General features: G+C 39.4%; 2 protein-coding genes and 1 pseudogene across 7 annotated transcripts; 1 reads left to right on the plus strand and 2 right to left on the minus strand.

The window, feature by feature from the left end:
• The first annotated feature begins 27,155 nt into the window (after positions 1-27,155).
• Positions 27,156-57,334, plus strand: LOC137274068 (kinesin-like protein KIF3A). Of its 4 annotated transcripts, XM_067807050.1 has the most exons (19): positions 27,192-27,334; positions 27,700-27,737; positions 30,122-30,229; positions 30,872-31,040; positions 31,558-31,702; positions 32,393-32,477; positions 32,703-32,808; positions 33,677-33,816; positions 34,296-34,493; positions 34,632-34,806; positions 35,487-35,582; positions 36,442-36,453; positions 38,491-38,647; positions 39,259-39,439; positions 39,972-40,082; positions 40,430-40,555; positions 41,113-41,235; positions 47,721-47,854; positions 54,472-57,334. In XM_067807050.1, exons 3-19 carry the CDS (start codon positions 30,140-30,142, stop codon positions 54,509-54,511), a joined length of 2,088 nt encoding a protein of 695 aa, XP_067663151.1. In that variant the 5' UTR covers positions 27,192-27,334; positions 27,700-27,737; positions 30,122-30,139; the 3' UTR covers positions 54,512-57,334. The 4 variants fall into 4 exon arrangements, with proteins under 4 accessions (XP_067663148.1, XP_067663152.1, XP_067663150.1 ...); XM_067807047.1 differs by lacking the exon at positions 27,700-27,737 and having other exon boundaries at positions 27,156-27,334; XM_067807051.1 differs by lacking the exon at positions 36,442-36,453 and having other exon boundaries at positions 27,165-27,334.
• Positions 57,335-57,612: 278 nt separating this feature from the next.
• LOC137274069 (thyrotroph embryonic factor-like) lies at positions 57,613-71,950 on the minus strand. 3 transcript variants are annotated; one of them, XM_067807052.1, is made up of 5 exons: positions 71,774-71,950; positions 66,129-66,515; positions 65,128-65,247; positions 64,101-64,183; positions 57,613-62,698 (listed from the first exon to the last, which is right to left on the minus strand). In XM_067807052.1, the coding sequence occupies exons 1-5, from the start codon at positions 71,859-71,861 to the stop codon at positions 62,465-62,467; spliced, it is 912 nt and encodes a 303-aa protein (XP_067663153.1). In that variant the 5' UTR covers positions 71,862-71,950; the 3' UTR covers positions 57,613-62,464. The 3 variants fall into 3 exon arrangements, with proteins under 3 accessions (XP_067663153.1, XP_067663155.1, XP_067663154.1); XM_067807054.1 differs by lacking the exon at positions 65,128-65,247 and adding an exon at positions 64,982-65,086 and having other exon boundaries at positions 71,774-71,941; XM_067807053.1 differs by having other exon boundaries at positions 59,512-62,698; positions 66,129-66,512; positions 71,774-71,928.
• A 61,378-nt stretch (positions 71,951-133,328) lies between these two features.
• LOC137271932 (uncharacterized) lies at positions 133,329-137,876 on the minus strand (annotated as a pseudogene).
• Positions 137,877-144,179: the final 6,303 nt, after the last annotated feature.

Consider the following 144,179-nt stretch of genomic DNA (forward strand, 5'->3'; position numbering starts at 1 on the left):
TAGATGAAGTCTCGCCGACTGATGTTTATATCACAAACATACCCTAGGGGAATTGACAGTCTCCCCGCTGTATTTAGCATTTAGTTAGCCAGAATGGGAACTCAAGCGATTTCTTTTATCAGAAGTGAAATCATTGTAAATAAATAAACTTTCTGTCGGGGTCCACGTACACAATGTACTCAGGAAATCTGTTTGAATTGAGTGCAGCATGCTATTGAATGGAATAAGTATGAGATGTGAATGAATATCAAATGCCAGATCATATATCTACTAACATTCCCCTCACATTAACTGGAGGTGGATTCCGGAAACAAACCTGTTCAACAAAGAACATGCAGTCGATAGGACTAGAATATTTGGGGGCACGTCAAGAATGTAACCCATCACAATGATGATTAATGAAACATTGATGACATATTTTTCTCCTCACTCTTAATCACTTTAATCAACCTCTGGATGGAGCATGTAATGGTTGTCAACTACTCTGGATTGCAGAGGACATAGTAATTATGTTATTGTAAACGATACCTACGCATGCGCACCAATACAACGGTTCGTAGTCCCGTTACTTTCCATCCAAAATATTATCTCTTACATATTATCAGTAAAACCCCCAAACATCAAAGGAATTAGGATATTCTATTGTCGATTACGAATGAGTTTTAAGTACGATGAAGTCAAAACCCTGAGAGATACCTCGAAAGTCCTGAGAGCTACTAACAATATTTGCTGTGGCGAAAGACATGGCGTCCCTGATCACGTTCAGAAAACCTGGAGGCCATGGGGAACAGTCAGCAATTATGCCATAATCAAAAGGTCGCACTGCCTTAATTGACACTTCGTTTAGATTTATCCAAAGTGTTTCACAACCAGTACAACATGAAAATTTTGAGTAGGAGACACGAAATACTTCCGATCTGAACTTCACATCACAGAACTTACCTATATAACGGTGTGTTGTGTGGCAGTCCATACACTTTGTAATTTTAATACCAGCACACTTCACCTACAACAATAAAGAAAGAAATTAGTTATTAATTCGATGTGCGGTGATGCGTTGCAAATATCTATGTGTTCAAATCACTCGCTTTGTACCGTAAAACCTGAACAAATCATGGCGTTCTGAAGCATCTTTTGCAAACAGACTGCCCAATGTACACATACCTGCAGTAAAATGACATCCCCATACATTCTGAGTTGACAATCATTGGAAAGGCGGTCGAGCTTTGTAATCATATTGACCTCCAGAACAATGTCAGAGCGCTTCTTTACACCTTCATTGTGTCTCAATGGCTTTACAAGTTCAAGTTATTTCAGTTTCATTACAACCCTTATTGAATAGGGATTTAAATATATCAACCTGGGCTTTGTGGGATACTCTTTTAACAATTGTTCTAGTTGTCTGTCTTGCAATATTGAAAAGTAACTGAAGAAGGAAACACAGGGTTTCGGAAAATTACTGCATTTGTAAAGAAGGGAAGAAGCTGAATTTTAGTTTCACTATTGAAAGTTTCTTGGGCTTCGGCCCCTCTTAACATGGGAAACAGGTTGAAAGTAGTAATAGCAGTAGTAGTAGTAGTAGTAGTAGTAGTAGTAGTAGTAGTAGTAGTAGTAGTAGTAGTAGTAGTAGTAGTCAAAATGATTTGACGTATTACATATTCGCAACCATGACCATAAGATTTTTTTATGAAGGAATTATGCACCGTCTTGACAACGACTACAGCAGAAATGGACGAGCAATCCTTATACAAAGAGTAACTGATTTTCAAAATAAGATTCCGGTCACATACCAGTCTCGTATGCGGTGGTAGCTGATAGCCAAAGAGAGTTAGACGAAGTCTCGCCGTCCAATGTTTACACCACAAATATACCAGTGGGATTGACTTAGTTGACTTCTTATATTTAGTTAGCCCGACTGTGTACTGATTTCTAATACCAGGAGTCAAATTAGTATAAGTAAAAGGTATTCTGTCAGGATCTACGTACACATGTTACTCTGGTAATCTGATTCGATGGTGTAAGATTTATATTGGAGATATATGAGATATAATTAAATGCCAGGCATATGTCTTTTCTCATTCCAGTCACATTCACTTGAAGCGGATCTCGGAACTCTTCATGATCCCTGTATGGAAGGAGTGAACGCAACGATTCTGCTAAGCAAAAATATACACAAATTATACATATAATATCGACAGGAAGGGAATTTTGATGCCTTCTAAGATTATTACCCATCAGAATGATGAGATTCATGAAACGTTGATGACATATTTTGCTCATGACTCTTAATCAATATGATGAGCATGACCTCGTCACTAGCCTCTGGAATTGAACATGTAATGCTTTTCAGTCAAACGTTACACCGTCTTGTTGACACTTTGTTTAAGGTTTAAAGTGTAGTACAAGCAGTTCAACGTAAATATTCATAATCTGAGCAGGTGTTATGAAAAGTTTCCAATCTGAGTTGAACTGAACAGCACATGGCTTACCATGACGTGTATATTCATTTTATTGGGTGACGAATAATACACTGTGGAATTTAAAAACTAGAACACTTTACCTACAAAATAAATGGATGGAATGATTCATGACTGATTCAGTGTCGGGTATTGAGTTTCAAACATGTCTTTGTATTATAGATAACCCAGTCAATACCGTAATTGAACAAAGTAATCAAGTAGCTGTTGCAGGTGGGCTGGTCAGTACAGTCTTCACAAACCTGAAGTAACAACATGTTCCCGTGCTTGTCCCATTGACATTCTTCTGGAGAAGAGTTGGAGCTTTTTGAGTGAGTGAGTGAGCTTAGTTTTACGCCGCTTTTAGCAATATTCCAGCGATATCAGGGCGGGGGACACCAGAAAAATGGGCTTTGGAACTTTGTAATCATAAGGAGCTTGACAAAATGCCAGAGCGTTTCTTCACAGTTTCATTGCATCTGAGTGGTTTTACATTTTGTAGTTATTTCAGGTTCATTGCAAACCTTATTGAATGGGGATTTTGATATACCTGTATCGCGGTGATCAACCTCAGACGTAACTTTAAGATGAGATCGATCAGACAGCTTGCCCTGCCGAATAATGAATCCAATTACCCAGTTGTCTAATAAACATGGTGACAGCTGATAACAACAATCCTCCTTTCTCTCCGAGACCAAGCTTTCTTCATAATACATACCACTTTAATCAAGGCTTTTCAACTTTGCCAGTTACCGTGCTTACCAGAATTCAAATAGACATTTCGCCTGGTGGTATGTCAGTATTTTACGGACTAGAACCACATTGTATTTGTCTGTCGCAAATGGCAATGTCCTGAAAACATGACTGTGGACTGCAGACAGACAAAGGTCGATGACCAGTTTCTTTCAGCCAGCCATCACCCTATAAAACAAATTTAAGTTTTCATCAAAGAATCGCTTTTTTGTTTTCATCAAGACACTTGTGTCATTATTCTTCCATTGATGTCTCTGAAACTTCGTCATTAGAATCACGTTTAACGTTTGTTGCAAGAAGTGAAATAAGGTCACCATAATTGCGGAAAGTCAACAGGGATTTACGGTCCCCAAATAGTGAACCAAACGAACTTCAGTCGAATGTATTAAACAGTCCCTTCAGAGTTGTTTCCTAGCTCACAGGGATAGGCGTCACGATAGAGATGCGCTATTCTTATAATTAGAACTAAATCTTACAAGATACATTTCACTGCTCTGAGGACACTCGGTTCAAACTGATTTAGGTCTCTACCGAAATGCTAACTGAACGAGATCAAACTCTCCAGCGATCTTTCAGGGTTTCCACATATAGAAGTCACTATCTCGGCACACCCGTCTGTTTATTGAAACGGTCTTGCGAAAAAAAAACATTATAAAGCGTGACATAAATTTAATCAAGGTCTGACAATGATCAGATGGACTGAACATGCGAGGAATCTAACTGTCTAGCCTCGTCTACCGACGCAGTCTAAATGTCAAATCGAACAATGCTGTTGTTATGTCATCTCGTTGGATTGCCAAAATCTGGAAAATGTAAGATAATGCTTACAGCGTAGTGATTCCATATAAATCAGAATGTATTTCTGTTTAATTCATAAGACACTAGCACGATATGTAATTAGATAGTGCACATGTCTTGAGATCATGCACATTCTGTTGGAGAAGTTGTCGAGCTTTTAAAATACTGAATATCTAATAGCCACAAGGGCTTTAAGAAGAAAAGAGAGGTTTACTGACAGCTTCATTATTTCCGGGTGGAGTTACCTGTCGTAGTTATTTCAGTTTTCTGTTATTGAAGAGATACTTTTATTTGAAATCTGAATCACGGTAAACTACTCGAAACTTTAACCAAGAGGCTATCGACAGGGTGACCGTGCATAATATAATGAATCAGACGTCATCAAGGGCTTTGTTTTCCGTCAAGACAAATTTAGTCATTATATCTCTGAAACAACTTCATCAGAATGACATTTATAGTCTTATGTTGTACAGGAAAAGGTTTCATTTGATCAACAGAAATATGGAAAATCAGCAGTAATTTAGACCAAAACGAATATTTGTGGGAAACGTGGTATATACCGAACCACAAAAGAAACGTCGTTTTTCAAAACCGAATGCAAGGTTTTATTTTTAAAAGATGGTGTTTCTGTTAATATTGCATCGTTTTGTTAACATGCTTTCCAATCCAGACTGATAATCATTACAAACATCAGTGTTTTTTCTAATGAAAAAGCATATCGACCAAAGTCACTTGAAAACACAGACGTGGTAAAAGGATACTCATGACATTCATGAAAAAGAAAATGCACGTGCATATTGTGACAACCCTACCAATACCCAACAGCCTTTTTTGCACAACTGCCATGGCGCGAAGTACGAGAGATCAGAGGAACCAGGTCTTGGGACGATACCAAGTTGGTCAGATGTCTAATCATTTTAAAGTTCATGTTAAGGCAATCTGCCGACAACATCCAAGACTGTCCACGCAGTGGGTGACTTTCAGTAACACCACAACGTCAAGACACAGACTGAACGATACCATGTGCTGCGTCGCTTCCCGAGAGCGACGGAAAGAGCACGCTAGACCACTGGGACTCACTACAAACCCTTCAGTACTGATGCTGTACGTCGACGAAACCTCCGTTGTCAAAGATCATGTCGTAGTCTTGTCCTCACCGCTCATCACCACCCAAACCACAATGCAATGGGCATCAAAATTGGCGTTATCGACAACAGAGAACTGTGCTTATGTCTCATAAAAGCCAATATTGTGTTTCTACAGTCGATGGCAGAGTGAGTGTATACTGAAGGAGTGAAGAGAGACAATGCAACGCTTTTATCCATTCCCATAGTGGACACAAACAATACTTTGGGGTATCTTAATGGTACGACTTTTGGTGATTGTAGTTGTATGAACTCTAAATGTGATCCTCGGAAAAGTGTGAACCATAATTGTCAAGTTCGAACTCAGAAAAATGTTAATTAGTTGCTTAGGGTGAAATACAGTGTGCTCTTTAAAATCACTGTGGGTGCGATATTACGTTTGTGGTTCGTTACATCGTTTGAGTCACACTGAACGGTTTTACATCAGGGCAATAAGCTTTACAAGATTTGCTTCGTTCCCTGAGAATATTCGTTTCCAGTTGACGCCTACAAAAATAACAACGGAATGTTTGTCTTCGAGATCCTTGAGTGCTTCCACTTAATGTTTATTTGCCAAGCAGATGTGGTTACGCACCTTCATTATCTGTGATTATCTAAATCATGTTGATGGAGATATAATGTCTCCCTACATACAGACTAATGACTGGACTCGACCCATGCTGCTTCACCTAGACCAGTCCAGGATGTGTAATATTTTACAGGAAGTTAAACATTATCAAACTTGGTAATAAACTGTACAAACGAGATGTCCAGATATTGGCTTCATTCTCAGAAACTGCAGGAATGAAGACTCATTGTTTATTTGTGTTCGCTGTATTGTTTGAAAGTCTGCACTGCAGTTGCTGACCGAGATTAGTGGTAGGCATTTAGGTCTTTGTATTGCCTGCATGCAACTAAAGTACGTGGAATCAAATAAGATGCAACTACATAAACTACACTAACTGCTGATCCATGCCGCTTCACCAAAGTTGATACCTAAATTCCAAACACATATGATTATAGAAATATAACAAATTACATGACAAAATAGATTAGAATTAGCAAAGTTGTTTTTCATTTTCAGAAACTACAGCAAAGTTGTTGGTTTAATCAAACATTGTAACCGTTGCAACTCTCAAAAAAATGTCATTTGCGAGTTTACGAATCTTCCCAAGCATCTGTGAAGTAAGTTCACTTTCCCATCCGGATCTTGCACATTTTGGGGGGAGAAGAGTTTGCGAGCTTTCAAAATGACGACCTGCTGCTGGTTACAAGGACCTAGAAAAGAAAACAAAACGCTCATTGACACCTTCGTTGTTTCCCACAGACTTCTGTTCTGGTTATTTCAGTTTTATTCAAAGTTTTAGTGAAAGAGGATTTTATAGTGACATACTTCACTTTGACTGAGATTTATCGATCAGACAACCTTGCTCTCTCATACAATTAATCCAATTACCCAGGTATCTGACAAACACGCTGGCAGCAGATCATGACATCCTTCATGATGTTTCAAAGGTTAATCAAGCCCTTTCAAGGTTGTCAGCCATCGTACTCATCTGAATAGGCTGAGACCTTTAGAGTGTATTAATTAGGCTATTTCTTGTGGTGCATGTGAACCTGCACTGTTTGTTGTGTACACGAATGGCAGTGTCCTGAAAACTGGACTGTAGACAAAGGTCGTTGATGACCAGTTTTCCTCAGATAACTACCACACAGCACTTGTTACAAAGAAAGAGGAAGATTCAAAGTCTTCACCTTTTGTCCAACAGGAAACAATTAAGTGTGAGCACGGGTGCTAAAGGTCAGTCAGGACTGTAAGTGAAACATTGTGTGGATGTTGTAAATTTGAACGAATGTGTTAAACAATCTCGTGATATTCATGGGTAAGTGATTGGATATCTGAACTACACAAAGAGTTCAAGCCTTGCACATTTAGTTGGAGTGGATGTTTGGTTTTTCTCTGGAATTATTTACCAAGTGATTATTGGAAAAATAGAGACATTACAATGGCGTGTATTAGCAATCATTCTGGAAACTGGAGTTGAGTCCTCAAATGTTTTACCATGCTGTGATTCATTAATCTATACCCATAATTACGTCCATACTTCACACTGATATTTGGTGTTCATTGCCGTGCAAGGTTTTGGATGATACTCTTTTGTGCCCTGCACTTTGCCTGTACTGACATGTCATCATTTAAAGGGGACAGAAGAAGGCAAGACACAGGTTCTTGTCACTACTTCCTAGTTGATAGACACTGCATCCCTGCATCAACAGAGAATACATGCGGTGACTCTATGGTGTAGCGATTATCTTTAGTTCATGCAACATATGTCATATTTGGGATTTCACTTTCTTAGTAAAGTACAAATTCTAGTACTTTTTTTCGGTTGAGTCCCATCCGGGACTCGAACCCGCACCCTCAGAGTCAGGCACCTAATCGCCAGCACACAAAGTCAGCCGCCTAGCCCGCTCAGCCACCGCGAAGTTGGAAGTCGCGGTGGCTGAGCGGGCTAGGCGGCTGACTTTGTGTGCTGGCGATTAGGTGCCTGACTCTGAGGGTGCGGGTTCGAGTCCCGGATGGGACTCAACCGAAAAAAAGTACTAGAATTTGTACTTTACTAGGAAAGTGAAATCCCAAATATGACATATGTTGCATTTGACCACTTTCTAAATGGCATCGTGTAATCATATCTTTAGTTCATGTTTGGAACAAAGCCCACAATTGAGTTCTTTGAGTTTAATGGTCTTTCCAAGATTTCTATAACCCTTCATACAATCAATGTACGACTTTCATTATGAACACAAGTATTTGACACAGATGGAATACATTAATGGATTCTCAAAGCCAGAAAAGAATTGCTTGAAATGTAATTTCAAAAAAGGATCAAGTTCAATTACGTCAAACCATTGGACGATTCCATGATATACAAAGCTGTCTCACTCGAGAGGATTCATTCCGTGGGCCTTCCACTAGTGGAAGGTGGATGAAGCCTAACATGGGACACAATAATTCTCTGTATATCCCTCATCAGAATTTACAACTTATCATTCTGTCATTGATAACAAAATTAATCCAAAGTGCTGAGCAAACAAGTATTTCGCCTTTCACTCTGAGGTAAAGTATATACAAAGTTTTTCAAGGTTGCCAGAGATCGTGTTCCGCAACTGTCAAGTAGACATTTTGTCTTGTGTTGTGTCATTTTTTGTATGACCCGGAGACGTATTTGCTGTTTACTACACGCCAATCACAGATGGCAGTGTCCTGAAAGTATGACTGTGTATGACATTGAACAAATCGAATGCTATCTTCTTTAGACCGCCGTCACACTCAAAGTACAAAAACAGATTGATTGAAGGCTTTTAATGGAAACTCGCCTTCCGTCAAAACATTTTTTATTCTCGCTTGTGTCATTATTCTTCACTCTATATCTAGAATCACTTATATAGTTTGGTGGCGTTAACGTTAAGAAATTTAACGCCAAAATGCGGAAGATCAGAAGGGATCTACGGTGACTTTAGATCAAACCATGCACCAATCGAACTCGGGTCGAACATGTTACACAAACTCCACAATGTTATTTCCCTTGATTTTTTATCAGACCGACATGTCGTATCAGGGAGAGGTGGCACGTCACAACAGACATTTGCTATTCGTATAATTAAAACTGAACCTTGCAAAGTTCGCTCCATTTCCATGAGGTCATTCGGCTCCAACCTATTCAGGCTTATACCGAAAGATTTACTGAATGAGGTCAGCGGATACTCTCCTAGACTCCACTTGTTTGCTTACCAAGTAGGTGTGCTACACACTTCCAATATCTACCATGCATTCAAGAAAATCTCACTGACTTAAATAAGATGTTAGAAAAGAACATACAGCAACAAATCGTAAATCATTTGCTGGAATCGACTCATGCCGCTTGACCAAGACTATCAATCTTTATTGACTGCTAAACACAGACATTCACTTGAGACAATCACATCAGAAACCTGTTTCCACTGGGATTGTCTGCCTATATGATTAACACTGACACACCAGTATTTATTCACGGGCGAAATGCATAGTGACTTGTCTGGAGATCTCTGTATGTCTCTTCACAGGAGTCAAAAATTCCCACATATGAAAATCTGACATGCATTCCAGCACGCTCTTGTGTTTATTGAATCAAGATTCCGAAATAATGTGAAAACCTGACTTGAAAGTCAATCAAAGTCTGCCAATCAACAATGGACATGGCAGGAATATAACAGTCTACCCTTGTCTACTGATATCGTCCAGTTGCTGTGGTTATTCCGATTGCCTATGTATGTAATTCTGCTGAACGTCATACAGTGGACTGCTCATATTACAATCAGGGTATGTCGTTCTTTAAATGGTGGGAAAGTTGATCGATACGTGATTGGAAACTGTTCCTGGATGTTTCCCTGACAATGTAACCTTTGCATCTGTTGCCAACAGGCTTTAAGAATCTTCCACGAGTATCTCTTCATGTCTACGATAGGGAATTTAGCATCGAGTGTGAACATCTTGCACATTTAGCTAAAGAGTTTCCGAGTTTTGAAAATGCAGACTACTTTCAAGCTACAAGGACCTAGAGGGATCATTGGCAACCTCATTGTCAAAGCTCTTCTTCACAGTTTCATCGTTTCCCATGGGCTTTACATGTTCTATTTATTTCATTTGTATTAAACGTATTGAAGAGGGATTTTTATTTGCAAACCTGGAAGCTACTTCAGACTTAACTTCAGATAAGATGAGATCGATCAGGTAGCCTCACATGCCAAAATGATTACTCCGTTCTAGCACAAACACGCTGACAGCTGACTACAGCCTCCCGCCTCATCGTTCTGAGACGAATGCTTCCTTTATAATGTATAGACGTTTAATTGAGCTTTTCAGGTTTGTCAGCTATCATGCTCTCCTAGGACCGTCTGCGTTATTTAGTTTTGGAATTTGTGTGGCTGATAGAGTGTATCGCATCTACTGTACTCAATGCCTGGCTCGATACACTCGTAAATATAAGAAGATTTATAGTCTTCATCAAAGGCTGTCTTTTCCTTCCGGACACCTATTGTCCTCTCTTGTGTCATTATGTCGCTGAAACAACGTCATTAGAATGGCATTTATCGTCTGATGTCGAACAGGAAGACTTTATATATGATGAACAAAAAGCGCAAAGTCAGGAGTGATTTACTCCAAAATGTACGAGAGATGAGTACAGAATTCGAGTCGAATGTTTTAAACAGTCCCCTCAGAGTTATTTCCCTTGTTGCCGTTTCTTTAGCTACGACCTTGATGGGATATCGTTCGAGTCAAAGTGAACGGTATGACGTCACCACAGTATACTTTGTCCTCATTCAAAATAATGATTGAATCAGTCCATGTAGTCTTCGAGGATCAGGCGCATTTCCACTTAATGTTAGCTTGCCTAGTAGACATACTACACGCTTTCATTATCAGCTATACTTACCATCTAAACTACAGCACGTTGGTGGGAATATAATGCTTGCCAACATAATGGTACAAAAGAGGACAAGGAAACGAAAGCCTTTGATGAAGACTTTATATCTTCTCACAATTACGCGGGCTGTGTTACCAGCAGGCTAAAGTAAACAGGCCATCGAACGTTTTTTGTCTACTCATTCCTAGGACATTGAGTTCAGCACAGACATCGATGTACAGTCTATCATCGAAACAAAAGTATAAAAGAGATACTCTCTCAAAGGATTCAGGGGAGCACGAATCCTGACACCCTTGAATTAAACTAAGTCTTCTAAACATTCAGAATGAAGCATTGATCTCAAAGTGAAATTCTGAATGCTTGGAAAGATTGGCAACTGACGTACCTCGAAGAGCAGCAGGGTAAGTTTGTTAATCAATAATAATGCCGAACGTCTAACGAATGAATAACAATATACTCTGGTTCTTATCATTCCACTGTATGCATTTCATCTTCTATGCATGGTATTATCACAGCATATATTCCAGATATTGGCATTGAACGGAAGTGCAAAGATGCTAAAAACACACCAATATTGTAATGTCAATATTAATTTGAACATAGACTGACAATCACAGTCGAAACGGGCTTGTGCTGTGATTGTCTGAAGTGATTGTTGATTTCCACAGTGGTACGATGTTTGGTTTACAATAAATCCCTAGTTACTTTCCACATTCTGGATGATCTTAGCTCGCGTCTAACAAACGATCAATGTGCTTCCAAAGACGAAGTTTCACAGACTTAAAAGGAACAATAATGGCACAAGTGAGGACATTAAGTGCCTTGATGAAGTCTTTGGTGGAGACTTTCAATCTTGCTGTTTTTTCACTGTACACGCTGATGGTTGACTCAAAGAAACTGGCCATCGACTTTTGACTGTCTGCTTTCACCCGGCATGTTTTCGGGACATTGCCATTTGAAATAGGTAAGGCAAAATGGGATTTTAATTCAAATGAGTATGATAGTGGACAACCTTGAAAAGCCTTTATCAAACTTCTATGTCTTATGAAGAAAGCATCTGTCTAAGAGTGAACGACGACATTCAGCTGCCAGCGCGTTTATTACATCACTGGGTAATCAGATTCATTACATGGCAGAGTAAGGCTGTCTAATCGATCGAATGTTAGCTAAAATTGAATCTGTGGAAGCTCACCATGATCCAGGTTTGTATATTTCAGTCCCTCCCAATGTGGTTTTTAATGACATTGAAATAATCAGGACATGTAAGTCGACCGAGAAACCCAATCAAGTAACTGTGAATAATTGTGAGGTCAAGACGAAAGCTTCTCCAAAAGAAAGGTGATATGCATGGTGACGTTATTTTATTACAGGAATGATTAGATGTCTGGTTCGTCAAATGGTCGGCTGGTGATTGAGAAAGGTAATGTTCGTTCAGTTTCTGATGGTGTGAACAGCAACCGAGATGCAACTCCTCAAACCGAAGTATTCATTAATCATTCCTCAATCATATATATTCCGTTATTTTCATAGCCCGTCGCCACCTTGTAAAATTACAAAACAATTCTGTTTCCATTTCTTTTTTCTTACTAATAATATGTGTGAGATGCAGTTTCAGTTTGAAACTATCGGATTAAGAACTGATGTGCATTTTTACGTACTGGCTAACCATAATGTAATTACTATGCCCTATTCAATCCACATTAAGGCAGGAAGTGATAGCACGTTGATGTAGAAGAGTGATGAGAAACATATTTCATCATTTTGTCATGAATAATACTTGTGATTTGTTATACTCTTGGCAGGCCTAAAAAATTCCATACCCATTGACTTCATAGCTTGTGGTTGAGCAGATTTGTTTGGACCCACCGACAGGTCTGAGATCTGCTTCCAGTGAATGTGATGGGAATGCTACAAGACATATGACCTGGCATTCGACACTTATTTGTATCTTAGAAGCCAGCGTCCAATATATAGCATGCAGCGTATAACTTGAGCAACATGCTTACGTCGACACCGACGGAATTCCTTTTATTTATACTAATTTGACTCCTTGTAATAGAAATCGCTTGAGTACACATTCTGACTAACTAAATACACTGGGTCCCCTAAGTCAATTCCCCTGGGGTATTTGTGATATAAACATTGGAAGGCGAGACTTCTTCTAATCGTTTTCGGCTATCAGCTGGCATCACACACGATGAGACTGGTATGTGATCGAAATTATATTCTGAAATCGTTGCTGTAGCAAAGACACTGTAAGTCCCCATTTGTCCCTAGTTTGGTGATCTATCCTCAATTGTTGGCGATCTGTAGTCCATTTTTACACTGTATGGTCCAAAATGCTTTTCTCCTTTTAAGGATATTTGCTGACTAGTCTATGTCAATCTGTGATAATTTAGTGGTTTTTTCTGTCCTTTGTCGGCAGGATTTCATATATATTATATGTATGTATTATGAATTCAAAACTAGTTTCAGTAACGATATGGCTAATATATTACCGATGTGGCTTTAAATCTCAACTTACTCACTCGCTCACTGAAAATCGTTGCGTGTTAGTCTGTGTGTGAAGATAGCTTGTCTGACTATTCGGTTGTCTTTTGCAAGGCTGCTCCTCTTGTCTAAGACGTCACAATTAGCTGTGTATTATTGTCTCCCTTTACCTTGACAGAATCTTATGAGTGTGTGTAAATCCCAAACTGGCCCGAAACATTTACATGGGTTTGCCATCTCCGATTTGTAAAACGTCTTTCACCTGCAGTTCATGGGTAGATACACCCACATCATTGAATAAGTGAGTAGGTTTTTGTCACTTTTAGCAATAATCAAGCAATATATCGCAACAGTGGAGAGCAAAATTTGAGCTGGCAAACGTACTACTGGTACGACGACAAATAACTGCTTTTGCTGTTCACTCGACTGTTTCTACTACCACTACGAGTACTTCGAATGTATTGCCCAATCGATGAAAAATCTTACATCTACCATTTAATCACTACGTAGTAGTAGTAGTAGTAGTAATAGTAGTAGTAATAGTAGTAGTAGTAGTAGTAGTTGTTGTTGTTGTAGCAGTAGTAGCAGCAGTGCCACTATCATACAACTAGGTACCCATATGTTGCTTATTTCAGTACCTAAAATTAAGCTTTTTGGCCAAATTCGATTTTTAAACTTTGCAAGTAATTCAGACTCGTTAATTCTGGAACATTTAATGCGGCGATAAGCATATTCACTCATTAAACGTAATTGTTTGATCGGCATGCTAAAAGAAAGTGAGTTAATAGTGAAGCATGCGGCTTTATGGGGAATGAGAACAACACACAGCACGGGTAATGAAACCAATAAACCGGAGGGGTTACTACAAGTGGTAAAAGTCATCGAAAACTGGAACCACCTTTATCTTGATATAGATTATACACTGAAACTCTATGCAAAAAAGAAACAGTTGTCATCCATAAAGTTGTATACTTCATAATTTAAACGTACTTAAATAGATTCATTGATGACTGAAAATACAAATAAGCAATTGTCTACAAGTTAAGATGTCTGGATCCCTGCACTTTCTCAAATTGAAGAGATAATAGGGCCTCCTTTCTATTGTATTTAGCTAAAATACGTTGTGAAATATATGTGTACATATATTTTGAATATATTTCAATTTCTGGTACAAGTGCAATTTCTGGTTTTGGCCATGCTAAAGTGTCATGAACAGCTAAGGCTACTCTACCTTACTCTATGTTCAGGTATGTTAGTAATGGCCACCGAAGTGCTAAGATTGCTTGTACAGCGGCCGCAAGTCAGTTAGGCTGCAACTTAATTCTTGCATCCAGTTGGGCAGGTCACGCTTAGCCTCTTTGTAAGTGCCTAGTGTCACCGTTGATTTTCAGTGATCATTTCGTATGATTTTAACAGATAGTTTTGTCCTTTAGACTTACTAAAACTGACCATCACGTTACAGTCATTTTTTCTGGACGTTGTCATTAAAATAAATATATGCAAACAGTATCGTCCACACAAATACCGACATACATTCAATTTAGTATTAATCAGTAACTCGGACTCATATGCATTAAGAGTAAAACGGCAAAGGACGGGCGCACCACTGGTGCCCACGTGAAAAAGAACTTTGTGTCTAAATAGCATGGCTCGAAAGTTCACATTTGATTTTATCAAAGAAGACACTTCAAATAACATTTAGCTTTCATTTCTAACCCATTATCAAGAACCTTGAAGACAGATTTGCAACCATCTCTGTGGTCACTATGTTAGTGACAATATCCTATTGATCTGATAATCAATCTTCTCGCGTGTAATATCGATGCACACCGTGGAAGAGTCAAGCGGTGTAACATAATTGAGCTTAATCCTTCTCCGAGATTGCACCGATTCAAGCACTTCCTTTTAGTCAAAGAATCCACAATATAAATTCCATCAAATGCATGTGTTTACAAATAAAGTCGTTCTTTGACTCATAGAGGATTTTGGTTATCTGTGAATAGCATACAGCTCAAGGAAGACTTTTAGTCAATACTAAGACCTTCTCGAAGATTAAACCTTGCCACAGAGGTGGCACATGTATTCTCGGTTGATGCAGTGTATACCAACTAGAAGCCTTGTCTTGCCTTATCCTGTTACCTTTATTAATACTAGTACATGTACTTGCGGTTGATGCAGTGTATACCAACTAGAAGCCTTGTCTTGCCTTACCCTGTTACCTTTATTAATACTAGTACATGTACCTGCGGTTGATGCAGTGTATACCAACTAGAAGCCTTGTCTTGCCTTACCCTGTTACCTTTATCAATACTAGTACATGTACTTGCGGTTGATGCAGTGTATACCAACTAGAAGCCTTGTCTTGCCTTATCCTGTTACCTTTATTAATACTAGTACATGTACTTGCGGTTGATGCAGTGTATACCAACTAGAAGCCTTGTCTTGCCTTATCCTGTTACCTTTATTAATACTAGTACATGTACTTGCGGTTGATGCAGGGATGCAGTCCCTAGCAACTAGCAAGTAGTGGCCAGGAACTGTGCCTTGCCTTATTCTATTACCTTTACATGCTGACATGTCACTACTCGCCAAGTAGAGGACAGGCATGATGAACGGTTTCAAAACAAATATTATAACAAACCCTTGCATGGCAACGAACAACAACAATGAGAAATGAACTCAGTCAAAAATGTCATTTGTATAATTATGGACATCGAGTATACTTTAATCAATCACAAACTGGTACAAACATTGGATGGCTCCATAATCAAGCACACAAGTCTGTGGATGATAACTGATGAAAGTAAGAATTTAAACCGTAACACCGATCGGTGCAATAAACAAGTAATACACTTTCAGCAAGTACAGTCTAATGTCTGATCGATCGATCATTTTAGTAAACGTTAAGTCGGTGATAGCTCACCGTGACCCGGGTTTGCGTTTTAATATCCCCATTCAACAAGGCTTGCAGTAATACCGAAAGAACTTCGAGACACACAGGAAACAATGAAAGACAGTCATCTGAAGGTGTAAACATTAGAACTTATATCAGTCCTCTTATGTAATACCCGAGAAATTGATCTTCTAGTGTTGTTCAGTTCAGCTCGCAACAGAAATGTTTCTTTGAACGCGGCTATAAATTGATCAAGCTGGTTGTGGTATGATATTAGTTCGTTAACTTGGAATAAATGTACGCTTCAGACTTTGGGAGAAGCTACCAAGATTTTGTAGTTAATGAGGTTTCCATCTCATATTTAGGATCGATTCCCTGTCAACACTGCAAAAGAAATAAATCACGTCTTGTTTTCAGATAGGGATTTTCCTAAAGGTGTCAATACAATCATGTTTTTGCCGAATTAGGAGCTTTGTAATTGTTGCATCGCTTACTCATATTATAACACGTGGTCCTTATAAACCTATTTTTAATACAGGTCCTTTCCAGGGGTAAACTGTAAGTTATAACAGCGCTCAATTATTGTCGCATAAATGATACTGGGCCTTAAATGTGAATTTGAGGAAATAGTCTGTTAAGAATTGCACTTCTTGCATTTTCTCTGGTATGATTAGTTAAGCATTCGAGAATTACCTCCCTTTCACGTTTCGCCAACTTCGATATTTTTCCAGGAATACTTCAAAGGATGGGAGAATTCCAGCTACTTTATTCGAGTTCTTTGTTTGAGATTTCCGCTTCTGACGATTTCAGACAGACAGATAGACAGACAGACAGTTTATTCAGTATTTCAGACCAAACGACCCATAGTGCAGTTACATTTTTTTTCAAAATGTGCATACATATCACGTTTTACCTCTAAAAATAAACACATTTTTCAGAAAACAATGACGATTTCAAACAAATGTAAGATTCTTGAGATGTAAATATCATCCCAGAAGGCTGCCTACGTCTTCCATTTGTACTGGCACTGATTAAGTTTATTCAGCATGCCTGCATTATTTCAAACGAAGGCTGTCAGAAGACGAGTACATGTAAGATGGTTCAGAGATGATGTGTTCTATGTTGTTTTAAAGTTCAGGGTATGAATATCAATACTGCAGCTTTCATTCAAGGTCCATACTTATGTCTAACGGATTTAAACAACACTATACCTGCGTTTGTATAAAACACTTCATGGTATTCTTTCAATTCTATTTGATATTTGCACAATATTACCCTAACATAATTACCAAATCTTGACATTACGGAAATGGAATAGTCAGATCAGTGCCCAGATGGAAGTTGAGGTGGCATCAGCAGTTGAAGATAAACCATTGCATTGCTCCCATGTCCATCTCCCGATTGACAGACTTATATTAACATTCATATCGAGTTGTTTACGTTATTTCCGAACCTTCATTCAGTAAACAGAAGCATGTCAGAATGCCACATGTCGAAACTTTTGATTCGAGTAAAGAGATATTCAGATTTTCAGACAAGCCACGGTAATTTTCAAGTCAAGATTTGTGCGCTAGTGTTAATCGTATACACAATCTCAGTCGAAACACGCCTGTGGTGTGCTGTCTGTGCTCGGCAAGTACCTCAATTGGACTTCATTTGTCTTCATGTCTGCTAACAGTCTCAGTCAGCAACTACCGTCGATGTTCCCTTGATGGAATGAAGAAATGACGCTCGCATTCTTTACATTCCTAACTACTCGTGTCATTCTTTTTGTAGGTCACGGAAAGAGATGAGTAGTAACGAATGCGCAGTGTTCGACCGTCCTGCAGACGGCATGGTCGAGTCCAGTATTTGGTGAAGTTCATTATAGTTGAATATAACCCAACATTATATTTCCATTGACAAGCATTAGTTGTATGTTTGGCAGACAGTAATAGTGTACAGCCGTTACCTCCAGAGGTAACAACTACCGTCTGTCTGCTATGCAGACATTTAAACATTACAACACGGGCTAGTACACAATAATTGCCCAATGTTGATACCTGCACTTTCCGAGAAGAGAAAAAAAAAGAAAATATTTGGGCTACTTTTTTATGTATTTTATTCAGATAATTTCACAGTGGTTAATTTCCTGTGTAGCTATATCATATTCCAGTTTAGGTAAAGCGGCATGAGTCAAGTCCAGTAATTACTGTAGGTAATATCTGGTAGGTAGGTAATATGTGTGTAGCCAGACAAAGTATTTCTATCAACATGCTAACCTCACATGTGTGATAGATAATTAACTTTTTTAGCTCAACTACTTGGCACACAAACATTAAGCGGAACCGCTGAACACCATCAAAGACTAAATGCTGGCCTTTTTTTTGGTGGAAACGTTGGTTAATTCTACAAGGAGGTCCAGAGGGAAGTGAAGCAATTTTGTAAAGACTTTTAGAATAGCGAGTTACTGTTGTGACGACATAATAACTATGAGGGGATTTTATAGGACGTTATGAGGTCGGTTCGCTGTTAATGCGCGTTTTGGAATAAATCAGTATTGATCTCAGGATTTTGATTTTGTTCATAATATTTAACCCTCTTTTTGTACGACATCAGACGATAAATGTGATTTTAAAGACGTTGTTTCAGAGGCGTAATGATACATGAGAGGACAATAAGTGTCTTGACGGAAAAGAGAGCCTTTCTTGGAGTCTTGAATTTTCTCTTATTTACCAGTGTAATGTGGTAGTTTGCTAAAGTAAGCTGTCCATCCACCTGTTGCTGCCTAGACTCGACAGGCTCATTTCCAGGACATTACATGTTGTTTATAATCGAAACAAATACAAAAACTGAAAAACAAATGCAGACGGTCTTGGAGAATTCGGGAGAGCACGGTCGCTGACAACCTTGAAAAGCTTTGATTGAATTCGAACTTTTATACGTTAGGAATGAAGCATTGATCCCAGAGTGAAAGATGTAATGTTGTAATCAACTGTCACCGCATGTGTCAGATAACTGGGTATTCGATTTCATGCAAGAGCTACTGAGCAATCGCTGAAGTAAAGTGTAAGGTTTGAAGTAGCCAACAGTGAAGCAGCTACGCAAATTAAAATCCCCATTCAATATGACTTGAAATGAAACTGAAATACCTAGAACATGCAATGTCACTGCGAAATAATGAAACTGGCAATGCACGTGTCTTGTTTTATGTAGATCCTTGTAACTATACACAGAGAAAAGGGTTAAGCATTCCTGATATTTTTATGATTTTTCCACTATTATTTGAAATAGTGATACAAGGTATAATTATTGTTAGAGTAGAAATTGCTCGAGATATTACCGGTGTTACATGGCAATCGCGCTCGTGTCGCTTGTGCAAGTGCAACATGCCACCTCTGAGGATCAATAAAGCGGTACGGCTCAAATGTATTTGTGGGTATATAACGTTGGCTGAAACGGCCAGACAAGCACATTCATTTACCATAGCACGAAGACGATTGTCAATCGACATTAGAAATCAGATCATTGGCATGAATACCACAGGAATGTCCTTTAAGGCGATTGGACCAAATCTGGGATACCGTTACACTGTTGTTAGCCGTTTAATTCGGAAACATGCTCAGACCGGAAGTGCAATGGACAGTCCAAGAAAGACATGTAACTACATCACGTGAAGACAGACAACTGATGCGACATGGACGCCGAGGACACTTCAGTACATGTCCTCATCTGAAAAGACTGCGGTTACCTAATCGACCCATCGGCTAGAGAACAGTCAGAAATTGTCTAAAAGCGACAGGATTGAAGACCAGAAGAATCATTAAACAGTCCTTGTTGAGAGACCACCATGAGCGTGCACGTTTGACACGGTGCTCGGACAGACGACACTGGAATCTGAGGACCTGGAGGAAAATCCATTAACCGATCGAAAGCCACGTGTACGTACACGAGTTTGTACGTACACGAGTTTGACCCCAGCTGTTTGGACCCAGCTTACACCCCCAGGAACAACTATTGCCCACGGAGGAAGATCTGTCATGATGTGGGGATGCCTCTCTCACGATTGTAAGTTGGATTGGTCACCATCATGGGCAGATCAACGGGAGCTCAATACATCTGGGACGTTCCACGGCCAGTTGTTGGTCCTCATTACGATAACCATTCCACTTGCTGCACGACCTCGGTACATAGACGAAAACATCAGGCCTCGTCGATCACGTGCCGTAGTGCCTTACATGAGGACCAATGCGATGACTGCTCTACCCTGACCAACGTTAAGCCCAGATCTAAACCCTCTGGAGCATGTGTGGGACATTATGGGACGGCGAATCCAGGCATCGAATCACCCAGTACAGACTGTACATCAGGTGGAGGCAGCTCTGCATGCTGAGATGTTGTTATTGTCCTGAGAACAGATAAGAGGCATGAGACCTAGTGTGAAATGTGAAAATCATCCGGGTACGTCGCGGGTCCACCCGGTACTGATTAGTCTCACTGAACACGTACACTAGTGTCTGTAAGGAACATTTTCATGTGACAGTATCCATACCACAAGGCTTTTATTGACTTGCAGCTCCATAATTTAGAGGTTTTGGGGTTGTTGGGGGTTTTTTTGTTGTTTTTTTTTTGTTAGTTTTTTGTTTGTTTGTTTGTTTGTTTTTGTTTGTTTTTTGTTTGGTTGGTTTTTTAATTTTTTTGTTTGTTTGTTTGTTTGTTTGTTTTCTTTGCTTTGTCTTGTTTTGTTGTTATTTTTTTGGGGGGTAGGCATTTGTCATTGAGAAAGTATCACTTGGTATTTACCTTTGTTCTTTGTTTGTAGCAGGTGATCAGTATTTGGAAAGCTCAGTGACCCTTCTCCGACGAAATGTGCAAGACCTGATTCATGGATACATGGGATGGGATCCGACGTTTACGGGCAGATTCGTAAGCCCGTTGGCAACTGTTGTAATGATCACAATGCTCAGTCAAACACCCAGTCTGCAATCACGATTCTTGCAAGTGTGTCTTGCGAATTAAAAAACAATATGCCCTGAAAGCATTCCACTGTATACCAGTACAAGTACGCAGATAGAATAGCCGCAGCAGTGCTCAGATGACAAGGATAAACCTTCAAGTTCTTTCTGTATTTCGGAGGCTATGATTCTTCGCTCCGATTTGAAATTTGGTGTTCAATATTCACCATGTAAACAGACAAGCTCAATGGAAACGTGATAACGGTGTGATTGTCTCTAGTGAATGTCTGTGTTCAGCAGTTACCTTCACTGGCCTTCCACTGGTCATCATATCTGCCAACTATCTCTGTCAGCTACTACCGTAGATGAGATGGGATGAGGGTGATAATGGTGCTGTCGTCATTTCTCTTTACTTCAAGAAGGACTTTTTTCGTGAAGCGCGATGACGTTTCTCCTTAATTCCAGATTGTTTTCTCTTCAAGTGAGGCGTTTGTTTGCTCAGTGGTAAATGCATTCGATCGTCCAAATGAAAACCTGGGTTCGTTTCCATACAATAGTATGGGTAAAATGTTTGAAGCACATCCCTGGTGTCTGCCATCTCATTATTGCTAGAACATTACTAAAAGCGGCGTAAAACTGCATTCAATCACTTACTCGTCAAGTAGAAATATTGTATGAATATACTGCTAAAAAATCAAATGGAGCCGAGTTTTCAGATACAAAAGGATAGTGTGTTTTTAACATATAGTTTTGTTACATGTATACATGAAATGAGCACTACGCGCACTATTTCATATTCATTTTTGGGCGGTGGGTATCCTTGTGGTCAAAGCATTCGTTGAGCATTAATTGAGACCACATCGATCAAACAGCCTTGCTTCCCTATATAATGAATCCGATTACCCAGTATCTAACAAACACCAAAGTTTCCTTCGTAACTTGGCGAACTTTAATCCAGGGTTATCAGGGTTTCACAGAATCCACGTAGATATTTTGCCTTACAGTACGGCGGCATTTGTTTTGTGAGATATAGTCGCGAGCTGACCGTGGAATACAGACAGAGGAAGGTCGATGGCAAGTCTATTTTAGCCAGGAAAACAGGAGGAAGATTGAAAGTCTTCATCAAAGACTCTCCTTTCCATCAAGACACGTATTGTCCTCTCTTGTGTCTTTATTCTTTCGTTCATGTCTCTGAAAGTATGTTATTAGAATCACATTTATCGTCTGTTGTCGTACAGCAAGAGGTCAAATATCATCAACCCAGTGGCCGAATATTAGAGGAGGGGTCATGGTGACTTAATGAACAATGCACCAGTGTTGGGAATAGAACCAGGCTCGATTGTGTTGGACAATTCGATCAGACAGTTATTTCGCTTCGTTTCTGCTTTTTAGACATTCGGTTCGGGTCAATTTGACCTGTACCAAAATAATGACTGAATGAGGTTAAGCGATTGCCATCGAGCGTGTTTCCTAATCAAGTAGCTTCACTTGGACCGGGAACGGTTGTGTAGCTCAGAGGGTAAAGCGTCACGCCGTTTCCACACATGGGTATAATATGAGAAGCCCATTCTGGTGTCCTCGCATCGATAATGCTGGAACATTGCTAAGAGCGGGGTAAAACTAGCTCATTCACTCACTTGGGTCAGTGGGGTAGGCTGCTGTCTGAAGCATTCGCCCGGGTTCGATTCCCCATAAAAATGTAGAGCTCATTTCTGGTGTCCCCTGCCATGATATTGCCGGATTATTGCTAAAACTGGGTAAACCAAAACTCACCCATTCACATGGGTTTATTTGGAAAGGTTGGCATTCAAAGCATACGCCCGGGTTCGATTCCCCACATGGGTACAATGTGTGAAGCCCATTTCTGGTGTCCGCTGCCGTGATATTGTGGGATATTAAAGCGACATAAAACTCCCTCACTTAGATCTCAGGGGAGAATAAAGTATTTGTTGAATTTTATTGATTTTATTGATTTTATTGATACTGTGCTGACACATTTTAATGGACATCATCTACGAAACTTGACAAAACAACTATAGTCATTTTAATACTGAAGTTATTTTCATTTTGATGCTAACAGTCTCCCACGAACAACGTGTACGAGTATCATATTCCGTCCGCCAGATAACTTGAATCCGAATTTATCCTTTAAAAAAATCATCTCCTAATCAGTTCAAAGAACCATTGTTAGTATGTGATATCATGCCTTGTTCAGACTAGCATAAGTAAGCTAGCCAGTGCCAGCACGGATGCTTGATAGTAGTATCATCAGACTACCGTGTTGTATGTGGTCGTCAGGTGTCATTTTCACATTTCTTTTACGTTATTGTAATCTACAGAACTCTTAAAGCAGAAACTTAAGTGATATAGTGGGTTTTTTTTTTTTTTTTTTTTTTTTGGTTTTAGTTTGTTGGGGCTGTATGTTGTTTGTTTGTTTTTTTGTTTGTTTGTTGTTTGTTTTGCTTTTTTTATTTTGTTTTTGTTTGTTTGGAGTTACAATCGAAAAATGTAGTCTGTCACAAAATGGCGTTCAAGTTAGTGTCTGTTTTACGCAAATATCTCAACTTTACGTTTGGAGATTGACAAAATTATAATGTACAAAGGTATTATCTTCCACTTAATCGTTTCTTTGAAAAATCTGAGAGATTGTTTCATGAGAAATCTACAAGGTGCTATTGAACTAGGTATGGGATGTGTGTAACAACCAGTTCCACTTTTTATTTGAGCAGCATGATATGCGCACATACAGACAATTGCAGACTAGAGTCGAGTTTAAGAAATTCGTACCTCCACCGTTGAAGAGTTCGATCTTAGCCAAGATCTTAAAATTCATGCCGTCTTACAATATCGGCTCTGTGAAGTGGATTAGGGCAATTTTATGTTGGTTGTAGGGGCCAAAGATTCATTGTATCTAGGATCATTCTCTTGAAGCGGGTCCAGCTGATCTGTTTTCCTGGGGAACAAAATAGATGATGACACAGACTGGTAGATCGCATTTCTATTCTTCTGTTTGTTACGTGTATGTGAAAATAGACCAAATCAGCTGCCATTAGAGCCGTCCTTAAACCATCCTACCTAGATGCGGATACGAAACATAGCATGGATGATTACAAATATACAAGTTGGCAAGAGCCAAAGCTTGTTGAAGACAAATGTTGTAGGCGGATAGTTGTAGTTGAAGGATGACTCCAAAAGGGTGCACCTCTTGACCACAGTTTGGCGCCAGTCGCTCACCCCTACGTCTTTATAAAAGAACGCGCCCATCACTTCGGAATATGTTGAATCGACTCTCTTCCAGTCACGTACAATGTCGAGGCCACTGGAACCTTCGTTGACAGTGTTCATGGGTCAAGGCCATTCCACGTAAGGGTCGGTGAGCTCTGATACCATTTATACAGAGTCGTCATCATATGATTCGTCTGCTGCTAGGATGTCCCAAGGCCGTCGCCGCTGTTGACGTCGCCGTGACTAATCTGTCCCCCAAGTGTACTGTCCGGATGTCGCGGTCTTCCCCTGGCGTGATAACCCTTGGTCTCCCTGCTCATGGATGGCCTTGTGTCTGGCTTGTCTTTTGCAATTGAAGACTCTTGCATTGCGACATTGTAAGGTCCCCAGTGTGCCATATACTAATGGCTCTGTCAGGTTCGTCTTGTGAAAGTCTGGACATTTCTGAAATGTTTATTTTTTTCATTCTGCTGTTCCACTTTTGTGTTTATACAACAATGGTGCACGGGTATTTTCAGTAAAGTCCATTTATGCTGTTTTTGGAATCCATGTCAAAAGATTGATTACAGAACAGCTAGCCTCGTTCCCTGATTGCAGCGTTCCGTTTATTGCGCAACTTAGTGCAATAACCAGTCCAGACTATTTAGACTAATTCTTTTAACTGGATACATAAATATTAATATTAACCACTTGTATATTGCAACATTACGCTCTTTCTAATGCTTGCAAACTGTGCGTACTCTATCGTAACGCGAGCTCTGACAAACGGAAACCTGGAAATGGTGGAAATCTCAAAGCTAGGCTCTGTCGCTAGAAAACTTGGGCGGTCTGGTACGGAATTGATATTATACCGTCGTACGCGTGACCGAACTACACCGAATAAGCGCAAAAGACACATAACAGGTGTAGACAGTGAGCCTGATGCATTGTGAATCATTTTACGACTCATCAAACAGGGGCAGTCTGGGATTTCTCAGTTAAGGTATGCTGCCAAAACCTCGACATAAAATATATAAATACGGTGTTATTAAAGTTTAAAGTTACAATTCATTTGCAAATATGTGGGCTGGTCAAAACGTCCTAAGCCTGCATAATATCTAGACTGGTGACGCCAACTAATCTCAGGAGTGTTGTTGGACAGTGTTCTTAGTATATCCATTTATTTTCCTAATAAACTATTTGATCTATTTGAGTAAAATAACTGGAAATGCTTATGATGAACACTGTCCAGCAACACTCCCAAGATTAGTTGGTGTCACCAGTCTAGAATTTATGTAGGCTTAGAACTTTTTGACCAGACCTCGTACCATTTTCATACGAAACAAGGAATTGGAATTCAGTGTAACCAGAGCTGTTTGTGGTTTTCTATCTTCACTTTGACATTAGGAAATTCGGATCGGCTGAAAAGTAGGACATTGTCAGAATAGGTGAGACTCACGTTTGGGTATGTTCCTGCCAGCATGAAATTCACTTAATGGCGGACTTTGGCCTTGCTTCTCGAGTGTTTGGCGAATGTTTCTTAATATCATTTCACTTTATGGCAGCATCTGGAATTGCAGATGCGTTCATTTAAAAGTGAAAAGTTTCTTTTGCCCGTTAGGTTATAACACATTATTGTCCATTGTTATAATAGTTTCCTAATAGAAGTGATTGGTTCCTTAAGTAAGTAAGTGAGTGAGTGAGTATAGTTCTGAGACACATTCGGCCATATCCCAGCAATATCACGGCGAGTGACACGGGGAATTGGCTGCACACAATGTATCCTGCTCCACTCGAACCCGGACAGACGGCATGGAGAGAGAATGCTTTAATCGCTGGGCTATTCCACCGCCCCGATTGGTTTCTTCAGCAGCAAATTCATTTGACAGATAAGCTGACGATTTTCACAAGAATAAACTTTTATTATTGCTGTCGACTGTCTTATATGACTTGTGAAGAGGTAGGTGATCTGTGAAAGAAAGGAAAATAAAGCTACAGTCAGTCGACAGTCAGTGATTCTACGTACGCTTCGACGGTGCCCCGGCCTCTTGTCCCAGTTCATCCTGGTGTTCGAGAATGCTAAGATTTACGAACTTTTAGAGAGTGTGAGGGGTTAGTATCAGTAATTTTCCATCAATAACACTCCGGGAGTGGGTGGGGTGGGTGTACCCGTGAAGATGCGAGTTAGAACTGATCGTCAGTAACCCATGCTTGTCGTGAGAGGCGATCTTACTAACGGGATCGTGTGGTCATGTTCGCTGACTTTGCTCACATGATATGTCATCGCATCCCAATTGTGTAGATGTTCGTGATGTCTGTCACTAGATTGTCTGGTCCAGAGACGATTATTTACAAGCCGCCGCCGTGCAGGTGGAATATTGATGGGTGCCGCGTTAGTTGAACAACAACAACAACAACAACGGTTAACAGCAGGAATCTGAAAAGAGCTGGAATTGACCCGAGAACAGATACCTAACCACATGGTAACACGGTACATCGTCGTAACTCTTTCATCAACAATTGCCTTAACAAAAATAAATTTCATCAATTCAAAATAAATGTTACATATGCACATTCGTAAATATTGTATTTGTCCGTATATTTAGGTTCATTTTTCTTTACACGCGCGGTAGCAGTTTCCGTTTATTAATACCTGCATGTGGTATACGGATTATTATTTTTTTATTTACTCAAATAACTGATACCGCCTATTTGCACGGATTTACGGATATTGTAAATAATTCTACTTTTTTGCTTTCACGTTACATATTTACTGTCAATTATAATAATTATAATAACTGTGAACTGTCTTAAAATCAGCTTGTACATAGGGGGATCCGGAAGGATGCTGCAGTTGAAAAACAGAATTGATTTATACCAGTTTGGTATCACATTTTACAAAGCTTGTTCCGGCTCAAAATATAATCTCGGCCAAATAGACGGCTCCCAGCTTAGTATCAGCTAGGCTTTAGACTATCTGGAAGATGACGTATTGCGAGATTGGTCGTAGCTGTGCGAACAGCCAATCAGAATAATTCTTCGCCGTCACTGCGACCCTGTCACATACCGAAATGTTTTGATTTTGCATGTTTAGCAGGGTGACTGATCTCGCCTAGTGTGTGTCATGATTTGATAAAACTCATCGTCTGAATCGACAAACAAGCTCAGGAAACGCTGCTTTGCATTCTAAGATTTACAGAGAACAAGCAGGATGCCGGTAAGTGAAATTTCCTCGAATGACCAGAATCACATCGCGTAATATGTATATAAATTTTGTTTGACGTATTAGTTTTGCTCTTTTCATTCAGTGGACAAAGATTTTGAGTCCGTCATAAAGTTTTCATATATCTGATGATTTCTTTGTTTTATGTCAGTAGATAGCGAGTGTTGGTCAATTTGTATATCATGACGTAATACGATCATAATATATTGTGTTTTAATTTAAATATTATAATGAATGCAACATGTTAAACTTGTTGAATTTAGTCGCAAATCCAGTCTCATCAGGGACTCTCAGTCTGCACATTTGCTCTCTTTTGTATTCTTCATTTTTGTGATATATACAAATATATGCTTTCTCAGGTTATCTGTAACTAACCCATCTGGAGTATAATCTTGAGGTATATCTAGTTCTTTCATTTCACTTGCATCTGCCATCTTAGTCTCAGCACGCTTTGATTGACACTAAAGGGCATGGGAAATCGAATATTTTAGTATTCTTACGCAGAGTTCATCCTAGACTGTGCCACATTAGTCCTGTTTAGTTAATCTTATGTTGAATATACCACTTTTCTAATTACCTTGGTTACGTGCCTATATTTCAAGATCAGGACCACCTTCAGAATACAGCACCACAACTTCTCATGAGGATGTTATGGTTAGGTTAACCTGACATAACCTAACCCTACCCTAACATAATCAACTACAATCATGTAAAAGACTATTAAAAGTATGATGGCTTTTTTTCAAAGTTTGTGTTCTTTAAAGTTTGTGTTACTGTGTTTTAAAGGTCGGCCCAAGATGAAATATCATTACCCAGGGATTTACAATTACTCGACTCGAAATCCTGCTTCCTGTACGCATAAAAATTGAGAGTGGATACAATACAATATATTATTGCATCCACAGGGACCCAGAAAAAGTACAAATATTTTGATAAAATTTCAATCAAGTAACATTAAGTTATCACTGAGTTTGCTAGTTACTAGATTGTGGTATCATTTGCAATTCAATTACTGGAACAATGTGATGATCCTGATATATAATACAATAACAGTAACTGAATTACAACAATATTACAACATAATATTCATAATATTTAAGTGTTGGAGACCCCCATTTTGTAGTCCCGTACTCAAGGGAAATCCCTGAGTACCTCACAGTCTCCTACTGCCATGATTTAGCACACCCACCCAACACCCTGTCGTTTCTAGAATGAACTCTGCATTTGCCTAGTTTGTTGGAGGGTTAGATGTTCATCTAAATATCTAACATGTGGAGCATCACTATCACTGTGCACTACACATATTATTCTACAGCCAGTTCTTCAGCTTTTCAATAGTGAAATCTTTTGAAGGAAGTGCTGGCTTGCTGTATTGCTTTGATTCACAATGGTACCAATGTTCGATGTCCAGTCTTCGTCCCTTGTCATGAGAAGGCTTGAATATTGCTGTGATTTATAATTGAAACTCACGCTTTCTCACTTGGGTTTTCAGCCTGTCATTCATGTTCATTGCGAAACAACTTACTAACCAAATGTGCAGAAACACATACCCCACTTTGCTTGTGTGTGAGATGCCTGTTCACTGAAGCAGCTATGGCAGAAGACTTGTACACTTGCAAGTCAATCTGAATGTTAGTACGACCTAGTATGAGGGTCACGTACTGCAGGGATAGAAATTAGCACTATCCCTATTGCTGTTAACAGTTGTCAGTGTTGAAGGTTTCCTTAATTTGGCTAAACATAGACTTGCTTCATTCATTTGATAATAAATCATTAACTAGTTTAATAAAACTGGTATTTAAACAGAAGGTTGTTAGCATCCTCCATATATGTTAACATTATTCAGGCTAGACTTTCTGGAATAATTTCTATCCCTGCCGTGGAAAGATCTACCTTACTAACAAAATGCATCATGTTTACATAGAATTCAGAGCAATATCAGTTTATATATGCTCATGAACCGACAATAGGACACTGTGCTATTTCATGCTTATGAAACTGGAGACAACTCTTGCAGTGTGTGTGTGTATATATATATATGTTTACCTTTCATTGTTATTGCTTGAAATTAGTTTAACATGCCCAGCTTACGTCCTGTTTGTTGGACAATATCTCTGAACATTTAGTCAGATTCATCTATAGCTGAGAAACTCAGAATATTCCTTTAAAGTGACGAGTAGTGATCATGAACATGGTGAAGATATTCCAAACTGACAGCAGCATATTGTCATGAGGGCACTGGTTCTCAAATTTATCAGTTACCCCATGACCAGGTTGCTATGGTTACAAGTAAACAGTCACAAACAGTCATGACTTAATGTTACTATTTTTATCCATGACACAGTGGCCATTTCAGACTGGTAACTCCCACTATTCATTAGCCAGTACATGCCACTGGTTTCCGTATCAAAACTCGTCACATAATCATAATCATCATGTTTAGGTAAAACTCTTTGTTGAAGTATCTGCATATTTTGAGTTCATATATCTCATACATAAAGATTTCATCTCATTGTCTCTACTTAGCACCATTTATGTTAGTATTAAAATGGTTTACGGCAATTTTATTATGACATTTCTTTATGAAATCACCATGATCTCAACTTTTGCTACCTCTGTACTGATAATGAAAAATATTATTTCTGCTTGTTCTCATCATATCATATTTGTTTTTTAGATGATATGATCATGATGATAAGATTACATACATGATCATGATGGGGTATCGATATCATGTAAACAGGTAAAAGACATTAAAATATACAAAATGTTTTATTTCAGGAAAACAATACTAAAAGCATGAAGGAAACGGATAATGTGCGGGTGGCAGTTAGGTGTCGTCCCCTCAATGAGAAGGAAATTTCCACAGGATGTAAAACAATGGTCAAGGTGAGAATTATTACTTTAGAAAATATATTTTCATGATTGTGGCATTTTCAATCATCAACTTTGTGCTGTTTTACTATTATGATGTGTCAGAATTTGATGCTTCTTGACATACTGGTTCAAAACAGTTTGACCATGTTCACATATTTTAGTCATAAGTATGTCTGAAACTGAAAGGGTTGAGAGTGATAACTACCAGATACAGGCACCTCAGCACCTCACTGCTTGCTGAAATGTGCTCAAAGTCAAAGCAGGACACACAAATGTGCATTGCTTGACTTTATGTCAGAGGATATGCCCATTCCACAATGTGTCACAACTGTTTTGAAATTCTAGACAATGGATTTCTGTCAAGCGATAGGTCACTCGTTGTAGATTAGTAAACTGGGTGCTTAGAATTGGTGCTTAGCGGAGTCTCAGGCATCAGTTGATCTTGTGATCCCCTGGTCCACATTCTATTGCTTACTGGTTGCCATCATATAGCTTGATTATTGCTGACTGCAGTTGTAACTTGTTTAACAAAACTCCAAACTGTCATTTTGAGGTCAGGAACAGATCATTGGTTCTGTTTGGTTCTGAACTGTCTTCAAATCATCAAAATTGGCATCCAGAAAATCCAATGTCAGTTGTACTTTGCACGAACAGGTTGAGTCGGTGAGAGGGACTATCACAGTCAACCACCCTAACGCCACCCCAGGGGAACCACCAAAGATCTTCACTTTCGACATTGTGTTTGGACCTGACTGTAAACAGCTAGATGTCTACAATGAGGTGGCCAGGCCAATAGTGGACTGTTGTCTAGCAGGGTACAATGGTAGGTCCATTATAATGACAATAAACATAATAATTTATCATATTTTGGTGTTTTTATGATACCATTAAAATCAGAATTTCTGAATGTTCTTTTGTCTCTGCTTTGCATGGTAAACTCTGATATATTCTTTTGGATGTCTCTCTTACTACTTTTTGAAAGTGTGGGGGGTATGTTTGAATTGTGATGTAAAGTTCATTGAAAATAAACAGGAAATTGTCAAAGGTAGAACAGTGTATCAGCTAAGGAACCCCATTTTGACACATGTACATTACTGTTAATGATTATTGCAAAGGCAGATGTTGCAGGAATTCTGAAATGGTCATAACAGTGCATGTTTTCATCAGTTTGGACCAAATACTCACAGTTAGTCATAGAAATGACTTTTCCATGAACATATCTTGGACATGTGCACATATGACCTGTCTTGTTTATGGCCTCTCCTGATGGCCCTGTTGAGACTCCAGTTGCGTATATGATGTGTAATCTTCGTCATAGTTAATGATTCCTCATCTTCCAGGGACCATTTTCGCCTATGGACAAACGGGTACTGGCAAAACATTCACCATGGAGGGTGTGAGATCTGTGCCAGAACTTCGAGGAATCATTCCTAATTCTTTTGCACATATTTTTGGTGCAATTGCAAAGGCTGAGGGGGACATAAGGTAAAGAAAAGGTCTAGATTCACTCACATCTGTCATTTCAGAAAATATATTTCAAGACGTCGTGTTCCTCATATTACAGAAGTTGACATCCATTAATTTTCACCTTTTATTTGTATGACTGTATTTGTATAAATGCCATTCAAAGAAGTTGTGTTTTACATTGTCAGAAATTTAGTGTTTTCATATACAGTCAAATTGCAGTGAGTCCAAGTGACTAGTGAATGAGTGAGTGAGTTTAGTTTTACTCCACACTCAGCAATATTCCAGCTATATGGCGGCGTTCTGTAAATAGTCGAGTCTGGACCAGACAATCCAGTGATCAACAACATGAGCATTGATCTGCGCATTTGGAAACCGATGACATGTGTCAACCAAGTCAGCGAGCCTGACCACCCGATCCCGTTAGTCGCCTCTTACGACATGCTGAGTCGCCTTTTATGGCAAGCATGGGTTGCTGAAGGCCTTTTCTACCCCAGGACTTTCACGGGTCGTGAGTCCAAGTAGTAAATTCAACTTATCGTTGTATTCAAGACAGATATATCTATGATCATGATGGTGGTAGACTAGAAATAATGTTTAGGACAGACAGGTACTTTGAGTTACACGTGATATTTGAGACCCCATCTTTTGACTCACCAGGATTTGGCTGTACTCTTTATGTTTTTTCTGTTTTTCTTTGGTTAAATCTAGATTTTTAGTGAGAGTGTCCTACTTGGAGATCTACAACGAGGAAGTGAGGGACTTACTAGGGAAAGACCAGGAACACAGACTGGAGGTGGGTAGATTTGCCAGTGCAAGGAACTTCTCATTCCATGCTGATTATGCATCAGTTTTCAGGAACTTATTTTCAAAAAGTATTTCATTTAGCGTAAAGATAACTATTTTTTTTTGACCATAGGACAAGATTTCTCATGCGAGACATTTTCTAATTTTGTCTGAAATCTTACTTCAAAATGGGAAAGATAGAAGGTAATTTCTATGCTGCTGCTGTTCACTTTAGGTGAAGGAACGTCCCGATGTTGGTGTGTATGTGAAAGACCTTTCGGCTTTCGTAGTGAGCAATGCAGATGACATGGATCGGATCATGACACTCGGCAACAAAAACAGTGAGTTCTGGCTGTATCTCTTACAGGGCAGTAGGGCCTTGATTCCAAATTATGAGGATGATGCACTGACTTCATTCTGCCATAAAATGTGGGATATGGGCAACAATTATATGACAAACCGTGGGCATAAAAAGGCATTTTGCCAGTTCCTAAACCAATGGTCTTTGAACAATGTTTTGCTGAGAGAGTCACCAATAGAGGCAATGGATAACTAGTGAAGTGAAAATTTATCAAAATGTCTACAAAATTTACAACAGCACTCACGCATACTACTTGAAAGGGTTTGACTTTGTGTTCTGAATTCACATGTTAATGCCTAAACACTTAACTAAAGTAATGTTGGAAAGAGACGAAAAATGTTTATTGGCTGTTGCTCTGTATCCGTCAAATTTACACAACTGCAAGTAGGATATGTCAAAGTAACTCTCTTTTGCCTAACTGGGCATTCTGGGATGCGTGGTAGGATATTCAGAAAAACATCTAACTCGTAAAATCGGGCAAAACTTAGAAAAAATACAAATAGGTGCTGAAAACTTAGAAAAAATACAAATAGGAGCTGAAAACATCAGACTATAATTAGGAATTAGGTCGCTCAGCAGTGTATGACGATGTACCTTCATTTCACCTGGCATGAAATGCATGTGCTGCTCCTGGCACAAGGGGACCTCTGTAAGGACAAACTTAGTTTAACTGATAGTTCATACTTTCACATATCAACAACATATACTGATGAGATAAACGTGCAAAATCAGCTTTTTCCTATTTGCAACAGTACTATAACATAAGCAGGTTCATTTGTTTAGGTTAGTAAAGAAATAACAGCATATTGCCATGCCTCCCAAGGTGTGTTATGTTTGTTTGTTTCCAGGGGTTGTGGGCAGCACCAACATGAACCAGCACAGTTCCAGGTCCCATGCCATCTTTACTGTCACCATCGAGTGTAGTGAGAAGGGAGCAGACGGACAACAGCATGTCCGTGTTGGGAAACTTCACCTGGTTGATTTAGCTGTAAGCTGCAGATTTATGTCTAAAAACAGTGGTTAAGGGGATTTTCAGAGAAAAAGAAAGATATGGATGTTACAAGTGTTGATGTTCAAAAGGCTGTGTCTTATTTTCAACAGTGTAGGATGTTTGTATGCGAAGATGTTTTGTTGGGAATTATCTTTAACATGGTAAGAATTCAAAACACAGGGGATGCCAATGAAAGAAGCACAATTTGCAGTGGAAGAAATAAACCAATACAGATGTTTGGTGATTATTTTGTCCCCATAGCATATGTCTGTAACAAAAGTTGTCCATTTGGCTGTCCAAAAATGTTAAACATTTCACTTAAAGCATGACAGTGATAGGGCCACACAATGAAGTGGGGCCACAGACTAGGCAAGGGAGATAATTTTTGTCTGACCACATTATCTCCCTTAGTATTTTGCACAACCCACAACGTCTTCATTCGATTCCTGATGCATGAAGTGTATAATTATTTTCAGGGCTCTGAGAGACAGTCTAAGACTGGTGCTACTGGACAGCGCCTGAAGGAAGCTACAAAGATCAACCTGTCTCTTTCCACGCTGGGAAATGTTATTTCTGCACTAGTAGATGGAAAGAGTAGTCACATCCCTTACAGGAACTCCAAACTGACACGACTACTCCAGGATTCTCTCGGAGGAAACTCAAAAACTGTCATGGTATGTCCTGTTCCTTTCACGATTATCTTGCAGGATGTCCACACAGCTGATGACTTCACATAGACAGATTAAATGACTGGTACTGTACATGTCATTAATTTTTCTTAAATCCAAACACACAACCTGACTGTCTTGCAGGTAGCCAACATAGGCCCAGCTGACTACAACTATGATGAGAGTATCAGCACCCTCAGATATGCCAACAGAGCCAAGAACATAAAGAACAGAGCCAAGATCAATGAAGATCCAAAGGATGCATTGCTGAGACAGTTCCAGAAGGAGATTGAAGAACTACGTAAACAGCTGGAGGATGGTAGGCTGCTGTTCATTCTTTGTTTTGATATGAATCTTGAAGTGTCACATATAGTTTCCTATAATGTGAGGCTTATTTTGATTTATAACAAAAATTCCATTTGCATTATCTTGACACCTTGAATTCATGCTCACTTCAACAACCTCATGTTCATCTGGCACAACCAAGTGAGAATTTTCACTGTGCCAAGATTTGTTTTTGATGCTTCTCTCTATGGTATTTTGTAGTGTTGGAGCGACTGGCCGATTAATAAATTGATCGATCAATCATTGATTATCAATGTGAACTCACGATTCTAATATTGTAACAAGTATTCGTAAAATCTGAAACATCAAGTTAAATCTTAGAGAGTATGTTTCTCATTATATTGGTTGAATGAGGACATAAACAACTGATGCGGTTTCCTCATAAAATTGATTCATGTGTGTCTCAGCATGGTGTATCCTCAGTCATCCTGATTGTGGTATTTATTGGTTCCTGTTTCATTTGCACAGTGTTATGATTGCGTCCAGTTATTGCTTACATGGGTTTGTGGTGGGGTTTACAATTGCAATCTTAATATTAATGATAGATTACTGAGCCCCAACTATCAATATGCCCAATAGCCCAAGCTTGTTTTTTGGGCCACTATGGGGCAGTCACCAGCTAGTTGTTACAGTGTATAACATTTTGGTCGGTAGGTGTGACAGATGATGAGGGAGAAAGTGAGGATGATTCAGAGGATGATGATGGGGAGCCTGGTGAAGGAGGAACAAGGCGAAGACGGAAGAAAAGAGGTATGTTTCCATATCTTCATTATTCTCTTACATTCGTTTTGTGACCATTCTAGTCAGCACAAGGAAGCTCAATGGCCTAGTTGTATAGGACCCATCATTTCATTGTGCCTAGTTGCACTTATTTGAACTTGTGGTAAAGCTAAAATTGTTTTCTTCACTGAATTACTGTTCAAACAAAAGTTAAATAAAGCTTGCTTGTTATTTAATTTATTTAAATACCAAAATTTGTTTCACATGTCTGCAGAGATGATCACTTCTAAACTTGAATTTGGTTGATGCAACTAGGTTTTAACTTTCATCTTAGGTTGCACCTGGTGTGTGTAGGTTAACATCTCTTAATTCAAGCCCTGCATTGTTCAGGCAAATACTCTCACTCTCAGAAGTTGTCTGCAGTTACAATACTGTACATTTCTGATGTACTAGTTAAATTTTGGGATGAAAATTTGTTTTTTACTCTGTCCATATGCAAACAAGGAACAAAACAAATTGTATTCACACAGAAACAAGTTTTGCTCTCTAAATATTACTCTGTGACTTTCTGAAAAGCTTAAGGTAATAAGTAATCAACTGATACATTTGTGCCAATGAAATGTTTTTGTTGCTTCCAACCCAAATGAAAATGTTAACGTTAAAACCTGTCACATGCTACTGTTAACAAAGGTAATGTTAACATTGTTATGTTATGTTACACTTTCTTTTCTTGCTTTTGTGTCTTCTCCAAAGTTTTGACTGGGAGTGTCATCTCACAGTCCTGGTCACAATGAATGTCAGGTCCCTCAAATGTTCAGGATTATTTGCAGTACATAATTTTTCTGTTACCATGGTAACACCATTTTATCTACTTGTCCATGCTGCTCAGGTGGAGATGCAAGTGAGTATTTACACAGGAATGTCTCCAGTTTAGATGGCATGAGGGGTGGTTTGGTGCATGTACTTTCATTTGGGACATGTACAGTTGAGACAACATTTTGAAGCTATTAGCTGTGTGGTAGACAGATGTTGGTGAAATGTTAGCCTGTACACTTTTCTTACAACAAGAGTGAATTCTTTCTTGTATTAACCTGATTATTAACTGTGCTTCATATAAAAATAAAAATGTGATAAACATTTGACTATGAATATATTGAACAATAGTTTCTGTAATGTAAGTGAATATATACGTTTGAGTTTCACTTTCTTGAGTTAAGTTTGTTGGCCTTTGATAATATATTGAACAATAGTTTCTGTGATGTAAGTGAATATATACATTTGAGTTTCACTTTCTTGAGAGTTAAGTTTGTTGGCCTTTGAAGTAAAAATTGCAAAATGAATTTTCTCCTTCATTGCATTTTCTGAAAAAAGGATGGGAATGTAACCATTTATTTTTGTAGCCTAATGTGTAGGATTTTATATATGGTTGTGATTGTATATGTATGGTAGTATTTCTGTTCTTTGGATAGAAAGCATTTTGTTCACTTTGGGTTTGGGTTCTGATGAGATTTACTTCTGTTCAGCATTGTATAATTCTGTTTTGCATTGTGTTGTGTGCATTAGGTTAGTGTTTCATAATTCAGTAGAGGGGAAGCATGGTCAGATTTCCATGGTATCCCACTCACCATTGTCCATAGAGTACTGAACAAACATCCAAGACATTAAGGCCTATGGAATGATTGCATGTCCAGAAGTGACACAGTACTTGCTTGTGCCATGGTGATTATCTCCCTTGTAACATAGCACATGTCCTCATGGATGTTGTGGATCATATTTTAGAGCATCGTCACTACCTTGTGGATCTCTATAAACTCTTTATCTTCCCTCACTTGTGGTGCTGAGCCAAGTGATGATGTTGGTAGAGTAACTGACACATTCCATCATGGTCCCCTTGATGACATGATTTGGGAATACAGATCTCTAGCAACCTAAGCTGTTCCTACTGTTGGCATTCAGGGTTGGAATAGGTCCCCAGCATCCTGTGCTGGTCCTGCTGTGAGGATTCAGGGTTAAGATATACCCTCAGCAACCCCTGCTGGTGGGGATTCAGGATTAGAATTGGTCCCCAGGAACCCCTGATAGTCCTACTGCGGGGATTCAGTGTTAGAGTAGGTTCCCAGCAACCTGTGCTGGTCCTACTGTGTTGATTCAGGGTTAGAACTGGTTTCCAGTAACCCCTGTTGGTCCTACTGTTGGGATTCAGGGGTAGAATAGACCCTCAGCAACCTGTGCTGGTCCTACTATGGGGATTTAGGGTTAGAACTGGTCTCCAAGAACCCCTACTGGTCCTACTGTGGGGATTAAGGGTTAGAATAGACCCTCAGCAACCTGTGCTGGTCCTACTGTGGGTCTCTAGGGTTAGAATAGGTCCCCAGCAACCTTTGTTGGTCCTACTTTGGGGGTTCAGGGTTAAAATAGGTCCCCAGCAACCTTTGCTGGTCCTACTTTGGGGGTTCAGGCTTAGAACTGGTCCTGAGCCACATGTGCTGTTCCTACTATAGGGATTCAGGGTTAGAACCAGTCCCCAGGATTCTGGTTCTAAGAGTGAATATCTTTATTGAATGGTATGTCTTGGTGTGCCTGTCTTGTGATTATCTAGAGAAGTTTTAGGTTTTTAGGCTGTAAGTTCTTCTTAATTGTTCACAGAACGTTTTTGGGATATTCCTTCACCCTTCGTAAGGTGGATCAACACCTGACTGATAATGGGGCAAGGAATAACCTAGAAGGAATAGCCCTGAAACATTGTGTAAACAATAAAGAAGAATGTCTTATTCCTGAAAGGAGTAGCTGAATTCTTTGAAAGATGTATATGGTTTTGTTAACTTTGGTTCGCTAACTGTGTTTGTTTGTTTCTTCATTCCATTCATATACCAGTATCCTGTCACATTGTTGGTGATTCAGAGTACAGTTGATGTATGTGTGTGGTTGTCTGCTGTAGGTGGCAAGAAGCTGTCCAAGGAGAAGATGGTGGAGATCCAGGCTCGCATCGAGCAGGACCGTCGACTGCTGGAGTCGAAGAAAGACATGGCCGAGGAGGAGAGGAACAAGGTCAAAATGGATTTAGAGAAGAAAGAGTCTGAGCTCAAGAAATACCAGTGAGTGTACAACTTTTGAAATGACAGATTCCCTTACTGATTCCTTGTGATCCTGTCATGTTCATGGGTGGTTGTCGGACATTTTAGATAAGATTGTGTGCTTAACTTGCTGACACTTTATCTGAGGTTCTGATTGAAAGTATATTTCCGGGTATTTTTGGTTAGAATAACAGATCGCTTAATAGACTGACAGTCGGTATTGATAATGTGTCTATTCCAGCTATGTAGATCAATGATCAGTGTTGATCACTGGATTGTCTAATTCAGACTCGATTATTTACAGACAGCTGCCATAAATCTGGGATATTGCTGTGTGCGGCATTAAGCAACAAACAATCAATGTACCCTGGGGATGTGGATTGTTGTTCATTATATCAGTCACAGGTTTGTTTGTTCCAGACTCGTAAAGAGTATGCCATCAGCATCAATAATATTTATCCAGCCTCTGAGGGGAAATATGAGTCTTGTTTGTTTGCCTGAGACTGATCCCAAGCTGCATGCTCAGTTTGGAGACTTAGTTTGGAATCCTGGATAACTATGTGGTGGACCCATTCCTTAGTGCTGACTATTTTCTTTTAACTTTCAAAATGGATTTATTATCTGTCTGACAGAGAAGAGCAGGACCAGCTAACCCAGAAACTGTCAGCCATCGAGAAGAAGATCATTGTTGGTGGGGAAAACCTGCTGGAGAAGGCTGAGGAGCAAGAGCGTCTCCTCGAGGAGAGTGCACGGGAACTGGATGAGAGGAAGGAGGCTGAGGACACTCTGCGCAAGCAGCTGGAGGAAAAGGAGGTGAGAGGAGGCTTCTGCTGCAGTAACTTGCGGTGATCTTCTTTGGGCACTTCTCTTCTTCTTTGGGCACTTTCTCATATTGGTCATAAGCATTTCTTTGGCTTTAGTCAGCAGTGATGCAATATTTGACAAATGGTTTTTTTGATGGTGTAGATAAGCAGTAAATCAAGAGGGTAAAATGAGTACAACCTCTTAGAGTCTAATAGACAACTTGGCTTCAAAAACTTGTATACTCCCCATGAAGTTGAGAATGATGCATGCTCTGCTCTTATCTGTTGACTGATGTAGTGTGTAGTCTGACACTAGCCTTATGCTGAATAGCTGCATGCCTGCTGACTAGGGAAATCTTACATTCCTGAAATATCCTATCATTACTGATTTCTGAAATTTTAACAGAAATGGTTTTATGCATCTCTTGGTGATCAGATTATAAAAGTTTTTTGTTTCAATCTGACCTTCAAAAATAGTGTATAGGCAATATTTTGAGACACTGCATGTAGATCTGTCAGTAATGAGCTGGTTTATGTTGCAGCAAGAGCGGCTGGACATTGAGGAGAAGTACTCCAACCTGCAGGAGGAGGCACAGGGCAAGTCTCGCAAGCTGAAGAAAGTCTGGACCATGTTGATGCAGGCCAAGTCAGAGGTTGGTCATCATCTGAAATATCATCAGCCTTAACATCATGTGTCAACTTTCACTTTATTTTGGAAATCAATCATGATGTTTCATTATTTCTTGACACCATTCCTTAACACAATGTCTGTTGTGTGGTATGTGATGTGTGTGTGTGGTGGGTGTTTGTAATATGTAGTGTGTGCATTATATAATGTGAGTGTCATATGGAGTATGTGTGTGTTGTGTCAGTGAAATATTTAATGAGTGTAATATATGTAATGTGCGTGCGTGCGTGCATGCGTTTTGGAGGGGGGCAGGAGGGTTGCATGTGTGTAATATGTAATGTGTGTATGTAATTTGTAATGTGTATGTTTCAGCTGGCGGACATGCAGCAGGAACACCAGAGGGAGATGGAAGGACTCCTGGAAAATGTCCGCCAACTGAGTCGAGAGCTTAAGCTTCATATGACCATCATCGACAGCTTCATCCCAGCCGAATACCAGGTTAGCCTCCATCACTGGAAATACTGTTATGGTGCTTGTGATTGTTTTGTCTTACACTGCAGGCAGAAATATTCCAGTCATATCAGGCAAGCATGTAAATTATCAAATTATGCTGACTCATCAACTAATGAACATTGTCCCACAAGGGTCAACCACTAGCAGTCTGTCATCCAAGTCATGGAACCTAACCACAAGTGCCTGGAACTCACCCCAGACAGTCCGGTGATTAACTTCATGAACATTGATCTATGCAACTAGAATACAATGACATATGTCAACCAATTCAGCATTGCATACCACCCAATCCATATTTTTGCTCCTAATGAGAAGCATTGGTTGCTTGGGTTGCTGAAGACCAATTCTAACCTGGATCTTCACAGGTATACTGTTTGTTTGAAGACACACTCCCACTGTTATTACACCTCCATGTGAAGAAAATTCTTTTATGACATCTTCCTGTAAAATCATGTCATGGGACAAGAAAATCCACCAGACACATAGTCCATAATATTGATAACTTGGAAGTGCTTACCCATGATGAGGTTTGATTCTTTCAGGAGATGATTGAGCAGCATGTTCACTGGAACGATGACATTGGCGAGTGGCAGCTGCGCTGTGTGGCCTACACCGGCAACAACATGAGGAAACAGACACCACAGCCAGAGAAGGAAAAGGAAAAGGTCGGTTGTGGCGGTTATCTTTGGGGCGCAGAGCTACATATGACAATCTCCTTAGACAGGAACAACAGGAGCTTACTGTACTTGGCCTGAGTTATCAATAGTGAACTCCACAAAAGAACACATTACAAGATGGATAATATGGTTAGAATAAGTGATAATATATGCAGCTTGATGGTGTCAGGATTTGTATGTATTGGGGTGAACACATATTTAACATGAACAAACAATAGTTTTGTTTTCTTCTATGTCAGGCACCCGTGGCGAGCCACCTCCTCGTGGTGGGTGCTGGGTAACGCCAAGAGCTCGCCGACATCCCCGTAGTGGACCCGGGGGGATATTTGGTCCACCAACCCGTTTGCCGTGGGTTGCAGCCCTGTGTCGGCGGAGGAGGGGATCCTGGTGGTTGAGAGTAATAGGAGCTTGCAACCGTGTTCCTGTTGCTCAATACACCACTTCGGCCCTGACTTCGCCTAGACGGGTGGTCGAATAGGCCCGGTTCGACCAATCGGCTGGTCATGCCAAGCCCTGTGCATGGAGCATTATTATATTTATCAATGCACATATATCATTTGGAATCGTTGTAAATTTGGACTTGGCTTTATAATCTAAAACATGTTGAATTTGAAGTATGTTGTTCTGTAATTTGCCTAGAGTCCTATGCCAGAAGGCGGTGGCTCATGGGCCAATCTGGTAGAATTATTAATCTCTTAATTCTTCTGCTGGAGTATATCATCCGGGTATCCTTGGTGCTGCAAGCTGGAGGCCCGCTTGCTTTAGCATTGTCCTTGTGATACTCCGTGGTGGGTGGGGAGCTCGGATGATGAATCATATGACACCAATCATGGCTTATGAAATACCCCCCAAAAAAACCAAACGTCCACTTGAAATTGATCCCGTTGATACTTCTCATAGACCGTCTCTATCGATTGAGTATTGGCCACGTTTCCTCGTTATTGAGACTCCGGACAAGACACCATTGAAGTTGAACCCTTTCGCAGTATCTAAGGGCATTCAAGGTATTGCTGGGGATGTCAAGAACATTAGACGCTTGCGTTCGGGTGCATTGCTAATAGAGTGTGGCAAGAAACAGCAGACAACCAATCTGATGAACATTGAATCTTTTGTGGGCATTCCGGTCACGGTCTCTGCTCACAAGACCTTGAACACAAGTAAAGGTATCGTCAGAGATCGTGATCGGTTGTTTGCTGACATGTCCGAGCTTGATATAGCATGCGAAATGAAGGATCAAGGTGTGCTGTATGTGAAGCGCTTTTCCACCCGAAAAAACAATGAAACAATCCAAACAAATACCTATCTGTTTTCTTTTTCATTGCCAAATGCTCCCAAATCAGTAAAGGCGGGTTACTGCAATATCCAAGTTGAAACCTACATCCCCAACCCGCTCAGGTGTTTTAAATGTCAGAAATATGGACACGGTGTATCTACCTGCACATTGTCTGTTGTGTGTGCTCACTGTGGTGAGAAGACACACACAACAGAAGATTGTGACAGTGACTTTAAAAAATGCACTAACTGCTCTGGCGACCATTCATCTTCGTCAAAACAGTGTCCAATATGAAAAGAGCAAATGGCGATTAACAAAATAAAGTTCACCCAAAATATCTCTTTTTCTGAGGCAAAGAAACTGGTGAAGAGATCTGACCTTCTAGAAGGTTATGCTACAGTAGCAAAATCATCATCTGAATTCAGCTCTAAAATAACAAAATCATCCACAGGATGCCAAACTACCTTGACTTGGGTCAGTTCCGACTCCCCACAGGTTTTATACCCTGCTATATCATCCCAGACTGAGGAATCACTTCCTACTACATCAAAGTCCTCTGATCATAAGTCATCTTCACAGTCACGCTCTGAGTCTCATTCAACAGCTGATAGACAACAAATTGTTAAAACTAAACCCAAACCTAAGTCAGATGCTTCAAAACAACAAAGTGGCAGAGCTCCTAAGGGGTCACAAAATAAAATTCAATTGTTTAATAAATATGGGTCTCTTGAAGATATGGACGTTTCTGAAAACGTCCATTCTAGGGCACATAGCTTGTCGCCCTCCAAAAGAGTGCGGGGTAGATCCCAAAAAAATCCCCCCAAAAGATAGTTTATTCCAATAATATTGTACAATGGAACTGCAGAGGTTTGAGGACTAATTTACATGAATTACAGCTATTAGTCCAAGATTTCACACCTTCAGCGTTATGTCTCCAAGAGACATATTTAAAACAAACAGATGCATTTGACCTTCGCCATTTTAATGCATATCATTGTTTTTCACCTCTGGGTGATAGGGCCACTGGCGGATCATCCATTCTAGTCAAACAAAATGTTATTCAAAGCCCTGTTTCACTTAATACTAATATGCAGGCTGTTGCAGTGAGAATTATTTTACATGTAGCGTTTACGCTATGCTCTCTTTATATTTCACCATCTTCGGCTTTTGCCAAAACCGATCTTCAAGCTCTATATGATCAGCTCCCAAAGCCCTGTATTATAATGGGAGATTTAAATGGCCACAACCCACTCTGGGGTAGTGTAAATACAAACACTAGAGGTAAATTGTTGGAGGACTTTTGTTCTGACAATGATTTATGTATTTATAATGATGGTTCCAACACATATTTACACCCTGGTACAGGGACTTATTCTGCTCTCGACTTGTCACTTACAAATTCAGAACTATTAAATGAATTTGAATGGTCAGTCCACGATGACCTCTGTGGAAGTGACCATTTTCCTACCATATTAAAAGCTATAACTCCATCTGATGTTCCTCCATCATCAAGGCGGAATTTTACAAAGGCTAACTGGACTTTATATGAAACACTGTGTGCTGAAAAACTTAAACCCGAACTTTTTATTGACGTTCCTGATGCTATTAAATGTTTTACTGATGAACTGAATTCCATAGCTGATGAGTGTATACCAAATTCCTCTGTAGTTCCACACATAAGAAAACCATGGTTCAACGATGAGTGCAAACAAGCTAGGAAGGCAAGGAAAAAGGCAGAACATTATTTCCGTCGCCATCCTATGGTACATAATTTAAATAAATTTAAAATTTTAAATGCTAAAGCGCGGCGTACTTTTAAACAAAACAAACGCCAATCTTGGCAAAATTATGTTTCCAAAATAAATTCTCGGACACCCATGTCCAAGGTATGGAACATGATCCAGAAAATCAAAGGTAAAGGTACTAAATCTACTGTCCATCATCTCAAACATGGAGATCAATTGCTTACTGATAAATCAGATATTGCTAATAAACTAGGTGAAACCCTTGCTAAACACTCTTCCTCTTCAAATTATGTACCAAAATTCCAGCAATATCAAAAACAACAAGAAAAGAAAACTATTAATTTCAATTCTGATAATGGGGAAGATTATAATGAAACGTTTTCTATTCATGAACTCCATACTGCTCTTGATCAAGCTCATGACACTGCTACTGGAGCTGATAACATACATTATCAACTCCTGAAGCACTTACCAGAATCCTGCCTAGAAACTCTTCTCAATATTTTTGATGATATTTGGACATCGGGTAACTTTCCTCCCTCATGGCGTGACGCCATAGTAGTACCCATACCTAAACCTGGACGTGATCATACGGATCCATCCAATTATCGTCCGATTTCATTAACTAGCTGTGTTTGCAAGACCATGGAACGCATGATAAACAATCGACTAGTTTGGTACTTGGAAACAAATAACCTTATAACTGATATACAGTGTGGTTTCCGTAAAAACAGAAGTACTGTCGATCACTTAGTGCGTTTAGAATCATTTGTTAAAAATGCACTAATTAATAAACAACATACTGTGTCTATCTTTTTTGATCTAGAAAAAGCATATGACACAACCTGGAAATATGGTATTTTAAGAGACCTACATGACTACGGCTTGCGAGGTCGTTTACCTCAATTTATAGCAAATTTTTTAAAGGACAGACAGTTTCAAGTTCGAGTGGGTTCTACCCTGTCTGATCATTACAATCAGGATCAGGGTGTTCCACAAGGCAGTATTTTGTCTGTCACACTTTTTAGCATAAAGATAAACAGTTTATCAAAAGTTTTAAACGATTCAATTGATGGATCATTATTTGTGGATGATTTTAATATTTCTTGTCGTGGGAAAAATATGCATACTATTGAACGACAACTGCAGTTGTGTTTAAACAAAATAAATAAATGGTGTCTTGAAAACGGCTTTAAATTTTCTAAATCCAAAACTAACTGTATACATTTTTGCAGAAAATATAAACCACATAAGGACCCTGAACTATCTCTAGATGGCACTCCCATCAAAGTTGTAAAGGAGGCCAAGTTCTTGGGCCTAATCTTTGACTCCCATTTAACATTTCTGCCTCATATCAAGTCCCTTAAAACTAAATGCTTGAAGGCTCTTGACTTGTTGAAAGTTGTTTCCAACACAAAGTGGGGAGGAGATCAAGCAACCCTCTTACACCTGTATCGATCACTCATACGTTCGAAACTCGATTATGGTTCCATCGTATATGGTGGAGCCTGCAACAGCAACCTTAAACTTCTTGATTCTGTCCACCATCAAGGCTTAAGACTTTGCCTTGGGTCTTTCAGAACTTCACCTATTGATAGTCTCTACGTTGAGGCCGATGAACCATCTCTTACTCAACGTCGTATAAAATTGTCTTTACAATACACTACTAAATTATATTCTGATGAATCTAACCCTGCCTATAACTGTGTGTTCAATCCCCTTTATGAAGATTTGTATAACAAAAAGTCTTCTCTTGTTCCACCTCTTGGGCACAGAATTAAACCATTTATTTCTTCTGCCGGTATTGAGCTGGAAAGTATATCGCCTTCCCGTCTTCTTTCTTCTCCTCCTTGGCAGTTGGTTAGGCCACAAGTTGACCTAACATTAACATTTTTTAAAAAATCAGAAACAAATGACTTACAATATAAACAAGAATATCATCAATTAAAGCATAAATATAGCAATTACAAACCTTTATTTACAGATGGGTCCAAGGACGGTGGCGCAGTGGCTTGTGCCACTGTCATTGGATCCAGAACAATATCTTCTAGATTACCAGATAATAGTTCTATTTTTACAGCTGAAGCTAACGCCATATTAACAGCTCTCAAATATATTCAAAGACACCCGAAACGTAAACAATATATAATCTATTCCGATTCTCTTTCTTGCCTTCAGGCTATTAAAAATATTTCTTGCAAACATCCACTTTTAATAGAAATTATTGAATTGTATAATGATCTTGCTACTGGCCAATACGACATCGTCTTTTGTTGGTTACCCAGCCATGTAGGCATTTCTGGTAACACACTGGCTGACCTTGCTGCTAAAGCAGCACTCAACAAATCTGTGACACCACTTCTTATTCCTTATAGTGATTACAAAGCCACCATTAGATCTTATATCCGTGATCTGATGCAAAAGAAGTGGGACACCCAAGTGGGTATCAATAAATTACATGAGACAAAACCTTACATTGGTTATACCCACTTGGGTTGTCAGTCCAGATTTGAAGAGGTTATTTTGCGACGATGTCGTGTTGGCCACACTAGATACACTCATGCGTACCTGTTAAAAGGTGAAGATCCTCCATTTTGTATCCCTTGTGATGAGAGAGTCACGGTCAAGCATATTCTGCTTGACTGTGTTGAATTCTCCATCACAAGGGATAAGTATTTTACAGTTAAAACAATTAAGGATCTTTTTACCAGCGTTAATTCTCATTTAATTATAGGTTTTTTAAAAGAAATTGATTTTTTGGTTGAATTTTGAATAATATGTTTCTGTAAATAGATGTATTTTAATGACTGGTAGTTTGAATTAGTAACTTGAATTGTTGGTGGCTGTACCCTCAAAGGGGGTTGAAGTATTGTAAAATTATTGTCCTCCTGAGAGGGTACGTAAGTCCACAAACATGCAAAGTAAATTCTAAATTTCCACGTTTTTAATGGTAGTATAAGTGTATTTTTATTGTATGGCTAGATTTCCGAAATTGCTGACGGCTGAGGGGATGATGTAAATCCAGCTAGGGTCCATGCAGGTAGCAAAAGTACTGTAAGTCCCCATGGTCCCTAGAATGGTGATCTACCTTCAGTTGTTGGCAATCTATAGCCCGGTTTTATATTGTATTGTCCTCTATAGATAAATTGTTTTAGGCATAGCTACTAGTTTTACATTCATTTCTGTGATGTTCTAGTTTTTTACTGTCCTTCGTCGACTGATTGTTATAATACTCATATATTCCATTTTAATGTTCCGTTCCCATCACGATATGGCTGAAATATTGCCGATGTGACATTAAATTTTAACTCACTCACTCACTCTTCTATGTCCAAATAGTGAACAAGACAGACACTATGCACTATAAATATCTGACAGGTATATCTACCAGCCACATGGACATAACCAAGTATTGCACAAGGTATCCATTGACTGACAATCTTCTGTGACTACAGTTCCAGGAAGTGGACTTGTCCCATGTGTATCTTGCCTACACAGCAGAAGGGGCTGCAGAGGCCATGAGGCCCAAAACTGCAAGATCTAAATCTGGAAGACCCAAAACTGCCAACAGGCCCAAAAGTTCAAAGAAGTAAGTAATGGAGAAAAAAGATCAGGAGATGGCATTGCAATGTACTGTGCAGCAATCCCTAAAATGATCAACACTGAAACGAAGATTCCCTGATTTGATCCTAGGTTTGTGTACACCATAGAGGCTAGTTTGAGTGGAGTGGCAAACGTCTACTCTCTGAACCCTTTCTTCCCATAATGAACAGGCATGATATGGTTGAAATACTGTTCAAGGACTTGTCAGGGTGCTTTGGTAGCCTACTGGTTGAAGTGTTGGCTCATCATCCCTAGAGGGTACCCCGTGTGAAACCCACCCAAACCTGTAGTATTGGTAGAATATCGGTGAATATGGTTTAGTCTGTCCTCACTCAAAGCTGGCTCAATGTCACTCCGTGAGACTTCGTGTCATGTCCTTCATGCCCTTGCCTTTGTGAGCCAGATGAAGTTCCAAGTAACTAAATACCATGAAAACTCTTGTAGATGTCAGTATGATACATGGCAATAAATACCATTTTTAACTTACCTTACCATAGGTCTTATGCATATTACCTCAAGCTTCGCTAGAAGAGATCAGACAGTCGTTGATTCGCCATTCCCTAGATGGCTACCTCATGTAATCTACGAATGTAGTCACGGAAGTGACGTGATCTCCCCACTCGCGCAAGCGCGAACAATCCAAAAATCACTTTTACTTCTAGCGTTCGTCTGTTCGGACGTTTTTGGTTCGCTTAGTTTACCTACTTTGTGGTTCAATAAAGTTGTTTCCTCAGGGGTAGGTATGGTTTGTATCCCTTAGGTGTGCGTGTTAAGGTAAGTTATCTTTTAACTGCACTTACTTTGCTACCTCGTGTTATTTTTTTCTCTCACTTCGGGGTGGGTTCGCCCGCGTCGTGTGTGAGTGCGGCATGGCGTCCGTGGGGGTATTATATCTTGCTGGTTTTCTCCCTCCATGTGGTTTTCCATGTCGATTAGTATTTTTGCCAGGTTTCACTGCATTTATATGTTTTTTCGTGCCACATTGCGATGTACGCAGGCAACCGTTTTGGTTGTTTGCCCTTCGCTGTCACGAGCTTACGGGCGTGCCTACTTTATAGTGGGGGTGCGTTGGTGCTGCATTTCTGGTATAGGGGTGTTTTTTCTACCTCCTAGCGTTGGTTTCAAGGCATTGTTATGTTTGTTTGTTGCACTTAACTGTGTATATCTCCCCAGTTTTGCACTATCTGCTTGGGGCAGGAATCGGCGAATATCCCCACCCTTGGTGCCCGGATTGTGCGTCTCTAGCCTGCTCTTTTGACGGACACTGCCAGTACTGCGAGGTGTTATTGGTGGCGGATTTCGAGAGTCGTCGTTGGGATCTCTGCCGGACGACCCTGACTTACAACCGCCTTCAACGCCTGTGCCGACGCCTGGGATGGGGCGTTCGTCTGTGACGCCTGTACGCTTGTCCCCGGAACCACCTCGCTCGGATTCCATCGTGGATCTGTTTTCATCCAGATGCCTTGTCTCATCCGGAAGTCCAGAGGTTCCTGCGCTCTCTCCTGACGCCCGGTGCTGCTGCGATGCCAGCGTCTCGACATCTCGACACCAGCGCCTATGCCAACACCAGCGCCTTTGCTTACGCCAGCATCTATGCCAGCGCCTGTGTTTGTGCCTATACCTATGTCTACGCCAGGGCCTATGTCTACGCCAGTGCCTATGCCTAAGCCAGCACCTATGTCTACGCCAGCGCCAGAGGCTGTGCTTGCGCTAGTGACTACGCCAGCGCCTATGTCTACGCCAGCGCCTATGTCTACGCCAGCGCCAGCGCCTGTGCTTGCGCCAGTGCCTATGCCTATGCCTACGCCAGCGTCTGTCTACACCAGCGCCAGAGGCTGTGCTTGCGCTAGTGCCTATACCTACGCCAGCGCCTATGCCGACGCCGGACCCTATGCCAGCGCCAGCGCCTGCGCCTTACCGTATACCCAGAGTGTTGCATACGTTGTCCAGGGAAGAGGTTTTACAATGACAGTTGGATGAAGGGCGCGCTCGGCGCTTGGAGGCAGAGCGCTCTCGGCGCAGATCGCGCTCCAGGTTCCCTGGGAGTCGGTGATCCCGTACCCTCCACAGTAGTCTTTGTCGGCGCTCTCGGTCCCCGCTACGCCCTTTGAATGAGGACTCTCGCTTTACTACCAGGTGAAGACGGTGCTTGCGCTCCCAGTCCATATCACCTCGACGCTCCTCTAGAACTCGGCGTTTGCGGTCGCCGGAACCACCTTGGATCTCGTCCAAGGAATCTGCTGCTCATGCATCGACTTGGTCTCCTACGTCGCGGCGTGATTCGAATTCCGTTTCCTATGAGGACCTGGAAGAACAGGTTTTTGGCCCGGACTTCGACGAGGAGGCAGGAGGCGACGGCGATGGTGATGGCACTTAACTACCCTTATCAGTCGTCTTCGAGTGGATTGCTGACAGGTTACCGTACTGCCCTTCACCTTCGGCTAATTCCAACAACCCTGCAGCACTTCATTTATCGCCGGAGTTACTCATCCCGCCTGATCCTATGGTGGCGGACGCCGTGGCTGTATTAGATGCGGTCTTTGAAAAATTGTCATCTAATCCGAATTTCTAAGTGTGTAAATCCAAGAAGTCAGATTACAAGATACACAGCCTGGTTTTCGCGGACAGCGTGGCGGTCTTGGTTGAATCTATGTAGCGGTTATTGGGCTCCTCGCAGCTCTCTTACAGAGTGCAGGATTCTAAGCGGGTGACCATTGAGACTGAACTCAAGCGGATGCTTAAACCGTTGTCTGCTCTGGTGTCAGCTACCTCGGCGACGGCGATGGACTTGTCTGAAGACAACGCCTCGAGGATTGATCACCGTACCAGATATTCCTCTGCTGGTAGGCGTGAGACTGGGTGTCCTTTGGAGGGACTGGCTGCATCCTCGAAGATCCTTACTTTACAATTTGTAAATTGTAAATTTGTAAATTTGCGGAGAAAGTTTTCTTTCACGTGCTTTACGCATTGTGTCACGAAGATTTTTCGAGACAACTACAAAGTGCCACGCCGAACTACACCTCTTATTATAGAGAGGGCAGCATTTATCTTCAGGGAAAATTCCAACACATGTACTTGGAAAGCAATTTGTCTACGTCCGTTTCAAGCGGCGGAAGGGTTTTCGCGCGCTTTACTCCTTTAGACACGTGCTCGCCATACAGCATGGTTACTGTTAAGCCTACAGGCTAGCAGGGTATCACCGTTTACAAGATTTATGGTGATTAGTTACCTGCTACACCGGTGACGTCACGTCTACATTTTGATTGGTCCCCGAGAGACAACGCCCTGCAAAGGATCCCAGGACGTTACATCTACGATCTGATTGGTCATCGAGGGACAACGCCCTGCGCAGAATGTGTTGTTATTATTCTAGTGTAAGGAAGTTGTCTGCAGTGACTTAGTCATTTACGATGGAAAGATGTCGTTACACTCTAGACTAGCAGTCTACAGCGGCATTGGATTTCTCTACTCGGCATAGAGATCCTCTAACAGTAGTCTCAACGCTGCCTATCAGGAGGCGTGCAGCGATGTATGGCAGTTTCTGATCGGACAGACAGCCAGCTATAAATAGACTTCCTTGAAATGTCAACACATTCATAATGAACAGCGTGGTTATTCTGAAGTTGAAGAATGACGCATCCTTACGGCATACAAGATTATCTTGAGAGGGGTGGACTTCATTATCAGGCTATTAAGTCAGCTTGGATGACTAACTAACTCCGCGGGAGTTGATTCATCACATCGCCGTCCCAGGTTCGGGGGTCGAAGTTCAAGGCGATGTTAAAAGCAAGCTGTACTCTGTCCGTTATCACTATGTCAGTGATAATGTCTACTCGATTTGCTCACGTCACCTTAGGATATGATCAGACGTAGACGTCTACTATTACGTCTATGACAGCGTTTTCTTGATCATGATTTCAAGACAGGTTTATGACTTTGGACGTCTTGACTCCACACCAGTGGTAGACTCGCTGGTCAATGTTGGAACTTGCATATTGTCATTCAACAACCATCTTTAGGTTGACACGTCTCTACCAGGATTGAGTGCCTATCTAGTCAAGGAGGTTGCAGCAAGATTCTGGGGGAGTGGAGCTTTATCTCTTCACATCACCCAGTTGAAGATAAGCGGTGATGCATGTCTATTATTGACTGACAGCACCGAGAGACAAGCTACTGATGATCCATTCGGTCAACTCAATAGTAGCCCTCTAGGTAAACAAGGGTCAAGGAGACCACGACCTCTACTACACTTGTCGTTTCTACCCTTCGACGTGGTCGAGTCTGATCCTCCATATAAAAGCATCTCACACACCAGGAGCCTGCATCTTCATGGCAGACGCCTTATCTCGCCCCCTATGTCTATCTCCAACAGAGAATATGTTGTGTCGAGAGACGTTTCAAATATCGGCTTCCAGAGTGGGACCAATTGTTGTACCATCCTCACAATTGGACACTGCACCTGGATCCGTCACGGTTTCATCTTTGCGCCTGGACCATCTGTGATAGTCTTGAGGGCCAAGGGGTACTCATCTCAAGTGGCGAAATTAATCACCCTGGAGCACAGGGTTTCCACTCAGTCACTTTATGGACCTGCAGGCGTGGGCGATCGACACGATCCTGCGACTGCTTTTGGTCGCACCTTGGTGGCCAGCCAGGCCATGGTTCCCCGACCTGCGTCATCTCGCCAGCGGAGAGTCGTACCAGCTCCCAGATTAGTTACGTCTGCTTCGACATCCGCACAGTTGGCAGCTGCATCCAGACCCACTGAGATTTCATCTTCACAGTTGGGTCATCTGCAGAAGGCAATAAGAGTTAAGGGCTACTCCTCGTGCGCGGCAAGCGTCCTAGCTTGTACGCATCGAATGTCCACTAGGTCCTTATATGACGACAAGTGGCGCTCATTTGTGAGTTTTTGCGCTCAAAGATCGCAAGACCCTATGACAGCTTCTCCACAGTATTTAGCGAACTTCCTCCTGTTCCTGCATAACTGCAAGCATCTTAGAGGAAGTACCTTGGGGACTTATCTGTCGGCTTTGAACTCTATTCGATTAAAGCAGATAAACAGATTTCCAAGGTACCAGATTTTATTGCGCTACTCAAGGCCTGCAAATTGGAGGACCGGAAAGTTAAGCTTCGTCCTCTAGTTTGGGACCTCAACATCGTCCTACAACATCTTAGAGGACCTCCGTATAAGCCTTTAGAGGAAGCCTCCTTCGTGTATTTGTCTCAAAAAAAAAAAAGGACGGTCTTCATTCTAGTGTTAGCGCTACTGCTGATAGAGCTAGTGGAATTCATGCCCTGGACGTCACGCAGGTTCGCTTGGATCAGTCGAGGCATGGACCAGCCCACTTGGGTCTCCTGTGAGATTTTGTGGCCAAGAATCAGCTCCCTGGACAGCCAGACAGACTGTTCTCCATTCCTCTGTCATCTGCAGTCTTGGGACAACATGACTTGGAAGAGGAGCTGCTGTGTCTCGTTAGAGCCCTCAGATGTTACATCCGGAAGTTGGCTTCTAAGAGACGTTCCCCTAAAAGACTGTTCATCCCGCTTTCGACTACCTGCAAAGGGGAGGTGAACAGGAACACAGTCGCCTGATGGCTTCGATCTACGATCCTGGCGGCTTTTGATGCCAAGCGTCTACCTCATCCGGTGGCAGACAGCCCACACGAGATTAGAGCGTTGGCATCTACCATGGCCCTCCATAAAAATTGCACAATGCCACAAACTATGGAAGGCTGCTTTTGGAAGTCGTCGTCTACTGCCTTTGCTTCCCACTACCTGAGGGACTTGGCAGTTGAGGACATGGAGGGACTACAGTCTTTCAGTCCGTTGGTGGTTGCCCAGCAACTTACCCGGACGTCCGCCCATTAGGTAATAACACTGTTACTTACCGTTGGTCTTAAGATTAACCTCACCCTCAGGGTGCGTCGGTTTTTCTTTGGAGTTCCCTTGGGTTACTCTTTGTCCTGCTTCCAGGTTTGTCCTGTGACTGTTGGCATTGGTCTCCCAGGTTCTCCTAATGCATGTGCACTGGTTGCTGAGGGATGGTCCTCCGGAGTCCACACCACCATCCATCTGTCGAAGCCATATGCATAAGACCTATGGTAAGGTAAGTTAAAAATTTATTAAAATCTAAATATTTTAGATATTTAAATACTTACCTTACCATAGGGCGGTGACTCCCTCCCAACGCTGGATGCTCCTCCCCACTCTGGACTCTTCGGACCTTCCTGTTGCCAGTAAAAGTGATTTTTGGATTGTTCGCGCTTGCGCGAGTGGGGAGATCACGTCACTTCCGTGACTACATTCGTAGATTACATGAGGTAGCCATCTAGGGAATGGCGAATCAACGACTGTCTGATCTCTTCTAGCGAAGCTTGAGGTAATATGCATAAGACCTATGGTAAGGTAAGTATTTAAATATCTAAAATATTTAGATTTTAATAACTTTGCTCAATAACATCTCTGCTTTACTGAGAAAGTGTAATCCTAGATATAAATTTTACATTTGACTACTGTCTAAGATGACATTATTTTCAGAGTATAACTTCCACCTTCTGTGTATAGACAATTGTTTTACTTTAGACTAACATTTCATTGCAGGAAGCGAAAGGAAAACGATCTGGAGACATTGCTCCAGTGACTATTGTCAGGGGCATTCGCCCTGGCTGTGTTCAAGGCAGTGTTGCTGTGGGAACAGTTCCAGGAGAATGCCTTAGCTACAGTTCTGGCACACTAAAACTGACCGGCCAGACTGAAGTACACATGGAACAGCAGTTCCTATCACGGCTGGATCTCCATGACAACATGTCTGGCCAATGTTTACTGTGATAACTTGCTTACGTCATGCACCAGTCATCAAATCACCAGAACATCTTCATGTTGTCCAATTCTTTTGTGGCATTTTTCCATATGATATGTAAGACTTTTAACTTATGACTGTATGTGTCCTTGATAAAAGGCAAGACTGATTACAGTGTATGTTTAGAACCTGATACCATCTGTCTTATATTGTTAAATATAGTGATAACAAGATAATGTTAACAAAATAACCCTAGATGTTTCACGCATCTAAACAACAATTACAAGATGTTGTAGCATTGTATTTCAAAGGTCAAGGTCATGTTTGAAGCTGTTATGAAACATACTTGGATATCCATGACCAGTTTCAGTTACACTTTGATTTGTGTAATCCAAAGACAGATGTGTATGGCCTCAAGAAGTTGATCTTAGGTACGTCAAGATGTTCAAGGGATGTTTTTCTTAGTCTTCAATGGACTGGAGGTACATGGTTGTCTTTTAACACATATATTTGAAAATTTCTCAAGTGTTCCAATACTGCGGAGTGATATGGTTCTGATAAAGACTTAAGAAATATTCCAGGTGTTGTACTACTGATCTGTAAGCTTTGCGGGCAGACAAAATATCTCCCCTTAGCCATCAGGCAACATGAACCTTTGGCTGGAGGATGTTTCTTGAACTCTAAACTAGCACTGTTGTGTACCAAGGAAATGGAAAGCGATTCATGTGTAGATGAGAATTGTTGGTGATTATCATGAACATTTCCTTGTTGTGTTAAATATTTTTCATGTCTGTCAGGGATATAGTCTCCCTCAAAGGGTACCACTTTATTAACTTTGAAAATATTTTGGGTTTGTTTTTTTCTTGTTCAGTATTAGAGATTATATCTTTTTCAGTATTAAGGATAATCTCAGTTGAAGGATCTGAATGAGTGTGTCATAATCTGCAGGAAACTGAGCTGCACATTTGACTTTTAGCAATAGAACACTGTAAGGAGTGTGTGAAGTGTTACCATGACAATACAACGGAAACAATATAGTTGTGTTTTGTAACTTCTTTGTTATGCACACTGTTCACATGTGTGATTTAGGTTTTTCTACAGCTTTCACTCTCAGAAGGTGTTGTTTTTTACAGATCTGCTGGAAATGACAGTTATATAAACTTACTATTTTTGCCTGTACATTGTGAATGCATATCAAGTTATATAAGCATAACAGCTTGTTATTAAAATAGACTTTGTTGAGAATGTATTATTTTGAATTCAAAATTCTGATTTGATTCAACTGTCTCCAGTAATAATGAAATCCCTTTGTTGTCATATTTACTGTGTGAAGTATGCACAAATATACTGTTCTTGTTTTTATTTGCTGATGTCTTCTACATCAGAAATGCTTCATTTGAGCAATAGAAGTATCACTTATAATTTCAGTACCGAAATGTTTGAAGATTCCTGTCATTATTTTGAGAAATTCTCAAATATGTTGTAATGGCTTTCCAAAGATGATTTATCAGTTGGAATACACTTTTGCATGCCACTAGAAAGATGAGAATTTCAAACAGATTCGAATCTATTAATTTTGATGAAAAAATGTCACCCTTTTCAAAGTGTTGATGCCTGATTATTTTTAATATGATATGATGTGAATTTCTATGGTTTAGACAATGTTAGGTCAACTGCTACTATTGGTTTTCTGGACACATTTTATAAGAGATAAAAGAGAGTTGACCTACTGAGCCTTTCCAGTTAATTTCTGAAGCCAGGGTGACAGTTTGTTTGCAATGTGTACTACACTGTCCAAATTGTCAGGGTTCCAAAAGGCCACGTCCTGATTCAGGAAGCAGTCGTAATGTTACAACCTATTGTAACAATGATTTATCATAGACATATGAATGGCATAGTGCTACAGATGTTTATGGATCAGGACCCAGCACATTATACAAATTTACAAGTCTTATTAGATCTCCACTTGATGCAAGGACACTTAAAAACATTGTTTCAAATGATATTTGTTTATATTTCTATAAGGTCAGTGTTTACTTAGTGGCAGTACTAAATGATAATGTTTATACTGGTTAACTTGGAGGATAGTGTGTTAATGCTCCACCTTCTCCAGACGGTGTTTGAAACACATTCAGTGGTTCTAAAAACAAGGATGTGGGATTAGTAGCAGAAACCAGTAAAGAATATAAAAAAGCCCATTTAGTCGCTGGTTTCATAAACCGTATAAACTTACCCACATGGGTATAATGTGTGAAGCTAATTTCTGATGTCCCATGCCGTGATATTGCTGGAATATTGTGTAAAGTGGCTTAAAAATGACCTCACTCTTCCCTGATATCACCATTAATTTTAATTTTACTTGTTTCACAATAATATACTTGACATGGACAAGTGTTGTGTCAAATGTTGTGAGATACAATGTGTTTTTACTGTAATTGTGTGATGTTTCTCATGTTTGAGTTAGAGCTGAGATGTGTGATAATGTACCTTCCCTGTTATTTAGGGACTTTATGTATTTGTTCATGTTTCACCATGCAATGTATACTGTCAATCACTCATCATCTCATTTTTACCTCTGTATATATGTGAAATCAATTGTAGATAATCCATAATTTATTTGTAAGTTATCAAAAAGATCAAGAGCAAGAATTACACTTAAAAATGGTTTGATGTTGTGTGTTTGTCCAGCAGATTCCAACTACACAGACTTAACAAGGACCAGTCAGAAGAAGTTGAAGAATGTTCTGTTTTCACTCATGGTATTTTCACACTGTTGAGTGGTGGATGTTGGAATCCTAGTGTGGAAACTAACAGAAGTTAAAAAAAAATGCAAACTTTGTCTTGATTTTTTGAAGGGATACATTCAATTCACTGAATGATAGTGAATCCTAGTATTTTGTTGTTTCCCAATTAATCAATGAATACAAAGTACATACTACAAATGACACATGAGTACACAGTGTTTATTGACAACATATCAATATATACACAAATCAATGAAAAAAATGTGAGCAACTCTTAAAGAATATTTCCATAAATTGAAAGGTCAATAAAACATGTTGAAGGGAACTCTTAATTCTGTAATTATATATTTTGATATTTCTTTCCTTTATTCTTTACATTTTCTCAGTGATGGCCTTTCAAAAATACCTAAACATTTACAACCATTCAAGTTAGCTATCTTTCCCAAATTATATTGCTTTAGTATCAAGTACATATGCTTAGAACATTATGCTTAAAAGACTACATACCTAAAGAGAGTTGACAACATTATTTCAATACAGACACAAATCCAAATGATCAGAGTGACCGATAGCATACTGCAATAGACTGATACAGTAGATAAATTAGGTAGGTTTGGAAATCAGGTTCTGTAGTGCAAACAGACCGTAGATAATAACTGACCCAGACCAAATTTAGACAAACTTTGATCAATCAGTAATTTTGTTCAATGCATTTCATCTAACTCTATACACCTAGTTCCCTCGTTTCTCCCAGTGGAGGTGTAACGTACAGTGTTGTTGGATATCCCAGTGATACGTGTGTGATACAATATTCCAACATAACAGTTTTATTATGCAAGTCCATATTCTTTCCCATTTACTAGGTGAATCACAGCCATGCACTGGTTTTAAAATTTTCAGTTAGCGAAATGGGAATTTGTGTGTGGTGGAGAAACATGTTTTTAGATGAAATAAACTAGGAAAATGAAAGAAAATAATTACAAATAAAATTATGACTCTTAATTGTATCTTACGTATGGTATGGATTACAACGGTTCTAAATCCAGCTTATACAAGACTGTACTTCCGTAACGTTACACAACTAGAGTGGAGATAAAACCAAAGTACAACAACTACAATACAACAGGAACACACTAAGGTGTAGAATGCTGTGTCATGAATGATAAACATTTGTGAATGATAAGGTCTCTTTATCATCACAACTGAGTATTATGCCTGAATGACCAAGCAGAGTGCAAGTTCCTTGTGATGTCTTCGGAAATGTTCTGAAGACAGAAATCTTATCGCAAATAGATTAATCCCAAATTGTTCAATTTGGAGTTGATGACTTGGGATTAATCCCAAATTGTTCAATTTGGAGTTGATGCCAAGTCATTAACTGAATGAAATATATCTTATGTCATTAACTGTCACCCTCAAATACTAACTGACCACAAGCGTACCACATGTACATCGAGTTAAACAAATATTTCACAAAATAACACTAAAACTAATGATATGTCTACAAGGCTCTTATATTAGTTGGTTTACAAAATATTGGTCGGACATTCAAAGTTGTGAAAAAAAAAATACATGAACTCCTGATTTGCCTTCCATAAAGAGATATAGAATGGAATTTATTTCTTGATGAGAGTTTACACATCATACACTTTCCTCCCAAATGCAATTAAATATCAAGAGATTTTTTTCATTTTTCATTACTGTTACACAGCCAAAGAATGTTAGTTTTTTTAATTGTGTTTACACATTTTCTTAATTATTTGGAGTTTTTATGGCAAATAGTCTGTAAACCAGCTAAGAAGATATATACAGCCAAAGAGAAAAATAATATGTTGAGGACAAAGGACTGCATTTCCATGAAACAGTGTATGTACCAGCAAACTCATAATCTACGTAGTATACAACACAAGCAAGATAAACATAACAATTAGCAAGGGGGTAAGGAACATCCTTGTGGGAGTCAATACCTCTCGTAATGCCCGCCTGACCAAACAACACCCTTTGTCAACCTGGAGAGGCTACTCATTCCTTATATGACTTCGAAACAAGAAAATTAATGACTACCACAAACACAAAACCAACACAATGACAACTGTATACCATTTATATTTTAATTCACTTCCTAAAAGTTACCCAAGATCTTTTATGGTTAAATCTTCTGTAATCTTTTCCAAACTACATTTCGGGGTCATTCCAAATCCCTTCATAAGGTGAAATGATTACAGACGATTTTTCTATAAAAGATCTTGGCCATAAATAAATGCCATTAAAACACGTCAAAAAGTCAATAAACAATTTAACTGACATTTATTTAAATCAAATCATCTGAATTATTTTTACAATGGAGAAAAATAATATCTATATTTTTTAAACATAAAAATGAATGCACGCCATTTATTTGTCTCTTAACTTGTCTTAACCAGCAAGAACAAGAAACAGCATAGTTAATAACACCTAACTAAAAAAGTTTTTGTTCCCCTCGAGTGTGTTAATGGGTGAGAATGGTTATTTCAGGTTACTTGTACAGATGAAACTTTTTTATTTTGAAAACACTCATGTGCTCATGTTTACCTGATGGCCACAGACTCTCTCAAACATTTTATTTAACATTTAACCGTAAATAGATAATATTTACATCATAATAAAAACAACCCATTCATGAATTACAAATATAATTTCAACAAATCTAGAAGGGAAAATGTTTTAATTAAGACCCAACCAATACACAGCCATGTGTTTATGGAGTCAAAACCACAAAATATTATGTGCATAATCAGTAAATCCTTCTACAGGATTCATGCTAAGTGGGCACACAAGTTTATGCTTTAAAATTCATTAATTAAACACAATCTAAATAAATTTGTATAAATTGTCATTGAAATAATTTGGGACACTGCATATCTAATCTCTGCCATAGATATCTGTAGACAACACTAGATTCAGCACTACACTACACCTCAAGACCATATATCCACCAATCAATAACTGGTTGTTAGTTTCTGAATTCCTTTTTGGTTTATGGCCAAATGCATCCATTACTGCCTGATCACTGAATAAAAGCCAGAAAAAAACACATAAATTACATGAATTTCTTCAATTACTGAATCGACAGTACAAACCAATAGGTTCCATGAAATGTATTCTTTCAGTTAGGTTGAAATCTGAGTTAAGTCATTGTGAGTAGCTGAAATACACATCCAAATGCAATGTAGTTCTATGGCTAAATACAACTGGCAATAAGTGACACATTATTGGCAGTACATGCATATTCATATTTGAAAATCGGCAATCAACTACAAAAATACTCATAGATCACAGAATATTCACCTTTAACTTTTTCAAGATAACAATTCTGTCACATAACAGTTGGTGCTGATTTTCACACAACGAATCCTTTAATCTTCCATTGATGAGGTTACAACAATCACCACTTATCTGATTGTGTGCACTAAATCCTATATTGCCATGAATACATGCAACTGCTGGTAATTTTCGTCATTTTCTTAACCAACACATAAAGTGATGGCCTTGTTTGATGAAACATACCAATAAGAGACCAGGTTATATCTGGTAAAGACAAAGTCTTTTATATTCTGTAGCCATGTGGTATCTCCTCCACACATTGCTTCTATGGTAGGGTTCACAAAAAGTCGGTGTGTGGAGTCCATATCAAAAGTACATTCCACAACCTTGAGTTATGGAGGTGACAAGACTTCATGAATGAGTTATGCATAGCATTATAAAATTATGGCTGTAATAGACCCATATTCGCCATGTGTACTCTCAGCAATGGAGACACAGTGTCATACTGTATTAGTTCAGTGGCAACATGGTACACATTAAAATAAACTATGAATACAAATTGCACAAAAGATATGGACCTTCAGTTACCATGGTTACCTTGAACAGGTTTTCAGTTTTATCATGGCATCAGCCAAAGAATTTTGCTGTTATTTAATTTTCTACCATGATCGTTTTGATGAAACCATCCATAAATCAAGCCTTTTTTCTTGTGTATAATATTCAACCTCCTTGGTCTTGGAAGAAATTATTTATTTTGTTCACAGTGAAGTCATATATTTAATCATTGTTCCAGGTGAACACATATTCAATAACAACAGAGACAATGATAAGCATGATAAGACACAAGGACATCAAATTTCAGTTGCATTATGCCAGGATTTAACTTAATGTAATGATAAGACCACTGGAACGTGGGACGGTCTGACCCATTATTAGCAGATTTGAGGCTTTTGGTCTGTATCTTTTTATCATAATATCACTTAGTTATACTACAACAAACATTTCAACTATGTTATACCATGTGACCAAGGATGGCAACTAAAAAATCTTTTCCACTGAAAACTCAACATTGTGTCATCAAATGGGGAGTTCAGACAACACACAGAATTGATCGATCTGAAATAAAGTCCTTTACGAGTCAAGGTAGTGCTTTTATAGTGTGCAAAAAACTACTGGCGATGTGATCATGGTTGTTTTTATATAAAAATATCTTGAATGAAATTAATACAATATATTAAGTACAGATAAATACTTTTCAAACTGAGGCAGTGGTGTGACAGAACTATATTGAATACTTCAGTTCCAATTTGACATAAAAAGCACTAACTCATGTTTTGGTTGGGAAATGTCCATAAAAATCATGCCATGTGTACTATTCACACACCAGCTACAGCTTTGTCTCTTTCTAACACAAGCTCTAGACACAAGGAAAAACAGAATAAAATATGGACTACAAGGTAAATGTTGAACTGTAGTGGCTATACTTAATGCAACATGTACCCTTGGAATGATGCACTTGAGAGGCCAAGAAACAAACAACAAGACAAGGCACAACGTGTAACAACTACTCATCTGAAACTGTGTAGAACTAGCTCAACAGGTGAGGTAAAACACTGATGATCAACAGTCTCACGACATCCTCCTCATCACAGCATCATACAGTGGACACATCCACAACCAATCACTCCTCCTTCCAATCAACACTTTACAATCTTCACGGAGACTGATCAGCTTCCTTTCATCATACTTATGATTTTCCAGTCTCATACTTGGCCAATGAGTGCTTCAATTGTGAGTTTTCTTTTCTCATTTTTTCAAGTTCGGTACGAAGAACTGAGTTTTCCTTCTCCAAGAATGCCGCTCTCATGGCTATCTGGTTCTCCTTGATGCGCCTGGCGTCCCGGGACCGCTTAGCTGCCACATTGTTCTTCTTCCTCCGACACCAGTACTTGTCATCCTTACTGTCATCAGGGACAAAAATCTGGAAATTGTCATGAGTAACATTAAAACAAAATAATGAAGAGATAAAAATGGGTGAAATATCTGAAATAATAAAGTAAGCAACACCTGAAACGTTGTGTTTAGGTCATCTGATCATGTTGACTAAGGACCAATCATATGCTCCAAAATGCTTTCAGGTGACCTAATGAATCGCACAACGCAACTGCAAGATCACAAATTCCAACAACTTGGTTACACAATGAATGAATTGGATCAAACAATACACAAAGTAGATCAAGCAAGTGTTAGCCACTAATCTGGCAATGTTCCCTGCCACTAAAGAAGACTGAAATATTCACTTCTCTTTGGCAATGTTCCCTGCCACTAAAGAAGACTGAAATATTCACTTCTCTTTGGCAATGTTCCCTGCCACTAAAGAAGACTGAAATATTCACTTCTCTTTGGCAATGTTCCCTGCCACTAAAGAAGACTGAAATATTCACTTCTCTTTGGCAATGTTCCCTGCCACTAAAGAAGACTGAAATATTCACTTCTCTTTGGCAATGTTCCCTGCCACTAAAGAAGACTGAAATATTCACTTCTCTCTATTTTTTGGTCACACACAAAATGGCTGAAATGACAGATTTCTGCATAATCACCCTATGTAGGTCGTTGACAAAACCGAAGACATTCGGTGCAATGTTTTACAAGACATCATATTTCCATAAATTTGAAAAGTGGTCAGAGATGTGGTGACCTTGTAAATAAGGTCAAGGTTACCAAAATCAACTCATGTCTGTGTAATCCCCAAATTTAGGCTGTCACCAAATTTGAAGACGTTGGGCACAACAGTTCATGAGACATTGCAGTAACAATAATGTACATACATACATACATACATACAGACGCTGCTGAATACTTAGTGCCCCATTCCGAATTGCAGCAGGGGAGAACAATGAACATCTAGATCAGATAATCAACCCGCAAAGGAGACACAATCAACCAACTGGCGCATACAGTCAACTTATTGGGCTTAAATATCAATAACCTACTGCTTGACAAGTATCAGATGAGCCAGCACAGTAAACGTGTTTGTGACAAGCAGGCTACAGGAAGATTGGTGAAACAAGTGCAATACATGCTGACCGTGGCAGGATTCAATACCGCTACTGTTTACTACGTGTCTCGTAGAGCGATTCAGTTCACAAAAGCACCATAATGACACGATTCACACGAGGAAATTGAACTTTCCAATATTTAGACAACCTGTTTCCCTTGTGTTTCAAAAGGAACGTTCTGGAGGGCGTTCCCATATATGGAAATTGGGGTCATTTGTCAGCTTGTGGCTCATCTAATACAGTCAAGCAGTAAATCACACAATCAAAGAACTTGTACACTCAATTTGCCATTTAATGGTCACTGATTGAAAAGACTGGGTTTACCTTTCTTGATTTCTTTATCATTGGCTGAGGTTTCAACTCCTCCTCTGAAAATGACCGCTTACGTGGATCGAAGTTTTCTTGACCTGACACAAAAAAAAAACAGAAGTACCATGAATCACATGATCTGTTATATTGATATTCAAACACAAGTGAGGGCATGATGCGGTCTTTAATGACCCATTAATGACTAATGCACAGTTGAAAAACAGCAGGCATGCAGCAACTGTCCAGGTCTGGACTAAATCAGTTTAATAGTGCAAGCCTACTGAGTTAATACATTCTCACGTCTTAAAATGTGTTTCGAATGAGTTCACATTTCATGATGTGGGTTCTAAAGTCACAAGTTCTCTTGCCATGATATCAGTTCTCACGCAATGATACATTCTCTTGTCACATCAGTTCTAATGTCATATCAGTTCTCATGTCATAATATATTCTCAAGTCATCAGTTTTCATGTCATCATATTAGTTCTCTTGTTAAGATATCAGTTCTCATGCCATGATGAGTTTTCCAGTTCCAACATAATGGTATCAGATCTCACATCACATCAGTTCTCTTGTCATGACATCAGTTCTCATGTAATGATACCAGTTCTCATGTCATGACATAAGCCCTCATAGCATGATACCAGTTGTCATCTCATGATATCAGTTCTCCTGTCATGATATCAGTTTTCATGTCATGATATCAGTACTCTTGTCATATCAGTTCTCTTGTCATGATATCAGTTCTCTTGTCACAATGTACAAAACCTATTATTCCTTCTGGGCGTTCCGAAGTCTCTGACCTGCTGACTACATATTGTCCATGTCTTACCACAGAAACAAAGATCTCATAATCAAAAGCAGAAAGCAACCATGATAAAATGCATCTGTTTTACCTTCAACATTAACGAGACTCAAATCATCTTGAGACACAGTAAAGTCAATAGATTTAGGACTGGCAGCTGGGCTTCCTACAGGACTGTAAGATGTTGAAGAGGTCACTACAAAGTAGGAAAACATTGGTCAGAAATAACATACACACCTGGTATGCTCACCAAAGCCAAATCAGTAGGTGAAAGCTCAAAGTCTACATTAGGCTGACACTCACTGGACTGGGGCGATTCAGGGGACTTGGACTCACCAAGCTTACTTTCTGCTAGAGCTGAAAAGGATGCAATATACATCTTAGTGGCTACAGATTATTAGGAACCCACTAAGTCTAAGACTTCTTACAAGGTGAGCGGTTTAACTCCACCTTGAACTGTATTCCAGTTGCACTACTGTCTACAAGCTTACTGTGGGAGGTAAGCCCGAAATTGAAACATCACGTAGGGACTGTTCATAATGTATGGTGGGGGTGGTGAGTGTGGAGTGGGAGAGGTGGTGTATGAAGATGATAATGATGTGTATAGAGAAGTATGTATAATGTGAATGATTTACCCCTACCCCACCCCTATATTTGTGTACAAGTCTCAACCCCCAGCAAGTGATGTACAAAATCAGTGACCACCACCACCACTCCCTCTCATAATTCTTAAGAATTAATTTCAAATGTTTTTACGTACAAAAATGCCACCAACCATGTACATGTACATCATCATCAACCCCCTCCATAAATTATGAACGGCCCCTTCAAACTCTTTCACCACAAGCCTACTCCAACCTCTTGATTGAAATAAACACAAATCTTTATACATTTATATTTTAGGGAATCCTCTACAACTGCTGACACTGACATCAGGCCCCAAATATGCCAGTCACAGTAAAAGTTGCCAAAAGGAATTTAATATTCCCAGTGTTTGAGAATTTATGAAACTAGGAACATGTACAAATTTTGATTTGCCAGGCAAAAGCACTTGGTTATGAATCCAAGATAAATCCCACTATTTACAGTTAAGACTCCATTTGCATAATTTCAAGATACTGCAGGAAATTCCAGTTAGGGTAAGTCCCCACCAAGATATGCTGGCCGTACTGGGTCTTAGATGGTCACTCCTTTATCTCAGCCTACTCACTGATGATACTGTTACATACGACAGATACCTGGAGGTGATGCTGGGACACTGTCGTACGAGGCAACAGGGGTCACAGGCTGTGGGGGTGACTGTGGGGGTGATGAAAGTGGAGACGGTTGCGGCGATGGCTGAATCTGACTCGGAGGCGATACAAAGGGCAAAGGTGATGCTTTGGGGCTCCGCGAGCCATTGCTGGATGGGCTCTTGGATGCATCAGGGCTGTTCAGATCAGTGCCATTCAAGACATTGTCCAGATTGATCGGGATGCCGTTCTCGGAAAGGAACTCATCCAGATCCATGTACTCCAGGTTGAAGTCTGTACTGTCGTAGGTCTTGTCCCATAAGTTTGGGCCAAGGAAGGCTGACCCTGAATCATACATGCCATCTTTGCCAGCTTTCTTGTCCTTCTCTGCTGCTGAAACAGTCAAAATGTCACTTGTCATGGGCATGAACATTTTTGATGCAACAGAGCCCTGGGCCTAGATTTTCGAAACTCTCTTTTCGCTAAGATTGTGGTAAGTGCCATACATTAACTTACGACTATCTTAGCGCTAACAGAGCTTTAAAAATCTAGGCCTTGGTTCAGAAAGCTATGGTACTATGACTGGCGGAAGTCTATGTTACACTAACTTACAGCATACTTGGCATTGGAAGTATAGCGGTCATTCAAGACAATGTTAAAAAAAAATGCCACAAAGGACCACAAATTCTAGTCTGTTACAGACATTGCTTGATGTAAGCATTTTAACCAAAAATGCAAAGTAGTGACCAAAGTGAGTGAGTATGGTTTCACGCCACTTTTAGTAGTATTCTGGCAATGTGATGACAGGGCACCCCACAACTCGGTTGACATTCAAGTATCCTTCAACCACTAGGTTACACCATCACCAAAAAATACTTAGTATGGAACCAAGGCAGAAAACTAAAACATGTTCCTTATATCCGTAGTTTATTACATAAACATACTCTACAGCCGTATGGTACTTGGTAGCTTGATAGGTAGGTACCCAAAGCATTCTTCTTCCATTTAACAAGAAAACTAAGTTGTTTAGAACCAGTGTTTAGTCAGCATCCTTGTTACTTGTTTGTTTTATCCTTTCAAACAACAAACTTTAAAGGACTACAGACTGAAGTGTGAAGTTAATGTTTGTTATTCGTTTCTTCTTTGCCAAAAGTTTCAGCAATATTCAGCTGAAATACTCCAAATCTGGACCCGAAACTCCAGTGATTCACACCAGGATGATTAATTCACACAGCTTGGATATAATGACATGCAATCTGCTAAGTCACCCAGTCTGACCAACACATTTACTTAGCTGTTTATATTCTTAGATAGCAGCCGTTGGCATGTAGTGGTACGGTATCATGTGGGCTTTATCTGTCACAATCAGTAAGCACCATTGACAACATTCATCAGGTTCATCAGTGGGTCAGTAAACAGTAAATAATTCTGATGGGGTCATTGCCTCTTATACTACAGATTTATTACCCATATGGGAAAGATGACACTGAGCAGAATTTTTTTCTGTAAGTCCCAAGGGAGGTTACACCTTTTGTTGAACACTAAATGGCTCCTTCAGAAAATAAATGATTTCATTGATTAAAAACAATATGCTGGAACTACTTCATTCATTAGACGCTGGACTGGTATTTTGGAAGATGCTATTTAATGAACATGCTGTACAAAGAAGATGTAACCCTAAAAAATCTCTATGTGCTTCATTCATCTTTTCAATTCATTCAATGTTTACTCATCGAACATTTTTGTACATGAGAAGAGGAATATGATAAATAACATTCAGTTTTGTTTATTGTTAACCCCTCCTAACAAAATGCTCACACACAAATTTGATTAAATACAGTTTTGTTTACAATCATTAATACACACTTCAAGCACTGAAGTAGAGAAAAAAACATATGTTTTGAGATTTAAGAAACCAAACACATAAGTTAATTGAGAAAAGAACATGTTTCTAAGGGACTGATTAGTCTCCAGGAACACACCTGTTTAAGATGGCAATAATGCAATAAAAGTCTTGTAAATGAAGCCACATGATGCACAGGGATATGGGGATTCCCCAAATTGTGGATTTCCGTAGCGTGAAACAGCTGTTATCATTTTAGCAGGTTTTTCACATCAAAAACTTATATGAGTTATAAAACAATGACCAACTCCTGATGTGAAATGGCAGATTATCTTTCCCTTATTACACCAGGGAGCCTATATAGAGAGGGGAGGTGAAACTCCTCGAAAAACTGCTGAACGCATGTCTCGCTTTGTCACGTGACCGGTCGAGACAATATGGCGGCAGCTTAGTATTTAAGATTGAGCTCGGTTCATTTTCAACAGCTGATTACATTCGCTGAGTTTTGTGACAACTCGGAACCTACACTTAGAAGGTAAGTCACCTGTTCTGTTACTTCAGTTCTAGTCACATATTTGTAATTAGTGTCAGTATAAGGAAACATGTTTGTAGTAAAGTTTCAAATCGGTAGGGTGTTTTTGAGGTGTTGAAAAATGTGTCATCTCGCGGTTCTGTTCTGATCCGCCATTGAAATAGTGTAACTTTGAGTGTTTCTAGTTATTGCTCCAAAACCTCTTTCACATGCACCTTAAATATTTATGAGGGGAATATACTATGACCCGAAAGGTGTTTGCAGGTAATATTTATAATTTGATAATCTAAACATATTGTTAGGATGTATTTGAGGTGTGTGAAAAACGTGTCATCTCGCTGATCTGTTCTGATCCGCCATTGAAATACTACACAGCATTTTTGAGTGTTTCTAGTTATTGCTCAAAAAACTTCTTTCACACACACCTTTAATTTCTGTTAGGGAAACGTTCCATCTGGTGAGAGGTGTTTGGAAGTAATAGTGATGATTTTATGAATTAAAAAATAATTGGTAGAGTGTATACATTCACAAGTATTTCATGTGTGTGAAAAATATGACATATCGTTGATCTGATCTGATCACTCATTTCTACAAGCCAATGTTTGAATGTGTTCAGTCATCCTAAAATTCATTTCTTTCAAATACACCTCTAAGTATTGAGGGGAATATTCTATCTGGTGAAAGTGTGAGGTATGACATATCTGATCTGTTCTAATCTGCCATGGATGCCTTTGATGCTTGAATGTTTTAGTTCTGAAACTATTGTTGATATTTGACAAAACTGCAAAGGACTTTTTAACGCTTTGTGATGGTTTTAAACTTTCTGTTTTTTTAGGTGGGAGTGACTGTCAGTTGACATTCTGTCAGTATCCATGCAATTGCGCACATGCAGGAAGACATCTGGTCATCTTCATTAACTGCCCTCTTAAAAAAAACAATTTCGACTTTGCAACGACCGTCCATTTGTCCATTATAGACTGAGTGTCTGTAAGAATGAGAGTGACTGAATCTACAACTCATTAACATGTGCTTAACTTTCCAAACTGTATTCCTGAAGGAAAAAGAAATAAAAATGTGTTCCTCCCTCGTCACATTTTTTCTATCAAAAATTAAAAATCAAAGTCTTACTCGTCACTTTTGAAAAGAATGTGCCTGAGAAACATATTTTTATGCAGCCTAAGCATTCCACACAAACAGAAAACCACTGAAACATAATGATACATTTTAATTGTGTAACAGATCATTTCAAATACATATAATAACAGTGTTTGCAGTTCTTTGGTTTGCCATTTGGCCATCAGGGCTTGCTGCCACTTGCAGTCTTTAAAGTCTGCATACCCATTTTGTTGAAATCAAACCAATAAAAACAAAATAGTCTTCATTGTAGAGAGTTTCACAGTCCCTACAAAATCCATTAGTGAAGTGTATGGAGCACAGAGAAGTTTACATTAGTTATAGACTGCTGACATTCCTATGCGGCACTGAATATATAATACTGTGAAGTGAAACTGGAAGTTATCCTAACATGAAGGATCAGGGATAATTCCTGAACATTAATACAAATTATGGGCAAGATGCTAGTTGAAAAGAAATGAGATCTAATTGACAGAAGACCACAAGGGCCTGCAGATAACTGAAACTGTTGGCCTGATTAACAACCGACGCTGGGCCTCTGGGCTGGCGATCGTTTCGAACGCTGTATCAAAATTGTCACATAAACAGAGAGTCTTTGAACAAGGCAATGTGTAAGCACATTCTCAAGTCCTCTCATCAATCCACACATGCATCATTCGGCGACAGGAAGTGTAACCAGCTTGTTGTGACAACATTCAGGGGAGCCTACTCCAATTTACCGAGTATTACTCCGGGAGATGCCGATAGTTTCCGACAATAAACTGGTTGAAATACAGTTAAGCGCAGCCGATTTGCGCTGAGAACAAACCATGTCCACGTGTGCAGTGGAGCATGACGAGGCACACGTTAATTAGTAGAAATGGTAAGGAAAGCAAGTGAGTGACCAATCCCTGTTATAGAGTATCCCTGATTACACTAACCATGTAAACACTCACCAAGGCATGAGAACTACATCATGATTAATATTACTTGGGTGAGATAATCCAGTGTCATCCCCTGTCAGGAGTTTGTTATTATCTATGTATACCCCAGGTATGTTGTCTATACAGAAATATACCATAAACATATCCAGTGAAATGTTGTCCTAAAGATGAGTCCACATTTCTCGACCCACAATGAAACTAATGCAGTTGTTCCCATTGCCCTAATTAAGAGCACCGCTCTGAATGATGAAATATTTGTCACTCTATGTCCTCATTTCTTCCTCAACACAACTGAATGCACCTCATACAGCAGTATTGACAGTTCCGACTGGGAAAACATGCCATAGAGCCTTAGAGGTCATAGGGAATAAATGCAAAATCAACAGATTTAAAGAAATGAGAACATTAGTGGGTTGTAGAAAACCCATGATGTGTCACTGCCATTTTCACAGCATAATACATCCAAAACTACCCAAGTGCCTAGGTAAACAAGGTAGATACACTTTAATTTGTTGTCCGACTCAGCAACTGAGAAAAGAATGTGTTTGAACACTGATCTTGATGACATTGTTTTGATTACAGATATTGGTAGTTGTACAGATCTTTAACATGTTTTACATCCCTGTTTCTTTTTGAACAAATGATCTCCATATCTAACGTGAATTGACAAAAAAGACAATACAAACATTACTTTCATCAAAGGTAAACAATTTTGTTTGGGCATGGTCAATATCTCCGCTCAAGTCAATATATGGGTCGTGGAGGCTACCCCACAAGACAACAGTATCACTGTTAGTAATAGAGAAAAATAATAGTGCCGTTGTTCACGGGAGGACCTACAGTGACCTCTCTCCTTGAGAATTCGCTGTTTGAGGCATTTGATACCGGAAAATACCACTTAGAGTACATGTGCACTGACATGACCTATATCCGCCTTAGAGTCACGTTGGCAGAAGTGTGAATGTCAACAACTAAACAAAATTGCGAATTCATACCCGGATCCGAAGAGTAGGCATTACTTGAAGTGGTAGTAAGTTGCGTAGTAATGTGAACCGCTTTGAATGCTGAAACTGACACGCATCGAAGAACATCGATCTATGGAAATATATCATTTATACACCTCTGTCATAACACACGAGTGAAGGGGCAGGGAGATATAAACCAGGTCGGCCTTGAAGACACACGTACACACGCACACGAAAAGGCAGTAAATACTCACTGTTTGCTACTGGTGGGCTTTGAAGCTCGGGGTTTTCTAGCAGTGCCTTGAGGGTCAACCCGCTATTAAACACTCCGTAATTTGCCATTTTGCCAGTTTTCTGTCTCCGCGAGCGTATCCTTCCACCCTCAACAGTATGTACGTTTTCTTACCACTATACGTTCAACCAATCAGAATCCCAAACTAAGGTCATGTGACCTTGTGCACGATTGGCGGAAAATGACGACAGCTTCAGGCTGCAAGCACGTTTTTGCCCATGTGAGCCCGGGGTTTCGACCCCCACGAGCGACCTTGGACCAGTCTGGTTAAAGAAATGACCGTTGTACAGCTATAGGTGGTCAATAACCCGCGGAGTGGATTGCTTTATCTGCCTGTGACGCTCGTCTACTCGGTTGAGACATTACACAAGCATGCCGAATAGGTCTATGTTTTTTAATAAATGTTAATGAAAGTTTCAGTCAGATATCACATAAACATGTTTTAAAATTAATCACGATAACACTTATCACTTATATCGACTTGCTTGTGAATATGTATTCGCGTAAGATTACATATCTATATTTAAAATACTTACGTAACTTTCTCAAATCCCATCACGGACATTTCAGTTTAATTATGTAAGGGACCGATAATAATTCATGGGGTGGGTGGTTGGGGAGGAGAGGGGAGGGGTGTGTGGAGGTGGGTCGATTTATGCACATGTACTAAGGGTGTTTGTCATTGATATTGTCCATGACAAGACATGGAAGGAGCTTCACTGGGGAAGTAAGGGAAGGCATTCACATTGTAAATATTTTAGATGCGGTACTCCATACTTAACATAATCACCCCTACCTACGCCCCAAGCTTAATTATGAACGGTCCCTAAACGGCCCCCGTCCTATTAGTGGTTATCCGAGTGCAGTAGTGGATTACGCCGGGTGCCATTACGTATTTCTCACTCCCGGATCACAGGTCTACCTGGCGTTTGATATTGATGAAAATGATAAAAATGACTTATATGTACTCTGAACGGAGGCAGGCTTAAAGTCTTACTCAAGATCGACATTTGCGATGCGCGTGTCACCTGACTGAGGGCAGACCTATTTGAAACATTCAATACTGAACGAGCGCATTAGCTAACAGGAGGCAATTAAGACATACGTGTGCACAACAGACGAGTACTCTCCATTTTAGTAGTGAGCAATACTATCTCCCTTCCCAGCATTCTTTCACCTTTCTCTTTTAGTCAACGCGAAGGGTAGAGGGGAAGTATTCCAAGAGGGTCACATGGTATCACTCATATACACACCATCCACCATTTAGATACTTCTGATCATATAAACACAGCCAGCAACAGCTCCAAAGCTGAACCCGGTGACATTATGTTAAAATCTACACGATTTGAGACGCAGCAAGCCCAAAACAACTACCACCTCCTTAACATCTCCTTGGGGTCAGAGAAGATGGGACATCACGTTGTAAAACAGTGTCACCAATGTCTGCTGCATATGTATCTGGTAAAATTGTAGTGAACTGATATTTGTTCAAATCTCAATTAACCTCTGTCAAAAGTCAGCTGTTTTTGCTTTCCATAATCTTTTTATGAATGAATTTTTGAAGTTATGATGCTTTGTTCGCCCGATGTTTGGGAGAGGGAATGGTTTCTAAGACATTATAATAGACGAACATAATAATCTGACCGACTACTAATTTAAGTGAAATTAACATAATAAAGCAATCGAATGCTAAGGAGTACTGGAACAGGTCAAAATGTTCTACCCGGATACCCCACTTCCTATTACCATAGCCTACTCAGATACCCGTTATGTCGATTCCTGACATGAAATTTGTAAGAAATGGCAATATATTTTTCAGCTCGGAGGCTAAAATTTCGAGTTTTTCAATATTTTAACAAAGTATTGTGTTAAAAACAGATTATGTGTAAACCTTCAAAGTCTAAACTCACTCACTCAGTGGTTTCATGCATCGGTCGAACTGTGTTATACAGTATATACCTGGATCCAATGCTTACTACGGCATTTAAAGTAAACATAATGAAATTCATTTTCATTTTCCAATCCGATCCAATCAGTAAAACGCCTGTTAAATTTCAGTAGTTGTCACTTTCAACTGGTATTTAAATGGTAAACGATAATCTGTATTTAGAGAAGTATGTCATCATATTAACACACTGATAAAATGATGAAATCGTGAAGGATTTAGCGAATTTTCCTCTTCGAAGTCATTTCTCATAAATACGTAAACTTATATTTTTCTCATACGTATTGGAAACCCGATAGGCCCCTGCATAGACGTTTTCTTTTAGAGAAACATGTACATAGAGAATCTCACCCAAGTGTCATCAGATATCAGATATATCAATACGAGTTGCTTAGTTATTTACATATCCGAGGCTTGACAACATCAGATATATTGATAAGAGAAGACACGAGGATGAGCTTTTATGTATCATCCAAAATCATTCTTCATCAGTTATCAGTAAAAGAATGAATTAATCTGTACACGAGACTGCCCTAAGGCTACTCGGGCAGTGATCACAGTGGGGGGTCATATCATTGTGACGTCATCAGCTTTATGACATCTTAACATTGTGATGTCATCACCTTTGTGACGTCACAGCACTGTCAGTCGTAACTCATGTTATTATACAATAATTTATAGAGTGGTGATGAGGTGAATACATCTTCTTATGGAACCGCAAAAAGTAATACTGGCCGAGGACGAAGTCATAATATGTTATGGGCACTAATATAATATTCTGTTTATTACCGAAGTCGTTAAATTGATGAAAATAAACCCAAATCTACTTTCAAACATGGACTGGCTATCCGTCATCGCCGCTTGTAGAACGCAACGTCACAGAAGGACCCTGACGTCATGGCGTTGTTCATCGTACAAGAAATATTAACCCCGATATATTTCCCATCGTAGGTAATAGATACAAGCGCTATCTGAGCCATTTTGGGATGATGTAATCATATGTTTTATGCATGTTTGGTTAGGATGGCTACAAGCTGGACAGTTGAACAACCCTGTTATTCTTTTTCGATATAATTTCAGATAGAAACTTTAAATTTGCTATGTTCGCGAGGAACTGTAAAGATGGACAAAGTTCAGTCGCTAAATTGTGTGAGCTAAGAAAAAAATACAAGAACATTATGGTCCTTAGTTTATCTGAGGTTGTTTACTCAACTAGTGCTCTCATCAAGTAGATGTTTTAAGCTGTGGATAACAAACAATTTAGCTTATTACCTAGTCTCTGAACATATATGATTTTGATTGTAACAAATATACCCATTTAAATTGAAAAGATGCCCTTGGGAGACCAGAGATTGGGGAAATCTATGCTTGCTTCACCCGAGGCTTCAGTGTTGTAGGGGGGCTAGGCAGCAAGGAAAATAATGTGGTTTAGAGACTGTGAGACTACCTATAAACAATTTTGAGAATCAATACATTCCCATCAGCAAAACATGATTTTGTGAGATTTAGGAAAAAGCCAGGCATTACCAAATCCTAATTAATCTATAAATAAAGTATTTAAGGTTTGTTACCAAATTCACTGGCCTTGTTCATCAGGCGAGATTTCAGTATACTGATATATACTGAGACAGTTATTATTCAACACAGAGAAGATGATGACTGCCACATTCGACTCATTTGAATCTGACAACTTTAATTTTCATAAACGGTTACATGCATACTTAAACTTTAATTTTGCCAAATAAGTCACAAATATCTGCATTAATACAAGTACTGGCATTGTTTTTGCCCATACAATAATATTCCCCATGTCAAAAAATATTCCTGTTATAATAAAAATTAATTAATTTATATGCAAACCACGACGAATTACGAACATAATGTTCATGCCCCTGGACACCATAAGCAGTTCAACTATTCCGATATTCGTGGCCGACATTGAGTCAGATCAGACGCTCGGTGGAAACGTTCAGTGCTTTACCTGTCCAGACCCGAAAGTAAGTGCTTAAGTCGTTGCTATGTATTACGTCACAGGTGTTCGATAAATTATGTATTCACTTGTTGTAACGTTGTTCTATACCTTATCAAATGCCATTTGGATCACCTGACTATTGATCGATGGCTGAAACAAATCGTTGTCAAACTGTCGATGTCACCTGCTTTTTACGGCATACTTGGTTTTGGTATTTTTCAGTAATATCATTCTTTTCAAAACACAAGAAGCTGCACGACGTTCAAGGATGATGTTACAGAGCAAATCATTTGATAGAGTTTATTAAACTTTACTCAAATTTCCTAACTGTTTAATTATATGGCCAGTGTGAATCGAAACCATATTTCTTTTGTCTATAAATGCATTCAGCAACTATTCGGTAGATTCTCTTCTATCATAAACCCCACAGGGCACAGCTTAATCTCAAGCGCTATTTGATAATGTCTGTTCATGCTTCGATGCGTACGCGGGTATTACGTATTTACTTGTGGAAGGGTTGTCCTTGGCCTTCATGGCGTAATATCTCGCCTGGCTGGTATGGTTAGAGCAAGGGGCCCTCATTATAGACAGAAAAGGACGGATTGTGCGGTCAGTCATTGCGTTTAGCAATTCCGCCACCGCATCGCATCGCATCGCATCGCATCGCATTGCATCCGAGAATCGCAATGACAAAGCTGGTTTCTGCATTGAAACTTTGGCCACCAGATCCCGTGTGCGTTCTGTCACGTACCATCAGCACGGACCATTTGAACCACTATTCCGCATCTAAAATAGATATGTCTACTGTCGTCTGAACAATATCCCACGGTTTTTGCATTGTTTGGTTAACCCTCTCCATTCTGAACTGTCACTGGATGGGGGAAAATCGCTCTCGGAGTTCACCTTTTTAGTAGGGGTTTTAGTAATATTTCACCAATATCACGACAACAGAAGTGGGCTTCACAGATTATACTCATGTTGAGAATCGAACCCGGGTCTTCCGCGTGTAGAGCGAACGCTGTGAACACTAGACTACCCCATATTCTTTTGCGCTCTTGGAAATATTGTGAGTCGAAATTTCGATGTTTAATATCCGTCATTTTATGCCAAGAAGGCACCACAATACTGATATGTTGACAGCTTCTCTACTCCAGCTGATATCTTATCTCATTTATACTGAGATCGATGGGAAGACAATACGACACACTCGGTATTGGAGGTGTATATCCCGATGGCATGGTGGCTGATAAGGGTCATCGCTTTCACACTCTAGCGCGTTTTCTTGCGCAGTGGTATCGCTTTTTCGTCTCGTGCTATCGCCTTCTCGTCTCTTGCTACCGGTTTTTCATCACGCGTTAACTGTCGCTTTCCCGTCTCGTGCTACGGTTTTCTCCTCTCTGTTATCGCTTTGTTGCCTCGTGTTTCTCGCGGTGGAAGTTCAAGGTGAAAAGCGATGGACCTTATCAGCCACCATGGGATGGCGGGAGGTCAAATCTTTACCAAGGTCCTTGTTTACTTGAGGCAAGAATGTTATTATGATTTTTTATGCGAACTCGCAATCATGCTCAGGTAAGTGGGAAAATACAATGAAAATTATTTCAGATTGTTTGATATATTTTAAAGGGCCTGTTGCCATGGTAACCGGCCACAACGACCGTGAAACATATAGGGGCTGCATATACAGTATACTGGTTCACAAGTTTAGATTACTAAGGTTTGAGAAAATACTTAAAGGCCCTTTGTATACAGTTATATCGTAACCATTTAACAACTGATTTGTCTGTAAAATATTTTCATTTCAGACACCAGACTTGGTACCACATGTGCAGCCTTGGGTCTCGTTTCAAATATTGATCTTAATCTTGGGTTTAATCCGACTAGTATATAGGTCTAGGTTTTCATATGCGACAGGTGCATTACTGATATATTACTGCCAAAATAATTAATTATTTGTCAGCTCCACACCCCAATTTTATATCTTAATTTTCATCAATAAATATCTCATCTGTATTGTACACTCTTCAAAAACAAAACAAAACGAAATCCACAATGAAATTAAAAAATGATACCTACAATTTTGTACACACATGTAAACGCAAACGTTTTTTAGGTTTGCACATTGTTTCTGGAATGTTTTAGAAGATCGCTCTTGACCAAACGCAACAAAAAATGATTTTGAACGTTGTTTTCAATCAGGATTGTCATGATGTGTGTGGGTGTCATGCAGCACGAATATCAGGCACAATGATTGTTTCTCACGTGCAAAGCATGAGTACAGTATGTGACTATAAAAGACAAATGAATGTCACAATTTCATCCACGATCTTTGCAAGTACTGTACACGAAAATGGGACGACTCAACGCTGCCGATCGAAATCAGGCAATTGGACGATTTGTAAGCTGGCGAATCAAAGAGTAAGGTGGGAAGGATCTTCAACGTTCATACTAGCACAATAACTCGATTGTGGGATCGATTTCGTCAAACAAATTCGACAAATGACCATCCAAGGTCAGGAAGACATAGTCACCACACCTGCTCAAGATCGGTACATCCGGGTAACCCACATACGTGACCGCCATCGTTCCGCCCGGGACACAACACAAGAACAGTTTGGAGCCCGAAGAGTGTCCGATCAGACAATCAGGAACCGTCTCCGAGAAGTAGGAATACGTGCCAAACGCCCAAAAGTTGCCCCCTCCTTGACATCGACAAGTGAGATGGTGTAACACGGTGCTGCCATGGAACCTGGCAAACTGGAAGCGCATATGGCTTAGCGATGAATCCCGTTACCTCCTCAGGCGACGTGATGGTAGAGAACGTGTCTACAGACGACGTCATGGACGTTTTGCTCCTAACTACTTCAGACACGTGGACAGATTCGGTGGAGAGTGTTACGGTGTGGGAAGAGATATCATACACCCACAGATCGGAACTTGTGCTTGTCCAAGGCAATCTGACGGCCAATCGATACATCGACCAGATTCTCCGTCCACACATCCTTCACCTTGTTGACCATCAACGGCAGCTCTTCTAACAGGACAATGCCAGGCCCCACACAGCACGTGCCACCGTGGACTACCTGGCCCAAAACAACATAAATACCTCCCTCCTGGCCCTCCAGATCCCCGGATTTAAACCCAATCGAACACCTTTGGGGTCAGATCGATAGACGGGTACGTAGACGTCGTAATCCACCACAGAATCTTCAACAGTTGTTCCATATGCTGCAGGAGGAATGGAGAAGGATTCCACAACAAAACATCCGACGACTGATTGGGTCTATACCCAGGAGGTGTCGGGCAGTAGTAGCAGCTGGAGGCGATCATGGTGAACAGCAGTAATGGCTGTGATGAATGTTATTCTCATGCAGTATGACCATGAAAGCAATGCATTGCTCCACAAACTTTCGTTACATGTATCTTTGTTTTCCACTGATCTACACGTGCTTGAATAACACCAAATTTTCACTGATATTTGGGTTTTGCGTTTATTTTTTCTTTGAAGAGTGTATATTGTATACTTAGTACATTCTTGTACATGAAATGACAGTTAATAATATGCCTTTGTCTGTGGCTGTGGCTGTGGCTGTGCCTGTGGCTGTGCTTATGTCGATGCCTGTGCCCGCGTATGTGCCTGTGTCTTTATCTGCGTCTGGCTCTGCATGATGTCTGTGCCTGTGTCTGTGGACGTATAACCGTACTCGCCACAGTTTCGCGACTGAGGATATGGGTAAATGAAATCTCGCGCTGTACAAAATTGCATGTTTTAATACACAGTCATTGCTTGCGCATGAGAGACAGTATTGGACCTATTACTCTCTCGCATGGCTGTGCGTGAATAACGCTGCTATACATATGTACATAAAGCAGACGTGAACACAACAACCTGCGCAGTTAATTACCTCATGTACAGTGAAGACATAATTTTTACCTCAGTATGTACATGTTGATATGATTAACGCTTAACATTGCTGTTCGTAGTTGCCTCAAATCATACCTGTCCATTGTCAACCCCCCTTCGTTGGCATAAAGTGTCAAGTCCCACTTCGTTGATGTACATCCTCAAGTCCCACTTCGTTGATGTAAAGTGGCCAGTCCCTCTCCGTTGATATACATTGTCAATCCCACTTCGTTGATGTACATTGTCAAGACCCATGCCATTTCTATACATTGCTATGTCCTATGTCATTTCTGTATATTGCCAAGTCCTTGGTGCAAACATTTATTGACGTGTTCCACACGCGACGAGTTAAGCCAAATCACATAAAACCACAACAAAGCTGCAACATGACCGGCTGGGTCGTTATGAACTCGTTCACTCAGAAACTAGATGTACAGAGAAAGAAATACGTTGTCCATGTAGAACAGAGAATTAATAAACCAACGCGTCGATGTCAGAGTCATGAACAGCGGGAGAAACATGCGAAATTTTAACAAATACATGTACAATACATGCACTGTATTCCCTTGTGTTTCTTTCTGGCGCCAGCTGTTAAATTTGTATGACAGGCTATATGCGAAACATAAAAATGAAACAGGATATTAATATATATTTTTGAAGACTTTGTGTTCATGTTACCATGGTTATCGCCATAAATCAGCTGGATCTAATAATATAGCTTTCTACATCATTGCAACGTTCTGTAGGGCTATGAGGTGGTTGGGTAACCTAGTAGTTAAAATTGTCGCTCGTCACGACCAAGACCCGGATTCGATTCCCTACATGGGTACAATATGTGAAGCCCGTTTCTGGTGTTCCCCGCCGTGATATTGCTCGAATATTGCTAAAAGCGGCGTAAAACCCTACTCACTCACTCAATCACTCATTCACACACTTGGGATGGGATGCGATGGGGAGGGATTGGATGCAGTTGGGTAGGGCCTTCTCTTTTACTTTACCCGTGCAGATAAGGATAAGAATTGGTCTACAACAACCCGTGATTGTTGTAAGAAGCGACTAAAGGAATCGGGTGGTCACTAATTTGGCTGGCACATGTCGATGATCATATCGCTGATCACTTGATTGCCTGGTCCAGGCGCGATTACTTGCGGATAACCGCCTTATAGCTAGGTTATTGCTGACTGCGGCGTTAAACAACAAAGCAACCAAACTCACTTCTGTTTTAGGCACTTCCAAATATAGTTTTTTGTCTTTACGTGGAGAAAACTTTTCATGTTTCATGCTGATGTGATCGTCCTCTGTGAGGACTACAGTGTATTAATCAAACCTAGTATCTGACGAATGGAGTGGAACATTGACGAATGGGACCAACTTAAGGTTCCTGGTTGAACAGATACATGAGAGATTGAAATGTTAATTTCTAAACCACCCATTGACGTAATTGTATAGCGTGAACTGCTCGTCCATTTTTCAATTGTACCGGACAGTAATATATTTTATGGACTTGTCACAGCGAAACAAATTAGTCATCTGATTCAAGGTATTATTTTCATGATTTACAGTCAAAAAACATATGCTCAAAATATTCAGTATCCCTTCAAAGTGACACTTGAGCTTTTCAACCAGCTCTCGTATTTCCACCTGTTGATTTTAATATTTATGGAGTTTCATGCACAATGTGAATGGCCCGACTTTATCTATTGTTCAGATTTCAAATTTCGAATCGAGTAGTTTCTTAAACATTTGAACTGGAAGTCACAAGTTTGATTCTAGTAACGTGAAACCCGAGATAGTAATCATTCTGACTGGCTAATGTACACTTGGTGCTTGGACGGTCACGGGGCACGGTTAGCTGATGTGACATGCACTCAATTTGGTTAGCGATCGACGCTCTGCTTGCTCGGGTGAAAAATCGTTCTGACGAGACCCTTAATTAGAGCACTAGGATCTGTGCTTATCAGTAGCCTGAATAAAAATCTGATTTTAGTGAGATTGCCGATATACATTGGACTGCTTCTTGATGTTTTACCGTCAGAGTGCCTAAAAGCATAGATCCGGTGGATCTCATGAGGTGTTACCTTCTAGGTTTGATCGCCGCTGCACTTTGATGACTCAAAAAGCTTGCATGAATAAATTAGTATTCCATTGCACCATACATAATCATGCTTTACACGTGGTATATGTGCTGATGCCGCACATGCATATGCATATCAAAGTCAAATATGTATTAATGGTTTAGGAATACCCTTGCTCATCCTTAAACGCTCATCGTACTATTGTGGTAATTATTTATTGCATTGGTAGGACTGTCCTTAATTCATCTATTTTCATTTATGAAGAGTTGCCATATACTTGTTGTGATGTTTTTTACGTGACGATTTATAAACTATCATATTGTTTTGTCCATGATCGCAAAAAGCTCATTTAGGGAATATATTTGTGTGAGTCTCAAATCTTGCAAGTCTTAATTGTCCATAAATATTAAAATTGCTTCTTGAGAGGCATGTAAAAGTTGGTATTCAGGTAAAAGGCAACATGTTATGGATGTCATCTCCTTCTTTTATTGTTCACACAATTCTTCTGGGCTATTCCTTGCCTCTTCGTTATCCACTTGAATAGCCCAATCATCCAAGGAATTAATAACCCAGAAACGTTGTGTGAGCAATAAAGAAGGTTTTGACATCTATAACATGTTGTGTTATCACATAAAAATACATTTTGATCTGTAAATAGAGAAATAATTTTAAAAAGACATTTTCAGATTTTATAACTGCAGTAATATTTTTTCGGTTCATATGAAAATAAGTCGAAATAGAATGGAAGGGACCAGTTCCAGAATATTTTATTGACCCCCGATTAAGTGTAATCATTGAATGCTGGTAACAAATGCAGTAGAAGTATGTAGGAATGAGGAGTGATTTAGTGAGAGTCTGTAGTAAGGAAAGTAGACTACTAGTAAACACATATAAGATGATCCACGACCTGACAAATGACCCCAATTTGCATACTTGGGAACGCCCCACAGAACGATCCAGTTGAAACAAGAGGGAGACAGGTTGTCTGATAAATATCGAGTAGTTCATTTTCCCCTTGCGTTTCACGCATGAATTGTTAAAGCACACTCGATTTGGGAGCAGGTACAATCCCAACGAATTGAATCAACACAATATACTGAGCAAATATGTTTAGGACCACCGATTTCACGAAGCAAATGACATTTTCCTGGGTTTTTTTTAACAAATTTGTTGAATATCTAAAATGCTTGTCAATGTCCCAATCATCTATTTGTCTTCGTCTTAACTAAAGGTTAGCGTGGAATATCAGTATCTTATGCCTGAAATTGCAGTCTTATCATTCGAAGGAATATGCGGTGTTGATTTCATGACACGGTTAGCATGTATTGCACGTGCATAATCGTCAAGCTGCCTGTAGCAGCCAAGTGTACTCGCCCAATTTAGTGCTCAGGATCATCTAATATGTGTCTAGCATTTAGTCCCAGAATAGTTAATATAGTTAAAAATAAACAAAAAGACGCTGACAAGATAAATTAATACCAGGGAGAGCTGACTGATGTAACGAAGAACATGATTATAGAATTGGCCTCTGTTGTTATAATTCAATCATCATTTAGTCAAAGTGTTCACTGCAGCAGAGGCCAGTAGTATATAGTGACCCGTGAAGGTCCCGGGGTAGAACAGGCCTCTGCTTGCCATAAACGGCGACTATACTTGTCGAAAGAGGCGACTAACGGGATCGGGTGGTCAGGCTCACTGACTTGGTTGACACATGTCATCGGGTCTCCATGTGGTGATGCATTCTCAAAACATCATTATTTTTGTATCAATCCCATATATCCCCCAATTTCGACAATCGTACGTTGAAAGTACAGTTCCCCTACTAAGACTATATATCCATGTTAATGTGAGTGTCAATATGGCAATATGGTAAATATGGTAAATTATCATAAAAAGAAACTTAAGTAATAAAAGGCATACTGCTTTCTAATCATATGTGGACATTCTCTTCCTTGGAGATTCTAAGGTTTCAGTTTGTGGGATTGACCCACGACCCTTATATCCTTCTTTTGGATTGTTAATATCATGACTTGTGTACTGTCTTTTACAGTTTAAGATTTATGTGATAGTGGGGCATTTCTGAAACAATTCCATGAACCATGTCAAAAAAATGCTTCCTCCAAACTGACTGGGAGTCAAACTCTGCACCAGTACCAAGACTTCGGTCTGATAAGCTGCTGGACTCCTGGCCAGAGGAAACGATCAGATGCCCCTTCCTCACAGATTGGGGGTCGGGTCGGGCGGAAGTCTTACCAACAATTTGACTACAGTTAAGGAAAATATATCACTGCTGTGTAAATATTAGCTTGTATGAAAATACTGATATATTGCACATTATGTAGAGGGCGTTCTATCAACAATAGTTCAACCAATAACTAATATATCTTTTGTGTGCACCGACAGATGATGGGCCGTCTCGCAAAGAACAACAATTGGTACACACACACACACACACACAGTGAGAGAGAGAGAGAGAGTCATATCCCTCAAATACTCACTTTCTGTTTAATTTAACCAAACGTGTGTGTATCCTCTCTTTTCCCGATAGAGCACATAGAGATAAATCACCATGGTAATTATAATGCCTGACACATGATAACGGGAACAGCTTGACATATATTTTACACTTTTTGTCATAAAACTTTGGTTCTATATTTCTATAGGTGGCAACCTACATTATTGTATATTACCAAAGGCTCATTTATCACTCATTCATGGGACTGCAGCTGTCCCGTAGAGAACAAATTTACACTACCCATGTACTCTATACAATGGGGGTGTACAGGTGAGATGACCTCTCGCTGACCCGCTATTAGTTTGAGCAGGTGGGCATCCAACGATATTAGAAATACAGGTAGGAAAATCGTGTAATGATCCATGAGACAATTGGAGAATAACCAGTAATAGTCTCGAGAAATTCTCTCTCAATCACTCAGTCACACACTCTCGCGATATCCCGCTGTATCATACTAGTCCTAGTCTAAGGTGTGAAAAACAATTCTCATTACATTCCCGAAGGTCTTTAACTTTGAAATATATATAAGAGTGAGTGAGTGAGTGAGTTTAGTTTTACGCCACACTCAGCAATATTACAGCTATATGGCGGCGGTCTGTAAATAATCGAGTCTGGACCAGACAATCCAGTGATCAACAACATGAGCATCGATCTTCGCTATTGGCAACCGACGACATGCGTCAACCAAGTCAGCGATCCTGACCACCCGATCCCGTTAGTCGCCTCTTACGACAAGCTGAGTCGCCTTTTATGGCAAGCATGGGTTGCTGAAGGCCTATTCTACCCCGGGACCTTCACGGGTGGAAATATATATAAGAAGTTTTAACGACATTTATGAAACACCAACTACATCAATGTCGGGCAGTGATTCCTTGCTTGTATAATTTTCAACAGTCACCAGTAATGGGTGCGTACTTTCTTTTGTCCACCTAAATACATAGAAACACCTCACCAGTTTCAAATATACTGCCTTAACATTGACAACTAAAATACACGATAGCTTACAATTTGTCAGTTGTATCACTTAGGAACTTACAGGCAGATGTCATCATATACCATCTGCGTAAGCCGATGCTCATGCGGTTGATCACTGGACTGTGTGGTCCAAACTCGATTACTTACAAAAAACACCAACATATAGCTTGAATATTGCTGAGTGCATCGCAAAACAACAAACGGCAAGAACATAAACTTAGGCTTGGGTTACAACACACTATCTCGCACATCGTCCATTCGTTGACATTCTTTAGGAACTGCAACCGTTTCGTACTGAATAATTTCAGAACATCATTTTTGTCACTTTCTGAATGTGCAAATCCTCGATAGTAAGAGTACTCTACATACAAAAGATTGTTGACAGGTGAGAAGGCCTCCCACTGACCCACTAACCGTACAAACAGGTGGGCAACCATGTCACCTTGCTCCCTTTCCTGGTTACGCATGTCCGCCGTTTTGACATTCAACAGATTTATTTCTAACAAGGAGTTCGTCCATAAATCTTGCACTGTTTCGTCCACCTAACCAAAGGGCAATAACTAGCCCAGAAACGTTGGGGAAAATAGACGAAGTTCCCCTACCTTTTCAAAACTGAAGCAAGCCTATCTGTACATTACCAATATATTTAAGACAGATTTTTGATAACTTTGATTTTAACGAAGAAGCGGAATTGTTTAGAACAATGCAGATATTTCTTTTGTATTATAGTGCAAATTTTGCATATCTGATTATAAAGGTTAATTGGTACCCTTCAGAAACCAAATGTTCAACGCATAATTGTCGTCCCTGCATTTCTACTATTAGTTTAGTAACTCGTTTGCTAGTCATGTTTTCGAGTGATTTCCTGGGGCATTTTGTGGGTAGCGAGTAAAAATCGCATCGCTTAAGAATCTTGGACTATCAAGCATCTATGGTGCCTGGAAGCTCCACCATCGCTTTCTCGCTCTATCGCTTTCTCGTTTTCCTCGCAATGATCTCTCTCGCACGCAGTGATAACGCTTTCCCGTCTTGCCTTATCGCTTTCCTTTTCGCGTTATCGCTTTGTCCCCTCGTGCTATCGTGTTTTCATCTCTTAATATGGCTTTCTCGCGACCCAAAAGTTTAAGCCGGGAAAGTAGTAGCACTTTCTCAGCTACCATGAGCATTGGATTGATTGTAAATCCAGAATTTGTCTATATTTGGTAATTGTGGATGTAACCTCTTTATTGACTGTGTATTTGCTCATTGCTTCTTACACAGCGATCCTTGTCAAGTTTAAATGTGGTCTTGATCCCTTGATGAGTGAGTGAGTTTAGTTTCTCGCCGGACTCAGCAATATTCCAGCTATATGGTAGCGGTCTGCAAATAATCCAATCTGGACCAGCCAATTCAGTGATCAACAGCAGGAGCATCGGTCTGCACAATTGGGAACTGATGACATGTGTCAACCAAACCCGATCCCGTTAGTCGACTCTCACGACAAGCGTAGTCGCCTTTAATGGTCGGACTTTCACGAGTCCGATCTTTATTACTGCTAATATTAAAACTGTGAACGTTTACCTCGTTTTGAGGTTTGTATCACTTCATTCTTATCAAATGATACCCAGATGTCAGTTGCACAGAGTCAACCTGTAACATTATTCTGGATTACGAACAATCGTGTAAAGGTCCGTAAGTCCACATATTTTAGAAATCACGCGAAATCACGTGTAATTACACGATTCCGAGAGGTCCACAAAGAACCTCCAAAGAGTATAATAACTGTGGAATCTGGGAACTTTGCCCACGGGAGCTCTTTCCGCTAGGAACACGGGGCTGTGGTGTAGCCTGGTGATAAAAGCGCGAAGACAACAGGTTCGATATCCCACATGGGAACAATGTGTTCCCCGCCGTGACATTGCTGCCATATTACTAAAAGCTCCCTAGAAACATAATCACTCACTATAGGAACTCTGCCGACCACAAATTTTACAGGGGAGGACCTTTCAGCCCACAAAATGAATTTTGCATATGAGACAGATCAAAGAGTTATTTGATACCTGTTAAGTGTTTTTTAGTTTAAAAGAGATCAAACATTAATTGCTCTGTTAAAGTGCTATACTGTATAGCGTTTCTGTGTAGTTCAACAAAATAATACACGCCTATTTCATATAATGTTGCATTAATTTGGTGGGCAGAATATTGATATTGTGGGCAAAATTCCAAAATTGTGGTGGGCAGAGTTCCTGTGGGCAAAGATCCATACACCAATACAAAAGGATATAAGGAGACTGCGTAAACATAAATGACAGTCAAGATCTGTCAGCGAAACATAACAACTGTTTAAAGTTTCATTTTGTGTCATTCTAATGTGACCTTGAACGTAACTTTGTCGCTTTCACAGTTGAGGTTTTAAGACTGGCGTTAATGGTGAGAACTTTGGTCGAGACAAAGGTATTTATGAAGCGGAGTATGTGATATATTATTATCTGGTGGACGTGTTAACCGAATAAAGGTTGTTTTGAGGAAATGCCGATAAGAATAGCAGAAGGACATAAGTCGTAAACAAGCTGGTCAGTTCCGGTCACGTGACATGACGGAAATAGCATCAGCAATAAAAGAAACGTAGACCATCGTGTCCCATGTCATGAGGTATAGTCACAAATACTCTGAAAAACATGCTCGTTATGCTTGGGTGCTTATAGATCATATATTGTTTGACATGCCCTTCCTGACTGACCTTTCACCCATGCTGAGAGTAACCTTCCAAGGCCAGACACCACATTACGAACAGATAGGTTGACCAGATAGATAAGTCAAGGTTGATCAGTCAAGCAATAGTTACCTGTTTACCTTCCATTAAAGTGGAGCACACCAGAAAACGAACATTTTGACGAATTTACAGGGTAGATTTGTTATGTACTGTTTATCACTAAATCATAAAAACAAATAACATTACGAAGCACTTTAAATGACATGTTTTGAATTATGTGCTGAATATATGTTTTCAACTTTAAGGTGGAATATATTTTACTGTAAGCAAAATATAACAGAATCCAAATTGCGTAGATCAATGCTCATGCTGTTGATCACTGTATTGCCTGGTCCAGGTTACAGAGTGCAACGTTAAGCAACAAACAAAGAAACAAACGATAGGAACAGAACCCCGATATAGCTATTGATTGTGGGTGTTATGTTCAACTCTGTCGAGCATATTCACTACCTTCATGAATCTTCCTCAGGCCGTATTTTTATCATGAAGGAATATCTCATTAACAACACGGGGCGCTGGGATAGCCTAGAGTTGAAAGCGTTGTAAGACCTGTATACAACATGTAAAGCCATATATCCCCTGCAGCGATATTATTGTAACGTTGCAAATGGCGACGTAGCAACACACACATTTACAGAACAGTTTACAATTATCATGATGGTCATGCAGTGTTTGGGTTGCCAAGAGAAACAGAAGAAAGTCGCCTTTCTGAAATATAAATTGAATATTAATAGTTAATTATATATAAATGTTATTTACATGGGCCTCAATAGGTCTGAGAAAAAGGGGGAATATCGGATTAGAAAGATGTGGGATTACACAACACCATGCACCCAGTTACTCCGAAATCCGGATAATGTATTAAGCAAACGTGTAAGGATGAAACATCGTGCTAAACCAAGTCTGAAAATCTATTTGCTCCATGGTAGGACAAATCTTGTGAGGCGTTAATGAGTGTTCATTGTGGTTTTCATTACCTAAATATACTACTCCATGGTAGCACCGAAGATAAAAGGTGAAAATCCTACACGAACACAATGAGATATTTCTCTAATTCTTTTCAGGATTGAGTGAGGTACCTTCATGTTAAACCTCAATGTCAGCGATTTAATCCACTCAGCCAGGACGACGCTTCTTTTGTTGGCATTTGACTAAAACCGAGTAGATTTGAAAAAAGACCACTAAAAGTATCGGAATAAAGAGATGAAGGATTACAAAGATTGTGTCTGACGCCAAGACGCACCTACGTGTTATTAAACAATTCCTATTATGATAGTTAGTAAAGCAAGGCTATAACGAACATTAAGCGACATTAAGATTGCTTCATTATAACCGTTGTTCGCTGCACGTAATCTGTATCCCTCATGTCTAGCGTACAATGACAGGTGTATTCCTTCATGGGTAACTTGTAGAGTCAGTGGTATTTCCTCATGGGTAACTTATAGAGTCTGCTATATTCTCTCATAAGTAACTTACAGTATCAGGTGTATTCCCCCATGGGTAACTTGTAGGGTCAGGCGTATTCCCACATGGGTAACTTATAATGTCAGGCGTATTCCCACATGGGTAAGTTATAGTGTCAGGTGTATTCCCACATGGGTAACTTACAGTGTCAGCTGCATTCCGTTTTGGGTAACTTAAATGTCAGGTGTGTACCCTTATGGGTAAGTTACAGCGTCAGGTATATTACCTCGTAGGTGCGTGTGTTTTATCAGCTGCACAACTTACAATCATGAACTCCCTTTAGCTGGATGTATGTCGTCCCATGCAAGCTGTCCCACGGGTCTGCGGCAATATCTCAGGTTGAAAAGGAGGACGTCCCTCTTTGTGACATCTGTGGCGTCTCGTTTGACAAACCGCTTTGTGGAGATCAGGGAAAAGTACGGTCAGGGTATTATTCATTGTTACTCTCATTGGGTCATTATGTGTGCTTGTAATTGTCACATGTTTACATGTCATCTGAACTCCGTAAACCGGGTAATATTCCGTCATGCTGTCACCATGGACTGTCCCGCACAGCAGTGAGAAAAACAAGATATATAAAAAATATTGAATTAACGTCGGTTGCGGGGTTGGAAATGCAGAGTATTTATCATCATTGTCATCATATGTGTTAAAAATCTACTTAATTGACGTCGGTTATGGCGTTAGAGATGCAGCATAGTCCTTTTCATTGAACCACCCCCACCCACACACACCTCCTTATCATTCGAGATAAACTTTAACATACGTTGTGGACAGGGATGCGAAGTATTCATCAATAAGATACAAACTTATTCTTAGAGACATTGACGGAGAGCCAGAAGAAAAAATGTTTCCTTAAAGTTCCCGAAAGTGCCCAGGCTCGTTTCTGCCCTCCTTTCATACATACCCTTTCACAGACAAGAAGAGTAAAAACATACCGGCTCAAGAATTACGCCGCTTTAGCAAACGCTCGTCGTTTTCCTGCTTCATTGAATGAAGCTAAAATAAAGAACATTAATTAAGATTCAAGTTAAACATAGTTTGTTTCAAACGTATTTTATTCACAGAGAAATGGATTATCAACAAGTTCTCCAATTTAGAATACTCTTTCCTTCGTATGTACATAGATTATTTCGATTCTCTAAACTGTGACAGTAAATTAAGAGATTTATCAACGGATGAGGTCAGCTGAAATATCCATTGGTGAACAAATGCGTTTAACAGTTAACATGAAATTAACTCTCTGTACAATGGACATTTAAACAGATAATGATACGGGTCAGCAATAAAATTACCACATATACAAATGGGATCAGTTTCCAGCCCAACTCTGTTCAAACCACAAACAGAATACCGCAACTTGATATGAATAATATTTAATTTTCTTTTACAATATGAACAATACTGAGGTGCATACGCATGATTATCGGTGATTTAAAAGTTGAAAAAAAATATGAATTACGAACGGTGGTTGATAAATTGTTCCAAGAGCATATTGTAGATGGAAAAAAATGATTCTTTGGATGTTGGCATGTGAATGGATATATTTAGCGAACTGCATAGATTATACTTTTCTTTAGAACCACCATTCAAGGGAAGCACTTCTCTTAGGAGTGAATTAGCCATTTCAGTTTGAATTGTACATAGTCTCCGTTTTCTACGACGATCTTGTAGTGTGCCGCTTGTAACTGAATCTGTTCTAACTCATTTACTTGTTCGAGAGTACACCCGTTCCTGACTTCACATGCGTATTCAAGATGTAATCCTCTGTGCCAGACACGATAAAGGCATACCAAACAAACATTTTCTATTTTATCCGGTGATTTGCAAAACCGGTGGTATAACCCACCATGCACAGTGGGTTGACCAGGCCGAAAACCAGACTAAAATTTATACAGGTGCTTGTTAGCGTGAAAATGATTAAACAGGTGTTTTAAGACAATTCTTTCAAATATTTTACCAACACAGTTTATCAGGGATATTGATCTATAAAGGGATATTGATCTATATTTGGAGGCTAAGGTTTGATCCCCTTACTTGAAGAGAGGCATGACATTGGCAACTTTCCACTCAGCATGTTTGCAAAGACATGTTGAACAACAAATATTAAACGTTACTTACTGAGTATACAACGTGACTTACTTTGTCACGACCAGAAGCCTTTTTCAGACGTAAACTTTTAATGACATCTTCAATTTCAAACTTGGATATAGTTAGTTTGTCAAGAACTGCGCCTGTTCGTTTACTGAAATATGATAGACATGCGTTGTTTTCATCCACTGTTGAAACAGATTGGAATACGTATTAATCTTTCAGTTTTTTCACAATCAGAGAAACAAGACGGAATTTCATGGTCATCACTAAAAATAAGACGAGGAATGCAGGTATTCGCGCCTGTTTACTAGATAATTTAGTAGCTTCAAATATGAAATTTTGCTTTCAGCATATGAATCCACAAGAAAATTGTCTACATTAACAAAAAATTTTTCTTTTGCATAATATTTCATATTATTGACTTTTTGTCGGTTTTTTGTTGTTGTTGTTTTTAATTTTGCATCATCAGATAGCAGCATTGTTCGTTTTGCTTTTCTGCGAAAGTTGTCTCTTATCCTGCGTTCTCGGCTTAGACTTGAATCGAATCATGGCTATCTTTGTATGGATACATGATTTGAGAAAGTAATTCAATTTCTGGTAAAATATTTCACAAGCTTGATTTACATAATGACAGTTTACTAACAATTAACTTCAATCCATTTCATTGATAAGTGCGTTTGAGGATGTACATCACCTTAATTGTAACACAGTATATCTCTGGTATATGCTATTTGTGTATTAAATGTCACAGTTAGTGCCACGTAAGTACCCCTGTGATCCGTCGAATTCAGCAACTCCACACTCATCAATTCTTTCAGCATCGTCGCTGACTATAATTGGATCAAGCAAAGTACTATAACGTTATCCGTGTAGATTCTATTATACTATTTTACAAACATTATTTAACATGATATCTTTAAAGTTAAGACCTCTAAAAGACATAAGAGCAGCATTCAGATCACCCATTATAGCAATTCTACTAGAAACGTATAGTGCATTTTCAATGCTTACGTCCATTCCTTCCAAGAATTCTAGAGAATTACACGCGGGTCTGTATAAACAGATGACCAGTAGTTTTGCAGGTGGGTATAGTTTTATTTGTTTTACGCGTAAGTAAAGTTTTATCCGGATCATGTTTATCATGATTGTTTTGCGTTCTCGTAAATGCTAATGCTTCTTCTGATGTAAATAATAATACCTACGGCTAATGAGTTTCTGTCTTTACGAATAGGGTCGTGGTAACATGTCCACTTCATTGTATCACAATCGGTGTTATCGTCTAAACGTGTTTATATTGTTATCGGAAACATACTCGCTAAAATATTCCAGTTTATTTCGTATGTTTCTTGTGTTATGGTGAAATAGGAATAGAATTTTCTCATGAAACTCGTGCATTTGTGGGCCTGGATTTGACTCGATGTCGCCAGGAAGCAGTAGGATGGTTACATTAGTGTTACTACATTGCCTCTCTAGTGCACAAACGAAAGCTATCACAAGGTTTGTTTTACATGACGCCGAAAAAATAATACACATGTAATATAATTCTGATGGAATGACGCATAATAAAGAATTATTACATACACTAAATGGGGAAAGTCTTTTGCTATTAAAGCTATTATCAGCTTACAAGATGTTTTACAATGAAATATCCCGATTGTCACGCGAAGTTGAACTATATCTTTACCCATCATTTAAGGTCTTGACAAGATGAATAGACAATATGTGATATGAAAATCGGGACACTTCATTGTAAAACAATACCAACTGTTGCAGCATATTTCTAACACAGGTAGAAAGTGCAGACCTAGATATATAACATATTCTGAGCATGTAATTTGTTAACGTTAGAGCTAAGGATAATACAGTAAGGAGTGACTGAAGAAAGCACACACTGATAATAACAAGGGAATATGTAATTGAATTAATTCATCTAAAGTACCACGTAGTGACCAACGTCATACACAAACAGTATCAAACTAACTTACACTTTGATGGAATCCCAAACACATAACTCATCCGTTAGGCATGGATAATGCTGAATCCGAACACACAATACTAGACTTATTTACGTAGATATGGACTCAAGTCCTCTTTGCACTAGATCTGTCGCACTGCATCTTCTGGCTGTACAAGAATGTAAATGCGACCATCATTCCTGGTCCACGTATTTTCGGTCCAGCGTAATTTTCTGATGTCCCTCAAAACAGCAAAGTCTCCATCACAGAGTCCCGTCCATGTCCCCGTGGATCACAAATTTCACTATAATCTGACGACTCTGCCTTGAACTCTCTTTTCCAGCTCGGTGGCATCTATCGACATCCGAGATCGAGATCTCCTTATTGATCTTCTTAAGGACACCCTAGGTCACCCTCTAAATATCCTCGTCTTCCAACTCTTGCACACCTCTTTCACAGGTTGTATCACAGTACAGGGTGTACATTTGATGACATCCTTTGCAACTTGTCGGAATGCTTGATGAAATTTCACTTGTAGCTTTGATAGCATAAACACTTCTGACAGGTTCGTCGTCAATACATCCACTGACACTTCGTTTATAAAGCTGAATAATGTTGACGGGTACGAGATGTTTGGAGTACCTGTTTATGACGACTGTTCTCTTTCTTCGGCTCTTGGTGGGGATTTCGGTGTACTTGTAGAAGAGAAGACGTCAGGCATTGTGGGCTGTAGCAGAGGTTTGGACGATTTGGTCGGCAACGAGTCCGTTGGTGATCCTTATGGTTTGCCTTTCTCACTGCCGAGGCCTTCCCATATTGCTTTAAATTCCTTTCACTGTCCTACATGATCAAATTTCTGCTGTTTCAAATTTCTGCTGGCGTGATGTTTGTGTCACTAATATGGACCTGTGCTGGGACTCACTGATGATGTTATGAACACGTTCTTGTCACATCCGCCCTCTTGGAGCTAACTTAAACTTGTTTTAAATACTTAGTACGAGAGGTTTCTGCCTTACTGCCGATTGCAAATTCAGTCCGTACTTGTATTTCCCCAATATTTCCAATTAACTTGAAGAAAGCTATTTACGTTTTCTTAATTCTCTTAAATATGCATTGGCCTTTGGTAATATCTGGTTGTTTGTGATTCCTTTAGAGATTGTACAGTTCATTTCTTCTATTTTATCTAATGGTCCTGCAAAACGAACCTATTGTCAACATTTTGCAGTTCAAATCTCCTTTTCACACATTAAGAAATCCATTTAAAGGTAATGTGTTGACAATTTCTAAAAAACAACCAGTTACAAAGATTGAAATGTTGGTAAATTATTGCAATAAATTATCTATATTTTCACAACTATTTTTCTGAAAACAATTTTAAAACTAATGGTAAATGGAGGTCAGTAGGCTTTGTACATCTCACATCAACTGTTTTGGTCATTTCACAGCGGGACACGCTTGTTACCAAACTTTTCCGATGGTACAAGCCATTGACGTGCATGCTATAAACCGTTTTATATGACGGAGTTATGATTTATGATTAATAAATATGCTTTACTGGCACAAAGTCTCTCCCTAACAAGCTTGTTTGTCAAAGATGATGGTTTTCCTCACCAGATAATGTGTATTAATAAAGTTGCTCATACTGAGGTAAAGAGTTTCCACCTGGGTGTTTTTACATAAAATTACCACATGTGTAACTCAACTCTGCAGTCACGCTGCTTTCAGCTCCTAAAATATATACCTGCATTAAGGTCAAACTTGACAAATGTCAGTTCTTTTGTCAGAATCGGTTTCTTTCCTGAAACCATGCTATTTTGAAAGCAAAAGCGACAGATTGAGGCGTAAGGACACTAATCGTTTAATGTAAAATGTCTGAATTTATGAGTTTATCACTTCTTGCGAAACAACATTAAAGAGGCGAACTTGCTGTGGAACCTGTTCGGATGTATATGATGAAAAACATTAAACCAATATGTAAACCATGTATATCACCCTTGACTTGCCAACCCAGCATGACTACCCTACCCGAAATAATGAGTGAGTGTGTAATATAACGGCGGGGGACATCGGAAATGGGCCTCACTCATTGTGCCAACGTGGGGAATCGATCCCAGGTCTTCGGAGTGACGAGCGAATGCCTGAACCACAAGCCTAAACGGTGCAGCTATTAAGCCTTTTTTAACGCTGTTAGTGCTGGCGATATACACGTGAGTGGGCATGGCTTTACTCCACTTTTAGCAATATTCCTGCAATTTCACGGCGGGAGACACCAGAACTGAGCTGCATACATTTTGCCCATGTGGGGAATCGAACCCGCGCCTTTAGCATGACGAGCAAAAGTTTAAACCACATCATTAGACCTTCCCGCCGCCTCGGCGATGTATAACACATGATAGGAAAACTGGGATAAGGAAGGGTCAGCATCTCACATGATGTTTATACATCCGAGGATGAGGCAAAGGACAAAAACGAGAGAAGACAAACAGAAGACATAGAAAAAGAAGGAAAAACAAAGGATTTGTTAACTAATAATAGATACGATGTTACTGCACGTAATTGTCAAACACAGAATACCGTACTTATTCATAGCATGGCACTCGATTGTAACCGAACGTCAAAATGTGGCAATATTTATGGCAAGCGGTGTTCATATCCATTTTGAAATTACTGATTATAATATAAAGATATCAGCAAGCTATCGGTAAATGATTTAAGATATGCTTCATTAATATCTAATATTCAAAGCACAATGACTCATATCTGAAAACGTTATAGACAATATTTCGTCATATAGTGGGTATATAAGGGGTCTAGTACGAGGGCTGGTCAAAAGTATTTTACTCAAACAGATCAACCAATTTGAAAGCAACAGGTCCTTGAAGCATACTAGGGTATGCGTGTAGAAAGTGGGAGATGTTGAGGGCTGGAGTTTGGGTTTTACATGATAATGCTTCGTCTCACACCCCTCGATTGGCAAAGTCTGCAGTACATCAATGTGGCTTTCAAGAACTTCCTCATCCATCATATTCACCTGACCTAGCCCCAAGCGCATTTCACCTTTTTCCAACATTGAAGGAACATCTCCGTGGAAAACGCTATGCCGGTAATGAGGAGCTCAACTCTGCTGTATACCCCAGAATGCTTTCAAACTAGTTGATCTATACATATGGAAATTAATTAAGCAACACCAAATTCAAAGACACATAAAAACTTAACAAAGTTTAACGAAGTAATTTTGATGATTGATTATTCAATTTTGATGTATTGACATACAGCATGAGCTTTTCATGGGTTGATATGACGCGCGTGAAGCTTGCACAGCGCACGTGCATTGCTTTAACCTCAACTTTCGAAAAATGCACTTTTTCCCTGGGGTGTTTACAAGCGCAGGTTGTCGATTGCATTCGGTTTTTCATTCATTTCAATGTCATGGCACGTAGGAAATTATCAGAGGCCACTCGTTGGCAAATAATCGGCATGAGGAATGCTGGTATGTCTCTAAGACAAATCGGGACTCAAATCGGACGACATCATTCCATAATTTCAAAACTTTTGAAAAAATACCGGGCCACTAATGAAGTTAAAGACCTGCCTAGACCAGGAAGACCCAGGAAGACCACAGTCCGGGAGGACAGAGCTTTACTGAGACTTGTACGGCGCAGGTCCTTCGACTCGAGCTCTCGGTTGAGACAGGAGTGGCTTCCAGGGAGACCCATCTCGAACAGGACTGTTCGGAATCGTCTGAAAGCTGCAGGATACCGGGCAAGGAGGCCAATCAAGCGACCCAGACTGTCTCCAGCCCATAAGGCAGCCCGACTGGCCTGGTGTAATGACCGTTTGCACTGGAACATTGCCTCTTGGAGGAAGGTCCATTTCTCAGATGAGAGCCGGTTCTTGCTGCACATGGTGGACGGTCGTACTCGGGTCTGGAGGCAGAGGAACACAGCAATGGCTCCACGGAACATCCAGGAGACTGTGGCCTTTGGGGGAGGTTCCGTTATGGTATGGGGGTGCATTTCCATGAACTGCAAGTTGGATATCATTACCATCCGTGGCAACCTTAACGGTGTTCGTTACCAACAGGAGGTTCTTGACAGGGCTGTGGTACCTCATTTTGAGAACCATCCTCTGGCAACGAGACCCATATTTATGGACGACAATGCTAGACCTCACAGGGCGCATGCTGTAAATGATTTTTTGCGGCAAAATGCAATTGACAGAATTCCATGGCCTGCCATGAGCCCTGACCTCAACCCCATTGAACATTTGTGGGACTTTATTGGCCGTCGTGTGAGGCAGAGAGACCCACCAGTCCATAATCTCAACGAATTGACGGCTGCCCTGCATGAGGAGTGGAACAGGATCCCCCAGAATCAGATCCGGAGACTCATCCAAGGAATGAGGAGGCGTCTGGAATCGGTGGTGCGTGCGCAGGGAGGACACACTAGATATTGATGAAAGTCGGTGTGCAGACTCTCAGATGACTGTTCTTTCTTTCCATGTGACATTTGTGTTAATACACCTGACAACAACGTCTGTGGATGAATAGTAAATTGTGTCCATTTTTTCATGAATTTAAGACAGTTTTAAGAATTTGGATTTCGTTGCAATAAAGCAAAGTCTTGATACTTTTTCCCTTTAAGTTGTTTGTCAGAGATCGTCTGTTGAATAAAAAAGTGTCAAACTATATCAACCCGGCATATTTTGATTGTCAGAACACTTCAAAGTTGCTCCAATAGAAAAAATTGGGGTGTTGCTTGATTAATTTCCAGGTGTATATTTGAGTAAAATGACTGGGAATGCTGATGAAGAACACTGTCCAACAACCCCCCTAAGATTAGTTGCTGTCACCAGTCTCGAGGTTATGTCGGCTTTGAACTTTTTTATCAGCCCTCGTATATACTCCGCTGTTCTACACGATTGCTAATCGCCTCAGCGGTGTAGTGGTTACAGCGACCGCCCGGAGAGCGAAAGGTCCCGGGTTCAATCCCCGATGTTTAGATCTGGTACTTGTTATCCCTGCCTGACACTCGGCATTAAGGAGTGGTCGGCTCGGTATAATTATAACGTGAATGAATAGCATGACCATGCCACACTGCGACATCGTACCTCAGTGAGCTAGCACTATAGATACAGTTTAAGTCCGGCCTGGTACAAGCGGCCACACATACAGACGCTTGCACGTCGTCATATGAGCGAGATATTCGTCAGTGCGTCATTAAACCCCATTCCATCTCACTTTACATGATTGTTCTCACGGCACATGAGTACTTAAACCGGGTTATAGGATGGGTTTAGTAACACAAGGTGTCTATGTACGAATAATTGAATCCGTTCGCATACCTACTGTTGTTTCCCCTCGTCACTTAAACTGTCAGGATATTTGTTTTTTGGTCAAAGGATTTAACGATTACAATGCCGTAAGAGGCTTTTCTCATTTGCCGCCATTATTCAGTTAAGTCTCTTGTTTACCCGGGCACAAGGTCGAGGACACGTTAGCGGATAGACTTCGCACTGAGGTAAATGGTTACTCCTATGACATCCAATATATATCCAAAATAATGAATAAGACTATAATTAATATCGGTGATGATTGTGAATGTTGTTTGTCAACAATATTCCAGGTATATGGCTACGGGCAGTAAATAATCCAATCTGGACCAGACAATCTAGTGATTAACACCGAGAGCATCTCAGTGTCCATTTGGTCTTTTCGTCAGTTTCAGCTGTAAACTGTGTTACACGCACAGCACGTACGTGCTCAGTGGGTTGCATATGCGTTGCAAATCTGTTGGAAACGCGTGTCATATGGCTACTCAACTTCTTTGCGACCCGTTCAGCACACGTGTCACGTGTGTTACACACGATCTCTACAAGGCGCATGTAAGCGGGCGTGAGACAACTATGTGTAGAAAATATGCGTCACACAATAAATAATCTTGATGCTCGTGTTTTGATTTTCCACAGGGAGGATACTGTACAATTTTTATCAGTGTGGGGATGGAATGCTTGTGACGTGGCATCGGTCAGATCGGTTTAAATAATGGTTATGAGCTCGTTTATGCCTTGCAACGTAACTTAAGACTTTAAATATGTATGTCCATTTGCACTCTTTGGAAACCTGACCATTGCCTGGGATAAATGAGACACTCCTTTTTCACCCTTCAGTGCGGGAATAATATCTCTGTTTACACAATATTCAGTGATTATTGCACAATAGTGAGAGTATTTAGTGTTTATCGCATACTAGGGAGAGAATTCAGTGATTATTGCACTGTACTGAGAGTATTCAGTGATTATTGAACAATAGAGAGAGTATTTCGTGATTATTGCACAATAGAGAGAGTATTCAGTGATTATTGCATTATGCTGAGAGTATTCACTGATTATTGCACAATAGAGAGAGTATTCAGTGATTATTGCATTATGCTGAGAGTATTCAGTGATTATTGCACAATAGAGAGAGTATTCCGTGATCATTGCATTATGCTGAGAGTATTCACTGATTATTGCACAATAGAGAGATTATTCAGTGATTATTGCATTATGCTGAGAGTATTCACCGATTATTGCACAATAGAGAGAGTATTCAGTGATTATTGCATTATGCTGAGAGTATTCAGTGATTATTGCACAATAGAGAGAGTATTCCGTGATCATTGCATTATGCTGAGAGTATTCAGTGATTATTGCACAATAGAGAGAGTATTCACTGATTATTGCACAATAGAGAGAGTATTCCGTGATCATTGCATTATGCTGAGAGTATTTACTGATTATTGCACAATAGAGAGAGTATTCCGTGATCATTGCATTATGCTGAGAGTATTAACTGATTATTGCACAATAGAGAGAGTATTCCGTGATCATTGCATTATGCTGAGAGTATTCACTGATTATTGCACAATAGAGAGAGTATTCAGTGATTATTGCACAATAGAGAGAGTATTCAGTGACTAATATCACAGGGGCAGTACATAGTTTTTACAGCTCTTTATTTGGAATATTATTGCATTATTGCACTGTCAATGACAGTACATGGTAATTATTGCACTAAAGAGATTACGCCTAGTAATTGTTGCACTATAGTAAGATCACTCACATGATGGGATATTTATCGAGCCCACAACTTAGATATCTCGATCCTGGTACCTCAAGTTCGCTGAATTTCTAGCCTGGATCCTTAGACAGTTCGCCCACAATGCCCCTATGGAGTGATATTGTATTACAGTGAGAGTATTAATGAATAATTGCATAAAATATTGTATTAATGAATAACAGTGCGCGTACTTAGTTGTTACATGTATAAACACATAGATAATACACTGCAGTGAGAATACTGGGTATATAAATTATTGCACTAGAGTATTAATGAATTACAGCAATACAGCAAGCGTACGCAATGGTTAACCACAGGTGTAAACTGCCATACACAGAACTACTGAAGTTAAAGCAGCGCGAGGAACATACATGACAGGTCATTGTGCCTTGTTGATCCGGCAAAGTGGAGCCATAAACGTAGGTTCAAAGTTCAGCTGCGGAGCGAGAACACTTTAAAAGAATGATAAATCATAACAGAAATATCGCATTACCCCACGTACTAGACCTTCCACACGAGAACCGTTACACTGTTTACACATTAAAGACGTAAGCCAACGAATATTTACACATTCCAGAAATTTATATGTTTAGCTCTTATCGAAAATCAAGTCCTGTCACACATCGGCTTCTGGATTTGTTATAGGGTTGAAGTTACTTGTGCGAATGGTAGTATCCACCCTATGCAAACACTGTATGTCAACATTATATTAGAGTGGCGCGAGGAAGCGGATCGCCCATAACACTTTGTTTTGTGTAAGTCCCCTAACATCGACAACACGTGGACCATTCACGTGGACATTACACGTGGACCGTACGTGGGTAGGGCGGTCATATTTTGTCACTCTCAGTGGTCTTCAAATACCTCTAACACTTTATTTACTGAGACTGGAAATGCGTCGACAGTGAATTTGGAAAGCTTCAAACAAGTTCAGTTCTGCATTTTGCAGAATGTAGACAGATTCCGGATCCTGCAGACTGGATTTTTTTATGATCAAGGTCTAGATTTTCGCAGCTTTCTTACTGCTTAGATAATTGTAAGTTAATGTCAATGTATGGCACTCACGACTATCGTAGCGCTAAGAGAGCTTCGAAAATGTATATTGCTTGAATATTGCTAAAAGTGGCTTAATACCACACTCACTCACTCACTCACTCACTCACTCACATATTTCATTACCAGGGACATCTGGTTAAAGCTTTGTAGTAGATGGTTCATATAATCACTTTCTATTTCACATATATTTTAATCATTTGAGTCATTTCTACTCTGGCGCGTGACCTTATATATATGCAAAATACCATATGTATTTAATAAACATACATACAACATGCAATGTGTATTTAGTAAAGAACAAAATGACAACATAGAATATACATTTAATAAAGGCCAAGATGACGACTATGTCAAAATGGATGTATGATTAGAAGATAATGAGATTTGTGTTTTGTATATTGGGACACACGAAAAGGTTGTTCGGAGTACATAAAGTTGCTAGCAACGATTTTCAGACCTGAAAACATCACACAACTCATGTCCGCAGACAGATAGACAGACAGATCATGTATTTCAGTCTCACCTCTACATTACACTGCTAATGGGTACATAAGTTAAGACAATGCATTGTATAAACAGACGTGCCACTATGTACAGGTTCCATATGCCCCTCGTCATCATTTTACAAACTATACATGATAGAATGTGGTTATCCATTAGAATATGCATAATGATTAACATGTATAAATAGAGGCTGGACAAAACATTTGAGTACTTACATGCATAATTTTATGTATTTACACAATCTTGCAATGCTATCTTTAGATGGGCCTGCTAATAATTCCACAAATTTCAACATACTTGGCTTCTTCCAAAAATATGGTTTAATCCGCTGTTTTCGATATACTGACGCCATTATTACATTGTGATAACAACAATTCATAGATAACTTTAAGGATACAATTTGATGTGCTTAGCAGTTTGAACCAGTATTTTATAACCCTTAAATATCTATTAATATACAAATGATAACGACCTAGTTCACCATATACAGCCATATTAGTAGCATTGTGGTGAACTTTAATTATATTTTTACAAACTTTTATATGTACACGTTCAATTTCAATTGCATTTCGCAAGCTCCAGACTTCACAACCATAGTGCATAGTAGTTGTAACAAAGGAATCAAACAGACCACAACATGTTTTAGCTGTAAAGTTACCAGTTCTGATGTTATGTAGCAGAACATTCATAGCTTTTAAACCCTTACCCGCTAACATTTGTTGAGTACATCCAAAATTACCTGTGTATGTAATCATATTACCTAAGTAGTTAAATTCATCTACAACCTCAAGCGGCATAGTATTAAAATGCCAATATTCATCCTCTTTTAATTTTCGTCTTTTGCGGAAAACCATCACTTTTGTCTCATATTATTAACTTGTAGGCCCCAGTCACCACAGTATTCATGCAAACTATTCAGAGAGTGTTGAAGTCCGCGCGGTGATTCCGCAAGCAAGATCACGTCATCAGCAAACAATATAAGGAACAGATTAACATATTCAATCCAAAGTCCACTATCGACGTTTTCTAGTAGCTTCATTTCGAGATTTTAGATCTCCCATGAACAAGGACAATAATATGGGAGACATTACCTCACCCTGTTTTATACCAACAGTAACATGGAAATAGTCACAGAGATTACCTTTATATCTAACGCATGCTTTACCCTCAGCATACATAGCCTTTATAATAGTCCAGATTTGACCACGTATTCCCAAGTTATGTAATTTAAACAATAAGCCATCTCTGTAGACACTATCAAACGCCTTTGTAAGGTCAACAAAACAACAATAAAGGCGTTTATTTTCTTGTAGATAGATGCTGACAAGTCACTGGAGTACAAATAATGCATCAACAGTCGAGTAACCATGTCTGAATCCAAACGTTATATTTGTCAACCCATAACAAGAGTCTGTTATTCAATACAGATGAAATCACTTTTGCAAAGCAGTTATTAATTGTGATGCCACGATAATTCGATGTTAAATGAGCGTCTCTTTTTTATGCAAGGGAATGATAACTTCGGCCCAGGACTTTGGATATATACCAGATGATAAGATTACATTAAACAGTTTAGTAATGTTATTGATCACCAGTTCACATGTACATTTGAAATATTCATTCATAACTTGGTCTAGTCCAAACGATTTATTATTTTTTTATTTATTATTCAGATTTCTAATTGCATGACGCACCTCTATAGTGGTGATGTCACATTGCACTTCATCATACAGAGCTTCATTATAATTGGCCACACTTGTTTTCACGGTGTTGTCAACATCGTCACGTGATGGGCTACTAAAAGAACCAGCAATATTTTAAAAATAATTCATGAAGTCATTACAAAAAAGTCCGTTTCATTCATACTTCTGTGTGATTTAAAGTATTTCCAGAATTCCCTGGGCTGTCCATGCCTTAGTGATTCCTAGTAAACTGTCGCATTTTATGTCTGCACACACGCGTGTATGTTTTCTTCTTCTCATATAAATCGATCCCGTTATCATCTGTCATATTTCTATTATATTTTTAATGCACTCCAGTATTGCAGTTTATGCACTTCACACTCCTTATCAAACCATTTGGATGTGGCATTCCTTTCCCCTAAATATTCCGTTTTATTCACAGTTTTGGTAAAAGTCTTCTCAGTGTATGGTCTGGTTGTTTGCACCAAAATATCGGTAACTCGACCTACAGTTTCACTAATATTATCATCTGTACAGTTCACAATTAACTCACTAATTTCATCCACCCTGTCGCGTAAACTCTCTCTTTAAGACTCTGTATATACTTGTCTTCCCATGTACAATATACATGTGTCTGGCTCTCAATACTAGGTGTAGATAAGCTCATTTTGCCGCCAATTGTTACACAGAGAGGTGCATGGTGTAGTAAAACATGTCAGCTGAAAACTGTCTTCATCTAGAAGTATAGGGATAGGTCACTTGCTTGCTTTCTTTACCATTTGTACTAATTAGTGTGTGCTTCGTCATGCTCCAACCCACACTGCGACTTGGATATAGTTCCCAGCCCAACTTCGGCTGTGTTTAACAGTACTTCAATCAGTTTATTGAATCAGTTGGAATTTTACAATGAATTATAGCAAGAATTAAGAGCAAGAATTATATGTGAATGGATGAATAAAATATAGAAAAAGAACAAAAGAAAGAAATACATATGTGCTTGAATGAAAGAATAAATGATGCACCGCGGCCATAATCCCAGCATGTGGGTATTCAGTTTCAGTTTCTTTATTTCGGTTTTGTAGGCCGTTGGCCCATGTACAATAAGGAAAACAATTTACAACATAAAGAGTAGCAAATTACATAGACGGAATTGCGTTAACGTGTAGCAGAGGATGTAAGGGAATTTCTAAAAGTGCATGTGGGGAATGGCATGGACATTGACAACATGTTAATGTGTTAGCTTTGTGTATACAGTGATTATGATTTATCATTTAGCTGTTTTACTTTAGCATGTTCAATATAATGTCATTTGTATATTTCAGGCAATACAGCAATTAATAACCATTTATTGTAGCAATTTCAGATAGATGAACCAGTCATCATTACTGATTTATAATAATCAAATCTCTCATTTCAAGATGCCTACGATATTAAGCAGTTGTACGTAAACCAATATCATCAAAGCTCAAGTTATTTCATATGGTAGTACAGTTAACAATCAAAGTGTCAGCCTAGATATGTCAGTGATTGGCTAGTTTTGAATTAAGTGTCCTACATCCCAACCCTTTGTTTCCACATGTGTTTCTTGTCATTTGCACTTGGACATTTGGATACAGATTTAAGACAATGAATTAAAAAGGATTAGTTATCATTATGTATATTTATGTTATTGTAATGTATATATGTAAATATATCTATGTCACATTAATATTATGTCTCAACACGTCACATATACTCTGAGTGTATGTGTGTGTGTGTGTATGATTTCATAAGAAATACCATATTTGATCCTCTGTTGGTTTTGTTGATTTGGTAGTAAATTGTATTGTTTATCACTGAATTGATAATTTGTAGTTTAGATGAAATATTTAGATATGTAAATAGTACTCATGGTATGTCTCATATCATGAACAGGTTGATACAAGATCCTTTTGGCCACATGCCAGGACAGCAACACCCCCGTGCGAATCATAGGTTATATATGTTTATATCTATTTGTACAGTATCTAGTATACATATATTTATGCATATTCGTTATGGCATAAAACACATTCGAATTAATTGAGCATAATATCATCACATATCGTGATTATGGCATATTCGTATTGCACGTGTAACTGAAACTGCAGTGATTATGTCTTGCAAAGCTTATATTTGTATCACTTAAAGGTCACATGCAACGTCAAACACAACTTTGCAGATTCTGGTACTTTTCGGTATGCACGTACCGAAACAAATCATAAAAAAATGCCAATTCAACCTATAAAGTTGAAAAAACGCGATGAAAAAAAAGCCCGCGAAATCGGAGTTCAGACGTTTCACAAAATTCCCCCCAGCGCTGGGGGGAAAACTGGTTTCAACAGCTGTGCTGCGCTGCGTCCATAACGCATGCGCAGTGAATAGGTTCGCGGAGCTTGAAACAGTTTCACCCAGCGTCTGAGGTCGTGAGCAGTAGTCTAATCTTGGTTGTATACACAAACAAGTAAATAATCTACACGTTACCTAAAACAACTTGTTGATTGTGGTAAGCAGTCTCTGTCACAGAGAAAGCTCAGTGTCTGGTTTATTCACATCTATATGTCTGTCTGCCTGACTGCTAAAGACAACATGCAATACACAGCTTCAATCATTGACCACGTGCAATTTGAACTTAACACCTATCAGACTATATGACATAAAGAACATAAGTTGATTTATGATTCGTGCACCCGAATCCTGTGTCTGCCACATTATGTAATTAGGCATGTGTGATACACATGACATGTTTTATGTCTGTGGGTTGCAAACAAACGACACTCATTTTTTTCGGATGACTGGATCTGACGGAAACTGGTGCAAACTCTTGTCAGGTTCAAGTCCTGCTTTGTACTTGGACGAATGACAGATTCCAGCCAGGCAGTAGTTTACCATCTCTACTGAGATGATTTTTTATTGGATCGAGCGCAGATTCAGAGAACATGTATTTTCCAAACCCAAAATCTCTACATACATTCTTCATGGATAACGACTTCTTTTGGTGTATATGATTTTGTTTGACAACAGTGTATGAATCCATACTGAAACGACGCATCAAGTACACAAAAAGAAGTTGTTGTCCATAAAGAATCTTACTTTCTTGTGACTGGCTATACTTCTAAAATGTCCATCAAACAGATCATCTTTCTGTACACACAATGAACCCTCAGCATATCAGCAAATTAAACAGCCAATCGGAAGCCGTCGTTACACTTGAGTGCATATCCACCCACTGTGACTGGGTTCGGTCTCCCGAGGGCTTCGTTTCGGGGGAAGTACAAAATATGGCACTTTTGAATCGCGATTGTACGCTTATAATTTTGTTTATTTGTTGTTGTTTTTTCAAAAAAAAAAAAAGCAGCAATGTATATTATATGTCATGAATAAGTGATAAATGTGTTTTAATTATGTTTGATTTTTTGGTTGCATGTGACCTTTAAGATTATGTAAAGTGTTGCTTTTATGTCAGCTTGTGAGAATTGTATTCTTATGATTCAATTCATTGTTGCAGGGTGTCAGTTTGTCATCAATCTGTCATCTGTATCACTTACATTCAGCAAATACACAGTTCTCACACCCTAGCCTGCCTGTGTCATCGTGAATACCTTCACCAGACACCCCTTAGCTTTTTCGTAAACACCTTTCCAGTTTTGTCAAATACTAAGATAACAAGAAAGAAAGACGTTTTAAAACTATAACACTCAAGCATCACAAGCATCAATGACGGATCAGATCGCATTGGCGAAAGGTCATATTTTTCACACACATCAAATATACACCCTAACACGTTTTCTAAAACTATAAACCTATCACTTTTACTTGTAAACATATTTCGCCTGATAGTATATTCCCCTCAAAAAGATTAAAGGTGTACGTGAAAGACGTTTTAGTGCAATAACTATAAACACTCACACAACGGACTGTATATCAATGGTGGATCAGATGAGATCACGGTACGTCATACTTTTCACACACCTCAAATACACCCTAACAATTTTTCAAAGCTATAAAACTATCACCATTACTTGTAAACTTGTTTCAACTGAAGGTATATTTCCCTTCTGAAAATCAAAAATAATATGTGAGAGAATTTTTCAGCAACAGAATTTTTCTTCGCTGTGTACCGAGAATTGAAGCCAGTGAGCTATAACATGCCGGCTAGAAACTTTACTACGAATCCACTGTATCAATACTGACACTACTAACAATTATTTGACGTAAAATGAAGTCACAGAATAGGAAAATTATCTTCTACATGTAAGTTTTCAGTTATCACAGCACTTAGCGAATGTAATCAGCTACTGAAAATAAACCGGGGTCCATCTTAATAACTAAGCTGCCGCCATAATTAGTAATTGCTGCACTGGTCACGAGACTATCCGCGGCATACGCTAACGGGCTTTTCGAGGAGATGTTATTCCCTGTATTAGTTTACCAAGATGCAGTGAGGAAAATATGGTTTTACGTGCAAAATTGTAAAATAATATTTTTGACGGGAAAAGGGACAATTTTAATTCTTATTACAACTTTACCCTTTGTTTGCATATACTTTTGGACTTAATGAAACTTTTGAATGAACTATGAATTGATAAAAAAAAATCGTCTGACACGTGAAACCAGTCATAAATACTTCTTACATTAATGCATATTTGATTTACCGTTTCCCTCCATTTATACGCTGTTAATTTACATCATAATTGAATACTAGTATCATATGCTTAGATAAAGGATGAATTCTAATAAGTTTTGTGAAACCTTAAAAATTCTTCGATATATGGCAGAAGGCGATCATCAGTGTACATACTTGAAATCAGAGGGATTCCTGGTTAAGCCATAAAAAAAATATTGGTTAATGGATTCTAAAGCTAGTTAATACGTTACAGTCAATTACGTATAAAAGTTACTCTTTCCAAAATCCAATATTTAGGAAAGGTGTACTGGTACGACCACCATGCCCAAAGGCTTCAACTAACTACCTGTTCACGTTAAATTTTCAAGCTCTTCATAGAGAAACAGTAAAGCAAATGCTCAAAACATGTCACAATTACTTATAAACCCATCTATAAGCTCAGCGTCATATAATGACTGGTTTTACAGGTCGACTAAAGGCGTAAAGGAAACCCCAATGCCAGTCAAACTATAACGGAAATTGGGCTGCACAACAAAGAGAAAATGACGAGTCTTACTATGTTCAAGCGAAACAAGCAAATGCTGGCAACGTACATCACTCACTTCGGTTCGTCAAAGATAGACATTCATTGCCTCACAGTGTTATACCTCAGATTTCGAATCTCATACTAAATACCTACTCACTTATAATATATTCAATTCGACATTTTCAGCATTTAGAGTCAAATTGTTGTTCGCCTCGATTACTAACACTCCTGTCGGCTTGCGGTTCAACAGAATGAACGGCCAGGGGAGTTAAATCTAAATATACTTGTTGAATCACATGTCCGCCATATGAAATACTTGAGGAGTTACCTCCCTTGCTTAATTCACACACGACGCTAGATTAATTTAAGTAGAATAAATGCTATGAAGATTCTAACAATAGACTATATCTACCGTGAGTAATTACTATATACAAGGTTGGAAACGTGAGAGCACAACCCCGTGGCGCAATTGATGTCTACATTTAATGGTAGCAATGTTATATTTTGATATCAAACTATTTTTTCGAACCGAAGCGAGGGAAATACGTTGCCAACCTTTGCTTGCTTCGCTCGCATAAAGGAAGACTGGACATTTTTCAACTGTTGCGCGGCCCTATTTCCGCTACAGTTTGCCTCTGTCTCGGAAGTAATCACAAAGACAAAAGAGAAAACCCGTTAAACTGGTTGAAAAGTCAATAAACATCTACACCTATATCACATGTTTACATCAAATATCCCGATGTAGTAAAGTGTAATATTCCCCGTTAATGAAGGCAAAAATGTCCAATTGAGTACAAACAGAAGTAGGCTTGGACACAAAAATGTAATTGGAGAAAATGAACTTTCTTTCTAAAGTACTGCCCTTCTTAAATTTATTCTGACATAATTGAATCCTTGGGATTCCTGTGAATTATTATTCACAGTCGCGGGAGTATTTTCGTCACAAACGGGGAGACTCCCTACCAATGACCCTGCGTAAGCATTTAGTTCAGAATCCAAGACAAAACAAGACAGTAATTATAACTTGATATTCCCTTCGTCGACAAATTGTCCAAATTGATTTTACAGCACGACAATCATGTCTTGGCCAACAGTCGCAACATCCCATGACCGCAACTGCTGACAGCATGAGATGAAAGATTTTACTAACTAGATTCGATACTGTTTAGTATTCTGGTGGCACAACATCAGGTACTACAAGCGAGATTTCGCACGTTAGTCTCATGTTTCGTTTCTCTGCTGACCGGGGATCCACATAACATCACACACCATACACCTTGACTTCAAAATTGTATCCAGAATGTTATGTTACATAAATAATATATGAGAATACACACGAGAATACTTCATTGCCTTAACATGGAGTCATATAACTGCCTCATGATCACATTCATCTGACCACCTTAGGGCCTGAAGCACAGCTAAAATTTCAGCAGGCAATGCTTGAACACCCTGGAAATGTAAGATTCTTACATCTGAACCTTTCATCAGGATGTCTATGAAGTTGGTATAATATTCATTTACAACATCCCAAAATACGGCTCCAGAGCAAAGCAAACTCTTCTGTCAAGATCAAGGAAGACGCAGAACATAGCTTTCGATTTCATAAGGCTTTTTAGTCTGGAACCGTTAACGGTGTTCATCAGTACATGAACGTCCATTTTTTCTGTATTCTTGAGAGAAGCTTGTTCTCTTCAGATACTTTGAATTGTGTCTAATCTTTCCGTAAACCTGCACAGAATGGAAGTTTGTGAAAGTGGTATGTATGAAGCAAACACAGTTGGGTGCTTCCTACCTGGTTTTGGTACTGAAACAACAACGTTTTCAAGCTTACGGAATATTCCCATATTCTTAATCATTTCACAACAAAGGTCATCTGCTCCAGGAGAGGAATTATTTCTTTCTAATATCATAACTTTACGCTCATCGTATCGTGGGGAATTAGGTGTTTAAATCTGTCCAACATCGCAGCAGAAATTGTAGTTTCAGAGGAGCCTTTGAAATCAATCAGAAAGTTGTCACAGCTACTAACAGTTGCAAATTATTCTGCAGTGCATTAGCTTTCGAAAACATGTCCTAGCTTTGCCGACTGTGCCAGAAACAGGTACCGGAGAACGAATTTGATTTCAGACCAAACTGCCGATAATGGAGTAAATATTATACCAATATTAGTTGTATATGCCAGTTAGTTAGAGCATTTTGTTTTCGGACGAACAAGCTGAAAGTCGCCACGTTTCTTCCTAAATACATGTAGGTTACAGGGTACTGAAGTATGGCAAACACTTTTGTAGGTTTGTTTTTTTTGCTACTTTTGCCTTGCCAAATTCATCTTTCTGTCAAACATTCATTTGCAATATTTATGTCTGTGCCTATTAGATATATTGTGTTTGTCCCAAAGGCAAGAAAAATCGGAGCAGTGTGCATGTTTTAATGTCACATTTAACATCTGGATCCTTGCAATGATCTGAAAGTTTTCATTAAAACTGGTCTCATTAAAGCAGCCACCTATGATCCCGAAAAATAAGGTATACATATGACTAATTTAGGGTTGGATGGTTGGTTACACTGGTTTGTTGTTTAAGACCACAGTCAGTAATAATACAACTATATTTGTTATACTAACATTTCTGAAGTGCCGATTTCCAGTACAACTGTTCACAGGCGCTTTGTTTTTCCCCGACAGTTGAATGTCCATCACAACGGCACATCGTATTTTCAATCTCAACTTCCTGGAGATCATACAACTTTAATGTGGCTTTCCCATCCTTATACGGTACCCATTCACAGCTGGGTGGATTGAGACACACAGACCACGTTTACTGCACGCTACTGCTATACCCGCGACTAACTGTTCGCATGTATTCATGTGGCCACCATCTGATCATCTACCATCTGATTCGTTTGTTCTTGTAAGTGCACAGGGTTGTGTATTGTACATTAGGGGTTGTGACGACACTGCAAGAGCCTGCACACTAAGTTGACTCGATGGTTTTTACAAGCGGTGGAGAAATAAATTCAGTCAGTCAGTATATATCGCACCTTTGCTTTGACTTAAGATAGCCCATTTGGGTTGTTTTTTTATTTTTATTTATTTATTTTTGTCCCATCGACCTTTATGATCGCGTTGGAAACTTAGGTTTTCTGAGTATCAATGTTATCAGACAAAAACATCACAAATTTCATGGAAAAAATCAGTGGTTTAGATAAGCATAGGGACAAAAGGGGCATTCCACCCATGGTGGTAAATTTTCTTGAGTACTTCCAGTTTCAACCCAATGCTAGCTATAAAAGGCGAATATGCGTGTCGTAAGAGGCAACTAACGGAATCGGGGGGTCAGGTTGACTTGGTTGACACCTGTCATCGGTTCCCAGTTGTGCAGGTCGATGCTCCTGTTGTTGATCACTGGACTGTCTGGTTCAGACTCGATTATTTACAGACGGCCGCCATATCGCTGGAATATATCTGAGTACGGCGTAAAACTAACTCACTCACACACACACTCACTCACCTCGGTTTCAATAGGGCATTGGTATTTTCATTACCCACCTTCTGGATATTTTTATATTTTATCTTACAATGGACTCGGTTGTGTTCAGCTCTGGGCTGCTGCTGTTTTAAGTACAAGATGATATGAGCTGAACGTGGACGTGATTATCATTTTCATCTTCGTATTTGTGTGAAGGAGGGAATTGAATTAAAGGGGTTTGCCATACTTGTCAGAAATCGTTTGTTGAATCACGTTTACTACCGCCGGTTTTGAAATCTGCCTTCAGTACAAGGGATTTACCATCATAATAAATAATGGTAATGATAACATGATATAGCAACGCTGGAAGTGCCACAAGTGCATGTGCGTTTCATAATTCACGTATAGGGCCACACCTTGTGATTGCTGTGGTTAATTTTGGTCATCAGTGTGGTTGCAGTGTGGCCATTCAAAAATGTTTGGAAGTGTATTTGTTACGTCTTTGAAGGGCATTTAGACATGAAATACATAGCATGAAGATTTTTATGGAAATTAACTTCTTTATTATAACACAACGTTTCGGAGTTAATGCTTACTCCTCACTCCACCTGATGACGGAGTAAGTATAACTCCGAAACGTTGTGTTCTCACAATAAAGAAGTTGATATCCATAAAAATCTTCATTCCTCCCGTGTGGATTACATTTTGTTGTTGCTGTTGTGTTTTTTGTTGGGATTACAATCTGTTAAATTTATGTATGTGTTTATTTGTTGTGTTTTTGTATGTCTGTTGGAGTTTATTGAATCTGTGTGTGTCGTTGGTGTTGTTTGATTGTCACGTGGGACAATGTTGATGCACCGTGTGCGCTCATCCATTTTATGTATTTATATTCTGTGCAGCTGGTGACATTTTAATATAATCAATCTTCCGAAAAGCTTTAAATACTTGCATGTATTGCATGTATAGCAGGTACTTAGGGTCTCAGCGAAGAGTTTTTAGTTTGTTGTTTAATGTCGTACTCAGCAGTGTCTGATTTCATACGTTTCAATGCGATCGTCTGAAGTAGGGGACATTAAATAAATTGCACGGTCGTTTCATAACGTTTGATGTATTGTTTGAAAAAGAAACGTGAAAAGGGACGTTTTCGTCTACGATGAAGTCATAACCAATTGAACGACATTTCAAAGGAATCGTACAATTGGTATGATATTTTATGCCGGTTGTCGCAAATTAACCAAGGTATATAAATTTAAAAGAACCCATTAACTGTCGTTAAATGACTCTGCAGTGACCGACTGGTTTATAAGAGATGTTGAGCATGAATTATGATCCGTTTCCATATAAAATCATATAAACATGAATTTACTTCAATAAAGCTGTCAACACTATTTTCACAGTGCTCAGTGTTTTCATTGTTCAGATGCATCTTCTGTTCGGAGTTATCTTGATACTCACATTTGAGGCTTGTATGCTGCAGTTTAATTGTCACTGATACACCCGGGACACATGCCCTTCATCACTCGATCGAAAACAGCAGTGAGACAGCACTTACAGCTGCTAGTGGAACTGATTGTCCAATCGTCTAGTGATATCAGTTCTATTAAATGCACTGGCTACAACAAACCACTTTACTCCGAACAATGTTTAGCAGTGTGTGAACCACATTGCTTGCGACAGACGAAGTAGCATGGAGTCAACAGCCAGTGAATGTTATGTCTTGTACTCCCCACCGTGATACTGAAGGAGGATTTACAAAACAGACATAAAGGCAACTCAGTGAAATGGGGTCAGGGTACAGAAGATATGTCACCCTGCCCCATGCTTGTAGGTGAGGTTCTGCCTCACGTTAACAAATGTACAATGTGATTTCTTTGAGTGGTATCTAATACTCCAGTTGTGATCTTGGAAACACCTTCTGAATCATCGTGCAGTTAACACACGCATAGTAATATTCGCTTTTGAAGTGTACCGCTTACACCCTTGGTACTCTGTCGTTAGGTTCTCCATTGTTCCCGGTGCCCTTGGTTTGGTTCCTCCAAATCTCTTGATCAAGAGAGTGTCCACCAGCTCAGCTCTTCTGACACTCTGGCAAACGCAGAAGGTTGCAGTGTTATGGAGACTCCATATTCTCCGGAAAGATCGTGGCTGGTTCGACTGAGCAGCGGTTCCTTTGAAAAGTGTGTGTGTGTGTGTGGGGGGGGGGGGGGCATGAGTACCTGAGTTGACGATAAGCCAAACGTGCTGATGTGCAAGGACTACCCAAACCACCCTCTGCTGCATTCCATCTGTAAAACTCAGCAAGAAAATAATAGTGATTAATTTCTTCAAAATTACTATAGAATCGCTATCTGGCAAAGATAAAATAAAAGTCAGTGCACATCGCAAAAGCGTTGAGTTAATGACTTTTGAGGAGAGATTTAAAACAGCTCTGGATACAGTTTCCTATGTTCCCATGTGAGAAATGTGAACTGCAAACTGGCAAGGCACGAGCAGACATAACATGAGTAGGCAGGGGCTGGTACAGTAGAACAGGAGGACCGACCAGCCCGGCCGCTGCTGAAGATACCAGGGAGATGAAGTCCTAAGGGCATGAAGGTCATCACATTGTGGTAGTCACGGGTGATACTGCAGATCCAGACGATAATCCGATTAAAATCCGTGAGATTATCTGGCTGTAGAGTCCTTGATTCTCTCAACTTTGGCTATGGCTGTATTGAGACGATTTACCTATAGACCACTGCAATAACCAACCCTGAAGAGACAAAGCACTGCATCATCAATTTAGCTGAATCCAGGGGACGGCGAACTTTGCTGATGTGTTATAAATCCTCTGAAGGTACAAATAATCAGCTATCGATCAGGAATCCATTTATTGTGTCTAGGATGGTTGGGAACTCCTTTTGAGAACAATCCATTTTGTTCTCTAGTTTTATTCTGCTGAGTATTCTCTTGGTATGATCAAAGTCTGTATTGAGTTTAAAGTATGTTTACATTTGTGTAATTGCTATGAAACAAAACAAAATTTGTTTTGCTACCGCAAGCAAAAGCAATATCTGTGTACAAAGTAATTAGTGAAACAAACCTTGCGTGGACGTTTCATGTGGCTGTCTGAAAAGCGCTTTCTCTTTCTCCTTTTATGTCAAACAATATACCAGTAATCCCAGCCTTTGGCGCTTACACGAGGGAAGTAGGGCAGCCTAGTGGTTAAAGCGTTTGCTCGTCACGCCGAAGACCCCGGTTCGATTCCCCACATGGCACAATGTGTGAAGCCCATTTCTCGTGTCCAATTGAAATGATAAAGCGGAAAAATTGCTAAAAGCGACGTAAAACCACTCACTCACTCATATTGCAGAAAGTTTGATGTACAGACGTGTATAATGTCTATGAAGTCTTAAAAGAGCTCCAAAGGCTCTTCAAAAGTTTTTTTAAACAAAATTTACAACATTCAAGGCCTCATTAAAGATTTTTGCTAAGTGTGATAAATATGCGGAGTGCATTTCAAGATATGACTAAACTGCTGAAGATCAAAAACTATATGGCCGATTCAAACTATATATTTGTGCTTATGGCGAGTGCCATCAACGAAGCAGGGTAATCACAGTTTGATAGTGATTCCTAAATACACGCTCATGACAAAGGGGGATTTGTAAAATAAACGATGTTTTTAGCGAGGAATTTTTATTTCTTTTTTAAATATTATGCGTGGGATAATATATTGACAGGATAATTGAACTGGTTGTTACAATAGAATGTTTAAAAAGGAAGGCATCTCTATTTAGATATGCTTCTGTGCTTGGTATTCAATGTCGGTTTAATGTGTTTCATGCCGTATGTCGAAAAAAACGTTCTCTGATCATTGGAACGGATTGTAATGTAGGGAAGCAAAGCAGCGAATCGGCTATAACTGTTACTACATACCAGTGAATATAGATAGATAGATACACACTGGTGCATGCTCAAGGCGTAATATAATATATTATATGTGCGCACGTGGGTGTTTTCCCATCGTTAAACGTCCATAAAATAACACAGCAGTGCGCAGGCGCAGTGGGGGTGTGGGCTTAGGCCACCCGAACGCCTGATTTGGACAAATATATCTTTGATTTTTTTTTTATTATTATTATTATGTTCTTAATTAAATTTATGGATTAATCTTCAACGACGCTTTTCATGACCGTTGCGTATAAAGGGGACATAGTCCGGTGTAATGTAAAGTTGATGCTCTGTAATAACATAATTTTCGAAAACGCACAAAGATAGCAGCTCCGTGTGTTTGAAAATGCACGTGGTGTAGTTTTTTTCACTGTGCTCACTTTGTGTGTAGCCAACGAGATATTTTGCACGCTACTTTGAACACTTTCAGTTGAATCACGGCATGACAGTAAACACTGATTCCCAATGGCGCGTCACCTTGGCGTTAACCGCTGCCTTGACCCCAATGAGCACGAACAAACACGGATGCCAGGTGAATCTGAGACTTTCTACAAAGCCTCTGTATGTTCTTGTTTAACGCTGCTATCACCAATATTCCGGCGACTCTATGACAGCGGCTGTAAATTTTCAAGCCAGGCTGACTGGGAATGTGAACGGTATGTGTGATGACACGCAGTGTATCAAGCAAGTCATCAAATCTGATGGCACTCACTCATCAAAGCCACCCGACCTGATGACACGCACAAACATCAGAGTCTGACAACAGTCACTCAATTTCGTCGTCCAGTCTGATGACACACAATTAGCTAAGCCACCGAGTCTTATCACACATACCCAAATATGAGTTTTTTCAGCTGATCCGAATTTTCATGTGTAAAAGTGAAAATAGACACCACAAACAACGCTGGTTACGCTACATTCCAATTCTTTATTTCATAACTAAATGGTTCTTACAAAGAATTTTAATATTAAACTTTAATAACACCGTATTTCTATATTTTATGTCGAGGTTTAGGCAACATACCTTAACTAAGAAATTCCAGATTGCCCCTGCTTGATGAGGTCGTAAAATGATTCACAATGCATCTGGGTCACTGGTTTCACCTTTGATTTTTTTCTTTTTGTTGTTTTTTGTTTGTTTGTTTGTTTGTTTGTTTGTTTTGGGGGTTTTTGCGCTTATCCAGTGGTGTGGTTCTGTAATGCACAATGTGATCAATACAATCATATCCGTTTGTCAAAGCTAACTGTACGACAGAGCACACTGCACGACGTGTTTTGCAAGGAGTAGAAGGAGCGTAGTGCTTCAATATACAACTGCTTAGGCGTGTCATTTCATACTGATTGATATTTATATATCCAGTTAAATGAATTAGTCTGAATATTCTGGACTGGTTATCGCACGCAGTTGCGCAATAGGACGGAACCCAGTCAAAAGGAAACGAGACTGTTCTGCTCTCAGTGTTTTGACTTGACAACTAACTTCACCGAGTGTGATGACACGCAAAAACGTCACACAGTCTGATAACAGGCACTCTGTTACGTCACCCAGTCGACACAAAATTAATCCCTGAGTCTGATGATACAATGAACATAGTCACCCAGTCTGATAAACCACACTTAAATCAGTCATCGAGTCTAAAGACAATCAAATAATATAGCCGTCAAGTGTGTACACATGGGACTGGATGAATCAGTGATAATAAGTATGCTACAAGCTTGACATACGGACGCATACTTCATACCCATGTACTGATAGTTGATGGCAGTTTCGAACAGGAGACAATTGTCTGCATGGAATGGACAACCCGCTTACCAGCTTATTGGACACAGATCGCTTGTTCATGACTTCCCGGGCTCTTCCAACTCGAGATAAACTCGGCAATGCTCCTACTGAAGAGTGGAAAGTTTCAGGTATCCATATACAGGCGACAGTGCTAGGCAGTAACCTTTTTTGGACAATGAATTTGTTTTATATTTTTCTGCCGTTTCAGTTTTGCTCTGACACCTGCAGTTGGATGTTTGCTCTTCGACAGGTGACCAGATCTAGTATTATTATTCGTCACATATTTGTATGGATTTCGTTTATTCAAATATCTCCACGCAGTATTGTCTTTTGATTTCAACAGGTCCACACAATGTGATCGGCTTCTAATGGTGATCCTAAGCAAACTCTGAGTAATACAGGGTCTCGAATCTCTGAACTTGTTCACGCCGGATGTAATTCAAAAGCAGCATATGGTTTTCAGTCAAAATCGCACTAAATGTGCTATTGTTTCACTGAATGTCGGAAAATTGTCCGTTTTGTTTCGAAAGGCAAGGTATGACTTGTTTTTATTAGGCAACGCACATTTCAATATAAATTCAATGTGAAAAATGATGCTAGACATCTACCCGTGTGTACTCTCTAGTTATTCTCTTGAATCGATCTATTAGTTTTTCTCATATTACTCATTCTTTATTTTCCTATTCTGAGATAACATATCGATGTAAACGATAATTGAATTTGTATATCTTTTACTACATCAGTCCATGAAAACGTAATGGTCGTATCGTTGATGATTTACGGGTGCTGCGTAAGACATCGTAACCATAATTTCGTACGAAGCGAACATATTTGCCGTTTAATTCATCCTGACATAAGTATGCACACTCTAAAATATTGACAACATTTATACGTAATATAAATATTCCGCATGCCAACAAACCCGTTGGTGGTCTTCTTATTCACAAGACAGAACGCTTCCCTTGTCAATGTATCCAGACGTAATATGACTCCAACTAATGACAGCTATTCTCCATCCATCCCACTGCACTGTACATGAACGTGAAATGAATATTAAGTGTTTAGGTAATATGTGCAACTATGACCTCGTAAACAAGGACTGTTTTTCAGCAGCCCATACTCGTCACAAAACGTGGCAAATGGGATGGGAAAATAGGGCCACTTGGCGGTGTGACATTATCTTGCAGTATTAGCTTCAATTATTTTCAACTTAAGAAAAAAACTACCCCCAGCATAAGGCACAAGGCGCTCACTATTACAAGTCAACAATGAATACCCCTGTCGTCAGTTGTAGCAGTGACTATATACTTCGATAGGATCTGCTCAAACTGCCAAACTACTCTCTCTACAATATATTGGTATGCAAAACCTTGTAAATGCCTAAGGTAAATAAACAAGTTATATTTGTAATTATCTCATGGACGTCGATGTTCATTATGTTAAATACGCAAACCAAAAAGACACACAAACCTAAATAATGTGCCAAGGGGGCGCTATATAAACGGGGTTGTTGCGGGGTTTGATTTGGTATCAAATTTGAAACGTCTATATTACGTGTCTTCTGAACACAAGACACAGGTCAGTATCACAGGTTTAGTACTACCTGCATACAGGTAAAGCACATGGCCAGAAGGAGGTATCTAGTAGATTTTAACTCTCTGTCGCTGGTGTTAAAGTATAGAGGGCAGTACATATCACGTAACATTATTCCTCTTTTAAGAGTACTAACCTCAACATAATTCAGTCATGATACTGAGCAACAAGGAATTAACAACTTACACAGTAAATGGAATCAACATAGCTGAGAAATAAGCTGAAATGAAAATGTAATGATGCATACTAAATATTATTACTTTACTCATGCATTCTTGTGCTTAAATGATAGAGTAGTTAAACTCTTCGTCCAGTTGTACGTGCCAGTAACCTGAACCTAGGTTCTGAACCTGAACCTGAAACTCGTGAAGCAAATCTGCAAGGACGTTGGAGTGTGACATCTTCTCTGCACAAAGCTTCATTGTGTCATCTCGGATCCAGGCAAATCCTGATCTCACCTGACAATTTCTCGGTGATTGCCACATGACTAACCCAAGGTGTAGGTTTATCAACAGACTCAATGACTCCTATCTTTGTTAGTCGGTCTACTTCTTTCTTGTGTTTTGGTCTGACAGTAACAGGAATGCGCTTGTTAAGCATTATTTTTGGAACACGTGCACGTGTCCCATAATGCACGTCACCCTGGAAAGTGTCAAGTTTATCATTAAGTACTGATACATATTTGTCTCCTCTGGAAGCAGGACTAGGTGTTGGACCGTACAGATGCGTCATTGTCCTTATTCACATTCACAATGTCCATCTGTTCTGTGGTTCTCAGGCCAAGAAGTGGCGCAAAATGCACCCTGACGACAATAAACTCGACAGAGCATTTCTTGTTGGTTGTGGGGTTTCTGATCGGTAGTCTATCCTTGCCCAACCTCGGAGGTTCAGTGTATTTCCACATCTTCAGCAAACGTTTATCACACTTGATATCAGCTTGATCAACGTAAAACTGACAGGAAGAATATTAACAGGGCACTTGAACGATCACATCTTGGTCCTTGACATTTATTCTCTGTCCATTGTCTTTATATGAGGATTTAATAGCGTTAACAGTCAAATCAGTTGTTCATGATTTCAACCTCATTGATCTACTCGGCTGAATCACTATCATCAGTGTCATCTTCACATCGTACATTTCCCAATTTCGTTCGAAACGTGTTATGGGAGGTTTTATTGGGACACTTACTGGATAAATGATTTCTGTTCCCACATTTGTCACAGCTTTTATTCCATGCTGGAGATGGAGAAATAGAAAACTCATGTGGTCTGTCACAAATCTTTACATGTGAACCCCGAGTCGTGTTTTGGTCTGCATCTTCTATTTGGATTCATGTTTTTATTGTAACCATTCTTCTTTGACATTTCAACTTTGTGGATACTCTCTGCCTCCTCCTTCAAGGCTCCACAGCGATGAAATGCCTTCTGTGCAGCTTTGCAGATGAACGACAAGGAGAGTTCCATGTATAGACAACTTCCTTAACATAATACGAGCGAGAGACACACAGTATGTGGTAAACAGTGCCTCAGGGGTCTTCGGTACTTGTGGGGGTTGGTCTGCCATTTGCTTCTAGGATCTTCTGTAAGTGCTTTCATTTCTGAGACCAAAAAATCAATAAAGTGTGAGTGTGGAGATTCGCACATCGGCGAGACCTCAAAACCCCTTCCTGTAAGAATCAAAGAACACCAGACCTCTGTGAAGAAGAGAGACTCCACATCCGCGATCTCTGACAACACCCAAGCTAACCCAGACCAAAACATCCTTTGGAAGAGCAGTAATCACACTCATTACAAGATTAGAAAACTACTAGAAGCCATTCACATCAAGAGACTCCAACGCCCAAGAATATTACATCGCCACTGGTTCTTAATTCCATTATCCTCCTGTCCGTCATATTGCCACCCCAACCCCAACCCCTAATTAACTCTCAGTGTGTACCAACTACCTTCCTCCATCTACCTTGTACATCAACATCATTAGTTGTGCAAACATCAGTCACTTACTGTTCAAACCTTACCATGTATATGTACAACCTAGCCTGCAGAAAAGCATATCACTTGCTTCAGGCACCACACCGGAACGTGGCTCATATTTTATATTAAAAGAGTTGTTGTGGATCCATAGAAATCTCCTTGTTCATCACATAATTATTAAATGCCACTCAAAGAACCTTTGCAGATATCTATAGCACGGTCCTATGCCAAGTCTCTTTCTCTCAGTAGAGGCTGTTGTGCTTCCTTCGCATTTATTTATTGTCACAACAGTTGCATGTTTTCACAAGGTTCTTATTGATGAGTGAAAGTTTTCAACTGTTTCGCCTTCAGCACGACAGAACAGATAATGCTCGTAAGTTTCGTTAGATTCTCCGATTACAAAACTATCAAATGTTGTAATAATATTTTTCACTGTTCTTCCGTTTTCTGCTGTGAAATGAAAGCCATTGTATATCATGAGTGTCGCATCACCGATGATGTGTAGAAACAGAGCCATTGATAATTTTGGTCAACATGACCGAGTCCCTTCAAAGTTGCAAGACTCTCCCATTTCTGTTCAAAACGTTTCCAATGTTTTCCTACGTTAGCACCTACTATCAGGGTCCCGCTAGGTGAATACCATCGATCCGAGGAATGCCGGCGCCATTACAGGGTGCATGTTGCTCGCGTTTCCCGACAGGGACACCTTCTTCACCACTTGCGATATTGTCAGACATATTGTGCGCTTATAAAGTTCAGCGATCATAAGATCGAACAGTTAATCAGTACTTTGTTACCGTGACAATAGTTCACACACCGCTACAGCCATGTTACGTGCCTTCTGAAACGACTACACACAAATCAACTTCACAAGTTTGCTACTAGCTACGTTTACTACTAGCTGCATACAGGAAAATCACATGGACAGTAGGAGGTAACTCTAGTAGCTTTTTACTCTCTGCCGCTAGGGGGACAGTATAAAGGGCAGTATACATCACGTAACAGTCTTGGATATACACACATGGAGTCCCTAGAAGAGCGACACCAGAAATGAGCTTCACCATGTGTGGAATCGAACTCGGATCTTAGGTGTGACGAGCGAATTACTAGGCTACCTCACCATTCCTGTAAACAATTGAGTCCTTTCAAGAACACTTCTTATTGGCAATTTTTTAATAATTTAAAGCAGAAATCAATACCACTGCTTCTGTTTAAAACATGCTTTATTGTCCAAAACGATTTTTCCGTCACAATGGGTAAATATTCTACTATCAGGACAAATAAAGATATTTTTTATAATTTTAATTGTCATTTGATAATTATTTAATAAAGGAAATAGAGTTATTAGATATGTTTCGTAAATCGATAAATGGCATATTTGTTATAGATAAGAAACTGCGACTGTTAGAGGCTGTAAGCTCAAAGAGGTTTAAACTACTGCAAAATTATTTTCCTCCTGAGAGGATACGCAAGTCCCATTACATTCAAAGTAAATTTAATCTTACTAGGATATTTAAACGTAGTATATTTGTGATTTTAATTTTGGCTGAATTTTCGCAAACATTCGCAAACGGCTGAAAGGATGGCGTAAAATCTAATTAGGGTCCATGCAGGCAGCAAAGGCATGATCAGTCCAAATGGTCCCTAGTATGGCGATCTACCTTTAGATGTTGGCGATCTATAGCCTGTTTTATATGGTATCGTCCTCTATAATTAAACTGTTTTAGATTTAATTACTAGTTTTAAATATTTATCTGGGATAGACTAGTCATTTTACTGTCCTTTGCAGTCAAGTGAGCTCGCTTTTATTTCATGTTTATGTTTACAAATTTACATCGTTCATACTCACGATATGGCAGAAATACTGCCGATATGACTTAATTTCTAACTCACTCACTAACCAGTACATAGATCGGCTCATTCCCATCTACCCAACTTCCTGGGGGAATTAAACCTGATTAAGAGCAACGGTTCAGTGACTGTGCTGGGTGAATTTGTTACCCCTACTTCAAGCTCACCCAGCACTCCAATCAGGACCACTCAGAGCTGCCTCATGACCACCGTGAACATATTTCACCCTATTTCACAAGATAAACTACATGCACGATATTCGTATCATTTACTACAAATTGAACCATAACTGAGTGAACTATGCCAACGACAAGCGTTATAAAGTATGGACATTCAAGTAAGCACCCGTTTCATTCCTAAAGGACGCGACGGTCAGTATCTGGGGTACAGCAGCGGTAAGTTCAGTATCAAGAACAGACGAAATACTACATTAATGGGAGTGCAGTGGCTGTCGGTCAACAATCAACAATAAAGACGGGGTGCATCCTTCGTAAAGCCATCCCAGCTTTTATAAGGTCATTGACTTTTTGAGAAGACGAAAGTCTGTTTGGAGGCGTGCGTTCTACAGTTAAGAAACGGTGCCATACCTCCACCAAGGAAAAGATGATGTGTGGCACTGAACCATGCCTTAGAAATGTACAAAAGAGAGCTGACAGAACAGCCATGTCATACATTGACTCAGTATCCCATTTGACTAGATATGTTCTATCCCATTTTGTGTATCATTCTTTGATATGTGGATAAATAATTGTCAGTATGTTATGTCCCATTTGACTGGCTATTAAGTGTGCTATGAAATACTGATCTAGATAGATAGACAGACAGATAGATAGATAGATAGATATGATGTGATATATCCTATATTGTGTATATATGTTGCATCCCACTTTGTGTATCATGTTGTGATGTATACAAAGAGAAAAAATAAGCTATGCGTGACAAAGCTTGTGAAGCATCTTTGAAAAAAAATATAGGAACACGTTCATGTAGTCCCTTATTTTCCCCATCAATATATATGTAATGAATATAGACAAACACTGAGTCAAAAGTAGTAGTATTTTATCTCATTTGATCCTGGATACTGTTTAACAGGGGGAAAACGTGAAGGTCCGGGGTAGAATAAGCCTTCAGCAACCCATTACTTAAAAGGCGACTGTCCTTGTCGTAAGAGGCGACTAACGGGATCGGGTGGTCAGACTCGCTCGCTTCGCTGACACATGTCATCGGTTCCCATTTGCGCAGATCGATGCTCATGCTGTTGATCACTGGATTGTCTGGTCCAGACTCGGTTATTTAAAGACCGACGTGTATTTATTACCGTCGTGACACGAAATTAAGCTTATTTTCTCTTAATTCGGCTAATTTAGAGTAATTTTTCAAAAAGTCTCGCCCATGGGTGAGAATATTTACTTTTACTCAAAATACACCTTTTCCCATGTTTTGGAGGTTGTGAATGGATGAAAGTATGCTCATAAGCATCATGGCACAAATTTCAACTAATTTTGAATTCATTCCGTTAATTTAGAGCTATTTAACAAAATCTCACCCACGGGCGAAAAACATTTTGGCCCATGGGCGAGAATATTTCCTTTTACCCCAAATACATCTTTTCCAATGTTTTGGAGGATGTTAATGAATGAAAGTACATCTATGAGTATCATGACAGAAATTGAACTGATTTTGACTTAATTCCGCTAATTTGTAACAAGTACAAGAATCTGGACTTCTACTTACATTTTCATAGTTTTTTTTATTGTCTTGGAGGTTGTAAATTTATGAATGAAAGTGTGTTTATATGTATCACGATAAAAAAATGAAATCATTCCGGTCTTAATTCAACTAATCTCGCTCGTGGACGAAAATATTTGCTTGTTTTCTTTATTTTGCAAACATATGGTTTCAAAATAGATGAAATTCTAATGACAATTCAGTTTAATTTCGTGAGTTTAGTTTTATGTCACACTCAGTAATATCCCACCAACATGGCGGCGGTTTGTAGATAATCGAGTCTGGACCAGATAATCCAGTGATCAACTGCATGAGCATCGACCTGCACAACTGGGAACTGATGACATGTGTCAACCAAGTGAGCAAGCCTGACCACCCGATCCCGTTAATCGAGTCTTACGACAAGCATAGTCGCCTTTTATTGCAAGCATGGGTTGCTGAAGCCCTCTTCTACTCCAGATCTTCACGGGTCCCGAACACAGAGCTTTACTTCCAGCAACATATACAGTACACTTAGAATACTAAGCCTTGAGATTCTTTTGAATTTAGGTATTCTATAAATATAACAAAATTCAAGCTATATCTATGAAGTTGAAGTTATTTGTGAAAGCCCTAATCAAGAGTGACCAAACTCCAGTGACTATGCTGGGACACATTAATAAACAGTGTTCTGAGATCTTTAAACTGTATTGAAATATGTCTTGTCAATCCCACTGACATTCGCCAAATGTACCTGCCTAGTAGTTTTAAGTGTACCTACCCAGTTTAACATGTTTCGTTTTAATAGTGTGGTCTCCATTTTTAGTAATTCCCTTTAGCCCGTCTCGGTTTTTTTCGTCCGAGGTATTATGGGGCATTCTCCTATTTGTCAGACCAGAAATAATCTACAACAGGGATAGGTCACTCGCTTGTTTTCTTTACCATTTTTACTAATTAGTATGCGCCTCGTCATGCTCCAATGCACACAGTGGCCTGGTTCGTTTCCATCGCAACTTAGGCTGCTTGTGACGGGCAAACGGGAATTACTAAAAATGGACACCACACTATTAAAGACGTAGTATACCCACATCACCTACTCTTCCAGCGTAACCTTCATCTACATCACCATCCTTAATATATTGAGAAGAGAGCACAGAAGGCCGTATAGCTGTAACCACTGAACCGTGGTGTCTCTCTGCTCCCAAGTTCACAAGTGGGGGTGTCCTTCTCTACCTCTTCCATTAATCTTTAAAACATCTAACAAGGTCAACGCATGCATCTTTTTATTAAAATATGATGTTATACATAATCATAAGAGTATTTGTATGTATTATTCAGTTGATAAATTATTATTATATGATACATATATGTATGACACGCTGGACAGGTATAGGGCATTTTGTGTTTATTTACCATTCCCATTTTCATAATGCTTAAGAAAGACACGCATTAATCTATGACAGAGTTTTGTCATTCTTTCACTCCAACATGGTTGCTAAATCCCCTATGATCATAGTATATCGACTCTCCCATACCCAATTTTACCTAATCCTGAGAAATCAACCAGTCATGACATACCCATATCGCCTAATTAATTTTCCGTACCTATCGAGTAAAAAATACATAAAATGGGCGGACACCCTGTTAACTAATAGGAGTGAGTCTTGTAGGGAGTACCCTCACTCTCACAAACCCACATATTGAGGAGAAGCGGTCGTGTTTGTCGGGGATTCTTCTGGCTTTGCTAAATAAATCGTACATAAACATGTAAAATATTTTGCTTTGATTCTGTAAATACCCACATTATGACATTGAGACCATTCTGATTTGTCGAATAAAATACGATTGCATAGTTTTGAGTTTGAATCTTGCCACTTTAGCACTCTATCTTTTTAAATGGGGCGTGCATATTTTGGTGGTTTTTAGTATTCCATCTATTTGTTTAAATTAATTGATTTATAGATTTATATTGACCAATAGAGGGAATGATTTCTGTTCAATTATGACATTGCAGTTCTCCATATGTCTTTATTTTCTCCACACATCTCCATGTTGTTGTATTTTTGTGTGTTTTGTAACTGTGATTGGGACTAATGAACAAGCTTTACAGTGCCTCACCCATACAACATATAATACAAAATATAAATGAAGCATGTGTCGTCATCCACACGAACTATCATATAATAACATATGAATACATATCATTACATCAAATACAACTATCATATAAGTAAACATGAAAAATAGAGTTATGGTTTGTTGAGTCTGAATAGCCCTTTGTAGAGACACTGAACATGTGTGAGAAGGTTTTTGACAAGTTAATTAGTTTCCTGTTAAAAAATTAAAAATCAAGCTTTTATGATAAAATCGTGGACGGATTCAACTATTTTCTGGTTTTCACAGTGAATAGGTTCTTTTTTTCCGTTCACCGAAGTCATCATAGACCACAGTGAGAAAAGGTCAATCTTCAAGCAGTAAGGAAGACCATGTTAGCGTATGGAGTACGTGTGTCTTCCTTGGCTTGGTCATCTCCTCCGTTACCCCCTCCCCCGAATCCACACCCCACCAGGGCGTGTAAGAATTGGCTTGGTGGATAAAAAGGGGCTCCTATAACCCCATATACCCCTAATCACAATGCTATAATTTGTCGTTTTTGTGGATCCGGTTTTGTGTATTCTGTAATATTGTATAGTACTGGTGAAGTGTTAATCAAAGCAATGTTTTGCTTGCTAAACGAACCACATTCTTTGAGAATCAAAATATGTTTTAAGCACATTTCCAAAATTGAAATATAGCATGCACACAATAACTAAATTGGAAGGAATATCGTACAGGACAAAGTTTTCCAGAGCACATGCACATAAATGTCAACGTCTTTCAAAGACTAATATGTGCAGGTCTTGCAAAAGGACAAAGCAGGTATGCTTGACAAAGTTCTTGCAAAGGAGGTTTATACACAATACCAAAACTAACTGGCCAGTTCGACGCCTTATAAAGCAATCAGTTCGAGATTTCCTTTGAATGTGAGATATTTGGCTGCGCGTCTTGCGCAATCAGCCTTTTTCATTCATATACACTCACGAACACCTGTTCATTTCAAAGCTGGTGTCACCTAATGACCTAATGTGATCCATGGATGAATTGTGTATATGACAAGTAAAATACATTTGAAAGCAGCAGCTGTTTTACTCCAAATAACAAGACCAGCAGACGAGACACGACTTTTTCAGCGCAAATTGTCGTAGGCGCTTTGCGGAAATTACGTAAGTGAACGCGGAAGAAACAGAAAGCGTCATCGTTCCGCTCAGTTTCCATTGTCTTTGCGAGTTATGCTGAGATACTCAACAAACTGAAATAAAAGTAAAAATGATGAAAAAGTGGAAATCAGTGTGTGGATTAGAACTTGAAAATCACTTATGAAGCCTCTGACAAAGTAATATCTGTTCAGGTCATGATAATTTGAAAAAAAACAGAGAAAGTTCTATGGATATACAACCTATAAGGTAAGCAGCATTTCGGAGTAGCTGTTAAACTCGTTATCAAGAAAGGGATGTCTACGGGGTAGTCCTGTAAGTTAAACCTTTGTTTGGGGTCAAGGTCAAAATCGTTTGGTGTAGCGACAACGGTGTTGTTTTAAGGGATTAGACACGGGTTTTCTAAAAAAGGAGTAAAATGTGTGTCCTCAGGAAACGAAATAAGACACGTGTACCAGAATGTAAGTGAATCGATGTTAGCGAGTTCAACCAGTGACTTCAGTTAATAAAATGAACTTTCAGTTCACTCCTTCCATTAGTAATGAGTTATTTAGTTTCTTGATAAAATTGCTTGCAAGGTGGATGTTGGAAATGACAGTTTTCATTATCATTTTACCAACTTCAGTTATGGCAAATGCGCTGCTATACTTCAGGTTTCGTCCTACTTATTTTACGGGAAGATACCTTTGTGTAAACAGTTATATGTTCATTTTGATAAATGGTAAAAAGGGAGAATGTATCTCGTGAAAATGAATTTTGAAAGACTGCAGATCAACAGTTCCAGTTGTCTCAACAACATAATTTCTAAAATACTTAGAGACCACAATTACGAAAGCCAAAGTAAATCTTTTCGACTGTAGCAAAAATAGTGAAAATTTATCAAAAAAATAGAAAAGTAAACGCAAAATCAATCTTGATTATATAACGTATTCCTCATAGCCCGATATAAAGATTACATATTAATAGTATGGATACTTTAATCTATAGTTTAAACTAATCTCCTCAAGTTATCGTGACTGGATTGGCAAGCATAAACATACATATCAATGCCACTCCATACCAATAACATAATTACATAACATACATGATAACAACACTTCATACGTCAAACGTCAGAATAAATTTACAGTTATCAAAGCAGACTAACAGGGCCACTAGAAGTAAAAAACAAAACAAAACAAATAAATTAATAAATCTAAACGAATAGATGGAATACTAAAAACCATCAAAATATGCACGCCCCCTTTAAAAAGGTAGAGAGCAAAAGTGGCAAACCGGCAAAATATGCCAAGATTCAAACTCAAAACTATATAATCCTATTTTACTCGATAAATCAGAATGGTCTCAATGTCATAATGTGGGTAGTTACAGAATCAAAGCAAAATATTGTATATATATGCATCATAAAATGATAATTTATCAACTGAATAATACATGCAAATACTCTCATGATATGTATAACATCACATTTTAGTAAAAAGTTGCATGCGTTGAGCTTGTTAGATGTTTTAAAGATTAATGGAAGAGGTAGAGAAGGACACCCCCACTTGTGAAGTTGGGAGCAGAGAGACGCCACAGTTCAGTGGTTACAGCTATACGGCCTTCTGTGCTCTCTTCTCAATATATTAAGGATGGTGATGTAGATGAAGGTTACGCTGGAAGAGTAGGTGATGTGGGTATACTACGTCTTTAATAGTGTGGTGTCCATTTTTAGTAATTCCCGTTTGCCCGTCACAAGCAGCCTAAGTTGCGATGGAAACGAACCAGGTCACTGTGTGCATTGGAGCATGACGAGGCGCATACTAATTAGTAAAAATGGTAAAGAAAACAAGCGAGTGACCTATCCCTGTTGTAATTTATTTCTGGTCTGACAAATAGGAGAATGCCCCAAAAAACCTCGGACGAAAAAAACCGAGACGGGCTAAAGGGAATTACTAAAAATGGAGACCACACTGTTAAAACGAAACATGTTAAACTGGGTAGGTACACTTAAAACTACTAGGCAGGTACATTTGGCGAATGTCAGTGGGATTGACAAGACATATTTCAATACAGTTTAAAGATCTCAGAACACTGTTTATTAATGTGTCCCAGCATAGTCACTGGAGTTTGGTCACTCTTGATTAGGGCTTTCACAAATAACTTCAACTTCATAGATATAGCTTGAATTTTGTTATATTTATAGAATACCTAAATTCAAAAGAATCTCAAGGCTTAGTATTCTAAGTGTACTGTATATGTTGCTGAAAGTAAAGTTCTGTGTTCGGGACCCGTGAAGATCTGGAGTAGAAGACGGCTTCAGCAACCCATGCTTGCCATGAAAGGCGACTATGCTTGTCGTAAGAGGCGACTAACGGGATCGGGTGGTCAGGCTTGCTCAATTGGTTGACACATGTCATCAGTTCCCAGTTGTGCAGGTCGATGCTCATGCAGTTGATCACTGGATTATCTGGTCCAGACTCGATTATCTACAAACCGCCGCCATGTTGGTGGGATATTACTGAGTGCGACATAAAACTAAACTCACGAAATTAAACTGAATTGTCATTAGAATTTCATCTATTTTGAAACCATATGTTTGCAAAATAAAGAAAACAAGCAAATATTTTCGTCAACGAGCGAGATTAGTCGAATTAAAACCGGAATGATTTCATTTTTTTGTCGTGATACTTATAAACACACTTTCATTCATAAATTTACAACCTCCAAGACGATAAAAAAAACTATGAAAATGTAAGTAGAAGTCCAGATTCTTGTAATTGTTACAAATTAGCGGAATTAAGTCAAAATCAGTTCAATTTTGTGCCATGATACTTACAAATATATCTTGATTCATTTACAACCTCCAAAACACAGGAAAAGATGTATTTGGAGTAAACGTGTTTATTCTGGCATATTTTTGAATTTCTGTCATGATACTCATAGATGTACTTTCATTCATTAACATCCTCCAAAACATTGGAAAAGATGTATTTGGGGTAAAAGGAAATATTCTCGCCCATGGGTGAGCTCTAAATTAACGGAATTAATTCAAAATTAGGAAAAGATGTATTTTGAGTAAAAGTGATGATTCTGGCATATTTTTGAAAAAATCTTCCTGAATTCGCAAACTTAAGTCAAAATCAGTTGAATTTTGTGTCTTGATACTCACAATGGCACTTTCATTCATTTACATCCTCCAAAACATTAGAAAAGATGTATTTGGAGTGAAAAGGAAATATTCTCGCTCGTGGGCCAAATGTTTTTCGCCCATGGGCGAGATATTTTTGAAAATCGGTCTCAGTTAGCAGAATTAAATCATAATGAGTTGGATTTTGTGCCATGATACTCATAAATATACCCTCATTCATTTACAACCTCCAAACCACAGGAAAATATGTATTATGAGTGAAGGCAAATATTCCCGCCCATGGGCCAAAATGTCTTTCTCCCAAGGGCGAGAGTTTTCAAAATTGCTCTCATTTAGAAGAATTAAGTCAAAATCAGTTGAAATTTCTGTCATGATACTCATAAATGTACTTTCATTCATTAACATCCTCCAAAACATTGGAAAAGATGTATTTGGGGTAAAAGGAAATATTCTCGCCCATGGGCCAAAATGTTTTTCGCCCATGGGTGAGAATTTCTTAAATAGCTCTAAATTAACGGAATTAAATCAAAATGAGTTGACATTTGTGTCATGATACTTGTGAAAGTATGTTCATCTGTTCTCAAGCAATGTTTCCCGAGTTTGTAATGATGTTCATTTGTCTTGAGTTTAGTTTAGTAGACTCTCACACTTCATCGAAGTCAGCGCTGTCGCTGACCTTTCTAACCGTGTCGTTCAACATCTTAAAGAGGATGGTCCCACTGGTTACCCATGATGTCTCTACTGTCTTATCCAAGACCCCTTAGAGCTAATGGTGCTCGGGGTCCTGTAAGATCTTGATTGATGAAGGCTCTACGGGTTCACGACACTAAGAAATACACGTTCATTTAAGGACTGACTTTGTATTTCTTTCGTTGCATTGAAGTATGAAACTAAAAACCAAGGTGCAAACTTTTGTAAGAATCCAGTTAGCTAATGCTGCAAAATGCTTAAATTTAACTGAAGATCCCGACTTATTGCACACGCACGACGATTTCACCGAAAAGCTTCGTAACCGTGGAGTTCCATCTTCGGTGACAGACCCATTTACAGCAGAAATCTATCATGTGTGAGGACAGAAGTGAAGCTAAAGATAATTGTGAACCACTTATGTGGGGTAGAAAGAAGGAGCCAGTTGCTCGACACATGTACACTCGACTTGTACGCTCTTGCCACAAGTCTCTAAAGGTTCGTGAACATGGCCTGTTCATAAACCCATCATATCCTGCTTTAGGATGCAGTGTTGATGGTGTTGTTACATGTAAATGCCATGCTGACAGAGTATTGGAAATAAAGTGTCCATACTCACTGAGGAATAAACATCCTAAAGAGGTTGCTAAGATGAAATATTGTAAGCAGGTTGATAACAGTGAAGATTGGGTGATGACCAGTGATTGCCCATATTATCATCAGACTCAGGCCAACTTGGTCTTTATGGTTTTAAGTATGGTGAATTTGTGATTATGACTAATCAAGGCATTGTTGTGGTCAAAACTGAATTTGATGAAACATTTTTTAGCCAGATGATTAAGAAGCTGAACCTGTTTCATAAGAAAGAAGTCTTACAGTATCTGTTCACACAGCTTACATAAATTTGACATAATAGGATTCAGTTTACATAAACATAATCTGCTTAAAAGGATTTGTTTCTTTTAATGCTTCCTAACATTATTTCACAAGTTTCTTGTCGAGGTTGCACAGTGCTGCACATACAAATTGCATTTGATCCAAAATACTCTTAAGTCTGAGTGGAATAACTCTTTCAAAGGTCTGAAACTTTTTAAGCCTTCCTATGGCACGTTCAACATGAATGCGTGAACTGGCAATTCTCCTTGTCTTAGCTACTGCTTTTGATTTCAACTGCTTACCCATAGAAAATGGTGGTATGTTCAGAGTGCACATTCTTTTAGTAAGTAAATCACGTATTAAAAACCCTCTGTCAGCCATTATGTCATCTCCGTACTCAAGTTTGTCTAGGAAACCAGATTGTTGGACAATCTTCCTGTCTGATATTGAACCTGTGTACAGATTTGAGAGAAAAACAAATGTACCAGAGGGGGATATAGCAACCAATGATTTTACAGTGTTGTGGTGCTTGTATTGGGACCATGTGACTCTCTGAGAGGAAGCAAGACTTGGTTTTTGAATGAAAAATTCTGTGCAGTCAATAATTACTCTGGTCTTAGGAAAACATTTAAAGCACTTAGGTAAGCATGAATGTACTTGATACCGAGTTGGCCAAGATACTAGGAATTGAAGTTCATGGTACATAAAAGAAATCCAAGTAGTGAAACTTCTGCTGACAGACGAGTTATCAATTTGAAATAGATAAGCTAAAACTTCAGAGTCAAACCCCCGTCTGAGCCTCGCTCAAGGTGAGAAGTAACTCCTCTGTAAGGGTCAAGACCCGAGGACGTCCTCTCCTCCCAGGTGTTTGAGCATGGTCCTCCTGAAACAGGTGTTACATCATTCATAGTATGTGTCTAAAACTCAATAACATTCACCAGAAGTAATGGTTTCCAAGTGATTCATTTTAGATTGTTAGATATACAGCTTTTTCACTCTACTGTGAAAAGTCACTCAAGCTAATGAGCTTCTTTCTTATGATAACCTTCACTGTGATGAACATCATCACCCTTACCTTGATGATATTTTAGCTATTGGAAATCTTAATGCAATTACTGTTAAGCCAGCAGTGTCCGATCCACGCCAGTAGTTCAGTTTCTTGGCTTTCGGCATCAACAGATTCAGGATGATGGTAAAAAGAGATGTAGTCAGACCTGTGTAAATATAAATAATTTATTCTCTTACATTTTTTCAGAATGATTACTTATAACAGCAATGATTACCATTTTCAACAATTACCAACAATAAACGACCCTGTTGATTTTTGGTTACCATGCCAAAGGTCTAAAAAATGTTGGTTAAATTTATGATCGCCATTTTGGACTAACAAGATAGACTTCAAAACAGCTAGCACATATTGAATTTAATATTGTAATAAGTACCTGTGTAGAATTTGCAGGTGTCATCATCACTTTGTATGGTCCGTATGAAATCATTCCTTTTCAGAATTCTGGGCTCTTTTATTTCTGCATCACTGTACCTAAGCATATCATCCATGTTAATTTCTGTCTGTGTGCATGCATCCACTGTGGTGCTTGCATCTGAAACAAGTGAACTTGTAATATCTAATATCAACGCTTCATCAATGTTACAATGAATCTGTTACTTCAAATTGCATTCTGTTCTTTTTACCACGTTTCGTCCCGCCAGGACTCATCAGTGCAGCTTGGCTTTCCATACAAGGAAAACTGCAGACGTGTATCACCTATTAGACATACACTATTACCAAATATCTGTTTCAATTTGATCAGTACAGTATTACATTTGGACCAATATCAAATTATTAGGACAAGTTACTTTGACTACTTACCTTGATGATCTTCATTGAAAACTTCAAAGTAGTCATGGAAGTTTTCAGATGGTGATGTTGGCACTATGTTCCGTTCATCTTGTTCCTCAGGGGTAGGCACATTTAGTTGGAGTTCATGCAGTGGGGCCTTTTTAATGAAGAGAAGATAAACTAAAAATAATTTAGACCTCTACTAGTTTACATTGCTGGATAATTGTCAAAATGGAATACTCAGGCAATACATGAATATTCTACAAAAATTATATGAATGGTTGAACCCAGCAGCATGTAGGAAAATTATTTCAATTTTAAAATAGCTACTGCACTTTAGTGATTATCAGTGTGATAATATTCAGTGAATAAAATGTAATCAATGATGATGTTACTATGTAAATATTGATGAGAACGTTTTCGGAGAGCAAACAGCGTAATAATTTACTGGTTGAAGCCTCAGTCTCTTCCTAGGATTTCGTGCCTTCGGTGTTAGGACATCTTGCGACAAGGCTGACAAAGGATCAGGATATTCTGTCAATGAAACAAAAGGCCATTCAAACATGAGCATGTCGTGAATTACATAGAGTCAGATTTAATCTGAAAATGCAAATACGATATTTGAAAGTGCATTTGAATCATTACCTTCAGTTGGTCCATTTCCTCCGACGAAGTGCAGGCTGCAAATATAAGTCTCCTTCCTGACTTTTTCGATGGTAAAATTCTTCCGTCCGCAAAGAGAAATCCACTTTTTACACTTTTCTAAACTCGTCCTCGGTTTAGGGAATGGTATGAAAAAGATGCCACTGCTTGACGAGGTCAAATACCGCGAATCAGACCGACAGAGGCCGTGACAGCAGTGTTTCACAGGCATGTTGCTAGGGACGCTTGTCCGGTAAAATGGCGACTTCCGGTTAAAATGTCGCTTACAACAACCAAAAAGGCAGAACGACTATTCGGTAATGACGTGACATGACTCACGTGACTCATCTACATAAAATGACACGCCTGCCAAACCATGAGCCAATCAGCATAGAGCACCCCCAAACAGCTGTCAATCAACCAAGCTAACATCGGTAGACGAATCAGAGTGGAACAACTCAACGTGACGCGTCCCGGTATCGGCAAAGTTTCAAGTTCAAACGTTTGAATTACTACCTGCGAACTGAAAGAGACAGTTTGAAAAGTGAGAAATGGAAATGAAGCCCGATGATATGAAGTTAGTGGAACTGTGATTGTAGTATTTGCGCAAGCAGAAAGAGGCTGTGATGTGACTGGGATTGCGATGCCATGAACTGATGTTCCAACGTGCGCATGCTCTTGTCGAGGCGTTGCAACCTTATTAACGTTCACGGATAATTTTGAGTTGTTTGTTTATGTTAACCACAATGTATCACTTCAATGTTTACCCAAAGTTCATTAAGGTACCCGAGTGCAAGGGAATTCCCCCGCTGTGTAAAGGGATTCCCCGACATTCCTCAGGTCCGAAAGTAGTCCGGTTCGGTGGGCGTGGCTTATTTTTTTCAGATTCATTGGGAAATGAAATCAAAAGAAATGTTCCCAGTTAACCAATTAGATTGCCATAATTTTAATGAACACAATAAAAATTTAATTATTTATTTATAAAATGCAAAGCATGGAAAAACATGTATTTTCAATGAAAGTAATTATTCTCGTTCATGGGCCAATATGTTTTTCACCCATGGGCGAGATTTTTTTAAATCGCTGTCAGTTAGCAGAGTCAAGTCACAACAAGCTGAAATTTGTGTCATGATACTTATTCACATTTTTTCATTCATTTACAACCTCCGAAACATTTATTCTGGACGAAATTAAACACTCTCGTCCATGGGACTTCCCATTGGCCTCTGTTCGCCCATGGGCGAGCGAGTTTAAATTCTGAGTTTTCGAAAAACTTTTTTTTCATTTTTTCATCCTTAGCACATATACATAACAACTGCATGTTTAATTTTGCCAAATCCCTTGTGAGAGAGTGGTCACAGTGCTGAGAGTTTCTGGACTTTTGTGAGTCCAGAGTTAAATTGTGACGTGTTATTGGTATATACGATTCATAAGAAAAGTAGGGGCCTTCAGTACAAACGTGGCGTCACGCTGGTGGTCGGACGCGCTATGGAGCTCGAGCTACCAATGCTCAACTGCGTTTTTATGGTGTAGGAATGAACTACACATTCCAAGTGGTTCCGGTGTAGGAATGAACTACACATTCCAAGTGGTTCCGAGTACATTTTATGTGAAAACTGGAAGAAGGTGATTTGTAGTTTGGACGATAAATGTTGGAGTGATTAGATGAAAAGGATCCTCTCACGCCCAACAACACATGTGTGAGTTGACAACTCCTTATTTTCTTGCGCCTAGCACATAATTCACTTGGATACTATGGACAGCTCGGAGCTCTCACAACGACACAGAGTGAGTACATACGATTTTCATTGTACTTGACATTAACGTATTGCTCAAGGAGATATCTATCTCAAGTACGTCTCTCGCCACAACACGTAAGAGAGGCGAAGTGCTCATATCACCCAATTCGGAGATCGACATTGATTTGAAACGTCAATGTCCTGACAGTCCAAGTCTGCATCTTGATGACTGCCGAAAGTGTAGATGTGTCAGTTACTAGCCCCACCTCTGATCCTCTTACATCCGAAGTGGTACACGCTTTGACTGACGTTCTCACAACAGTAGTCGCTGAGGTGATAACGCCTCATTGCCTCGAGTAGGAATAACATCAGAATCTCAGGGTTGTCGGAGTCAGTGAATGAGGACACTGACCAGTTGATACTAGACATGGCTAAGTCCACTGGCGTAAATCTCAACCCTAGGGACATCGATGTTAGTCATCGTATTCCCAGACGACCAACCACTTCGCAGGCACAACCCACGACCCGAATTGTTCGATTCGTTAGCTGTGCCTCGAAACAAGCTGTCCTCAAGTCGAGATCAAAACTTAAATACTTGAAAAACCCTAGAACCCGTCGAGTCTTCATCAATCAAGATCTTACAGGACCCCGAGCAGCATTAGCTCTAAGGGGTCTTGGATAAGATAGTAGAGGCATCATGGGTAACCAGTAATTGTTCGATTCGTTAGCTGTGCCTCGAAACGAGCTGTCCTCAAGTCGAGATCAAAATTTAAATACTTGAAAAAAACTAGAACCCGTCGAGTCTTCATCAATCAAGATCTTACAGGACCCCGAGCAGCATTAGCTCTAAGGGGTCTTGGATAAGATAGTAGAGGCTTCATGGGTAACCAGTAATTGTTCGATTCGTTAGCTGTGCCTCGCAACGAGCTGTCCTCAAGTCGAGATCAAAACTTAAATACTTGAAAAACCCTAGAACCCGTCGAGTCTTCATCAATCAAGATCTTACAGGACCCCGAGCAGCATTAGCTCTAAGGGGTCTTGGATAAGACAGTAGAGGCATCATGGGTAACCAGTAATTGTTCGATTCGTTAGCTGTGCCTCGAAACAAGCTGTCCTCAAGTCGAGATCAAAACTTGAATACTTGAAAAACCCTAGAACCCGTCGAGTCTTCATCAATCAAGATCTTACAGGACCCCGAGCAGCATTAGCTCTAAGGGGTCTTGGATAAGACAGTAGAGGCATCATGGGTAACGAGTAATTATTCGATTCATTAGCTGTGCCTCGAAACGAGCTGTCCTCAAGTCGAGATCAAAACTTAAATACTTGAAAAACCCTAGAACCCGTCGAGTCTTCATCAATCAAGATCTTACAGGACCCCGAGCAGCATTAGCTCTAAGGGGTCTTGGATAAGACAGTAGAGGCATCATGGGTAACGAGTAATTATTCGATTCATTAGCTGTGCCTCGAAACAAGCTGTCCTCAAGTCGAGATCAAAACTTAAATACTTGAAAAACCCTAGAACCCGTCGAGTCTTCATCAATCAAGATCTTACAGGACCCCGAGCAGCATTAGCTCTAAGGGGTCTTGGATAAGATAGTAGAGGCATCATGGGTAACCAGTGGGGCCATCCTCTTTAAGATGCTGAACGACACGGTTAGAAAGGTCAGCGACAGCGCTGACTTCGATGAAGTGTGAGAGTCTACTAAACTAAACTCAAGACAAATGAACATCGTTACAAACACGGGACACATTGCTTGAGAAATTCATAATGCGCTTGCGTGATCTCATGAACTGTTGATAGTCATTACGACATTTACTTTATGCTCATGGCGATTTAGATATGTAATAAATTGAAGACGTGTAATTGTCAACACCTCACCTCATGTGACACAAACCGAACACCTCACCTCATGTAACACAAACCGCTAACGGTAAACGTGCCGTGAATGTTGTATACCACGCGAGTGTATTGTATCTACGGGCAGCACGTCCGTGGTCCTCGTGCTATGTAACAGATCTATCTACTACAGACAATACGAACTGACGATATATTGTCTACTCCGGCAAACTGTGAGCTTCCTGCAATGATAACAAGGGTCCCTTTGTACTGAACCGATTAGTATGCATACACTGAGATTTCTTGCCTAACTTCCATGATCTCATTAACTTAGTGTGTGTGCACTTGCCTTAATCATTTTCCGCATCTCTAACCAGGTGAAATCTCCGTTATGAGTGCATGCTGCTTAGCATAGTTTAACACGCATGCATAATATATTGTATATTATCTGTGAACATAGCATATAATTATTGTACGTGTATACCATGTGGTAAATGAGTTATGTGCTAGTGACATACTACGCAAGCATTACATGTGTATGTATATGTATACCATGTATTTGTGTATATATGTGTGGAGCATATGTATGGCATACATTCTCGTAAGGTGTGTAGTATATGTATAGCGTCCATTCCTTGTAATGTGTGTAGTGTGTGTGTAGCATACATTCTTGTAATGTGTGTAGTATGTGTGTAATGTACATTCTTGCAATGTGTGTAGTGTGTGTGTAGTATACATTCTTGCAATGTGTGTAGTATGTGTGTAACATACATTCTTGCAATGTGTGTAGTGTGTGTGTAGTATACATTCTTGCAATGTGTGTAGTATACATTCTTGCAGTGTGTGTAGAATGTGTGCAGTGTACATTCTTGCAATGTGTGTAGTATAAGTGGAGCATACATTCTTTGTAATATGTGTAGTACGTGTGTAACGTACATTCTTGCAATGTGTGTAGTGTGTGTGTACCATACATTCTTGCAATATATGTAGTATGTGTCTAATTACATTCTTGTAATGTATGTAGAATGTATGGAGTATACATGTTTGTAATGTGTGTAGCATTTGTCTTGCATACTTTTTTGTAATGTGTCGAGCATACGTGTATCATACATTCTTGTAATATATGTGTAACATGCATTCTTGCCATAGTATAGTTTGTGTAGTATATGTGTAATGTGCATTCTTGTAATGTGTGTAGAATGTGTTTAACATACAGTATGTGTCTTACGTACATCCTTACACTGTGTGTAGTATATGTGGAGTATACATTCATGCAATGTGTATAGTATGTGTTTAATATACATTCTTTTAATGTGTGTAATGTGTGTGTAATGTACATTCTTGCAATGTTTGTAGTACGTGTGGAGTACATTTTATTGCAATCTGTGTAGTATGCGTGTACCATACATTCTTGCAATATGTGTAGTATATGTAATATACATTCTTGTAATGCATGTATTACGTGTGGAGTATACATTCTTGCAATGTGCGAATTATGTGTGCAGACGATACCTGTATGTCGCAGGTATTACTAATCCATTTTAGCCAGTCAAATAAGAGTATGCAAAGGCGAACTTGTAAATACCCCCGTCTCTGTGTTTCTGCACGTGTGTGTGCGCGCACGTGTATGTATATGTAAGCGGGTGTACCTGTTGCCTATGGTTTGATGAAAGCAGTTTTCTATACAACGGCGAGCGTATAAATACGTTTGGATGTGTATGTATGTGGATGTGTTGATATCAAGCAAACTATCTTGAAATTGCTAACCTTTGTTTCTAGTTTTGGGGTTGTTCATCCATACAGTCGAATTTTGCCATTTTGTTTCTTTTCATTACGCCATATAATAGTTATGGCTTACTTTATCCTCCTTCCCCTTTTCTCTCTGTTTTCATTGTTCCAGTCAAAATCATGTCATGTGACCTATACCTACACAATAGTACAACACATGTGTTTACATGTATCCATTACTTTAGTTCGCATTCAAGAAAAATAGGCAAACTCGTGGTGGCGGTGTCGCGATCTTTCTCAAAGCTAATCTACGCGCCAAACATGTGGACAGTCTTGACATTCCTGGGCTTGAGGCGGTGTGGGTTAAAATGTAAAAACCGTTATTACCTAATCGGTTCCATCTATCAAGCAGATAAGAGCGAGACGTACCGGGATCTGATTGAGGCAACGCAGCCGATATAGACATGTATACCACCGTTGTTGGTGACGCCCTTCGGGACAATAGAACAAAAATAGATTGCCTTCAATTAATGTATGATCTTAAAGAGATTGTATCAGAGACTTTTGTCAACTAGAATTAATCCAGATGCAAGTACCTTGATAGATTTGATTTTTGTCTCGAATATTAAAAATGTAAATGAATCGGGAGTTCTTGACCCTATCTGTAGTGACCATTGCCCGATATCTGTGAAGATTTTGATCCCCTCACTATCTCTAAAACTATAAGAGGAAAGTTTATAACTATTCATTGGAAGAAAGTATGAACTGGAGTGTCGATGTTATTGACGGCGAAAGTTTATTTTTTCCAGCAATATAGATAAGATTGCAGGTGATTTTAACATCCGTAATAACGGAAATTTGCGATGAACATATTCCACATAAGATTGTTACTGTTGGACCTGCTGATCCGCTTTGGATGACGAGTCAAATACGGTCTCTGATTTGGAAACGTAATCGTTTCCATGTAATTGCAAAGAAAAGAATTAATGTCAGGTCAGCAAGAAATAAAGTTGACTGATAAACAATCATTCGTGTCTAAAACTGAAGATCATGTCAATAACTGGCTCTGTACCAAAATGTGGTGGCGCCTGACCAAAGCGTTCGTTAAATCACGCAGAGGTGATAGCCAATTTCCAACAAATTATTTTCAACGATACAGTCTATAATGACCCCGAAGAAATCGCAAACGTTTTCAATAACTACTTTGCTAATCAGTCGACTATTGAAGACCCCAATCGAGATCTGCCCGTTACCCAGGTTCCTTGTAACTCGACAAACCAAGCATTACTCTATCCAACGATGACGTCAGAGACATGTTATTGTCATTGGACACATCAAATGAAATAAGAAAGTTACGAAATACTTAGATATACCGCAAATAGTCAAACACCTGTACTCCCGAAATTTTTCAACCTATCGTTGAATCAGTTTATTGTCCACTCTTCATGGAAAGAAGCATCAGTAATACCTGTTTGCAAGAAAGATAGCGTACACGAATGTTCAAACTATCGCCCAGTCGCACTCACATCTTGCTTAGGTCTTTGAGAAATGTGTATTTAAATATTTTGTCAGCTTCCGTAGAGATAACGACATACTGACAAATTTACAGACAGGATTCATGACACGAGATTCAACATCAAAATCACTGAACCTATTTGTACAATTCCATAGCTAAAGCTCTTGAAGAAGTAAAAGAGGTTAACGCAGTGTTCTGCGATATAAGTAAAATTAGGAATTATTGATAAAAGTAAAAATTATGGTACCCAAGGCGAACTATTGAAATGGTTCGACAGTAATATAGAAAATAGAGTATAACGGGTAGAAATCAACGGATATGTCTGACAAGAAAACTGTACTAGCTGGAGTACCCCAGGGCCCAGTCCTTGGGCCACTTCTTTCATTAATATTCATTAATGACATCTTATGTCACACAGATAGTAGCATTCGTCTCTTTGCGGATCACACTTCATTATATTTTTTATCATAGAAGATTCATCCATTGCCGCTACCTGTCTTACCAACGATCTAAACAAAATGTCACAATGGGCCTGTAACTGGCAGGATACATTTTACCCAAATGTAACCGAAACTACTCACTTCTCACGTAAAGCGCCACTGTCACTACAGCCAGTGAGTGAGTGAGTTAATATTTAACGTCACATTGGCAATATTGCAGCCATAGCGTGACGAGAATGATTAATTATAAAAATACAAATGAATTGATAGCGCATACATTGTAAAACCCTGTCAACGAAGGACTGTAAAACTAACTGGAATATCACAGAGTAGAAGGTAAAACTAGTGAAGAGACCTTAAACAATGCATCTATAGAGGACAGTACAGTATAAAAATGAGCTATAGGTTGCCAACAACTGAAGGTAGATCACCACACTAAGGACCATGGGGACTTACAATACATTTGCTTCCTGCATGGACCTTAGTTGGATTTACATCATCCCTTCAGCTGTTAGCAATTTAGACAAATCTAGCCATAAAGTAAAAACACACTTATTCTACGATTAAAAAGCTGGAAAACTGAAATTTACTTCAAATGTTTTTGGACTTACGTACCCTCTCAGGAGGACAATTATTTTACGGTACTTCAACCCCCTTTGAGGGTACAGCCACGAACGATTTGAGTTACTATTTTAATCTTCCAATTTTAAAATATTTATCTATTTACAGTTCGGTTAACAAATCTAATTCCTTTAAAAATGCAGTAATTAAATGAGGACTAATATTGCTAAAAAGTTCCTTCAAAGAGTGTGAATTAAAATACTGATCCCTTGTGATGGAATACTCAACACAGTCAAGCAAGATATGCTTGACTCTGATTCTTTCATCACAAGGGATGCAGAGCGGAGGATCCTCACCTTTCAAAAGGTATTCATGAGTATATCTCGTATGGCCAATACGACATCGCCACAAAATGACCTCCTCAAATCTGGACTGACAACCCAAGTGGGTATAACCAATATAGGGTTTTATTGCATGTAATTTATTGACACCCACTTGGGTGTCCCACGTCCTTTGCATCAGATCACGGATATAAGATCTAATGGTGGCTTTGTAATCACTATAAGGAACAAGAAGTGGTGTCACAGATTTGTGGAGTGCTGCTTTAGCAGCAAGGTCAGCCAATGTGTTACCAGAAATGCCTACATGGC

The sequence above is a fragment of the Haliotis asinina genome, chromosome 2 (assembly GCF_037392515.1).
Source record: "Haliotis asinina isolate JCU_RB_2024 chromosome 2, JCU_Hal_asi_v2, whole genome shotgun sequence".
Taxonomy (NCBI): domain Eukaryota; kingdom Metazoa; phylum Mollusca; class Gastropoda; order Lepetellida; family Haliotidae; genus Haliotis; species Haliotis asinina.

What these genes read in the sequence shown, in the direction of transcription:
- LOC137274068 (XM_067807047.1), top strand. An exon ending in ACCAGGAACACAGACTGGAG is followed by an intron (nt 32,478 to 32,702) that starts GTGGGTAGATTT and finishes TGTTCACTTTAG; the next exon opens with GTGAAGGAACGTCCCGATGT. An exon ending in AGGCCCAAAAGTTCAAAGAA is followed by an intron (nt 47,855 to 54,471) that starts GTAAGTAATGGA and finishes ATTTCATTGCAG; the next exon opens with GAAGCGAAAGGAAAACGATC.
- LOC137274069 (XM_067807052.1), bottom strand. Translation starts at nt 71,861, where the DNA reads ATGGCAAATTACGGAGTGTTTAATAGCGGGTTGACCCTCAAGGCACTG. An exon ending in AAGCCCACCAGTAGCAAACA is followed by an intron (nt 66,516 to 71,773) that starts GTGAGTATTTAC and finishes TGACTGTTTCAG; the next exon opens with CAGCAGAGAAGGACAAGAAA. An exon ending in TGTCCCAGCATCACCTCCAG is followed by an intron (nt 65,248 to 66,128) that starts GTATCTGTCGTA and finishes CATCCTTTTCAG; the next exon opens with CTCTAGCAGAAAGTAAGCTT.